Below are 119,832 nucleotides of genomic sequence, written 5' to 3'. Positions count from 1 at the left end.
TTTCAGACAGCTTCCCCTCCTTGGAGGTGCTAGGGGTGCTCTACCCACTAGATGTTTCTGCGCAATGTGTGGCTGCTATTCAAAGCAACAGCCACAATCGCCTTCTCATCTCCCATCTGAAATGCCTGATGTGAAACCATCCCATTGTGAGTTACCCCACTCAGGGGCATAGCAAGGGGGATGCAGTAGGTGCGGCCTGCCCATAGCTGTCAACTTTTCCCTTTACTTGCGAGGAATCCTATTCGGAATAAGGGAATTTCCCCTTTAAAAAAAGTGATACGTTGACAGCTATGGGCCTGCTCCAGGTGTCCCCACTGAGGGGGGTGACAAAATGGCGGGCGGCACAAACCGCTGGGCTTGTGCAGCGGACCCGAGCCAAGCGTCTTGGGTACCCGCAGGCTCCACTCTGTCTGTCCGCTGCCTCCCCACCTGCTGTAGGGCGTCTGAGGCCCTGTGGCGTGCCCCGTCCCTATGGGCACCACACACCCTATCCCTGTGGGTGTCATGCGCCCCACACCGCCCCTCCCTAAGGGCACCGCGTGCCCCATCCCTATGGGTGCTGTGTGCCCCACCCCGCCCCTATGGGCGGTTCACCCTGGCCCTGGGTGCCAGAGAGGATTCCTCCACCACTGACCCCACTCTTGCTAACAGCAGTCTGTGGAGTGAAGGGTTTTAGGGTGTGGTGAATTATAGGGGGCAGCGGAAAGGTGAAATTTCCATTACCACTTGGCAAAGAGAGGAAACGAGAAGCTTGCAAAGTGGTAACAATGCATGAGACTGTAAGTTACCGATTGGTATTCACTCATTTGCAAACTCCTTCTAAGCCTCTTAAACCAACAGCGTTTTGGAACGATGGCAGGGATTAAGCTCCCTTTGGTTTCGAGCTAATATGTTTCAATTGTTATAGCAACCCATTGCTGTTGCTGGAGAATTCAAGTCAAGCCAGCGTCAAATGTATTTGTTTTTAGCCGTAAGCTATTGCAGAGCTCTGGATAAAAGCAGAGGTAAGAATCAAAGTAAAACAAATACAGAATCCGACCAAAATAAAAACGAAAACACCAGCATTGCAAGACCTACTCTTGATACAGAGACCCAAAACGAAATGGCACCAGATTAATCAAACCATATGGATCTTGACAATATCTAAGCACATTTCAGTCACAACCAGGGCAAAAGTTGTGGATTGTGTGCCTCTTTTCAGATTGTATGGGATCTCCTAGCAACGACTGTATGAAGAATTTGACTGGATCTAAAAAAAGGGAAACACATTTTTCAGTCTCAGGTTGATTATGTCAGAAAAGACTAAGATGCAACCTTAGTGTTGGCCAAAATAAACTAATTATACATCTCTTACCTTTTTTAAAAAAAATCCAGTTTTGTAATTGCTGCCCTAAAACTGATAGAACAAAAGCAAATAATTCATGGAAAAGCCTTGAGGATGAATCATCTTTCTAATCTTCCGAAAGCATGTCATTTGTTTAACTGAACTTGATTGGATCTGTTCCATTAAACAAACATTTGAGAGCATGTCTTCAGGAATTTTCAGTTACATAAACCAACAAGTTGAAAAAACTATTAAGTACACACTTTGTTCTGCCTAAAATATGCCGACTTGAGGCCTTAAATAAAACTCAAGACATGCTGTTACGAATACTTAGGATAGTTGTAAAGATCTTATTCTGAAAAGATTCAAAGTTGATAGATCCATGTCGTTTTACCAGCACACCATTCTTGTTGGCGTTTAAAATTTAGGTGACATATTGTTACAATGATTTTTTATATTATTATTAAGCCACACTTCTATTACAGAACAAGGTACTACAGTGTAAAAGGGATGTTCAAAACCAGGCAGAAACGCCAGTAAAATTAATTCAATGAATGCAAGCGCTGCATTTGTGTGCATGTATCATTCATGAAAAGGGACTGAGCTACACACAGGAGAAACATTCATCTTGGCTCGTCTGCTATGTCCACGGGGACATTGCACTGCTATCAGGTTACTGTCGTGATGAATCACTTCCTTTTCTGCAAACACGAGCAAAAATTTTTAATCCAACCCTGATCGTATCCCAAAAGAAATGGAGTCAAGGGAGAAAGTTGCAACCTTGTATTGGAATGCTGAAAGAGAGAGAGGGAGAGAGAGAAATCAGTGTCCCTACAGCTGGAAAGCATATTTACACATATTGAGTGTTGGGGAAACCTTGAGTCATCTTGTCAATGGCAGGCAGCTCACATGCTTCAAGCAAGTAAGTTGGTGATAGATGTCAGCCGAGGGAAGGAAAAATTTTAACAGAGGTGCAGATAGCTCCTTTGGCATTTCCTAATATTTCGGACTGATATAAACTGAACTCTGTGACCCTTGTGTAATGATGATGATGATGATGATGATAATAATAATAATAATAATAATAATAATAATAATAATAATTTATTTATACCCCGCCCATCTGGCTGGGCTTCCCCAGCCACTCTGGGCGGCATCCAACAAATATTAAAATACAGTAATGCATCAATAGGGACGCGGGTGGCGCTGTGGGTAAAAGCCTCAGCGCCTAGGGCTTGCCGATCGAAAGGTCGGCGGTTCGAATCCCCGCGGTGGGGTGCGCTCCCGTTGTTTGGTCCCAGCGGCTGCCAACCTAGCAGTTCGAAAGCACCCCCGGGTGCAAGTAGATAAATAGGGACCGCTTACTAGCGGGAAGGTAAATGGCGTTTCCGTGTGCGGCTCTGGCTCGCCAGAGCAGCGATGTCACGCTGGCCACGTGACCCGGAAGTGTCTCCGGACAGCGCTGGCCCCCGGCCTCTTGAGTGAGATGGGCGCACAACCCTAGAGTCTGTCAAGACTGGCCTGTATGGGCAGGGGTACCTTTACCTTTTAATGCATCAAACATTAAAAGCTTTGCTAAACTGGGCTGCCTTCAAATCTCTTCTAAAAGTCTGGTACAGTGGTACCTCGGGTTAACAACTTAATTCGTTCTGGAGGTCCGTTCTTAACCTGAAACTGTTCTTAACCTGAAGTACCACTTTAGATAATGGGGCCTCCCACTGCCGCCACGCCGCCAGAGCACGATTTCTGCTCTCATCCTGAAGCAAAGTTCTTAACCCGAAGTTTCTGGGTTAACAGAGTCAGTAACCTGAAGCGTCTGTAACCCGAGGTACCACTGTAGTTGTTTTTCTCTTTGACATCTGATGGGAGGGTGTTCCACAGGGCGGGCGCCACTACCGGAAGGCCTGGTTCCCTGTAATTTGGCTTCTCGCAGTGAGGGAATCGCCAGAAGGCCCTCGGCGCTGGACCTCAGTGTCTGGGCAGAACGATGGGGGTCAAGACAGAACGAACAGCAATCATGCTTCTAGTTAGGTATGATCCTCCTGGCTTTTCTTTCATGTTGAGTTGGCGAAGCAATGAAGAGACCCATCTTTGAATTTCCATCTTCAACACTCGCTTGCTCTATAAACAGTTAGGCTTCAGAATGCCTTTTCTCTTCCTCTTTGCCTTAGAAACAGCCTCTCCCATTAGCCTTCACACATACAAGTAACATGCAGAGAGTGGAAGAGGCTTACCTGTGCTGGCCCCGCCCACTCCCAAAGTCATTGTCCTTGCTGGCTTCACCATCAAAAATAAAATAAAATGTACCGAAGATAGAGGTAAAAACGTAACTACAGTTTAGCAAATACATTTTGGGGGTTTACATCAATAATCAAATAAGAGATCTGTAATGGTTCTAGGGGTTGCTCGTGCGTAAGCCTGTGCCAACACCTGGCTGGGTTGCCTGAGTGAACCTTTTCTGTCCGGACAGCCACTCACCCGTGGCTGTCTCAATCGCTGGCAGAATCCGTCAGTGGGCGTTTCTTAAACTTCTTCCAGCAAAGAAGTTCTTTGACGCCCAGTCTCCTCCTACTCTCCATGCGCGGAAGCCTTCTGCGCAAGGAGGGCGTAGGCAGCGGAGGACCCTTCCTCTCCCCGCTGGTCCCTGGCAAGGAGTCATGTGACCGCCTCTCTGATTCCCCCATCTGCCCCCCTTCTCCACTGGAGCTAAGCTGATTCCCTTCCCCAGAAGATGGGCTGCCTCTCCCAATCCCGGGACGCTCTCTGGGATCCCTCTGGAGCTTGCTCTCTCCCTCCGGCACTGATGGCAGTTCCCTGACAAGATCTTATTCTAATTGCCCCTGCTAAAAACTTTGTAGTTTTTGCTGTCACCTGATCATCTTGATCTGCCAAGAGAAAGGACACCGTAACAGTGGTTGAGCAACCCAGCATGGACCACAGTAGAGGGGTAATAGCCTCACTCCTCAAATCTTTGTAAAGTGTGCAAGCCAGAAGGACATTAGCCACAGACTCAGTACTGCCATCTCCACAGGGACATAACCGTTTTTCCAGTGGAATTTTTTGAAATCGACCCTCAAGTACAGCCGAAGGCAGTATATTCAATCTTGCGAAAGTGAAAACGCGTCTGTATTTTGGAATTGTTAAATTTTGCAAATAGGGTGCCAAAGTGTCAAAATGACTAGGTGGAAAATAATCATACCATGGACAAAATTTCCTTATTGTGGCCAGATTATTCTGTCACTCGATATCATAGACATAGGCTCTGTCTGGTTAAATTATTTGCTTTATGGAAGCCCAGTGTTAATAACTGTTGTGGTGATAAACCAGAAAAGTAAAGCTTTCGGCTGACAATTTTAGTCCAAGTGCTCTTATGACAATCTTGCAATACTAAGGGTGGTAGGCCAGTGGGGTTTAAATTTAGGCGAAGCCAATAATTAAATGTCCTACGCCAAGTCTGTAATTCAACAGAGGGGAGATTAGTCTCCAAGTGCAAGGAAGCATTTGGAATGGAACAGAAGCATTTGGATGGAGCATGAAAAAATTGCCTTAGGAACTTAGACTAAACCCATGAGACCAGGATTTAATTTCCTTCCTCAGGGCCTGTAAGACAGAGCTATTCTGCCTGGCTTTCAATTTGGACTTAGCCTGATCTTTTATTCCCCTTCCTTCCCTCCCCTCCCCTTTTTATGAAGATTACCCGCTCTGGGATCCCACAGCTAATTCTCCCCTGGTCTCCTCACTGGCCCAAATAGGACTAATTTAGCCAGCTAGCCCTGGTGATCATCAAATGTTTATTGGATGGATTTCCCCCCTAATTGATTTTTGAATTATGAATTTATTGTTATTCACGTTTTATACTGTATTTTGTTGTTGTTGCATCAATTAAGTTTTTTAAAGTTGTTGTTAGCCGCCCTGGGCCCGGTTTTCTGAACTGGGAAGGGTGGGGTATAATATAAAAAAATATTATTATTTATTATTAAACAGCTTCTGTAGATCCAAGGGGAATGCCTGTCCAGATCTGAGCCCCATATAATAACTGTTCTAAGGGTTTAGCTTTAAACACTTCAAGTGCTGATGGTATAGTCTGCAGATTTGCCTGCACAATTTGTCAACACTCAGAAATCCCCATGTGCCTGTTTTTCTCTTCCCCATCAGACTCTACAAGGGTGATACAGGCTACTGCAGCACATACCGTGGAGAGGTGTGTAGCTCTCTGTTGGCCAAGGACGCCTTCGTTTTCTTCAACGCCTCCTATGGAGACCCAGAGGAGACCCAAGAACTGCTTGTCCGCACAGCGTGGGCTGAGTTGAAAACAGTGAGTCCCTTTTGCCGCCCAGCCGCTGAGTCCCTGCTGTGTCATTACATCTTCCAGGAGTGCAATCCCTCCAGGATCGGAGCTGCTCCAAAACCTGTTTGCAGGTAACACAAGTGAGCAAAACAAACAAACCTGATCCTCATCCTGCCCCCCACAATTTTACCACATCCTGCAGGAAAGGGTAGGGTACACATGGAGAAATACAAAGAACAATGTCGTATTTTGGGAATTACATTCCAAATTATATTTTGAAATTCCAATTATATTTTTCCCCAATACAGGCATACCTTGGAAGTCGAAAGGAATCCGTTCCGGAAGTCCGTTTGACTTCCAAAATGTTTGGGAACCAAAACGCGGCTTCTGATTGGCTGAAGGATACTCCTGTAGCCAATCGGAAGCCGCGGAAGCCCCGTCAGACATTCGGCTTCCAAAAATCATTCGAAAACCGGAAGATTCACTTCTAGGTTTCAATCATTCGGGAGCCAATTTGTTCAGGAGCCAAGGCGTTTGAGAGCCGAGGTACAACTATATAGTTTCGTGATGAAACAGTAACAATATAGAAACATATGTTAACCCCCCCCCCCACCTTCCCACCCACAGAGAAAAAAGCAGTTGCAAAGCTTTTGAGAATACCCAAAGCAGAAGAATTTAGAGTCCTAAATAGCAGAGGACAGAAGCTTCTATTGCCAGTGTTCCAGTCTCAGGAACGCAGGCAAAAGATGGAGACTTTGTTCCTTAACATATTCTTATCGTTTCTCTATAAAAAGCTGTTAGAATTTTTGTCAGGCTAAAATCTGTAGTATGTGTAAGGAGTGCTTTTGGTTTGACCATTGTTACATGGGATTTTATGTGGTCCAAAGAAGGAATTTTACTTTTATTTTTTTTAAAGATTTTTTTTTAAAAAAATTAATGCCCAGATGATCATTGTCATCTGATATTTCTTAAAGAACCTAAACTGTGTACCAGCCCTTGTAGAACACTGAAAAATCAACAAGATGCCTACTTAAAACCTGAAGTGAGACAAGACAGATAGACTAGGAAATGGAGAGAGGAAATCCATGGTTTGAAAACTGGCTTTTTAAAAAACAAGTTGTAGTTAAGGTTACTTTCAATTTAGTGGGCATGGCCAAATTTATGAAAATGTTACAAAAATGCAGTCAAACAAAAATGAAAGCAAAAGCTTCCAAACTCTTCCTTGTGGCTGCACGGAAGGGTAGCTCGATCAATTAGTCATGTTCCTGACACAGCAAGTCATGTAATAATAATAATAATAATAATAATAATAATAATAATAATAATAATTTATTTATACCCCACCCATCTGGCTGGGTTTCCCCAGCTACCCTGGGCAGCTCCCAACAGAATATAAAAAATTTAATGAAACATCAAACATTAAAAACTTCCCGAAACAGGGCTGCTTTCAGATGTCTTCTAAAAGTCAGATAGTGGTTTATTTCCTTGACATCTGATGGGAGGGCGTTCCACAGGGCGGGCGCCACTACTCACAGGGAGGGAACCACACTTCTCACAGGGAGGGAACCACCAGAAGGCCCTCGGAGCTGGACCTCAGTGTCCGGGCAGAACGATGGGGTGGAGACGCTCCTTTAGGTCTATTGGGCCTGGATCTGAAAGCAGCTACTATGCTAATAACAAAAAAGGGAGGCCAAAAGTGAAAAATGAAACCCCATTTAGAAGTTCCAAATGTGAGTTGCTTTGAAATCAGATTATTTATTAATTGGCTATTGGCGTTGACGATGACTGCTGTGTATAAATATTGCTATGATTGTGCCTCAGTAGATGTGGAACAGGAAGTTAAGTTTTAATCATTAGTACTGTGTCCATTATTTGAGACAAATTGCGGACATTGTATGCTAGACATTCCTGAGCGTTTGGCAAGGATTGGCTTGGTGTCTGTTTCATTCCCACCACCCACCACCCCTGACTGGAATGCTGCAAGTATCCTCAGCTAATTAGGGGATCAGGCCCAATGAACCGCATTGGCTTGGGTTACTTTGGTCATTATTCCAGATCAAATGCACATTTCATGACTGCGTTTCTTATGGCATTGATCCAAAGTGCTCAAAAGATCGAATCTGCTCTGTGGCATTTCTAGTTGCTTTCCTCTGGGCCTCCCCATCCACAACTGCTGTCATGTCATATCACAGACCACTTTTGCCAATCCCCAGGGGTTCCCAAAGCTATTTGCTATTCAGGAACCATCCTGAAGTGAGAGCCTTGCTGGACGTGCCGTACTTGGAACCAATCAGAGAGCTCCTTGGATCCCAGCCAGCAAACCCTTTCATCCAATGAATATATGCGTTGACTCATAGGTCATTCTGAAAACATTAAGCCTTCCCAAATCCATCCTAAAGCAGGGCTTTCTCCCCAGAGGCTTGCATGGGGTTGAGCAGCCGCTGCTACCACCACCTGTTACTTCAAGTGAGAAGTGTGGCTTTGTGTTTTGTTTATAAGAGCATTTATCGGGTCATTTTTAGATGTGACCTCCAATAAATAAATAAACAGTCCTGTGCACTTCATTCTTTCCATCTGACTCTGATTTACCCAAATAAAGTGGGCAACCAGCAAGCCCTTGTTTTCATAGGAAAGCAATGAAACCTGCCAGTGGTCCTTGCTATCGATGGAATACAAGCTATATTCTTTTGTCGTTAGTCAATGATTGGTGCATAGCTATTGCCTGGTAGGGAGCCAGTCACTAGCATGTAGTGAAGAACCGGAAGCTGTTCTCTTGTATGAACTTCCTGAGTCATAACAGCCATGGGGCTTGTACCTGGGAGAGTGGGGAAGGAGGGAGTAAGTTGAGTAAATCCAGATATGGACTCTTCCATACTGTTCCATAGCGACTACCCATGGAGGCCTTGTTCCCTTGCTACTTTCAACCATGGTTAACATCTAGCCATGGTTGGCTTCCGGTTCGTGTCTGCCTTAATGGAGGCACCTCCCACGACAGCGGGAGATCATTGGCAAAGAAAAAACAAGGATGATTGAGGGTAATTATCCTTGCAAATTCCCCCCCAGGGACAGGGGGGATGGGGTCCACTTGTGGTTCGTCTCAGTACCTGGCTCTCGCTCTGGCATGGAATGCGAGAGGCAGGGAGGCGCTGAGTGCAAAAGCATTTCATCTGCCCATAACCCCCCAATGCCGCCATTAAGAAGCAGAGGTTCTTCTGTTAATTTCAGATTAATTTAGCCATGGTTTAACATGAAGGATGCTGGTGCATTCAGCTGAAAAATCCCTGCTTCACTCCTTCACTGACCCAAACCTGGTTTGGCGGTTTGTGGCTTGCCAAACAAAATCGTGAGTAATAGCCAAGGTTTGTTGTAGCCTAACGCTCATGGTTTGTTGCTGGAAATAAACCCAAAAGCTGGGTTTGGACCAAGTGACATGCCGATGCTTCTGGTTTGCTGCTCCCAGTTCATCAGGACCAAGAACAAAGAGGGGACTTTTGAGCAGTGCTCACCAGCCCTGCTCATTCTCATTTATAATTTCTCATGTCAACAGTGCCAGAGACTGTTCTGGAAACCAGATGGTCTCAGCCAAAGCCACACTGTCTCTCCCTCTCCCTCTGCTTTAGCCGGACACTTTCTCAGGGACTGTCTAAAAGGCTTTGTTTTTGAGCTTTGTTTTTTGTTTGTTTTTAATGTCAAACCAGAATTTAGGAGAAGCACCAGCATGTTCTGTGCTACTGCCAAACCTTATCCTGAGAATGGAATTTTAATTTCTTTAAAGAAGAAAGTCCTATGTGAATATGCTTGCAAAATCACAGGACAAAACCTGTTAAACTCACGTGGGAAGTCTTTCCTTAAAGAGAAAGAAGCACAGAAAACCAAGTAAATATTCAAACTATATTCTTGTCTGATCTGTGGAGAGGGCCTGGTGGCGTTGAATGCTTCTGGTAACGTTTCAATGACACATAGAGTACCCGAATGCATCGCATGCCAGAAGCAACTTCCATTGAAATCAATGGTAAAAGAGTAGGGCAATGGCAGTGTCTGGCCAGATACTTAGCTAGCATTAAAAAACTCAGAATCAATGTAATCTGTACTGATTTACGCCACACGATGACTTTCTAGTATGCTGCTGGCTGTCCATAGTTAGGGTAATATTGTCGCCGTCACATCATTGACTGTGCATTCTGCTGTTGTTTGTGAAACACTCTAGAGAGCACTGCCTTGCCGTAAAGGATCTCTACTGCTTTAAAGAATGGCTTTCGATGGAAGATAATGCCCGCAAAGGAATCTATAAGCCTGGATTGATGTTGCTTACCCTTCCCAAGTGCAACAGTCTTCCCAGCATACAGCAGGACCCTAATACTTGCACGAGGATCCCACAGTTTGGTAAGCAGTTCAATAAGTAGCCTGTTGTCTCAACAAATTTATATTTTATATTTATATTATATTATATTATATTATATTATATTATATTATATTATATTATATTATATACTATATTATATTATACTTTATATTTTTCCCCTGAAGTTTTTCCCCCTGAAGTTTCCCCCCGAAATCTCACACAAACATTTCAATACATAATAAAAACTTTTTTTTACTTCCCACCCCCTTTCTCATCATGTTTTGATATATGTCTTCTATCTATTAAACCTTAACAAAATTCCTATCATCTTCAATCCCTTTTGTTGCTCATAGTTCAAATCCTACTCGCTTGTTCATCATATAATAATATTTCTTTAAATAATCCAAAAAGGGTTTCCATTCTTCCACAAAACCTTCGCCATTAGGTTCTCTTATTTTAGCGGCTAACTTTGCCAGTTCTGCATAATCCTTTGACTTGCTTGTCCAGTCTTCTTTAGTGGGTATTTCTGTTTCTTTCCATTTTTGTGCGTAGAGATTCCTACCTGCACTTGCTACATACATAAACAACTTAATCATTTTTGGGGGGGGGGGACTTCTGTCCCTATAATCCCTAAAAGAAAAGCTTCAGGGTTGTTGTTTATCTCATCATATATAATCTCCTGCAATGTCCTTGTTTTCTTACAAGTCCACCACATATGAAAATAGGATCCATCTATCTGGATGACAAAGGAGATGGTGTTGGCCTTTTGGAGGAAGAGAGGGGAACTAGCCCCGTTGTATATCGGGGGGAGTTGTGTGGAGAGAGTCTCCTCCTTTAAATTCCTGGGAGTTTACCTTAGTGAAGACCTTACTTGGAGAAACAATATAACTCAGGTGGTTAGGAAGGCCCAACAGAGACTCCATTTCCTCAGGGTCTTGCGAAAAAACAATGTTAAACAACAACTGATGACCTCTTTCTACTGGTCCACAACAGAAAGTGTCCTCTCATATTGTATCACAGTGTGGTATGCTGGCCTGACAGCCACGGACTGAAAGTCTTTACAGAGGGTGGTGAACACAGCGCATGATCTCATGGGCTGTCCCCTGAGCCCGCTAGATGACATCGCAAGGGATTGTTGCCTTAGGAGAGCGAGAAAAATTCTCAGGGACAATTCACACCCCAGCCAGCACCTCTTTAATCTCCTACCCTCAGGCAGGAGATATAGAAGTATAATCAGTCATCACAACAGGCTAAAAAACAGTTTCTTTCCGTGGGCTGTTAGGCTGCTGAACGGAAAATAATATAGTGCAACTGACTTTCAGGGTTGGTGTGTTGTGCGACAAGCACACAGAGTGCAATGAGACTGAGTGTTTGTGGGGGGGAGGGAGACTCAGTTAATTTCATTGTACACAGGTTGTACATTGACAATAAAGGTATTATTATTATTATTATTATTATTATTATTATTCCAGCAGTTATTAGGAACCTCCTTATACCTTTTAGCTAGGGACGCGGGTGGCGCTGTGGGTTAAAGCCTCAGCACCTAGGGCTTGCCGATCGAAAGGTTGGCGGTTCAAATCCCCGCGGCGGGGTGCACTCCCGTTGTTCAGTCCCAGCGCCTGCCAACCTAGCAGTTCGAAAGCACCTCCGGGTGCAAGTAGATAAATAGGGACCGCTTACTAGCGGGAAGGTAAACGGCGTTTCCGTGTGCGGCTCTGGCTCGCCAGAGCAGCGATGTCACGCTGGCCACGTGACCCGGAAGTGTCTCCGGACAGCGCTGGCCCCCGGCCTCTTGAGTGAGATGGGCGCACAACCCTAGAGTCTGTCAAGACTGGCCCGTACGGGCAGGGGTACCTTTACCTTTACCTATACCTTTTAGCTAATTTATTAGGTGTTCATGGGGTGTAAACTTTAAACTGAAGCTGAATGCTGCAACCCCTCTAGGGTTGCTATCTTAGCTATCATCATGGAGAGCTTGCCTGGCCTTTCTTCCCAGTTTGCTTTGGAAAGCAAGACTCTGCTTTTCCTCCAAAGCAGTCAGGAAGCGCAGGAGTGTCAGAATCTCAATGCCTTTAAAAGCATTGCTTGCTAACTCTTCTGGGCCAGGAACCTGTCAAAACTAGCTCTGCTCCGCCGTCCTGTGAAATAAGCTAAATTTCAGCATGTAGCATGTGAATGTGTTTGAGCCACCATTCATCTAGGGGCTCCGTGACCTTTAGCAACAGCTTGACACACGAAAATCAGAAAATATTCATGACATGGAAATGTACATCAGACTTTGCAAATGTCTTCAGCATTAGCTAAAGGCACAGCTGTAGCAAGTGGCTGAAAACTGCTGAAACTGGCAACCCCCTAATCAGAGCATGCGGGGCGGGGGGGGAGTGCTAACACCGCCAGACAGTGACATTTCAAAATCTTTCTGATAGAAATTGATGACATCTTTCTGTCTTTTTCCTTCCTCAGAGCTTAAAAAGGAGGATATAACAAGTGAGTGGCTCTCTTCGGAATCTGCACTTTACCGGAAATATTTTGTGGTTGTTGTTCTATTAATTTATCAGATTTTCTGTGGTAACGGTAAATTGGGATGAAACAGGACAATAACAGGAAAATGGCATTTTGATGACGATGTGGTGCAAAAAACCATGCATGCCTCGACAGTGCCAAGCACTTTATAAGCTGCTGTGTGGAAGCACCCAGTGTTGCATTAATATAATGAGAATTTTTATATAGCCTGGTGTTTTGTTATATACATATTTATTAAATTTGTGTACTGCCCTATACCCACAGATCTCATATGACTGTAGGGCATTAAATTTGATTCCATGCCAGCAATCATATTTCTCTGCTATATATTTTGATGCGGTCAAAGACTTAAAGGGCGATAAGGAGGCTGCTGAAATGGGTATTGGGGCATTTGGGGGCGGGCAGGGGAACAGAACATAAGCAGATCTTTGCTGGATCAGGCCAAAGATCCATGTAGACCATCTTCTCACAGTGGCCAACCTCGTATCTGTGGGAACCCTGTGAGCAGGAGCTGAATACTAAAGCACTCACCTTTACCAGACTCATGCTGACATTTCCCGACTCGGCTACTCCTAAAAAGCTCCTGAAATATAGGGCCCTCTTACAGGACTATAATATTGAGTTGAGGCGAGTTTTTAAAGACACAGAACGAAAACAACTACTGCCAAATTTGTCGTATTGCCGGACTGACCCCGGGCAATCAGTGTCCTCTTTGTTGGAGGGCCCTTGCCATAGGCCCGTGGTTCATTTGGCAGAGCCGTTAAGGATGGATACGCACGATGCACCTATCTGTAACACTCCCTTGGAAAGGAAAACCTTAGAACAAAAAGGCCAGCTACATAAAGAACGCCAGCCCATTCTAGATAAGTCAAAGACAGGACATTCCAGTAGCCCCTTGGTTGATCTTGAAATTCACCATCCATTACCCCGGCTGGAACCCGATCAGCCATCGCCAAGTGACACTCCTCCCAAGGGAAATGTGACACACCTTTACCTGTGATTTCCAGTGACTGGTTCTAAGATGTTCAGCCCAGTTGTTGTCCATCAGGAGGGCATTGAGATAGGGGCATGGCCTTCTGTTCAGCCCAGTGGGATGTGGCACCTTGCTTTACGATTCCGTTTTCCTCTGTTTCTCTTCAGCAACTTGTTACAAAGGCAATGGGTTGACCTATGAGGGTCCTGTCAACGTCACAACCTCTGGGATTCCCTGTCAGAAGTGGAATGAACAGGTAAGAAGGTTTATTTGAAGCTGGAGGGCAGTGATGGTTTAAAGCAGACGAGGCAGGGATTTGTCCAGTTGGAACTCACCAGAACTCATCAGTTCTGGCATCTGTCAAGTGGACGCCATTGCCATTATAAGAGAACAAGGAAGGCATTCATGGTGAGTTCTGGCACCTCTTTTTCTAGAAAAACAGCACTGACTTGAGGTATACCTGGGAGCCAGAGGTACAAATCACTTCCATGGAAGCAGGTCCCATCGTCAACCAGTCCGTCAGACGTTTGATTATTGTTTTTCAAGATGCCAACAGAATTTAACTCACTCTGAAAAAGCATTCGTTTTCATTATTCCTTGTCACCAGGTACCCCATTCACACCGGAAAACCCCTCTGGCTTTCCCAGAGCTGTCCAATGCAGAAAACTATTGCCGCAATCCAGGGGGTGAAAATGCACGGCCCTGGTGTTACACGAGGGACTCATCTGTGAAATGGGAATACTGCAATGTGCCTCATTGTGGAGATGGTGAGAAACCATAATGTACAGTTTATAGCAAAAGGTGCCGCTTGGGTGTTGATCTTATTACGCATTGGTCCAGTCATTTTCATTTCATTTCTTTATTTATTGAAATGCATTTCTGAACTGCTTAATGTTGAGAAATCTTTAAACCATTAGCCCCGGAAGCTGCAGATGCGTTGCTTCAGAATGTTTAGCGCTGCGTGTGTTTTTTTACAATATGTGGTGCGTCCAGTTTTAGCTGGCTTGTTTTGAATCAATAAATTGTGCTGAGAGATGTGGCAGGCATGCCGTAGATCTGAACTGTGTAGCGCTATTGATAGCTTTGAGCCAGTCTGCCAGATATCGGAATGCAGAACCACGAATCTATCTCCCCGTCTATTTCTGATGTTGAGTCTGTCAGCACCGTTACTCATGTCGCCAAAATTGCACCACTGCAATTGCACTGCAAAATTGCACTGCATGCACACACTGGAGGCCTCAGCAGGCTTAGGGGAACTCCAGAGTTGGCAGAAGTACAGAAAATCTATAGGAGGGCAAATACCTAATTGGGGGAGAACCCCCAACACAGTCCAGTGAGCATTCAATGTGCTCAGTGACCATGGAATGTTGACTGACTCAATGACCCTCGTGGTCCCTTCCAACTCTACAATTTTATGATTCTATGACCGCTGCAGCAGGAAAACTGATGGGTTTTAGTTTTGTTTTTTTAAAGAATGGAATGGTGTGTAGTTTCTGGGCCCCTGAACATTAACATTTACGCACTGCAACATTTCAGTTTGCAAGAAAAGATACCATAAAGGTATCTTTTGCTCGAGATTTAGAAAGATTATAGGGTTTAACATATTATAGTCTCTTATCTATGACATTTCTAGCCTTCTTGCTAACTCACGATTCCATCTATATCTATATCTATATCTATATCATCTATATCTATATCTATATATCTACATATCTACATATCTACATCTACATCTACATCTACATCTATATCATCTATATCTATATCTATATCTATCTCACACTGTTAAATGAGAAATAGGCCCCATCATTAGAGAAGATTGGAAAATGTTTATTGAATATATGGGGGTGGGAATTGTGTACACTTGAAAACTTTGGCAGCATTAAGATAAATTCAACAGTGTGAATAAGTTTTGATGGATGCAATAATGAAATACTGAATGGTTTAGTTTTTGTAAAATATGTAGGGATTTAGGGTATGCAAAATGAACCTGGAAAGAGAAGAAAGGAAGTCATTGATATTTTAAGGATGTTTAAATGAATATTTTAAATTTTAAAATTTTAATTAATTAATTTTATAATGAATGATTTTAGAGTGTTGTTTATACTGTACTTTTGTACTGTTTTATTGTTGTTAGCCGCCCTGAGCCCGGCTTCGGCTGGGGAGGGCGGGATATAAATACAATTTTTTATTATTATTATTATTATTATTATTATTATTATTATTATTATTATTAAAACAGCAAATATAATAAAAATTATATACACAAGAAATAGGACCCATCTGCACTATAAACACACCCTCCAACATTTCTCTGATGGAAATAGGGATGCTCTATTCCATAATAAGAATAATGTTATTATTTATATCCCGCCCACCCAGCTGGGTGGCCCCAGCCACTCTGGGCAACTTCCAACATATATAAAAACATTTTGTTGTTGTTGTTGTTTAGTCATTTAGTTGTGTCCGACTCTTCATGACCCCATGGACCAGAGCATACCAGGCACTCCTGTCTTCCACTGCCTCCTGCAGTTTGGTCAAACTCATGCTGGTAGCTTCGAGAACACTATCCAACCATCTTGTCCTCTGTCGTCCCTTTCTCCTTGTGCCCTCAATCTTCCCCAACATCAGGGTCTTTTCCAGGGAGTCTTCTCTTCTCATGAGGTGGACATAATAATACATAAAAAACCTTCCCCATACAGGGCTGACTTCTGATATCTTCTAAAGGTTGTATAGCTACTTATCTTCTTGGCTCAAGGGTTGCTTAACTCTATACTCTCCAACATTTCTCCGATGAAAATAGGGATAGCCTAGGGAAAAGCGGGACATTCCAGGATCAAATCAGAGACCAGGACGGCTTAAGTAAATACGGGACTGTCCCTGGGAAATAGGGACACTTGGAGGGTCTGTATGCAGGGTTCCCTGAGAAGAGGGATTAACCGTTAAACCACCCTTGGAATTGTCACTCATTGATGGGAATAGGGGTCTCCTCATTGATAGAATACATGTATAAAAGCTATGTCTGTGCTAACTTAAAGGTAAAGGTAAAGGGACCCCTGACTATTAGGTCCAGTCATGGACGACTCTGGGGTTGCGGCACTCATCTTGCTTTACTGGCCGAGGGAGCCGGCGTACAGCTTCCGGGTCATATGGCCAGCGTGACTAAGCTGCTTCTGGCGAGCCAGAGCAGCGCACGGAAACGCTGTTTACCTTCCCGCCGGAGTGGTACCTATTTATATACTTGCACTTTGACATGCTTTTGAACTGCTAGGTTGGCAGGAGCAGGGACCGAACAACAGGAGCTCACCCCATCGTGGGGATTCGAACTGCCAACCTTCTGATTGGCAAGTCCTAGGCTCTGTGGTTTAACCCACAGCGCCACCTGTGGCCCACTGTGCTAACATTTATCAAATAAATAAATGGCAAGCAAGCACTCTCAAATTCCCTGTTTCCCTTTCAGCATCTTTGACCCAGGAAACGACGAAGTTGAGTGCGGCTCCTCCACGTTTCCCCTTCACCCCCTCTTCTTCCCCGACATACTCTATGACTGTCATTATCTCCATCATCTCTAGTTTTGCGATGCTGATCATCCTTGTGATCCTGGCTCTTGTTTGTTGCCGGAGGCGCAAGCAGCTGAAAAACAAAACAAGGTAAGATCTGGGGCTTCCCTGGTTGCAGCCTCCTTCAGAGAGAGACGCCTTTAAGTAAAACTCTTGGAGAGAGAGAGAGAGAGATTCACGAATCATGAATTGTGCAGGATGTTTATGTTAGCCAGATTTAATATTTTTCCCTCAATGATAGTGAGAGGAAGATATTTAGCTCTCCCAGAATCAGAGCGTCTCTGCAAATGTAGTAAACAGGAACCTGACACTTTGGAGCATATTTTCTTTTCTTGTGATTTTGGCATTTATGCCAGAAGACAATTATTAGAGGCCTTACAACTCAATAGGCTGACTTCTACGCTACCAACGGTTCAGAACCTGCTTTCGGACAGTAATGATCAAATTACTTTAATAGTGGCTGAATTTTTGAGTGCTGTCCATGTAGAAAGACTGGGCCATTATAAAGAGATTTAGTGGTTGTATTGTATTATTTATGCAAATTGATTTTCTTTGGAGTTAAAGATCTGACTGGGACAAACCTTGTTATGTTGAACTAGTATTTTGCATAATTTGTATACGGTGTCTGTTTGATAATGTGTGGTTTGCTATGCCTAATAAAGGATATTTGATTTGATTTGAGAGCACTTCATTCCATTAATTTCAGCTTTGAAATGGTGCTTACAGTTAAAACTGCAGTGCTGATTTGTTTTAATACAAAGAAGAATGGGAACTTTTTACAAATTACTTACAAAGACAACAAAATGAACTGGACTCCATGGCGGGTTTTGAATAAACATACACAAATTTATTGATTGTTAACATAGTAGACAGATAATATTAAGATTTATACAATTTTACAATATGCAAAAAATAATATGTGTGGAGAAATCAGAGAGAGGAGCTGAGGGAAGACTCGGGGGGGGGTGATGGGGAGGTGGGAAAAAGGGGGGGGAATAATGAATAGGATATATTTTAATATTTTGTTACGTTGAAATTGCTAATAATTTTTTTTTAAAAAAGAGAGGCCTGGGGAGCCACATGTGGCCCTGAACCCCGAGGTTCCCCACTCCTGAATAGTGCAAGCGTTTCTGTGCCAAGTAGAGCACTTGCTGTTTCCATTGTGAATATGAACTCAAGATGTCATTGTTCTCATGAAGGGCGATTGGTTGCAGCAGCCAGCAGGAGATTGGCAGCGGCAATTGGCCGTGTGATTCGTTGCTGCGCCAAGGCCTGCTGATGATTGGCTGAGGCAATTGGAAGTTGATGCCTTGGCAGCGTCAAGGCGTGCTTGCAATTGGCTGTGGTTGCGTGGAGTGGGCAGTTGGGCTTTTTTCGGCAAGCGTTCAGACAATTGATGCCCGGGGAAATGAGTGTGATTTGCATTGGTGGGCAGGTTGTACAGTGATTGGCGGTGGTGAACCCCCAAAAAAGAATCTCTATAACACTTGGCGATCTCCCCCCCCCCAAAAAAAAAGCTCAAGAACTTTGGGCAATTCCCCCCCATCTTTGTTGTGGTCCCAAAAAATAGGGGTCATCTTATACATGGGGGCATGTTATATACGAAAAAATACGGTATTTGGGTTAAAACGCATACAAAAATTCATATTTTAGGATAAATGCATGAGCTGTGCCTATTGTGAAAAAGTGCATTTAGAGGGTAATGCGAACATTATTCACTTCTTTTTTGTTAAAAAATATCAGATTGGAGCAGAAATGGGATGGAAAGGATTTATGAATCAGCACATGCGAAACGATTGTGGACTAGAAATAGTCAAGGCCTATCTATGCCTAGTCAAGGCTGGGTCACAAGAATTGCTCATATTAAAAACAGACTCGTGTCATTGGCTGACGTAATGCACATTTTGACCCTTGACCTTGAAACCCTTCTCTCCCCATTTTGGTTACCACCTGTCTAACAGACATACTGAAGGCATCTTGCCTTCATCCAAGAACTTCTCCGGTAACCATTTTCTATGTTTGTTCATGAACGATTCTCTTAAATGTGGTAAAAATAGGGTTTAAAAATTTGCTCGAGAAGCTAGCTAAGCAGAATAGTCAAGGGGTCGCGCCAGCCCTACCATTAGGCAGAGGGATAAAGATATTTCAGGGATGGGGAGATTCTCAGTAAGATGTAGAAGGGCATTGGATATGGGCAAGGTTAGATTACAATAGAGCAGTGTATTTTAGGAGCAGTTGTTGTAGTTACCTTTTTATAACTCATAATAACTATAGCAGTCTTCCCAACTCGAGGCCACATAGCTGCCCTTTGCTGAAGTAAAGGGAAAGTATTTTGGGCACATTTGACTTATGTATATAGGCCAGTTTAATTGTCACTCAGTGTGAAGAACTAGGAATACAGATGTTCTTTGGGACCAAAGGGAAGGAATGGCACTTCTTCCTACATAAATTGTACCCCTGTCAACTCCTGGAATAAAAATAGCTTCATACAGATATCCCATCCTTTATATATTTTTCATGCACTAATTATTTCCACATACACCTCTCTGCAGACTGACTACTACAGTTGATGGTTTCGAAAAGTTGCCTGCTGGTGCTACAGTGGTGCCTCGCAAGACGAAATTAATTCGTTCCGCGAGTTTTGTCGTCTTGCGATATTTTTCGTCTTGTGAAGCACGGTGTCGGAAAAGTTTTGGAAAAGCTTCAAAAATCACCAAAGTCTTCAAAAACCTCAAAAAAGGCTACCACACTATGCTATGAGTTGCTCCTCGAAGTCAAGTCGCAACTGTATTAACGGTGTTAAGAAAAAGGAAACAAACTTGCAAGACGTTTCCGTCTTGCGAAGCAAGCCCATAGGGAAAATCGTCTTGCGAAACAGCTCAAAAAACAAAAAACCCTTTCGTCTTGCGGGTCTTCCGTCTTGCGAGGCATTCGTCTTGCGAGGTACCACTGTATTTGATCTCTCAACAAGGGTCTCCTATTTTAATTGTTGCTGTTTCAAAGGCATTGCTTTATTGCATATTTTAATTATGGATGCTTACGTTTTGATGTTTTAATAGGATTGTTTCTTGTGTTTCTTTTTACTTGTGGATGCATTCAATTACTGAAGTTTATTTTTAATACTTGTGTAATTGATATATTTTTTTTACTGGTAAACTGCTTAATATCCACAGCAACATCATCATCAACGTTATGCTTGCTCTAATCTTGCAACAAATCTTCCACCCATTGTTTCAGGGAGTCAGCACCCCCAGCCCTGACAACACTTCCTTCTGAGCTCTTATTGGACAGATTGCACCCAAATCCCATGTACCAGCGCATGCCTCTACTCTTGAACCCAAAGTTATTCAGTCTGGAATATCCACGGAACAATATCGAATATGTCAGAGATATTGGAGAAGGCGCTTTCGGCCGGGTCTTCCAAGCAAGGTAAATGACCAGCTGTCATCTCTGGTCGTTTCTGTTTACATGAACCCCAATGTGAGACACATTTTCTGTCTTCGTTTTTCTATGTTTCGAAGAATTAGCTAAGCAAAGAATGGTCATTGCCCCCAAAGGCAGAGGTCAAAAAGGCACTTAACTTGAGCTGAGGCATGTGCAGAAAACGGTGACGTTCGTGGTTGCCAAACCACATGGGCCAGCCTTGCAGCTGTGTTGCTCTCCTGGAAGATTTGTTTTCAGATGGGCAAGAGGCCATTCTCAGGCATTTGACAATGATGTGACATTTACTGTATCCACACTGCAGCTGTCACACTGCCACATGTCCGGAGCGGGCGACGAGAGAACTGGAAGTTTGCTTTGGAGACTGGGACTTCCTATAGCTACTGGGTAGTAAAACACCCTGACGTTTCAGCAACAGCTGGGCAAGTTGGCTTGGGGATGGCTGCTACATCTCCCCAGGCAGGCGTCTCCTTCTATATAATGCCATACATAGGGACAGCACGGAGATGGCATCCCCATAGGCATGGCCATGGGCCAGCTCAGACATAAATAATCTCAGCTGAATAAAGGGGGGTTTATTAAGGCAAGAGGGAGTGCAGGTGCCACTCTGAGGCTGTCAGTTTTCCCATCTCCTTCTGAGCCCCATCTTGAGGCCAGATACACTCAGATCATGCTAGGACGTGGGAAAGGGATTTCTAAGCAGGGCTCCTGAGCCTCATGTGGGAATATTCAGGGTGGCAGGAGAGGATATATTGTTTATTAATATCCTTCCTAACTTGCACTAGCAAGTTTCTTTATGTGGCACATTCCTCTTTCTTACATATACAGCAGACAGCTGGTTGCAGGCTTGTGTAAGCCTCTCACTATTAAACAATTCAGTCTGTCTAAGATTGAATTAGGAGGGACGCGGGTGGTGCTGTGGTCTAAACCACAGAGCCTAGGGCTTGCCAATCAGAAGGTCAGTGGTTCGAATCCCTGCGACGTGATGAGCTCCCATTGCTCGGTCCCTGCTCCTGCCAACCTAGCAGTTCGAAAGCACATCAAAGTAGATAAAGTACCGCTCCGGTGGGAAGGTAAACGGCATTTCCGTGCACAGCTCTGGCCGCATGACCCGGAAGCTGTACGCCGGCTCCCTCGGCCAGTAAAGCAAGATGAGTGCCGCAACCCCAGAGTCGTCTGCGACTAGACCTAATGGTCAGGGGTCCCTTTACCTTTAAGATTGAATTGTGCATTCCTGGTAAGTTCCCTTTAACCCCTCTTAAAAGAATAAAGACACGACAATCTTATTTAAAGTTAATTAAAGAAGTTTACTCACATCAGTTCACAGTTGGATTCCTGAAGGCTATGTACATGTGGATCTACCCCATATGGGGAATAGTCCCGGTGCTTCTGCTAGCTAACAGAGCACTTGTAGCTAAAAAGCTGGTCCAACAAAGAAGGGAGAGAAAAAGAGAGAAGGGAGAGAGTGCTGCGCGACTCGTCCTTTTGTTACCTGGACAGGAAAGGTCACGCCCACCTCTAGTCACATGCAAGGGAAGGATGCTCCAGCCCAGGAGGAACAGGAAGTTTAGACTGGCTGGACCAACATCCCCTTGCATGTCCATTCTAGGAAAACAAGGAATGTTGTATTTGACTGCTCCTAGTGGATTACATCCCACACCTCAGATGGTGGCTAGACAAGCAGCAGAGGAGCAGGCAGTGCCCGTTCTGGCACCAGCTCCACGGTAGGAACCCCTTCAATTGTGGCCCAACTGTCTTGTGATGGGGACCTCAAGGATGCAGGAACCTGCTGCCACTGGTAGGTTAACAAGCGAGCATCCTCATTGCTGCCACAGAACCGGCGCGGCACAAAGGAGGCAGAAGGTTTGGCAGGCCGGGAATTTATCCTGGCCCTGATTGCAGTGCCAAGCGCTGCTATTGGGCAGTTGGTCTCGCACCCAGGGGACGATCTCCAAATCCTGCCACCATTGGCCAACTGGTGGCAGGAGGATGATCTGGCATGCGATATGCCATTTCACAAGGGAGGCCCGGGGCCCTCCCACAAAACTACCTGCCCCAAAAGGGACAAACGGACACATTTGAAACACCATTGGAAAAGTCTGCAAACACCCCGTTCTGCCCCGCCTCTGCCCTGCCCCATTCCGCCCCCTTTTGTGACATTTTCCTGACCTTTTCACTTCCATGTTTGGCACGATGGGCATGTGCGCAGTCACACACGTATTGAATGTGTGTAAATGGGGGGTTGCCTGTACATTATCTGCCGCAGCACCGCAGCAAGCGAAATAATGTAGTTATCGTCAGAAGCTGAACTGCAGTAGAATGGAAACAGCGCTGCAAGCGATGAACCTGGTTCAGAAATGAGATGGGTACCTCCTTCTATTCATACCTGTACCTCTGCGGTTGCCACCTGTGGACATCAAAGGGAGGCAGAGGCAGAGAGAGTTATGTACAATAGCCAGCAGCTGACACACAAAGTCCTCAGAGCTAGATGAACAATTGGTGTTTATGAGGCAGTGAGAGAGAAAAGTCATAGAATCATAGAGTTGGAAGAGACCACAAGGGCCATCGAGTCCAACCCCCTGCCAAGCAGGAAACACCATCAGAGCACTCCTGACATATGGTTGTCAAGCCTCTGCTTAAAGACCTCCAAAGACGGAGACTCCACCACACTCCTTGGCAGCAAATTCCACTGTCGAACAGCTCTTACTATCAGGAAGTTCTTCCTAATGTTTAGGTGGAATCTTCTTTCTTGTAGTTTGGATCCATTGCTCCGTGTCCGCTTCTCTGGAGCAGCAGAAAACAACCTTTCTCCCTCCTCTATGTGACATCCTTTTATATATTTGAACATGGCTATCATATCACCCCTTAACCTCCTCTTCTCCAGGCTAAACATGCCCAGCTCCCTTAGCCGTTCCTCATAAGGCATCGTTTCCAGGCCTTTGACCATTTTGGTTGCCCTCCTCTGGACACGTTCCAGTTTGTCAGTGTCCTTCTTGAACTGTGGTGCCCAGAACTGGACACAGTACTCCAGGTGAGGTCTGACCAGAGCAGAATACAGTGGCACTATTACTTCCCTTGATCTAGATGCTATACTCCTATTGATGCAGCCCAGAATTGCATTGGCTTTTTTAGCTGCCGTGTCACACTGTTGGCTCATGTCAAGTTTGTGGTCAACCAAGACTCCTAGATCCTTTTCACATCTAGGTGTGAAAAGTGAATGGTGTCACCAGCCAGCAAGTTATTCCTTAGGTTATATATGGGAGATGCTGCTCTCTGCTGTCGGGGACAAAGAATGTCACACCACGACGGGACGGGCAAGATCCTAGATATCAGCTGAGCAGCTCATTCCATCCCATTCTGGTTTCACAGTCACACAATCCTGAATCCTTTCTCTCCCATTGTATGCCATTATGGCAAGCATTTGTACACATTTTGTGAGCATGTCTTCCATAAAACCTGCACTTTTATTTATAACACACACTTCTAAATACTTTTCTGTGTAATCACCAGTAACTGATGCATTTTGTACGCATCTTTTGCATGAAAAATATGTATTTTTATATGTAATAATATAATATAATATAATATAATATAATATAATATAATATAATATAATATAATATAATATAATATAATATAATATAATATAATATAATATAATAAGTAATATGTATTTTTCATGTGGGTGCACGTTTTGCTCACTGAAAATGCATAGCAAAAGGGATGCTCAGCTACACATGACTTTTCTCTCTGCCTCGTTCCTTTTTGTTCTCCTCCTCTCTTAGGGCTCCTGGACTGCTTCCTTACGAGCCGTTCACGATGGTGGCTGTGAAGATGCTCAAAGAAGAAGCCTCGGCGGACATGCAGGCAGACTTCCAGAGAGAGGCGGCCCTCATGGCTGAATTTGATAATCCAAACATTGTGAAACTTTTAGGTACCAAACCTGACATCTTCTTCTTCTTCTTAAAACCATCAATATGCATTTATTATTGTTATGGAACCCCTGCTTGTCCCACAGCACTGGCTCAAAGATGCAGGCAGACTAGGCAGCCATCTTGGGTGACATATTGAGGAAGCAGTTGCCATACCAAAAGCAGCAGAACATGGAGTCTGGTCTCTTGTGCTGCTTCTGACTTGGTTCACATGACACAGGGAGCCAAACTGTGGCTTACCAAGACTGCCATTTTGCTCTTCTGTGTTTCTTTCTAAGCTAAGCTAAGGTTTGACTTAGTTTGTCACCCGAACTGGAACTCATGGCTAAGGACTCCCTTCATCAACCACAGGACGTGGATGGTGCTGTGGTCTAGACCACTGAGCCTCTTGGGCTTGCCGATCGGAAGGTTGTCGGTTTGAATCCTGGTGACGGGGTGAGCTCCCATTGCTCTGACCCAGCTCCTGCCAACCTAGCAGTTCAAAAGCACACCAATGCAAGTAGATAACTAGGTACCACTGTGGCAGGAAGGTAAACAGCCTTTCTGTGCACTCTGGTTTCCGTCACGGTGTCCCGTTGCACCAGAAGCAGTTTAGTCCTGCTGGCCACATGACCCGGAAAGCTGTCTGCGGACAAACGCTGGCTCCCTTGGCCTGAAAAGTGAGATGAGTGCTGCACCCCTAGTCGCCTTTGACTGGACTTAACCATCCAGGGGTCCTTTACCTTTTTATCTTTTATCTCATCAACTGCATGCCATAGCCAAGAACAAAACAGCATTGTGCAACCCAGGCCTCTGACGCATCTGGCTCCGTGTGTGAAACTGATAAATTAATTCATAGAATCATTGAGTTGGAAGGGACCCTGAGGAGCACCTAGTCCAACCCCCTGCAATGCAGGAATATGCAGTTGTCCCATAAGGGAATCGAACCTGCAACCTTGGCATTATCAGCACCACGCTCTAACCAACTGAGCTATTGGTTTAAAAGAGGTTAAAACTCATTGAAACTCAATTAAAATTGTGCTATCTGCAGAGCTCCAGAGCCAACTGCCTAACCTGTCGCCATGTTAAGCGGAAGTCCTTGATCTATCTGTCCGTGTGTGAACTGAGGGTTCTCCCAGAATCCTTTGCAAAAGAAGAGCTGCCTCTCCTTCCTTCTTTCTGATAATGCCTAGAGTAACACAATGCATGATTTGATGTTATCATGCTATGCCTCCTTTCTCCCCGTCAACATCATAGGTCATAGGTCAGCTGCAAATCTCTCCAAATGAATATGACTGGTTCTGGTAATCAATCCAAACAAAGTTTATTTTGCTAGATTTCTATATTGTCAAGCCAGAAGTTTTTTTTTTTTTTTTGGGGGGGGGAGGTGTTACAGAGGGGTTTGAAGTTAGTTCCTCAGGCCAAAGTGACTGTGTACATTTCAGCAGGAGAAAGGGGAAACAGGAAGTGGACACTCAGTTGGAGAGATCCCTTTGTTTATTATCACCATGCTGGATAAATTAGGAAAGGCCAAAGGAATCCATCAGTTTCATGTTGCGGGGGTGTGGGACTGTTGAACATCACTTGACCCGAGAACCATTTTACGTGCACACTTCTCTTTTAGCCTAGACCAGCTGTTTTAGAAATGTGAAATGTCTGTGTCCGTCCCGTCCCCCAATGGCGAGAAGGAGCGAAAATTCAGCCTCAGTGACTAAATGGGACAGAAATGTCCACCAGGACATCAGAGGCTTAAATGTACTTGCACTCTTTGTTCACTTTTCATACTCCAATTTTTAGGTTTAATACGAGCTGCGTAAGGCTGTATACTTCAGCAATTCATATTTCAAAAGCTACACAATTGCACAATGTAATCATTTAGCTCATTCCAGTGGTTAATGCTCCAGCAGCTGAAATCTGTAAAAATCCTGAACAGCTATTAGCTGGCATTAAAACAAGAGATTTGGACATGTGGGAGAAAACCATAAATGTAGCCAGAGATCTGTTAGCAGGAGCACCTATTGTACGAAAGAGGCAAGCCGCTTTTAAAACAGGACAGTGTTTAGGCTGTTTGGACATAGAAGCCAAAAGAGCAGTAAATTCCCCTACTTTATGTATTGCTCTCACCAAGGTGCACAGACCCTTTGGGTCCTAAACATTAATCTTCCAGATGAAATGAATCAATTGCTTCCTTTTGGGTGTTTTTTTTTGGGGGGGGTGTGTGTTATGGTGAGACATTGCATTTTACATGTTGTGTTTCTGTGCTTCAAGCGCCGGGCCTTTCTACAATTCTGTTTTGCTTTCTCGCTCGTTTCTTTGCACATGTTAGCAAATTCAGGACCTCTAGGGCTCGACCTCCATGCAATAGGAAGGAGCAGGCATGGTTTTGTTACAGCTTTAGCATTCCTTATCTTCCTTTTATGTATTTGTAATTTTGGGAATTGTCAGTGCCGAAGAGCCTTCATGCACAGCCTTCAGAGGAAAAACAACAACCAGGGAAGAGTGTTGTGAGCAAGGCTGCACATTTGAGAGGGTCCAGGCAGGAAGGGACTGGTGATTCTCTTCCCAGCAATGGTCCTAACACAATTAGTACATACATTGGTGCCATGGTTATTCGCACAACACTAACACATTTATTGAGCCATGCAGTGGCTTTGTAGGACGCAACTTGCCCTTCCAGCAACTCAGTATCATAACATGAGTTATCGTTGATCTTGTTAACAACAGAAGCAATAAAACTCCTAAAACCCAGAGTTTGAGTGTTGGTAGTTGCAATTCCAAGTTGCAATTGCAATTAACCAGTTGAGGAAGCATTTTATGGACTTCCTTTCTTAAATAGCTAACTGCTGGACATCCTCTGTAGGGGGGAAAAGAACCTATAAGATTGTTATTATTTAAATGCCTGCACATCATGGCACATTAAATAGCACATTGCTATTGCCGACAAACTGGTTGGCCTGCAAGCAAGCAAATATTTATTGCATGTCTATCCTTGATTTCAGGGGTGTGTGCTGTTGGAAAGCCCATGTGCCTACTTTTCGAATACATGGCCTTTGGGGACCTCAACGAATACCTGCGCAACCGATCGCCACGCAACCTCTGTAGCCTAAGCGACAATAACCTTGACATGCGGATCAGGCCCTCGAGCCCCAGCGTGCCCGGTCTCTCGTGCACCGACCAGCTCTGCATTGCCAAACAGGTGGCAGCTGGCATGGCCTACCTCTCAGAACGCAAGTTTGTGCACCGCGACTTGGCCACCAGGAACTGTTTGGTGGGAGAAAACATGGTGGTCAAAATTGCAGACTTTGGTCTCTCCAGGAATATGTACTCGGCAGACTATTACAAAGCCAACGAGAACGACGCCATTCCCATTCGATGGATGCCCCCCGAGTCCATCTTCTACAATCGCTATACGACTGAGTCTGACGTCTGGGCCTACGGCGTGGTCCTGTGGGAGATCTTTGCCTTCGGCCTGCAGCCCTATTATGGGATGGCTCACGAGGAAGTCATCTATTATGTGAGAGACGGAAATGTCCTCTCTTGCCCAGATAACTGCCCTCTGGAGCTGTACAACCTCATGCGCCTCTGTTGGAGCAAGCTCCCTTCTGACAGGCCGAGCTTTGCGAGCATCTATCGCATTCTGGAGCGCATGTATGAGAGGGCAGTGGCAGCTGATCATGCATGAGCTGTGCGACCAAGGGCAGCTTTTCATGGCTTCCTCTCTTGAATGACTAAGCTTGGGTGAAAGAAGGAGTCTGGACCTCAATATAACAGCAGGATCAATTGTGCCAACACAGTCTTTGTAGTTGCTGCTTAGGCAACATTCCCGATAGGAAACTGAAGCAAGTGTGGATGTTGACTTGAGTGAAGGCTGCAACTTCAGGAAGCGTCACAAGTGTATTTTGAAAATAACCAGCAAGGACACTGTTCTTGAAATGTCATTTTTGTTTTCTGTTTTCTTTTAAAACTTTTTTTTTTTATCACGACTTTCTGTTATGCCAAAAACCACGACGTTCAAAAATAAAACCCACTACTACTAAAACAAGATCAGAGAATAAGCTAAAAGCAGCAGCAGAATTTCAAATACAATCAATTGAAAGAGGAAATGAAGAGTTTTTTTTGGGGGGGGGCATGTTGGATATTATAGCAGGAGCATTCAGAACAATTCTAAAAACCCAACTCCTTCCAGAGCAGGAAGTTCTTCACAGGTGATTTTGAACATGTGTCTATGTCTCATGTCTTGATTTATCCTGAGTCACAACATTGCTCAATCTGATCAGGCAGGCAAGAGTACAGGATTTCATCTTGTATGTATTTTATTGGAAAATTGCTTCCAAAATGTGTTTATTAGAAGAAATTCGCACTGATGCGAGGGCTGTTGTTGTTTTTAATGGCAAATTTGCTGCAGAAATATGGAGGACTGAATTTAAGAATGGAGAAATCAATTCCTTGTATACACCCTGTTCCACGAGAGACCATTTTAGATGTGTGGGTTAAGAACAGAAAAGCACTGATCGATGTCCTGCAATTCTAACCCCCTTTAAAACCTCGTTCATTTATTTTGTCTGAAAACGGAATACACTGTATGTACTGACTGGCTGCAAATCAAATGAACATGCACGTATATTTCTGTGCATCCATCACAGGAGACACAGAATTTTCGGGAACTTTAGATGTGGGGAGGGGGAGCGATGGCTTGTGTAAACAAACAACTTGGTGGTGAATGAGCAGAGCTATACACCGCATGAAGCCAGCAGGGTTATGTGAATGAAAAGAGCGTCATTCACTCTCCTTGGCGGTGAGATCATTGCCTTCTAAATTTATCAGTTTTCGTTGGGGGAGTTGGATTCAGTTCACAAGACGGGGATGCCAGGGAATAAGGCAGTCGGAGTTGGGTTACAGTGAAGGGGACTTGGAAGTCTTTGGTACCCTGCCGATCATTAACAAGATGATACAGCATGTCTCCCAGAAAGGAACAGCAGGGGAACGGGAAGTTCTTAACATCCAGACATGTGACAGTCTGTTGAGAGATACGCCAAGTGCACTTGACCCCTAGAGAGAAAAGCCTGCAGAACTATGGAGTGCCTTGGGGTCCTCTTAGCTGCCGTTTGCAACCACCACAAAGTCCCAAGGCACATACTGACAAATGGTCAGGGACCACAGCTGCCCTGGTTGCAAGGCCTTGAGCAAACACGCAGTCACCCAGACAAGAATGCCTTTGCACATAGTCAGATAAATGTGTAAACTTCCTGAGCTGAAGTTTAGGGCCCTGCCCAGGACTGGAAATTTCACGCTCCCATCTCTGTTAGTCATTTCTCTCTGTTCCTCCACCAATCTAGTTTACATGATCAGCTGTCAGCCAGCACTCAATCACACCGATCAAAGTCTGAGTTAACTCTTCATTGCGTGGCAAGACCCCTCCCCCTTTGTGAAATGAAGACACAGGACACTTTATTTAAAGTTAATGGGCGTAAAAGTCCACAACTTTATTGATTACAGAAATTGAGAGGTATTGGCCTTAGGCATTGGTTCCTATCGACTACCCGGCTTCAGCCCAATTGCATGAAGACCGGGAAGGGTTAACCACCAGCCAGGGGAGTCCTGCTGAAGTACGCCAACTAGGATCCCCCGGGTGTCACCGCTCGGGGGCGTGCCTTAGGCCCACACCTCCATAGGCTTCGGACAGGGCAGCGCCCCCCAGAGTCCTTTACCGGACTAACCTTTGCTTTGGGGGAAGGTGATGGCACTTCCTCCCCCCTTCATTTGCATAACAATTAACCCCTGCCAATGCCTAACCACCAATACCGGGAAAGTTGTGACGTTTGCTACGAGGTAAGCGAAAAAACCAAATGGCTGGAAATTTGCCAGATGGAAAAATTCCTACCAGGCCCCTTGCGGCGACCAACTGGAGTTCATAGCAAGGTCAGGAAGCTAAACCTAAGGGAAGGCAGGGTGAGAAACCGCAGCAGCTGGAACGGGGAAGAGAGGAAAGTCCCCGGGTGCGCCAGCCTTAAATGTGCTAGGCCATGCCTCCCCGGCCCACCGATTGGCTGGCCGGGGCAGTGACGCGCCCAAGGATTCCCCTACTCTCGCGGGGGCTGAGAGCCAGCCCCCGCGTGCATGGGGAGGGGGTCGGCCCGCAACCCCACCTCCTCTCCAGCTCGGAAGTGGCTTTAGCAAAAGCACAATCTCCGCACACTTAGCTGAGGCTCAGGCCTAACGAGCACAGCAGCTCATCCCCAGTAGGTCTGGCTCCATGAATCAGCTGCCAAGACTGAAAGTTCCTGCCTCCCCACTGCCATCTATGTCCCCTCGTCTCCAGGGCTTTCCCCAAGCAAGTGGAGACTGCATCTGCATGCAGTCTGCCTCTGCTCTGCCCTTTTCAGCTCTCTTCAGGTTCTGGGAGACAAAGCGGGAGGGAAGCTTGTTATAGCAGGAAGGGGAGACCCCTGTGACTCTTCACCAGCCTGACTCATCTCTGCCTCTTGGCTTTCCTCCTCCCACCCTCTTGCTTCAGCTTCTGCCTCTGATTCTGGACTGCTCTCTGCCACCAACTCTTCCAGCTCACGAAGCCCTGTTATCTTTTCATCTTCTGACACCTTCTCTTCCCAGTCTTCTCCCTCTGGCCACTCATCATCGTCCCCCCCCCCACCAGTTCCCAGACTCTGAGCCTTCTTCACTTCGGGGTTCCCCAGCTGGTTCCTCCCACCCACTCTTCCAGTTTTTGACATCTGTTGTGATATGGAATCTCTCAGCCCTTCTGCATGTTGTGGAGCAAAGAGAATTTTTTTTCTTCCTCTCTCATAATTCTAGAACTTGGAGGCATTTACTGAAGCTGAAGGTTGTAAGATTCGGGAGAGATATGGAGGATAAGTCTATCAATGGCTTGATGGCTATATTTCCACCTCCACTTCTCTGAATATCAGTTGCTGAGAAGCCCAAATGACAGTGCTGTGGTGCTCAGGTCCTGATTTCAGGCTTCCGGTTTGCCACTGGGAGAACAGAATGGAGCAATGCGTGAATTAATAACAACAACATGTGAACATTATTGAGATTTCCAGGCACTTCCATCCCTGATCTCATCCTTTCCCACCCTAGTGCCTTCCGGTTGCTGCTTTTAACTTCCACCTTCCCTGACAGTTGCTCATGCTGGCTGGAGCTGATGGGAGTTGTGTTTCCCAGGTTGGGAAAAGCTGGCCTTTCCAATCTCACACCCTGTGTCCAAAAGCAGACCTCTCTAGGTGCTGTCTGGAAGCTCAGAAGCAGGGTCCAAAGGCAACAGTTCACCTACCTTGCCTGTCAAGGCCACTTCTGGGTCCCAGTAGGGATGAGGGCAACACATAAGGTTGAACATCTTCTGCATCTGGAATGGAAAACCTGCCGTCTTCTGGAAGTTGTAGAACTCCCAACTCCCATCAGCCTCAGTGAGCATGCCCAATGGTCAAGGATGGAGAGAATGTTAAGCTAACTTTGGAGGCCACAAGTTCCACAGCCCTGTTTGGCATCCTTCCAAACTGGCTGCTTTAGCCAAACACGGTGCTCTACATATATCTTTTAAAAATCCAGCTGGGTCTATACACCAGCGACAAAGCCTTTATCTCAATGTTATCTCATAAACACAGTGCTATAAACACTCTCTTGGATCCCGGAGGAGGACAAGCTGAAGCATCTCAGTGGCCATCATGTTTTGCCAGCGACCTTCCATGACACAAACCATTGCGCCAAGCAAAACGAGCGCGTTGTTTATTCTGAACCATATGTTGACTCAGCACGAAGCAGCACAAATATTTTTCTTGGCGAGCTCACTGCACTATGAAGCAGATGCTTCAAAACAATGTTCCTTTTTCCACACCAGCCTATGTCGAACAAGCCCAAGGGTTTACTTCTTGGACGGCAGTGTTTAAAAAGCGTTGGATAAAATATTATGGTATACTACATACTAGACGGTTTAGAAAGATAAGCAGGTTTTCGACATGAAAACAAGAATATATGGTTCAAACGATAATGAGCTCAGAACAAGATTCTGATTCAGGGCAGAGGAGTTTGTTTTGTTCTGTAGTGGGGAATCTCAGGCTCAGGAACTGAATGTGGCCCTCCAGGCCTCTCTGCCTGGCCCTTGCGACTCTTCCCAGGCTTCACCCCTCTGTGGCTGTTATCTTCCCCTCCTCAAATGTTTTTGCCTGGAAGTGTGCTAATGACTTTTGCTTGTGTAAGGTTAGGTGTGAGTGTCTGGAGGCAATTGGAGGGTGGATGGTGGCTAACGGATTGAGGTTGAATCCCAACAAGACAGAAGTATTGTTTCTGGGTCACAAGGGATGGGCAGGTGTGGGGGATTCCCTGGTCCCGAATGGAGTAACTGTGCCCCTAAAGGATCAGGTATGCAGCTTGGGAGTCATTTTGAAATCATAGATGTCCATGGAGGTGCAGGTCAATTCTGTGTCCAGGGCAGCTGTCTACCAGCTCCAAGCTGAGACCCTACCTGCCCACAGACTGTCTAGACAGAGTGGTGCATGTTCTGGTTATCTCCCGCTTGGACTACTGCAATGCGCTCTACGTGGGGCTACCTTTGAAGGTGACTCGGAAACTAAAACTAATCCAGAATGTGGCAGCTAGACTGGTGACTGGGAATGGCCGCCGAGACCATATAACACTGGTCCTAAAAGACCTACATTGGCTCCCAGCATGTTTCCAAGCACAATTCAAAGTGTTGGTGCTGATCTTTAAAGCCCTAAAATGGCCTCGGCCCAGTATACCTGAAGGAGCATCTCCACCCCCCATTGTCCAGCCTGAACACTGAGGTCCTCCTCCAAGAGTCTTCTGCTGGTTCCCTTACTATGAGAAGTGAAGTTACAGGGAACCAGGCAGAGGGCCTTATTGATAGTAGCACCCTCCCTGTGGAACGCCTTCCCATCAGATGTCAAGAAGATAAGTAACCATACAACCTTTAGAAGACATCTGAAGGCAACCCTGTATAGGGAAGTTTTCAATGTTTAATGTTTTGTTTTGTTGTGTTTTATATTCTGGAAGCCGCCCAGAGTGGCTGGGGCAACCCAGTCAGATGGGCAGGGTACAAATAATAAAATGATTATCTTTATTAGACAGGGAGATAGTTGTTCCAGACTATTCAATGAACTTCCTGGCTAAGCAAGGATTTGATCCTCAGTTAGCCACATCTGCTGCCAACAATCCAAACACCACAGTAATCAGTATTTCCACTCACAACATTCTCCTGTTGTATATATTTGTATTCAGACTTGGTGATGAAGGCCAAGGTTCTCTCTCCTACACTATAAACATTGCAGCCAATAATATGTGCCACTGGCTTCTTGACCTCCTCTGGGAGCAAGGGTTTTGCTCCATGATTCAGCCACAGATGGCTCTTTGGATGAGAAGGTGGTTAGATTGCCATTCAGAGTATAGCCAATCCTAGCACACTGTCAAATTATGCCCAGGAATGAGAAGGCCCCTTCGCTTTCATTCACTCTCATGTTCCAGAGAGTGTCCCACCCATTAAGGCCCCATTAAGTTACTAACCCATTAAGAACTAACCCATTAAGTTAGTTCAAAAATATACTGGTTCTGTATCTCATTGCTTTGTTTCTAATGATTAGGCATTTATTCCAGAAAAATGCCTAGCTACGATAAGAAAAGATGTTTAAAGTGATTATACCTTTTAAAAAAACAAAAAACCTGAAGCTTTTCTCTTAGGCATTATAGTGATATAAGTTCCAAAACAATTACTAAGCTGTATATGTATGCAACTAGGATTTTGCATGCACAAACATGGAAGGAAGAAGAAGTTCCCACCAAAGAAAAATAGATAAGTATCGCCATGGACTATGTGGAATCAGCAAAGCTAACAGCTAAAATAAGGGTGTATCTACACACAGGGGGAAAACCCCCACTATAAATAAGTCAGAAATTAAATCGTTATAACAAAAGAAAAAAAGTGCTATGGAAAATTGCTAAGAATTTTTTTTTGCTTTACTGAACCATCTGGTGTTGCACTTTTATAACACATTCAAAACACTGTTTTTTGACTAATTTAGCTGAGTCCTAAGAAAACCTAGTTACAATTGTTTTGTGGAAGAATGGAAACCTTTTTTGGACTACTTAAAGAAATATTGTACTACGATGAATCTGCGAGCAGGATTTGAACTATGAGCAAGGAATTGAACTGAAGGAATTGGCTATTTTTCTGAATCATGCAGAGTGACGCAGCGGTTTCACCCTCGAAGCCCTAGTGATGGAGTAGACTCCACACACAAGGTTTTGAAGATGACTCTTCATGGCAACTATTAACAAGCAGTGCTATTTATGCATATCAAATCCAATGCAATGCATTTCTCTCCCTTGAGCCCAAGAGAGGATTTTCTTGCTTCTAAAACTCCTTTGAAGTGGTCCATAAATTGCATCTTGTCTGTCTTCACCAATTCCTTCCAACGTCTCCACACTCGGCAAAACAATGGCAAAACAACCAGTCAACTTCCCAACTCCCACCCAGACTTCCTGGTTTAGTTATGGCTTCCTAAAAGAAGAGGTGAAGGGGCTGCAAGGAGGTGGGAAAAGCTTGAGATTTGTTGTTGTTTAGTCGTTTAGTCGTGTCCGACTCTTCGTGACCCCCATGGACCAGAGCACGCCAGGCACTCCTGTCTTCCACTGCCTCCCGCAGTTTGGCCAAACTCATGCCGGTAGCTTCGAGAACACTGTCCAACCATCTCGTCATCTGTCGTCCCCTTCTCCTTGTGCCCTCCATCTTTCCCAACATCAGGGTCTTTTCCAGGGAGTCTTCTCTTCTCATGAGGTGGCCAAAGTATTGGAGCCTCAGCTTCAGGAGCTGTCCTTCCAGTGAGCACTCAGGGCTGATTTCCTTCAGAATGGATAGGTTTGATCTTCTTGCACTCCATGGGACTCTCAAGAGTCTCCTCCAGCACCATAATTCAAAAGCATCAATTCTTCGGTGATCATTGGCTTAATCAGCTGAGATATTATCATCTGAATGGGACCAATGGCAAGCTGATTTTAAGACACACACACCCCTCTGCTATTTAGTGAGCATCTCAACACAATGAACAAGGCAGATTTCAGAACAGTCCAGCACCATTGCTGCAGAATTTCCCTTCGTTTCCCAAAAAAAGTTGACCTCTTATACTTTGGCTACCCTACTTGCAACATCTGCTTTGTGTCCCATGCTGGAAATAGTTCTGTGACACGAGGTGATTATGTATGTGCATTTTCGAGAAACACTCAGCTTCACCTGAAAGGTTCGCCATTGTATTATTGGCTTCAAGGGGAGCAGAAATAGTGTAACGCTGACAGTTTTTTTGTTTTTAAAATCCCACCTGGGACTCCCAAGTTGTGGTTCTTATAACATTGGCGGTTCTGCAAGATTAAGATTTATGGCTCCAAAGGCAAGGAGCGGCAGAAGCTTTTCCCGTGCACTCATAGACTGTTAACACAGATTTATGAATTGTTTCATGCTATTGCTAAAGTTACATAAATGTGGCCTGTGGCTGACCTTCCTTGGCAGCTTCCCGGGTTTGCGACAGGAGATCTATTCATTACAAAAATGTGTTGGGATCCCAACCATTTGACTGATCCTAGACACCCGTTTTTCAGCAAGCTGGACACAGCAAACACCCTGAAGTTCTCCTCTGTAGAATGTCACTCCCTGAGAGTTGCATACTTCTCCTGGCAGATGCAAGGCATAAGAGGGCCTCAAAACACATGCGCGCACAAACGCTTTCCGTAAGAATTCCCAAGAGAGCAAAACATGATGTTCAATTACCTAGGAAATCCACAGCGCTTATTGGCAAAAGGAGAAAAAACAATTAATTCTGTACCTCTTTCTCTCCCTCTCTCCGATCAGCTCCAGAGGGTAGGGGGCACCCAAAACAGATCTAGTAGGGAACATGGAGGGACAGGGGGAGAATGTTCCATTGCATAAGGAGAAATTATCGCACTAATGGAATGTTCTGTGTTGAATACAACTGCCCCATCCCACAAAAAATGTTATTTGCTTTAATAAACTTTGTTTTAAAAAAGACAGCTTTACATTGATTTTCATCATCTTTGCAACACTCTGAACTTCTCTCTGTTTTTTCCAATGAGATCAGTCACCGTTGTGGTTAACAGAAATATTAATTGACGAGCTGCTTCCTGGCAGGAGATATTCCCCATCAGATACACTGCACCTCAGGGTGGGGCGACCTCATCCTGAGACACAATGATTTTCAAGAAAAAATATATAATAATTTATAGTTTTGGCCTGTGTGGCTTTTTAAAAAATCCTCCATGGCTTAGCTATCTGTTTATTTCATTCTCTCGTGTTTCCCGAACGTTCTAAATGAAGTTCTCCAGTTTTAAAGGGGACCAGAGTTCAAAAGATCTCCTTCCAAAGTCGATATCCAACTATCCTTGTGTGGCCTTTCAGACCACACACAAGCTGTTTTATTGCACGCAAGAGGCAGGCTTCCAGAGGCGGCCGAAGGCCAAACAGGCAATCACAGAATTAACCATAACTGTTAAGCGTAGCTCAGTGCTAGAGGACCAGCTTTACAGGCAGAATGTTGCAGGTTCAATCCCTTGCATCTCCAGGTGTGACGGAGAGGGACCTTTTGTCAGAATCCCTGGAAAAGTGCTGCCGCTCACAGCAGTAAGTTTGTGCATTTAATGTTGGGAACTATTATGAGATATCTGTGTTCAAAAGTCAGAAATTGGGCCTAGCTACCAGAATATTGGGACGCGGGTGGCGCTGTGGGTTAAACCACAGAGCTTAGGACTTGCCGATCAGAAGGTCGGTGGTTCAAATCTCCATGACGGGGTGAGCTCCCGTTGCTCGGTCCCTGCTCCTGCCCACCTAGCAGTTTGAAAGCATGTCAAAGTGCAAGTAGATAAATAGGTACCGCTCCGGCGGGAGGGTAAATGGCGTTTCCGTGCGTGGCTCTGGTTCGCCAGAAGCAGCTTAGTCATGCTGGCCACATGACCCGGAAGCTGTACGCTGGCTCCCTCGGCCTGTAAAGCGAGATGAGCGCCGCAACCCCAGAGTCGTCCGCGACTGGACTTGATGGTCAGGGGTCTCTTTACCTTTACCAGAATATTATAAATAAAAGTTGATATTAGATTATTATTAAACACAGCTTAAATTTAGTGTACAGTACACTTTCATATTGTCAACCTCAGTTCCAAACCATTTCACACATTGCCATATATGAAACTCTGGGGTCTACATGGATGTCCTTATTTTATTGGAGAAATGTTGGAGGGTATGGAGTTATCCGACCCCCGAACCATCTGAAGGCAGGCCTGTGTACAGGCCTTCTTCTTCTTCTTCTTCTTCTTGATTAGGGCATCCCTATTTTTATCAGGAAAATGTTGGAGGATATGCATTTTTGGTTCCTCCATAATGTGGGAACGTCTTTTGTGATTCAACCAACCTACGTTATTCAGTTATTAAAATGATGCTGAAATTGGGTGGAATCCCTCCCGTAATGACTCCTACACCCCCCTGGTTAACAAACAAATTAGATTTACATTATTAGACCAAACAGAGGGGGAACTAGTAAAAACTAGAACCGCTTTATAATTCTGAAATCTTTTTGTAGCTCTAGCATCACATTGGTAATGTGTGAGTCAGTCTTCAGCACACACTTTTTGAACCACTTTTTCCCCCCTCCCTAGAAAGGATGTTTCAGCAGGGAGTGTTGAGCAGAGCAGAGTTAAAGTTTATATGAAATTCAGGGGGCATTTCATCACACAACCAGCTTAAATCCAAGAAGCCTAGGTGAATTTAAACAGCACACATTCTTCTGATACCGTCACGTCAAGTACTGTTACGTGAACTTCAAAGGAATTTTTAATAAAACCGTAACATCTTTGATCTATATTTATAAAACTGAGCTCAAGTATAAAATGGATCATGTAAAATAGGAAAGCACATATACGTAGGGATTAACACTGGAATGTGCGGATGAGCTGCCTGAAAACTGAGCCAAGAAAGAGCAAACACACACTTTAAAACCAAGGTAACACATTATAGTCCTTCCAACAAGTTCCCCAATCTTCTTTAAGGCTTGATTTAAACATCTATCCAGCTGGGCAGGTGACTGTGGGCACTTTGAAGCTGTTGGTATTTTTGTGGGTGAGATTCAACAGCATACCTGCAAAATTAATTTTGTGCAGTTAAAGTGGATTTGGTGCTATTGAACAACAAATCTGCTTTTTCCAATGGATTTTTTTTCCAGGCATGGGGAACTACATTGGAAAGTGTGGAATAACTACTGTTTGATAGTATGCTGTATAGCCTTCCTGCAAACAAACAAGGATGAACACTCAATAAACAGGTCATCTGGAAGTGACCTGCTTAAAGCATAGCCCTAAGAAGAAGGCCATTTATTTGTCTTCTCATGCTATTTGGACCATGCATCTTCACAAGTTTTTTGCTCCACTCAAAAGATGCAGATTGTGTATGTTCAATACAGTGGTACCTCTGGTTATGAACTTAATTCGTTCCGGAGGTCCGTTCTTAAGCCAAAACCGCTCGTAACATGAGGCGCGCTTTTGCTAATGGTGCCTCCTGCTGCTGCTGTGCTGTGACTTCCGCTTGCATCCCGGGGCAAAGTTCACAACTGGGAGCATCTACTTCCGGGTTAGCAGAGCTTGTAACCCGAAGCGTTCGCAAGGGGGGTGGTATGTAACATGAAGTTCCACTGTATGCTGTCCCTCTTGTCCATGCAAGGGGGATGCCTCTTCAAGTAATTTTGGGCGCACCTTTCAGAGTGCTTGGAAGGAAGTTGTGGGTTTTGGGGACACACAGAGAGAGGAACAGCCACTACCATTGCTCAAACAGAAGCTGCTGCTGCTTTTGCACACTAGAACTGTCAATGACTTCTGTAAATAATGCCGCTGCAAAGAAGGTGACAATAGAAGCATCTGCTGGAGCAAACAGCCTTCCATAAATGGAAGGACCCATTGGAATGAATGCACTTTTGTCACATTTATACAAGATGCATCCCTTATGTGTCAGAGGTTGTGCGTTCATTGGGAGTTGGGGCTAGCACAGTTCTAAGAAACAGATATATTACACTAAACGCAATCATGCTACAAGTCTTAAAGGGACACAAAGATGGGGTGGATCTGGAAGAATTCTTGTGTGTGATGTGCACAGTCAACTGGTTTTTAATCTTGACATTTGAGAAACCATTTGCTAACCACTACACTTGGCCTTTCTATTTTGATCTAGCCTGCCAGATTGTTATTTCTTCAGAGGTCGCTCTGTGCGAAAGATCTGAGAGCAGCCTTGGAATCTGCATTTCTGCTACCGAGAGAGAAGAGGCATGCCATCATATGAAGAGTTGGCCCTTAGGTGGGCCTCCCTTCTCCCTTGAGGATCACCTCCTCTTTCTTCAGCGACATACTGAAGTGTTGGGCTGCCTTTGGGAATAGAATTACTAAGAACATTCCCAGTTCATTCATGCTTGCCAACAAAACACAAGCGGGGAGGGAGTTCCTTATGAACGCTGATAAACAAGCAATGGAGTTAACATTCTCTACAGCTGCCCACAATGTGCTTTGATGTTCTGTGTTTGTGAGACAGTAAGGATGGCTCTTGTAGGAGCAGGTGACCGCATGAGTCAATGTGCCTGCGGACAGCTGTCCAAACTCTACCAATAACTCTACAACTCATAGGGCAGCACAAGGAGGAGGGAGGTGCAGTGACATGCAAGATGGGTTGAAGGTCTGCTTGCTTTTCGCTAGAGAAGATTTAATGCTACAGCAACAATCGCAGAAGAGGTAGATGAATAGTGAGGTGAAGCTAGGGATGAGTGCATCTGTCAGTTTCGGTTCCTATCGGTTTCTCATCTTTCAATCTTAAGCTCAGTTCTTAACATTTCCATATCAGTTCTTGGGTGTGAGGTTTTGTGTTCCCTTTGTGTATACATTACAGTATGTACAGTCGTACCTTGGAAGTCAAATGGAATCCATTCTGGAAGTCCCAACTTCCAAAACGTTCAAAAACCAAAGCGCGGTTTCTGATTGGCTGCAGGAACCAATCAGAAACCGCGGAAGCCCCATTGAAGATTTGGCTTCCAAAAATAGTTCGCAAACCAGAACAGTCACTTACGGGTTTTCAATGTTTGGGAGCCAAAATGTTCAAGAACTAAGCTGTCCAAACACCAAGGGACTGTAGAGTCTTGCCTACACATCTTATTGCCACAACTGTTCTGGATATAACTACTTTTCTACTTATTTATAAACTGCTTAATTGCCAAAGTGGCTTCTAAGCCATTTATACGATTTCTATAGTTGTAGTATAGAGGAACATTTTAGTTCTGCTTGGTTGAGGGATGCCAAACAAATCCAGTGAATGATGACAGGCACATGTACATCAAACATTACATATTCATCGAGAGAACTTTATTAGTGGCTTAGCATGGAGGGCATTAAAAAAAAATTTCTAACAGTCTGACTTCTTCATTAGGCAAATTACATAAGTAAAGAACAATGGGTTCATTGCTTTTAATTTCATTTCATATTTGCCATCTCACAAACTTTTGGTTAACTGGCAGGTGATTTCTGGGTAATTTTTGGTAGGATGAGCCACACTTCTCTGTTACTTTCACTTAGGATATCACTAAATATTCTATGTTTGTACATACTCTTTACCTTTTTGACATTGCTATACGTTGTTCTTAGAAATCTACATACTCTACCTCACAAACATGGTACTATCTTGAATGTGTTGCTCCAGAACATTAGAATGAGGGATCTATTTTAAGCAAAGGTCTCAAGCAAATGTTCTGTCCGATGTACGCAGATTCTCAGCACAGAAGGCCTGCAAATTTGTTACTGATGTAGCGAGCTACACCAATATCACAACGGTCCCAAATTCTTTTTTCCTTTTTTTTAACCCTTAGCCTTTGCTATAGAGAGCTCTTTATATTTAATCTCCATCAAGAGATTACAGTAACAAAAGCAAAGGCTTAACTCTAAATCCATTTTTCTAAATAACAAATCTTGTTTGTAGGAACGGAATACTAACACATTTTCATTGTGATACTGATTTATGTTGCCTCTAAAACAAAAATCAAAACTAAACAAATTGGACTTTGAGTCAAGGAAATAGTTGGATGACAAGGAAAATTAGGGCCGAGGTGCAAAAGCACTCAGAATTTGCCACCTCTTTCTTAGGTAGCAAATGTGGGGTGACTTTTTTGTGTGTGGGGGCGGGGAGGGGTGACTGAATTGGTTCATCTGATTTCCGGCGAGAGTTGCCTACCATAGTAAAATTGCCTTTTCCTTCATCTTAAAATACACTGTCTGTGAGGGTGATGGTAAGTTCCATCTCTCTACCCACTGCCATTTGAAACTCAATGAACAGAATATGAGATCCAGTCCTGGCATGAGTGGAGAGAGGCCTGCTGTTGCCATTCTCACAGCCAGTGGCTTTATAAATAAAGAAAAGACGGCGATATCCCCACTAGATTAAGCATTCCCCACCGAAACTAGATAAATCTGTCATCCCCCTCAATCCTGTCACAGGCTTTTTTAGGGCGAGTAGGAGGAAAACTGGCCAAATACATCCCAGCCCTAAGCAATATGAAAAATCAAAAAGAAATATCTCCCACTCTGTGCAAAACAGCGAAGAAAATTCCTTCTTTAAAAAAAAGTTTTACTTTTCCCCAAAAGTAAAATCCCTTTAATTAGAAGACTTGACACTACAAATACACTTAAAAAACATACACATGGTCATGCTTCACCTTAGCCAATTTGAAGGTGGCTCTTTCAGAATTTTATAATCCACCATAAGATCTGGCCACGATAAACTTCTTAAAACTTCCAGTATATGTCACGCAGATTGCTTAATTCTTTACTAAAGAATGGTAAATGTCTTGGGGGCAATATAGCCAGTCACCAAACAACTCTTAATTCCCACCGATTTCAGTGTGAGAATTAAGCACATCCATATCTGTAACAAGCCTGCTTCCAAACTCTAGTAAATCAAGGGAAAGACATTCATTTCCCAGCCGCTATATTGACAACTGTAGTAGTAAAACAGGTGTTTTTCATTGTTATTGGCAGTGTAAATAAAAATGACGGCTACAACAGGTTTCTGTCCTTGCCCTGAAAATGTCCATCACAAAGCATGCTGATGGGGATAATTATTAATGAAATGCATTTTAAAAACAACAACAACGAGGAAGCCTAAATTTCTAAATGAGAAGGCACCGAAGCAGTTATTAAGCTTAATTAATTGGAGATGCTTTCAGTTAGGGCCATCACAAAAATATCATCTGATGAAGGCTAGTTATGAGTAGCTTTAAAAATGGCTTTCCCAAACGTTTGTCAGCTTCCCAGTGTAAGTAGCTTGTTTTCTACTTTCACCATGCAGAAGATAAAAACAAAACAACAGTGAGGCTTCTAAAGACTGGGCAGTTTTTGTGGACTGGGCACTGGTGAATAAAGTACTATCGTCCATTAGTGATTAAAGTAGAGCTTAGTAAAATTGTTATTTTCCTCTGCTTCCAAGACCTCCAACAATGTTGTCAATTGTTTTATAACTAGTAATCCACCCTGCACTAAATTCTCATGTGTGGGTGTCTTGTTTTTGTTTCCTTAAAAAAAGAAAAACAAAAAAAACCCCTTTCAGTTCAATTTCAAACCACAGAGTGATCATTACTACACACTCCTGCCAAGATGGTGTGGTTGAGCGATGAGGCTGATCGGTCAGAGCCTTCTGTTGGGCCGTTGGCATTTTCGTTCCGCTGACAGCAAAGGATCTGTTTGAAGGTCGCGCTCATTTCCTTGTCCCGGTAAGAGTAGATGATGGGGTTCATGGCAGAGTTGAATTCAGCAAGTAACAAGAAGAATTTTTCATATGCCAGGACATTGCACTGCGGGCAGCAAACATCGAGGAGCAGCAAGACTAATCCTGGAGTCCAGCAGATTATAAAAGCACCTGGAATGAAGAGGGAGAAATAATATATATGAATATCTCATGAGTACACCTCAAGCATAGACAAGATTATTATATCTGATTAACTGCCTTTATAAAGACACTGTGCTGAAAGTGTGTTGCTCTACAAATGGCCAACTTACAGGATCTGTACCAGCCACAAGGGGAGTCAAGCAAGGATGCATTTTAGCTCCGGGACTCTTTAACCTATACATAAGCGACATGGTCCAGTGTCTAACATCTCCAGAGTTCCATGCCCCTAAACTGACCTCAAAACCAATCTCTGTACTATTATATGCTGATGATGCAGTTCTCTTATCCCAAACAAAAATAGGCCTAAAAAGATTGATAAGAGAATTCTCAGTGTATTGCCAGAGAGAACACCTGGTCGTAAACTATCAGAAAACCAAAGTTACGGTTCTCTCAAGAAAATATAGGCCCCACAGTTGGCGTATGGACAATAAGCCAATCAAACAGGTCAAAGCTTTCAAATATTTGGGCCTTATCTTCCAGTCCACTGGGTCATGGGGAGCACACCTTTTCTGCATATACTGTGATGCTTTACTGTTGCTATGGCCATTGGCTAATGCGAATAAAGTTTTATCTGTCTATCTATCTATCTATCTATCTATCTATCTATCTATCCATCCACATATTCTGAACACATTCACCACATTTTAAATATTATGCCTTTCCTCCAAGGCGCTCAATGCCACACATGGTATTCAACAGGTCTACTCTGAGTCAAGACCAGTTAATCCTCAGCTTTGTGTGGTAGGCTAGGCTGAGATATTGATTAGCACAGAGTGCTTCAGGACTAAGCAGGGATTTGAATCTAAGTCTGTGGTAAGAATCCAGTATCTTGGTGCTGCCCAGGTATTTTTAGAAGCAAATAATAATAATAATAATAAATACTACGATTTTTAAATGGACAGTGTAATTTATAAGTTTGGACCTGTCATGCCAAAAATTGGCTGAAGCTACACCAAAGTCATCTTTGGGTCTGCCATTTTGATTCAAAATGGTGGCCAGCATCCCAAAGTTGTCGAAGACCTCCCCCCACCCCCATTGGGAACTCTCATGCCTCAAGAAGCAGCTAAACCTACAGAGAACAAACAGACAAACCATATTCCAAAATACGTGTTGTAAACCTCCTTGTGACCATTTTTGGTGAAAGGTAGCATAGAAATCTTTTGAGTACACAAACAAGCCTCAAAGTAGGAATGAACCCATTTCATATGCCTTTCAGGGAAAGTTTGCAAGACACATTCAGTGGAACATGGGATGTGATGGAATAGGGGAGAAGCAGGGATAGTCATATCGGTCTATTTCTGATCCGCGTCAGTTTTGTACTGGTTGGTTCACTTCCGTCCTGTTTCCTCATAAACAGTGGTACCTCGGGTTAAGTACTTAATTCGTTCCGGAGGTCCGTACTTAACCTGAAACTGTTCTTAACCTGAAGCACCACTTTAGTTATGGGGCCTCCTGCTGCTGCCGCGCCGCCGGAGCACAATTTCTGTTCTCAACCTGAAGCAAAGTTCTTAACCTGAAGCACTATTTCTGGGTTAGCGGAGTATGTAACTGAAGCCTATGTAACCTGAAGTGTATGTAACCTGAGGTACCACTTATGTGAATTAAAAAGTAAAGCATGAAAAGTCACATTTAAATTTGCATTTTATCGCAAAATACATTTTACACATGTATTTTATCTCAACACACGCATTTCTAAAGGTATTTTATCCCAAAATACGCCATTTAAAATACAAAAGCCAATAACTGCACCACAAAATTTGGATAAGTGTGGAATCTAAAAGGTAGGAATGTTCCAACCTGTATATTCATTCAGATTGCCCAAATATGCTGTGGTATGGTCCCCTAAATCTCAGGGTGTTTGCAGCCCCTTTTATGCCAGATGGCAGTGTCTTCAACTCCTCTTGGCCCGAAGAGCCTCAGCTCATCATAGGGTAGGACAGAAGACAGCCTCTCTCTTTCTGCTCCCTCCTACAAACCAATAGCCACACTCAAAATCTTCCTTACAGGTGTGTTTATGCCTGCTCCAGTACACCTAAGCTTGCTTTCTCCAGCCTCATCACATATGCAGACCAAACAAAATTCTCCTCTAGCCATAATAATGCCATTTTTCCTGAGTGCTGTGAGAAAAGTAACCCTGGTATTCTGGCATTAATCAGATTTTGCTTTTTACATGCTTTTGCAGAGGTGGCCATATGAAATGAATGATTCCATCAAGGCCTGACCTTCCAAGATTCTGAACAGATGGCCATTTACTATAAGTGAGCAAAAATCTAATCTATTATTTGACTCAGGAACATACCCCTCATAACAACTATGTGGATTTCTGCAGCACAGCTTCTCAACATCTATTAAAATACCTGCAATATAGATAAGCAAGATTACCTATTGTCCCCACATTTTGGGGGGTGGGAGGCGATTTAGCTATTCCTTGAAGGAAATTGCTGTATTGAACTGTTTAAGCAAGCCAGAGGTAACATAACAAGAAGGTTGTTGGTGGTGTATGCATAGGAATAGTTCAGTTGGTAGAGCACAAGACTCTTAATCTTAGGGCCATGGGTTTGAGTGCCACATTGGGAAAAAGATTCCTGCATTCCAGGGGCTTAGATGGCCCTCATGGTATATATTCCAACTCTAAAATTCAAATATGATTTCGAATATTTCAACACATGCCTGAAAAGCAAGAGCTGCAACCATCTTGAAATGAAATCCATACGTAAATAAGGCATTTGAAAGAATACAGCATGCTACTGACTCCTGGGCCAAAAATATGAAAAGGATCAAAATGGTTGTCTTGGTCCTCAGTGGATCACCTCTCAGCATGGAGATGCTGGAGAACAAGGCTCTACACTGCAGGTTAATTCCCACGGAAGCCTTAAAACAGTGGTATTCAAGCAGTTCAATTGCCAGGGGCCCATTGCCATGACAGATCCCATTGCTGACAGTGCACTGGCATACATAAGCTGTCCTCTTCCCCAAAGGTAGGTTAGGCTGAGAGTGAGTGACTGGCCCAAGCCCACCTAGTGAGCTTCATGGCTGAATGGGGATTGGAACCATGGTCTTCCAGGTCTTATGGTGTCATGGTTCAGTTCACGGGTGATCAAAGTCATGGCAGGGGACGTCAGGACCGGGGGCAAGATGGCAGGGTTCCAGAAACCAGGAGTCAGGAAGCCAGGAGTCAAGAAGCCAAGGGTCAGGAAGCAAGGAGTCAAGAAGTCAAGGGTCCGAGGATCAAGGAGCAAGGAGTCACAAAGTCAGGGGTCCGAGGATCAAGGAGCAAGGAGTCACAAAGTCAGGGGTCCGAGGATCAAGAAGCAAGGAGTCACAAAGTCAGGGGTCTGAGGATCAAGGATCAAGGAGTCACAAAGTCAGGGGTCCGAGGATCAAGGAGCAAGGAGTCACAAAGTCAGGGGTCTGAGGATCAAGGAGCAAGGAGTCACAAAGTCAGGGGTCTGAGGATCAAGGATCAAGGAGTCACAAAGTCAGGGGTCCGAGGATCAAGGATCAAGGAGTCACAAAGTCAGGGGTCCGAGGATCAAGGAGCAAGGAGTCACAAAGTCAGGGGTCCGAGGATCCAGGAGCAAGGAGTCACAAAGTCAGGGGTCCGAGGATCAAGGAGCAAGGAGTCACAAAGTCAGGGGTCCGAGGATCAAGGAGCAAGGAGTCACAAAGTCAGGGGTCCGAGGATCAAGGAGCAAGGAGTCACAAAGTCAGGGGTCCGAGGATCAAGGAGCAAGGAGTCACAAAGTCAGGGGTCCGAGGATCAAGGAGCAAGGAGTCACAAAGTCAGGGGTCCGAGGATCCAGGAGCAAGGAGTCACAAAGTCAGGGGTCCAAGGATCAAGAAGCAAGGCAGGGAACATGTTGCTGTGGCAAAGAGCCGAAGGAAAATGCTGACCTTATACCCCTTCCCGTCTCTTGCCACCAGGTGTTGTGAATTACCAATCAGCCTCACCTGTGTGGCCGCACGTTGCCTCTTCAGAACAAACTTAGGAAAGCCCCAGTTCTGCAAAATCCTATTGGTCACAGGGCCTGGCTCCTGCATGCACACCTGACATATGGTGACATTCCAACCACAACATCACATTGATCTGACGCTACTTAGAGTGTTGCTGCTGCCACAGCCAAGTAAAACCTCCAGGACCTACTGATAGATGAGGAGGCTTTCTCAAGAGCACAATGCCTAGGGACCACTCAAACCTGGAACTGGTCCCGGTTCCCAGAATAAGAACAGCTCCATGAAGAGCAGCTCTGTAAACCAAACAGACTGAAAGACAGGTTTTCCATTGTTATGTTTCTTCCCCTGCAATGTGCAAATATATGGTATGGCATGACTCACTATGCATGACACGACAGCTAGATTCAACATGCCTGGCCACTGCTGTGGACAAACTAAGACCCAATTTAAATGTTGCACCAGGGATGCGAGAAAAACCCATGTGAGGTTCTATGCAAGTTGGTATCTCACGTAAATCAGGTTATATCACTCATGCTTGCAGCTTTACTATATTATGGATCGAGGATCTCTATAGGTGTTCAATACATGGTGACTGTGGTCTGGGTCAGTTGAAACATGAAGCAGCATGTGGAATGCCGTTAAGTGTCTTGTTTTCTTTTGGTTTTGTTTTACATTTCCAGTGTCATCTTTTAATCTCGGTCCCTGCTTCTGCCAACCTAGCAGTTTGAAAGCACGTCAAAGTGCGGGAAGGTAAACGGCATTTCCGTGCGCAGCTGTGGTTTGCTGGCCACATGACCTGGAAGCTGTACGCCGGCTTCCTCGGCCAATAAAGCGAGATGAGACCCGCAACCCCAGAGTCGTCTGTGACTGGACCTAACGGTCAGGGGTCCCTTTACCTTTACCTTTAAGCTTGTGCTCTAGATAGAACATAGTGGAGGTTCTTTTGCTTACAATATGCAAAGGGTTCTCCAAGGATATGAAATCTGAAATCCAAAAGCTCAAAACTATCCCGTTTCAACTCTTGTACTAATTGCAATGGGACAATATTCTTATTTCAAATGACAGGGTAAGAGTCTGTTTGAAAAGTTATCCAACAAACAGCTGGTATCTCTCTAGCATGACACATTTTATTTTTCTTATGGGGTAGGATTATCTGGTGACACAGGAATGTGCCTGCCCTTTCCAAATCACACACCACGGGGAGTCTACTATTCTAGGCTACTCCCAGTTCCAAAACATTTCATCCCTTATTCCTGATCATGAAAGTAGATCAGCATTTTTCATGAACCAAAAAAGGATTATTATTTTTTTGTTTCGCTTGGAGAAGGAATCAATGAGGCAAAACTAGAAGGAATGAACAGATGGTGCCAAGGTAATGAAAACCTTAAAGGTGAGCATGGCAGAAGGGAAGTTATTTCAAGGCTTTGATAAAAAAAAAAAAAAGAGAGAGAGAGAGAGAGAGAGAGAGAGAGAGAGAGAGGAAGCATTGGAAAGGGCTCAGTTACTCCTACATAATTTATACCTCCTGGCTCCTAGGCCTGTCTTATCCTTGTAATCCAAAGGAATCTTGTTTTTATCATCATTGCTTCCAGATTCCTAAACAAGGGATAATAAAGCATGGGAAGAATGTTTGCAAATCCAAAGTTGTGGACCAATTAGCTTCATCCGTGGAGAGAAGCAATGAAGTCTAATGGGCACGGCTGAGTTGGGGCTGACAGGATCCCTATGTTGGCTTGAGAAGATGGATGGGATAACAATTGGATTGATACGTGTACAATAAAATAGGTTACCTAATTCATTCACCACCTGCTCAAGACTGCCTGTCAAGTAGCTCTGGCCTACTGTGGGCTCGCCAGTTCTTTGAACATATGTTGCAGCAATTAAAAAGTACCTCTTTATACTCTGACTGCAGTTGGGTTGGGCCTAACCCACAGGTCAAGGCAAAGTCGTGTGAAATTGACCCTAATGACCAGTCACCCAGAGCGAGGGGGGAATATGCCTGAAGCTTTTCCACAAATCCAACTTGGGAGTTTCTTCTCCATGTTTCAAACTAACATTTATTTCTGTCACATGTTTTGGGACAGGAGTGATGCTCAAAAATACCTATCAGCATGCTTAGCTTAAAAAAAGAAATACAGAAAAGCCAGGAACATTCTATTAATAGGAAGGTTTTTGCACAAAATAAGGTTCTGGGAATATCCCTCTGCTGTGCCACTTATTTCTGCACAAACCATATCACATTATATTCTAAGGTTCACAGTATAGCTTAGGCAACACCACTCACATCTGAGCTGTGCTAAGTAACAGGATTCACACATATAGTGGTACCTTGGTCCTCGAACTTAAATCTGTTCCGGGAGTCCATTCAACTCCCGAAACCGTTCCAAAACCAAGACACGGCTTCCGATTGGCTGCAGGAGCTTCCTGCACTCAATCAGAAGCAGCGTCGGACATTCGGGTTCTGAAAAATGTTCGCAAACTAGAACACTCACTTCTGGGTTTGTGGCATTTGGGAGCCTATTTGTTCAGGAGTCAAGTCTTTCGAGTACCAAGGTACCACTGTACATGTAATGATTTTTATTTTTTAAAATAACCCATTAACACCATCTTCTTTTATGGAGAAAAAAGTCATAGTTCTTAGGGTGCCACGTAGAATGGAATTTATATTTCAGTATCAATTGGGGAAAACTGAAAGCACTTCAAATGCTAGGGCTGGATTTCTTAATGACGCAGGCAAAGTAAGTTTTCATTCTTCAGTTAACAAACTGAACTGCTTAGATAAACAGAGGAACTTTAAAGAGGACAGAAGTATTTGAGTTAGGACAGTCAGGATTTTCAATGGTATCTAAAACTAGAAAGATAATGTGAAACTAATGTTATGAATGAGGCCCAGCTGTTGTCAAGACAATTTGAAGCATTTACCCACTACAAAAGTTATAATGCAGTCCCCATGGAATCCCATCCCTGCCAAAACTCTGACACTAACAGGAAGTGTTTGTGTCTTTATCATCTTTTATCAGTTAAACAACTTCTCTGCTATGCTGCTTCAGTGCAAATGCTATTTAAAAAGTCCGAGATATGGCATTAAAGCATATGAGGCATTTGGCCAGTGTTGGTGCCTCTAGATTATGACACAAGTTTTAATTTGATGCTCTATGAGCAGCCAACTGGGGTTAGAAGGGGACTATTCTGCTGTTTTCCATTTCTGCTGGCAACGTGACTATACTCCTGAAATACACCAGAATAGGAGATATAGTTAATGTAGAGCAATCTCAAGTTAAAGAACATCAGGAATAGTGGTGAGCTGGAAAGAGAAGGTTGAGTTTCACAAAAAATTCTCCCTTCCTCAGCTATTTTTGTGTGAAAGTGTTAATGGGGTTTACTAAAGCAACTGGTTGCACTGCATTGGCAGTTTTCTTGGTTTCATCAGTGATGGGCCAATACATTTGGGCAAATAACTAAGGGATCTCAACTTTGCCCTGTTGAGAAGGCAACCAGGCCGACACATTGCCATGTCCCTGCACCATTCTGATGATGATCATTACATTTATATCCCACGTTTCTCCAAGCAACTCAATGTGGTGTACATAGGCTCACAATAACCATTTAAGTACGTCAGGAGAGAAATTCAATTTAGTTTGCATTTAAAGGTGAATCCAGCTACCTTGCACTTTCTGAAGCAATACATGAACTGAAACACAGGTCTTAGTATAACCACTACACACCACATGCGGTGGCGCTCTGGTCTAAACCACTGAGTGGCTTGCCGATCAGAAGGTCGGCAGGTCGAATCCCGGTGACGGGGTGAGCTCCCGCTGCTCTGTCCCAGCTCCTGCCAACCTAGCAGTTTGAAAGCATGCCGGTGCAGGTAGATAAATAGGTACCACTGTGGCGGGAAGGTAACCGACATTTCCATGTGCTCTGTTTTCCGTCACAGTGTTCCGTTGTCCGTTGTGCCAGAAGCAGTTTAGTCCTGCTGGCCACATGACCCGGAAAACTGTCTGTGGACAAATGCCGTCTCCCTCGCCCTGAAACAAGATGAGCGCCGCAACCCTAGTTGCGTAATGAGGGAAACGGCACCAGGTGGCAGCACAGAGGGAAATCACAATAACGGGAAACATAGAAAAAGAATATTGGGCTGTTTTTGGGGGTGGAATAAGACTGAAATCCTACGTGCACTTACTATTTAAAGAAGTGTGACTTAATTCCAGGTGGGTATGTATAGAGTTGTACTACATGTCTTATTAAAATCAGTAAGGCTCATCTCTGAATAGGTTCCTTTAAGGTTGTCTCAGTTCTGGCCTTGTGGGAGAGAAAATGGCGGAGGTCAGAATAAGCTGGAAGTTCCAAGGTTTAAGTTTGCCACACAACACAATAGACCCTAGCTGTTACTCTTAGCCATGTGTTTTTGTGTAACTCAATGTACTTCTTGCTCTGTAAGCTCCTCCAGTATAATGGAAGTTTGGTTGCTTCCAGATGGGTGCTTATTGTTTGATCTGTGCTCCTCGTGCATGGAAATTCCCCACAGCTTCCATATGTTGGCATCAAACTGGTAGTCTGCATTTTCCCCTCACTTAATCCTGATGGACCCTTTCCACAGAAAATACAACCAGTTATTTTAAAAGGGAACCTGTTGCCAAAAACCCATTTACAACATCTGGACGGTCCTTCTACAGCAGGCACCCCCAAACTCGGCCGTCCAGATGTTTTGGGACTACAACTCCCATCATCCCTAGCTAACAGGACCAGTGGTCAAGGATGATGGGAATTGTAGTCCCAATACATCTGGAGGGCTGAGTTTGGGGATGCCTGCTCTACAGTATTAAGCTGCAAGCATCCTTGGTGCTGGCAGCCCATACGTCTGGATACTCTTGCTAATTCATTAAAAATGTTGAGGCATAAGGGATCTTGCGTGAGTGCAAGCATTTGCACTGAATGATCTTCCCGCTTTCTGAGATACTACTACCTGAAAAATGTGGTTGTTGAAAAACGAGCATGAGGAAATTAGTGCAGCACTTTCTGTCTTTGGCACGAACCAAAGTACTGCCACTCATTAGGCATCGGCCAAAATAAAGGCAGGCTAATTAAAGGATGCAGATTACAGGCCTGGGAGCAGAAGGAATTCAAGGCGCCATTCATTGCTTCTGAGCTACAGTGTTGAACTGGGTCCATTAATTTACTGATAGCTGAATCAAACAATGCTCAGCGGTCCCACATTTCTAAGCACTGTTTTGGAAAGCACCGCATCCCTGTAAAAACACATCATCTAAAAGGGTTGCCATCTAAAGCTGCTCCTTAACGCACTGATGGAGCTGACATTTTCCCACAGCAAACCACAATGGTCTAAAAGGGGCGTGCTATTTTCAGAAAAATGGCAAGCAACCCTCTTTTTAAAACCATTCCCCAGATGAAAACGTGTAACTTAGGCAAGCTGAACAGCTTAACCACCTTTCAGGATTTAATCAATCCAAATACATTCAAAACACTACAAAACACTTGCCATTTTTGCTTTAAGGACAATAAATACACCAGCTCTGTGAATGCAAAGATATTTTGAAATCGGGGCCACTGCTGGAAGAATCCCCGTGGCAATGAAGCAGCAAAACAACCATGTTATTGCAAGATCTATGGCTCGCCACAAGAGGTCACCTGAAGCACAAAGTGAAAGTCAGAAATAATTGGCTCAAAGGCACTATTCACGTTTGACTTCTCAAGTGTGTGATAAATATATCTAAGAGCTTTGCCATTTCTCTAGTTTATCCATCACAGGGCAGGGGGCTACTTTAAAAAATGTTAAGTATTATATTTGCTACTATTTTTTTAAAATCGATCTTGAAGTTCAGCAATATATACCGGAATATATTATTCTTACTATTACAGATTCCTTATTGGTGCTGCCTGGGAACTTGACCCGAGGGCAAAATTCAAAAGCAAGTCCTTTTGAGTAATCTCCATGCTACTGATGGGTATGCCCTTGTTTTCATTTGCACCAGTGAACTTCTGGGTAGATTTGAATCCAAGCGACAAACCCCAAACTATAAGGCAGTCTACGCACTGGAGCAAATTAAAACCACCTTTCTTGCTTTTATGCTTTTAAAAATATAGGCCTGCCAACATTTCCCTGTGTTGTTGAAGTATCGTATTTTACTAATGCTTTCATGTCATATTGACATTCAATCCAAAGCACATATTGGCCTATATTTAGACCCAGCTCTTTCTTAGCTTTTATGAAAGGACTCAGTACTGTACCACAAAGGTTGGACTCCAGCTCTCATCAGGCCCTCAGCCAGCATGACCAATGGCCAAGGATGCTGGGAGCTGTAGCCCATAAGCACTTGGAAACATTCCCCACTCCTGCCATATAAGAACAGTGTTAGCAGTCGGCCAAGGATGCGACTCAAGAGCTAAGGTACAAAGGGGCAGTCCTGTGCATGTTTAATTGCAAGTAAGGGACGCAGGTGGCGCTGTGGGTTAAACCACAGAGCCTAGGACTTGCCTATCAGAAGGTCAGCGGTTCGAATCCCCGTGACGGGGTGAGCTCCCGTTGCTCGGTCCCTGCTCCTGCCAACCTAGTTCTAATTAATATTTTCTGCAAGGAGGAGGAATATATCAGAAAAGAATAATATCTCCTTTAAGAATGTATGGGTTCAGTGGTGACCCTGCAGTAGTTTTCCTTATTCGAAAGCCTTTATTCAGTCTCTGTTCTAGAAACAGTCCATTCTGGAAGTATCTCTCAGTTTACAACTCATTTTTTGATATTTTGATATATATTTTTAAAGAGGGGTTTAAGTGGGTCAAGTACAGCCTGTAAGCCCCAATGCACTCCTTAGCATTCCAGAGTTACTATGGAAGTTTTCCACTAAAGAGAGGGGATTTTAAATGTAAGAGCAGCCATGCCATGTGGAAAAGCAATGGAGGCTCCTAATGCTTGGTTGAGCTGAAATAACAAGCACTGCTGATGAAAAACCCAGCTAAAAAGAAATTAAATAGTTCTCTATTCAGCAGCCTTCCACTCAAGAATGCCTTTTCTCCAGCTTCAGGCTTTGCCTAACTCAGTAAAATCTTCTGGAGCTGTGCTATATCTCAGGGATGGTGGTTAAGTAAATAATAATAGTACTACTATTAATAATAATAATAGGCAGATGAGTGCAAAAAGAATTCACCCTAAAGGGGGGGGTAGTGCACAAAGGCCAAAAAATACAGCCACCAAGGAATCTTGCTGCAGCTTACACATCTGTTTCTATCATTAGAATTGTAGCTGCCACTCATAGAACAATAATTTTTATGTCCTTATGGGTTTGCCTGCAATTTAGATGGCAAATATAATAAGAAACATTGAAACAATAACATGAGGTCATGAATTAACCCTTCAAGGGCTGACTCAAGATTTGCTAAGACTTTAGAATGTTGCTTTAGCACACTCTCAGTTGCTTGGCACAGATGATACCCGTGAAAATAGTATGCAGATGTATGTTAAGGATGTGTACCTAAGCTTACAATTTAGCCACACCCTCTTTATTTTTGATATGGCTCTTCTGCCTAGAATTTCCACAATGGAACTGAAGAGTTCTCCCACTCTGGTCCAGACTTCTATCATTGCTGCACTTCTGTACTGCACCTATGGCATTTTCTGAAAGCTCTTAATTTTATTTGGGGAGAAATACACTTCTTTCCCTGATGCATCCTCACCTGTTGTAAACCTTGTGTCAACTGCTCCATGGGAAAGTACCATAGGCTCTCTATTGCTGGAGGAACCTCATTTCAGAAGAGCATGAGATGTCAACTGCCCATGGTTCCTTGGACAATTTTGAATGACAGATCATGTGAGAATGAGCTGGTGTGGACATCCAAAGATTATTAGATCTTCTTGGCCCTTTAGTTTTGTTTCGTTTCACAGCTTGTCACCACATCTTTCTCTTTTTTTATGAGTAGCAATGCTACAGAGCCTTCGTCACCTCTGAAAGACAGCTGCTTTCCTATGGTTCCATTAACACACAGTATTATCTTTATTTTTTAAAGCCAACAAAGCATCACACTGCCAGATAACACAGAATGCTCATGTCATGACCTAACCTTCCCTCACTCCAGTCAAATATTCACTTTAGCAATATACCACCTTTTAAAAATTTAAACTAAATAAAGAGTTGAAGGCGGAGGGGAAAACATAAGCAGGAACTCAATCAGTTCTGACATATTCACAATTCGTAAGTGGGGTGCCACAGGGATCTATCCTGGGCCCGTTGTTGCCCAACGTCTTTGAAAATGACTTGGATCAAGGAATTGAGGGGGCGCTCATCCAATTTACAGATGACACCAAACTGAGAGGGTTGGCTAATGCCGCAGATGACAGAATCGGAATTCATGATGGCCTTAACTGATTGGGGAACTGGACCAAAACGAACAAAATGGATTTCAATATGGACAAATGTAAGGTTCTACACTTAGGCAGGAATAACCAGCTGCAGAAACAGAAGATGGGAGGACACCTGGCTTGCCAGGGGTACATGTGAGAAGGATCTAGGGGTCTTAATAGACCACAAGCTTAACGTGAGTCAGTGGAGTGTTGTAGCAGCAAAAAAGGCTAATGCTATTCCAGGAGGACCTTTGTGAAAGTAAGAGCTGTTTGACACTGGAACAGATTCCCTCAGAAAGTGGTGGACTCTTTCACTGGAGGTTTCAGGCAGATGTTGGATCTGTCATGGATGCTTTAGTTGAGATTCCTTCCAACTTCACAATTCTACAATTCTATGGCCGTTGCCATTAGTAATCAGGAAGGGTTGACAAAACAGGAACAGACATCAAAACTTAAAGCTGCTGTAGTGCTTTCCACTCAGTTACAGCAGCACCTCTTGAAATTCTTCCCTTTTATATATATATATATAGAGAGAGAGAGAGAGAGGGGACGCGGGTGGCGCTGTGGGTAAAAGCCTCAGTGCCTAGGGCTTGCCGATCGAAAGGTCGGCGGTTCGAATCCCCGCGGCGGGGTGCGCTCCCGTTCCTCGGTCCCAGCGCCTGCCAACTTAGCAGTTCGAAAGCACACCCGGGTGCAAGTAGATAAATAGGGACCGCTTTCTAGCGGGAAGGTAAACGGTGTTTCCGTGTGCGGCTCTGGCTCGCCAGAGCAGCGATGTCACGCTGGCCACGTGACCCGGAAGTGTCTCCGGACAGCGCTGGCCCCCGGCCTCTTGAGTGAGATGGGCGCACAACCCTAGAGTCTGTCAAGACTGGCCCGTACGGGCAGGGGTACCTTTACCTTTACCAGAGAGAGAGAGAGAGAGAGAGAGGGAGGGAGGGAGGGAGGGAGCGCAATTCACTGAATAGGTTTCCATGACCTCATATAGATACTTTACTGAAAATAACTACCTTCCACTTATGTCACTAATCCTCACTGAAGCTATGAAAATGTAGCATTTCCTTGAGCTGTACAGCAAACAGAGAGTAAGGCCTGCATGGTGAAATGTCAGCTTCAATCTGCTATGACAGCAAAGGGTTCTTGCTGGCGGGGGGAGGTGGGAAGTGGGAAATGGTCAAAACTCCAGCATGCCTTGTTAAACTCTTTCCTATTGGAATCGCAGTTAGCTGATGTGTCACACTGCTGGAATTACTGGGTCATCAAAAACAAAGCTTTCTTTTTGTGGAGGAATGCAATAATGAAGGTGTACTGGCACCATATTCAACACCTTAACTTGTAGCTTGTCAGGAATAAAAGTGCTTGTACTATACTTTTGGGCCAAAAAAGTAATTTTCTATAGCTTTGCATTGAATTAATTATTATTGTAAATCTCCTGTAAAGGTAAAGGTACCCCTGACTATTAGGTCTAGTCGCAGATGACTCTGGGGTTGCGGTGCTCATCTCGCTCTATAGGCCGAGGAAGCTGGCGTTTGTCCCCAGACAGCTTCCGGGTCATGCGGCCAGCATGAATAAGCCACTTATGGTGAACCAGAGCAGTGCACGGAAATGACGTTTACCTTCCCACTGGAGCGGTACCTATTTATCTACTTGCACTTTGATGTTCTTTCGTACTGCTAGGTGAGGAGGAGGGACCGAGCAATGGGAGCTCATCCCGTCGTGGGGATTCGAATCGCTGACCTTCTGATCGGCAAGTCCTAGGCTCTGTGGTTTAACCCACAGTGCCACCCGCGTCCCTTTACCTTCTTTTAATCATTTTTTCCTTTACAAATATCAACATTAGCACTCATAACATTTTAAAATGGGCAATTCTTTATAATATTTCTCCTAGTAAGAACAGATACGGATTAAGTGGATCTTGTACTTCATTGTTCCAACAAATGATAACCAAACTCATTTTTTTTCTACAAATATTGTCATTCATTTTGCCTTCTTTTTCTCTAATTGTGCCTGTCAGCTTGACCATATATAGACAATTTCCCATACCTTAGAAATCCAAGTGTCTATAGATGGTGGTTTAGGTTTTCCCCCATGTTTTGACAAATTAGCATTCTAGCTGACATTAATAAATAAGACCACCTTTTCAAAATCTTCCTCAGATGTAGTAGCTCTAAGATAACCAAACAAAATCCCAACTTGATCCCATAACCAAGGATATTTCTTATTTCTTGTAAAACAGCTTGCCAAAAGGTCTTAATTATAGGACATTCCCATAACACATGATCTGTACTGGATGCTTTACATCTCCAACAATGATCAGTCCAAGTTGGATAAATTCTATTCAGTCTGGCTGGTATTAAATCCCACTGAGTGATGGTTTTACTAAGAAAAATCCTGAAGATTCTTACAGAAGGTAAATCATGGAATATTTTTCCATATCCATTTTTCTACTGGTATTATTCTTAGAATGTCTGCCTTCCATTTTGCCTGGTAACGGTTACTAAGCATTTCTGGTTCCGCAATGATTTTACAAATTTGTGCTAAAGTTCCTGGCAAGTGATTTACATTTGTAATTAACAGTTCAAAAATCGTCTAATTTATTACTAACTTGTATCTTGTTTTTAAGTTATTTAACATATGCTTTACTTGTAAATACTAGAGAAAACCATCATTTTGACTAATCAATCTTTCATTAAGGTTCTTTGTTTAACAAGCCTATTTTGCTTTCAGTTTCACAAGTGATTTCAAACTAAACTATTAGGTGAATTATTGTTAACAATAATGATGATCAGGCAGCAATGAAAACAGGTAATATAAAATATAGGAGGAGACTAGGATACATGCTTTTTAACAGAACATGTGGGTATAAAACGAAGCTATTGTGCAAAGGAAAAAACTATCCTCCTTTCTCTCTCACTCACACACTTCAAAGTACTTGGAATACCCACTCTAACAGGCATTCTTTCACTGCAGCTGTGCAAACAATGATCTGCTCCATTGGCCATTCAAAAACCCTTACAAAACCCAGTTATCTTCCAAAATCTCTAGGAACACCAACGCTGCTGTGTCAGAGGTCCTCTTGGGAGCCAAATTCAATAAGGTGAATCTTTTATTAAAGGCAGTGGTCCCTGTCTAAGCCAATGTGCATATATATATGTCTGTACAAAATTTATTTATGTGGCGCATTATTGCAATTGACTCAGTATTCATCTCATAATTTAAGTCGCTGTGTACAATTATTTATGGTGCGAAGCGTGTAGACAGAGACTCCCTCTGCCTTTCTTGCAGTACTGAACCTCAGATCGTCCACTGGAGCTGAAGAGTGATGAGATTCAAGACAGACAAAAGGCAGCATGCAGCGAAACTACAGAATTCAGTACCACAGGATGTGGTGGTGACTTGCTCATGCAAAGTAAAGCAGGAGAAGGCTATCAATGGTTAGTAGGATCAGAGGCAGCTTGCTTCAGTTACAAGCTGTTGGGAGACAACAATATGAGTGATGGCTATTGCCGATATGCCTTGCTTTGACCTTGTGTGGGGGAGGGGAGGTGTGGCCATCACCTGCCCCTCCATGCTTAAGGGTATTCCATTAAAGGAATCCGGGGGTGTTGATCTAGTCTGAAGCCCTGCTGGGGGGCTAAGGCCTTGACACGACCCCGACGGGAACACCAGGGGGAGCTTGAGTTGGTGCGCATCGACAGGGCTTACCCTTACTGGGACTACCTGCACAATGGGCAGGAGTCAGATATAGTCAGGTTCAATCAATGCCTAAGCCAATACCACTCACATTCTGTAATTTCAATACAGTGGTACCTCGGGTTAGGTACTTAATTCATTCCGGAGGTCCGTTCTTAAGCTGAAACTGTTCTTAACCTGAAGCACTTTAGCTAATGGGGCCTCCTGCTGCCGCCGCGCCACTGGAGCCCAATTTCTGTTCTTATCCTGAAGCAAAGTTCTTAACCTGAAGCACTATTTCTGGGTTAGTGGAGTCTGTAACCTGAAGCGTATGTAACCCGAGGTACCACTGTAAAGTTGTGGCCAAAATTTGCCCAAAAACATAAACCTAATATGCGTGTCCTTGTGTGAGTTATTTCCAACGAGGGGGTGGCTGCGGGTTCTCGACACGCAACAATATGAGTGATGGCTATTGCCGATATGCCTTGCTTTTGGGCTCTCCATGGGTAGCTGGTTAGCTACTGTGGGAAAGAGAATGCTGGACTAGTGATAAGACAGCTTTCATTTTATGTTCATTGCTCCCACTGCATAACGGGACATTTATTAAATGGCCTAGTTTTCACATAACATTAAGCCATCGTTGTTTAACAAACCACAGGCTAGCCTCCAGATGATCAAATAAACCATAGCCTGTCTCTTCAAAGCTTGATCTGCCTTCTAGCTGCTCTCACAACTTATAGTTTCGCGAACCTCTGGGGTGTGGTGGTCAAACAAACTATGGTTAAAGAAATGTGGATGGGTTTGATCAAGCATAATGCCAAGCCATACTTAAAACAAACCACAGTTTGTAAGGCAACAAGAAGCTATGGCTTCAGATCATGGTTTATTGGCAGTAAGACAAACCAAAGGTACGTAGCTGTGTTGGTCTGTCGTAATAAATAACAATGATGAAAGATTTTTAAAAAATTATTGAAAGATGTTCCAGTAGCACCTTAAAGACCAACTAAGTATAAACTATATCGGTATGAGATTTCTTGGGTATACACACTTCTTCAGATATTCTGAAGCAGAGATCACTATAACCTTATAACTGTTGATGACTGTTAATGATGGCAGCTGGTTCTACAGGGAAGGGCAAGGGATTTTTAAAGGGATAGATGATCAAAATTAGCTTTAGCATGTATAATGGGACATGAATACAATCTCTCTATTCAGACCAAGTTTCTCCATAGTTTTTAGTTTGGTAATGAGTTGTAATTCAGCAACTTCTCTTTCAAGTGTATTTCTAAAATTCTTTTGCAATAAGACAGCTACTTTAAGATCTTGTATAGAATGTCCTGGGAGACTGAAGTGTTCTCCTATTGGTTTTTCTGTTTTATGGTTCCTGATGTCAGATTTGTGTCCATTTATTCTTTGGCGTAAGGTCTGTCTTGTTTGTCCAATATAGAGAGCTGAAGGGCACTGTTGGCATTTTGATAGCATATATAATGTTGGAAGATGAACAATTAAATAGGCCTGAGTTGGTATGTTTGATGTTACTGGGGCCAATAATGATGTTGTCCGGGTGTATGTGGCAGCAAAGTTGGCATCTAGATTTATTACAAAGTTAAGTATGTGGGAAGTGAGAGCTGGACCATAAAGAAGGCTGATCACCGAAGAATTGATACTTTTGAATTATGGTGCTGGAGGAGACGAGAGTCCCATGGACTGCAAGAAGATCAAACCTACCCATTCTTAAGGAAATCAGCCCTGAGTGCTCCCTGGAAGGACAGATCCTGAAGCTGAGGCTCCAATACTTTGGCCACCTCATGAGAAGAGAAGACTCCTTGGAAAAGACCCTGATGCTGGGAAAGATTGAGGGCACAAGGAGAAGGGGACGACAGAGGACGAGATGGTTGGACAGTGTTCTTGAAGCTACCAGCATGAGTTTGACCAAACTGCGGGAGGCAGTGGAAGACAGGAGTGCCTGGTGTGCTCTGGTCCATGGGGTCACGAACAGTTGGACACAACTAAACGACTAAACAACAACAAGTATGTGGGCATGGTTGGCACATAATGCTAAGCCAGTTTAATAAACCATGGTTTAGTGCTATGTGCAAACCAGATGAAAATATTTGTTATAGGGGTGCCTCAGAAAATGCCCTCCCAATGACAACGGTTCCATCACTGTTCCAAAGTTTTTGTAATGTGTGATGTGGCCAGTCCACTGCAAATTCCCTCCATGCCCCGTTAGTGGCATGAGACAGAGCTGTGTTTAAGTGGCTCCTGGGCTGCCTAGCCAATGTACTGAGTGCATTTTTATTTGTCTTGGAAATTCCATAAAACTAAAAATAAATAAATTATTTTAACACCTGAATCCTGGACAAATTTATTCAGAGGGACTTGGATCCAGGAAAGGATGCCTAGTATTTCAATCTGCTCAAAGTACAAGTAGACAACGTTCCCGTAAGCTCTCTTTTCTAAAGCACATTTCAAATTTAAAACTTTTCTGCTAGGCTTTGAATCAGTGCCTGACCAAGGTCCATTTTCATGCCTATGTATGCTATATAAATCAATTTCTATGTAAGCCCCAGAGCAAAGAGGCATGCTATGGAGAAGGAGTTTTATGTTCTCCATTACTTTAGCTATTTCAAAAGCAGCCTTGTTAAAAAGAGAAAAGAGCTCAAACTATGAAATCATTTCCTTCTGTTTAAAATATTTTACTCCGAGGGGGGAAAACACAAAAAGAGCATGAATGGGGGGGGGGATCTCTTCTGTTTTGACTTTGCCCCAAGATTAAACATTTCAGCAATTCTGTCGGATGATGCAGTGTGCCAGCTCCCGACTGCTCCAGCCAGAGGTTCAAGTCATCTTAGTCATAAGTCAAAACAATGAACCCTCTTGTGAAACTCGATTGGATCCCACATCACTCATGCCACCAGGAGCAGATTTCCCCCCATCTGGAGAAGGGAAACCATCCTATTGGAGCAAAGCAAGGCTGTAAAAGAGATGGCAGACACAATGTTATGCATTTACTGGGCAGATAAACAAGATTCTCTTGTTTGGCCCTTCTATGAGTACAGAAGGGATGGATGAAAACACTTTTCTGTTCATTGGAAAGATCCGTGCCCCCACCCCTCAACTATACTAAAAAGGGAATTACTTCAGAGAGAAAGAAAGAGAAGTTGCCTGTATACAATGTGGGTTTAAATGGATTCACAGGCTCTTCAAAAATGAAAGCACTTAACCTCTGATCTTAAACTCATTGCACAAAAGCACATCTCCATGACATGAGTGCAGCTTCCTTTTTGAAGAGCCACCATATTCTATACATGCAAGTGAAGATCATACAGTGGTTAAGAACTTAATTCGTTCCGGAGGTCCGTTCTTAAGCTGAAACTGTTCTTAACCTGAAGCACCACTCAGTGGCGTAGCGTGGGTTGTCAGCACCCGGGGCAAGGCAAGTAATTTGCGCCCCCTAACCCGTGGATTTTAGCACTCGAGTGCGAGCGCCCCCCCCAATGTTGCGCCCAGTGCGGCCGGCCCCCCATGCACCCCCCACGCTACGCCACTGGCACCACTTTAGCTAATGGGGCCTCCTGCTGCTGCCGTGCCGCCGGAGCACAATTTCTGTTCTCATCCTGAAGCAAAGTTCTTAACCTGCAGCACTATTTCTGGGTTAGCGGAGTCTGTAACCTGAAGCGTATGTAACCTGAAGCGTATGTAACCCGAGGTACCACTGTATTTCGATTGTCGTTAGGATGCCTCCTCTTTCAATGTCCTAAAGCTGTTGCGATTGCTGAATGACTTGCCGCATCTCCCGATTACGTTCCTAGCTGTGTGAAGGGAGAACTCGCACACTTAGTCATTCTGTCACATGCAAGCCACGACTCTAAGGAATTCTTTGCCACAGACATTAAAATGCCATTTATCCAGTAATCGGATTTGGTGTGTACCTAATTCTCCCAATATAAAAAGAGTTAAGGCAGCTCAAACTTTGTTTAAAAGCTAGCTGCGGGGACTTTTCCTTTAAAAGAACACAAATATTTTCTTTCCCCCTTTCCTCCTTCGCAGCAAGAGCCTTCATTTTGTCTCAGATAACAGATGCAACAACCAGGTGCTAGGGCAATGGAGAAGCCAGAGTACTTCTCTCTCTCTCCACACAGTATTGTATACAAGGTTTACTGATGCATAAAGCCAAAAGTTTATTTGGAAAAATCCATGCAACATGCAGATAAACATTCAGTAATCTTTTCCACACGCATGTCTGAGAGCATATATTAGACCTATTTAGCTTTTCCAAGACTAGGAAATACAGTCTTGGCAGAGTCAGATTGCTAACATTGCCATTCATGCTGTACAGAAAGAAATGCCTGAGGTAGAATGCAGAATTTTCCACTCATTTGCTCTTTCAATGATGGCAGCTCTTTAAAAATGAGGGATAATTGGCAGCTTGACCTTCTACTCGGGAACTCCATTAAAACATTTCAGTTTGGAAGAACCCAAGTGCTTGATAAGTTATGGAAGTCTAAATCTGAAAGTCCAAACAGAAAGTATTATGCTCCCACTTCTCTTTTGTTGTTTAGTCGTTTAGTCGTGTCCGACTCTTCGTGACCCCATGGACCAGAGCACGCCAGGCACTCCTGTCTTCCACTGCCTCCCGCAGTTTGGTCAAACTCATGTTGGTAGCTTCGAGAACACTGTCCAACCATCTCATCCTCTGTCGTCCCCTTCTCCTTGTGTCCTCCATCTTTCCCAACATCAGGGTCTTTTCCAGGGAGTCTTCTCTTCTCATGAGGTGGCCAAAGTATTGGAGCCTCAGCTTCAGGATCTGTCCTTCCAATGAGCACTCAGGGCTGATTTCCTTAAGAATGGATACGTTTGATCTTCTTGCAGTCCGTGGGACTCTCAAGAGTCTCCTCCAGCACCATAATTCAAAAGCATCAATTCTTCTGTGATCAGCCTTCTTTATGGTCCAGCTTTCACTTCCATACATCACTACTGGGAAAACCATGGCTTTAACTATACGTAAACGACTTCTATACGTATACCACTTCTCTGAAGCCTACTAAACTGGTGATGAACACCATACAGCCATGCTTCTGACACTAAAAAATAATGTATACTTGTGGTACTATTCAAATTTGTTAGTTGTCTGAACAAAAACTATAGCTTTTGGTTGACAGGCAGATATTGGGTAGCCAGTACAATGTGGTGCTTAGAGTCCAGTTCTAGACTAGGACTGAGGAAGCCTAGTTAAAATTCCAGCCATAAAACTCACAGGGCTAGTCATAGTCTCTCAGTCTAACCCATAGGTAGGCAAACTAAGGCCCGGGGGCCGGATCTGGCCCAATCGCCTTCTAAATTTGGCCCACGGATGGCCCAGGAATCAGCATGTTTTTACATGAGTAGAATGTGTCCTTTTATTTAAAATGCATCTCTGGGTTATTTGTGGGGCATAGGAATTAGTTCATTCCCCCCACAAAAAAATATAGTCCAGCCCCCTATAAGGTCTGAGGGGCAGTGGACCGGCCCCCTGCTGAAGAAGTTTGCTGACCCCTGGTCTAATCTATCTCACAGGACTGTGAGGATAAAATGGGAAAACCACATACAGCACCTTGAGTTCATTGGAAAAAGGTAAAGAATATAAACCTAATAATAAACAGTGCTATACAGTGGTACCTCGGGTTAAGTACTTAATTCGTTCCGGAGGTCCATACTTAACCTGAAGCACCACTTTAACTAATGGGGCCTCCTGCTGCCGCCGTGCCGCCGGAGCACGATTTCTGTTCTTATCCTGAAGCAAAGTTCTGAAGCACTATTTCTGGGTTAGCGGAGTGTGTAACCTGAAGCGTATGTAACCTGAAGCATATGTAACCCGACGTACCACTGTATTCAGATATGATGTGACAGATCGCAGTAGCTATTTATTCTCAATGTGTTCAGAACTCTGTAGAAGTGTTTACAAGTTTTTAATTATAAAATTGCTTAAGCTTTCGTAGAATTCTAAAAAGATGGTCTCAGGAAACCATCAAACACATTTCTTTCTTCTCCTTATTAAAGAAAACTACTGTATTGGCCTGAATATAAGCCACACTTTCCCCCCAAATTCCAACAGTGAAAAGTTAAAAAGCGGCTTATATTCATGACCTTACACCACCTGCAAAGCGGCATGGCTCCCCCTCCCCAGAGAGCAGCCTGGGACAACGGGGCAATGGCGCACAGTCCACCCACCGCTCCCAAGCTTTCCCTAAGCCATTGAAAAGAAGGAGGAAGGAAGCAGCCCAGGTATTGTCTTTTTTCTCTCTCCCCCCCCCCCCCCTTCAATTTAAAAGGCGCGGCTTATTTGCGGGTACGGCTTATATTTGGGCCAATACGGTAATGTTTTTATTTTATATATTTAAAAGTAATTATCACCTCTGAAAAACCAGGCAACCTCTTCTTGTAAGCCATCAAAACAACATTTGCACTTGGCATCCCCTGGTGTTTGTGTAAAAGGTAAAGGGACCCCTGACCGTTAGGTCCAGTCGTGACCGACTCTGGGGTTGCGGTGTTCATCTCGCTTTATTGGCCAAGGGAGCCGGCGTACAGCTTCCAGGTCATGTGGCCTTAGCATGACTCAGCCGCTTCTGGCGAACCAAGCAGCGCACGGAAACGCCGTTTACCTTCCTGCCAGAGTGGTACCTATTTATCTACTTGCACTTTGACGTGCTTTTGAACTGCTAGGTTGGCAGGAGCTGGGACCAAGCAATGGGAGCTCACCCTGTAGTGGGGATTCGAACTGCCGGCCTTCTGATCGGCAAGTCCTAGGCTCTGTGGTTTAACCCACAGTGCCACACACTGTTTAAACATGTCACCCGTATTTGTGTAGTGCAGTCTTAAACATGCTTATTTAGGTCCCATCTGCGCTATGTAATGACTGCTTAAATTGGTATAATACTGCTTTAAGCGCATAGTGCAGATGGGGCCTTAGATAACGACCGGGTGGTGGCACTCACCTGACCACAGGTTGTCCGTGTCACTTCTGCTTTCTGGGAGGTAGAGGGGCAAGGTGGTGGTGAGGTGCAAACGCACTAGCAAGAGTGCCAGACTGGCTCTGTTGCTGTATTTGCAGTGTTGGCGTTGCCCCTGCACCTCCACCTTCAGGTAAGTGGCAGTGATGCAACTGATGTGGGATCAGGTGAGTGTTGTGGCTGCACCATGCCATCCGCTACTGCTTAGAAGTAAGCAGTACTTCTAAGTGTAGCACAATCCTGAACTTGTTTACTCAGAAGTTAATCCAACTCAAATCAACAGGCCTTACACCTTAATAAGTGGAATTATTTTTTCCCCATTTGTGTTGATATTTATGTCCTGCCTTTCTATGCCAAAGGCAAAGTCAACTTAGTATCTCTCCTTGAAATTAGTTTTCATTCAAACACCAATTCCTGAAAATCCTCTTCTTTAGTTTTAACTTCCAAGATTTTTAGCATAACACGTTCAAACAGCTGCCTAAGTTTCCTGTATTCCTTACAATATTGCTTGCAGATATGTTAAGGGGAAAAGAGGGATAATCTTCTTTTCTATAGCTAGCAAAGTTATTGTTAACAATTTCATAAACAGAAGTACATCTCAGTCTCACATACAATAATTAGTAAAGGATAATGGACCATGATTAAATTCACATCCCTGTGCATGTAAACACTGGAGAGAGACTGTAAAATGAGGGCTGATGCTGCTCAGAGCTATGTGTGTGTTTAAATATTTTGAAAGCCACAGCACGTGCTGGCTCCAGTCCTAACAATTACTATCAAAACAATGTAAGAATCATCACTGTTACTTAGTGAGGCTTAGTCGGGTATGACTAACATTAACATGCAAAGCCTTTGTTATATTTTCAGCAGGGGAAAATGAGCATTTCACTCCTATTAACTGCCTGAATGTACATCCAGCTTTCAGAATGTAGTTATCTTCATACTGAACCAACAGAACAAAAGGATGCTGAATAATAGCCAGCAAACCATCTGGCGTCAAGACATGCTAAACTGCACATGCTAGGCATTAACTATCAAACAAAAAGACCCAAATATAATATCTTCAGATAGTTATTTTGTTGTATACCATACCAGTGCCGAGGGCCTTCTGGCGGTTCCCTCGCTGCAAGAAGCCAAATTACAGGGAACCAGACAGAGGGCCTTCTCGGTAGTGGCACCCGCCCTGTGGAACGCCCTCCTCCCACCAGATGTCAAAGAGAAAAACAACTGCCAGACTTTTAGAAGACAACTGAAGGCAGTCCTGTTTAGGGAAGCTTTTAATGTTTAACAGATTATTGTTTTTTAATATTTTGTTGGAAGCTGCCCAGATGGGTGGGGTAAAAATAAATTATTATTATTATTATTATTATTATTATTATTATTATTATTAAACATGGAAGGGCCTTTCTTATGCCTTAAAAGTTAAGTTTCCCTTCCAATGAGCAAGGAGGAAGCCAATGCAGTGAGCCTCCTTTCCACAGTACAGTGGTACCTCAGGTTAAGAACTTAATTCGTTCTGGAGGTCCGTTCTTATCCTGAAACTGTTCTTAACCTGAAGCACCACTTTAGCTAATGGGGCCTCCTGCTGCCGCCATGCCGCCGCCCTACGATTTCTGTTCTCATCCTGAGGCAAAGTTCTTAACCCGAGGCACTATTTCTGGGTTAGCAGAGTCTGTAACCTGAAGCGTCTGTAACCCGAGGTACCACTGTACTTTAGTAGCATCAATAGCTGGAGCTCATGTGGAAGGCCTTCCACGATTGCAGCGGCACTTCCACCTGCATGATAAATGCTGGATACAGCTGGGGTGCAGGACGGAGGGAAGTTAACTCTGTAACTTGTACAATTTAGAATGCTGGTGTTAAGTGTTGGTGAAAGTGATCTTACAAAAATAGGAATGCAAACTGAGAAAGTCATTCATCCCAGCAGTCTATGACTTGGAAGACTTAGGAGTAAACAGTCACAGAACAAGGCACAACTGAAATGTGTATTTTACATCATGAAATACTTTTAACACGCAGCATTTTCTTGAAATGCAATACAACAAGAGTATTGGCGGGGAAGGAGTCCTCCATCTTCCCAGCAAGGATTGAATGGTGTCCCATTTGGGATGGCTGTGAGAAAAGAAAATCTGCCAAACATACTCACCAAGCACAATGACCACAGTCTTCAGAAGACTCATCATGGTATCCCGATTCCTACGTGGTCCAGAACTGTGCCTAGACATTCTCATAGTCCTCTGGCGCACGTACCCAAAGATATGAGCATACAAGACCACCATCACTACAAAGGTGACCAGGTTGAAAATAGCCCAGAAGACCAAGTAAGAGTCACTATAGAGTGGTGCCATGTTGGAACAGTGGGCGAGGTCACAGATGCAATTCCAGCCCACACTTGGTATGGCGCCCATGACAATAGCCATAGTCCAGATGACAACAATTACCACCACCACACGCCGATTACTCATCCGGGTATGTAGCTGCATGCGGAACACTGTGATGTGCCTCTCAATGGCAATAGCCAACAAGTTGGCAACAGAGGCTGTCAGGCTAGTGTCAATGAGACCCTGGCGAAGGAGCCAGGTGCTTACAGTCAGTCTTCTAGTGTTGGGTCCTGTGTTAAACATTAGGTAAAAATACGCCAGCCCTGCAAAGAAGTCCGCAGCAGCTAAGTTAGCCATTAGGTAATAAATAGGAAAGTGGAAACGCCTGTTGACGTAGATGGCCACCATAACTAAGAGGTTGGCTAGCATGATGAAGACACATACTGTAATCCCAAGGCCCATCACAAGCTTGCTCACAGTGTTCCATTCAGTGGCTAGGTACTTCCCACTTCTGTTGTAAAAGAAGGCAATGGTTTCGTTGTAGTAGCACTGGGGTTCGCTCATCACTGTAGACTGAAAAGAAGAAGACAGAGCAGAATTAGAAGTTAGGCTATGGAAGTACTGCAGTGCTAGAAAACTAAAGACCACAAGAACAGGCAATCAAAATCAAAGAACAAAACAACAAAACAAAACAAAAGCTTTAAAACTATGGTTATAAAAAAAGAACGTATGGAAAATAACATGTTGGTGGAGCTGAATCTGTCTAATTTAACAGGTGGTATAGTATATGTCAGATCTGTAGTCACTGGTATCCATTTCAAATTTACCAATTTTGTTCTAGATACTATTAATACAACAACAACTATCTTTATTACGGTCCAGAGACTCAACAAAACATTACAAATCAATACAGAGTTCATACAGCCTACCTCCAGGTTAATCAAGCACTTTGTTTGGAATATAGGGCTCATTTGTTCTTGCAAATACTATTAATATATTTCCACAAGAAGTATATGCATTGAATAGGGATGCTGGTGAACCTATCTGGGCTCAGGTCTGGAAACAATACTTTGCCTCCAAAAAAAGAAAAGGGGGGGGGGGGAACTCAACACATTCCCAAGCCCCAAGTTATAATCTGAGCCAGAGAAGAATTCCCAGTTTCACTCCTACCCTCCACATCAGTCCATGCAATTCCCAACTCACCTTCCTCCATCCACTTTAAAGATAACTTACCAGGCTGCTGAAGGCAAGAGAAGTGGTGGGGCAAGGGGGGAGAAATGTGGGGAGGTTTGCGTCACATAACTATGTGCCAGGACCAAAGACCTGGTGGACCAGATGGACCTTGGGAGAAGCTGCAGGAGATGGAGCTCATATGCCCAAGAGACTTTAATCTTGTCCTGGAGGGATAGATTCCTCTAATTCTCTCTCCCTATGTGCTTCTGCTTCCACTGCCACTAAACTTGGCCAGTTATCCTTAAAGAGAAGGGCAGTCTAGGGCATGACAAGACACTGGGTTGGCTTGGGACTTGTTTTTGGAAATACTATAGCTCAACTCATTTCTGAGCTAACCTGACATGAGGGAGAGGGAGCTTGCCCATCTTTAATAGTAATGTGTAGTATTGAACAAAAGTTACCTCTATGGGTAAAAAAATATGTAACAGATAAAAGCCTTTTGAGCTTAATTAATTTCCCACCTTGCTGTCTAGTCAGTGGTCAAATAGATTGCGTAAGTATTACAAGTCACTGGAAGAGAAAATTCAGCTACCGTATTTTTCACTCTATAAGACGCACCAGACCATAAGACGCACCTAGTTTTTGGAGGAGGAAAACAAGAAAGAAAAAAATATTCTGAATCCCAGAAGCCAGAACAGCAAGAGGGATGTGGTTTCTGGGATAGCCTCTTGCTGTTCTGATTTATGGGATAGCTGCGCGCAGCCTCTCCCGGGCAGGGGGGTGAAGGCTCCCTCAAGAGCCGCGCTCCCTTCTCCCATGAGCTCCACACAGCTCTTTAAAGGGAGCGCTGAGCAGAGCCTCCTGCCTGCATTCGCTCCATAAGACGCACACACATTTCCCCTTACTTTTTAGGAGGGGAAAAGTGCATCTTATAGCGCGAAAAATACAGCAATTAGGTTTCATACCAGTACTGCATTAACTATCACTGTGCTACAAATGTTAAAACTTTTGTTAATAAACAGTTTTATTGTATTTTTCTATAGGTACAAAACAAGGAAAGGAACAACAAAATCAAAGGAGGGGAAACATAAAAAAAGATAAAGAACCAAACATCCCCTTAGGCATGTATGGTACAAAAGGATAGCAATGAATGAATAAAGTAGTTCAGTTACATAGCACCCTCAGAATTAATGTGAGGAAAACAAAAAGTGTCCTGACAATTTAAATATATATATCATTCCAGTTTATGTGGGGTAGCTTCTCCCGTACAAAGCTAAGGAACATCTTTTGATGAAATTGTTGCATGCTATCAGTTAGCGAACTCCAAGTTTCCTCGCAGAATTATAGTTCTAAGGCTTCTTTAAGAAAAGGGAACAACTGCTAAACTAGTTTTGTCTGTAATGTTATTGTGCCTTCTAGTGTGGCCATATGTATGCATGCTGTAAGTAATTAGAGAATGCAATGTGTAATAGATGTCTTCTAGCAGGATTACACCTAAGAACGTCAGTGGATTTCAGTTTCTAGCTAAAAGACTATGTGGAACTAGCAAGTCTGAAAACTATTCAGTGGAAATCTTACAGGAGCTGAAAAGTCAACAGGAATATGCAATCTATCACTGCCTCTGTAATAGTTATTTCAAAGGCTTCAGCTAAGAATATCCAAGCACACAATACAGTGGTGCCTCGCAAGACGAAATTAATCCGTTCCGCGAGTCTCTTCGTCTTGCGTTTTTTTCATCTTGCGAAGCACAGCTATTAGCGGCTTAGCGGCTTTAAGAAAAAGGAAACAAACTCACAAGAACTCGCAAGACGTTTCGTCTTGCGAAGCAAGCCCATAGGGAAATTCGTCTTGCGGAATGACTCAAAAAACGGAAAACCCTTTCGTCTAGCGAGTTTTTCGTCTTGCGAGGCATTCGTCTTGCGGGGCACCAGTGTACTGCCTACTTTTTTCAAAGTTAATTACATTCGTAGCTTGGATGTCGAACGGAATCCATTCTGGAAGTTCGTTTGACTTCCAAAACATTCAGAAACCAAAGCCGCAGAAGCTTCTGAAAATCGTTCAGAAACTAGAACACTCACTTCTGGGCTTTGATCGTTCGGGAGCCGATTTGTTCAAGATCCAAGGTATGATTGTATAAGCAACAATTTTTATTCCAAGACAATGCTGTGAACAGATCCTGATTACAGAATGCAATTCACTGGATTTGCTACTCTCTGCTGTGTTACCTATTTATGGGTGGTATTTAAAGGGGGGAACCCTATTACTTAGGTGCAGAAAATGTAAATTATCAAGCCTGCTTGCGCTACCCAGCTGCATGGCAGTAAACCTTACACTGTATAGACCGTGGGTTTGGGCAACATGAAAATTTCATTTTGTGGAATCCATGCTGTTCCCTTCTGCTCACACTGTCCCTTAATGTTTGCTTGTCTTTTGCGCCAACTATCTATCTCCATTATCCTCTGGTTCTCTTCATTCATTCCATTCACATAATAAATTTGTGTATATTTATATTTAGACATTTTTAAAGTACCAGAACATACCACTTTCAGTCATTTCGACTATTTATATCCCCCGCTTTTGGTTTTGCAAGGACAAAGAAGATTTGCACTATAATGGGCTGGGAGTCAAACACTTCTGTCCTTGGCAAATATGTACTGAGTTGTATGTCCCCTATATTGCCTCGCTTACTTCAAGTGCTAGAAAGTCACAATAACCTAACAAATAAATATATAGGATTTAAGAGCTGTAGTATGAGAAAATTGGATTGTGGTTTCCTGTTCTTCTGATAAGCTTCAAAAACTTGCTACTGTTCCTAAATTTTGGTTCAGAGCAAATGGTATGCTAGGTTGGATTTCAGTAGAAATATATTTTTAAACCTTGAAAATTGTGAGATAGGAACTTTTTCTTCTTTGTGAAAGGAATTTAAAAATAAACTCTAAATACAGTCTATTCAATAAAATATAAAATACACAAACTGTAATTTATTTTAAGAAAACAACAGTATGCCAAATAAGATTCCATTATCCTTCAGTCATTGATCCAGCCAGCTACTATTCCAAAGCAGTCAACAACTGCAAGCAAACAGTTCTTCCAACTAAAGTATTATGTAAAATATGGCCACAGATTTGAACTCCACATAGAAGGCACTTTAAGATACCATCTTCTTGATTCTATGTTTACTTGTTTTATAAAAAGCAAACCAACTATTAGCCTTTGAAGGAAGTTCTGGTTTCAACATCTTGGTGTTTGAATCTTGTCTTGTACCTCCTTGCTAGTATTTTAGAAAGCAGAATATTATTGTTCCTATCTTCAAGGATGAAAGGAAAAGCAGAATATTATTGTTCCTATCTTCAAGGATGAAAGGAAAAGCAGAATATTATTGTTCCTATCTTCAAGGATGAAAGGAAAAGCAGAATCTTATTGTTCCTATCTTCAAGGACGAAAGGAAAAGTTCAAGAAAATCCCATTATCTATTTTCTCCTATTTGCATTTTAGTTTGAAACCTGAGTATATAATATGCAGCAACTGTTGAAGAATGTCATATGAGCTGGACAGTTGTGTGTGACAGAGGAGCTTGTGCAAAGTGTGCATTACCAAAAAGGGATTTTTAGCAACTGGGAGTCTGTGGAAACAACTGTGTGTCAAGGAGGTCAGAGACCTCTTTGGAAGCTATGATTACAAACCATAAGAGACCCTGTTGGAAGCTATGATTACAAACCTCCACAGACTGCCAGGAAAAAACCAAATAGGGTGTTGACCTTCCTTACTATTTATTCATTGTAAAATTACTACAAAGGAACAACAAAATGAAAATAGCTTGAGAGAGAGAGAAATAGAATATACACAAGGAAGTCACATTGTCCTTAACCCTCAAATGACTTTTTTCTGAGAAAGCGTGAGGGAATAGCCTAAACTCAAAATGCCACATTCCCTAAGGGCTACTTCCAGTATTTTATCACTGTCATTTATACAAATAACATAGCACACTCTTTCATCAGGGTTGACATTGTGTTAAGCTGAATCCAGGGGCAGCATACAAAAATAGTGGTGGCCAAGACAGTTATGACCCACACGACACACACTCCCAAAGAATTTATGTAATCAGCAGAAACCCTACTGTGCTCCTCTGGGTTACTCCACCTCTTGCCCTCCCTCCTACCACACCTTTTCCGCTGTGGTGTCAGAAAGCCAAGCATGGGTCTCATTCCCTTAGAGACGGGACAGCCCTGTCACGCTGCTTCAAGCCAGAAAAACAACAACGCACTGCCTATTCTGGCCTTATATAATCAATCAGGCTGTGATTTTTAAATGTGGTTAGCATTCTCAAACTCACAGTCTCCAACTATGTAATAAAACATGCTAACTATTATTCTGTGAATTGTTCAGCAAATAGCAAGAGAGAAGTCCATGCCCCACACAACTGGCTTGTAGGGGGGTGGGGAACCGAAAGAACCTCCAGAACAGCAAGTGGGGGAGCTATAACAACAACAACAACAACAACAACAACAACAACAACAACAACAACAACAACAACAACTTATTATTTGTACCCCACCCATCTGGCTGAGTTTCCCCAGCCACTCTGGGCGGCTTCCAACAAAGATTAAAAATACATTAAAATGCCACACATTAAAAATTTCCCTGAACAGGGCTGCTTTCAGATGTCTTCTAAATGTCAGGTAGTTGTTTATCTCTTTGACATCTGATGGGAGGGCGTTCCACAGGGCAGGCACCACCACCGAGAAGGCCCTCTGCCTGGTTCCCTGTAGCTTTGCTTCTTGCAGCGAGGGAACTGCCAGAAGGCCCTCGGCGCTGGACCTCAGCATCCGGGCAGAACAATGGGGGTGGAGATGCTCCTTCAGGTATACTGGACCAAGGCCATTTACGGCTTTAAAGGTCAACACCAACACTTTGAATTGTGCTCGGAAACGTACTGGGAGTCAATGTAGGCAAGATTGATCTGAAATGCTTGTGCAGTGGAGATGTTCAAAACAGTGCAAAGTTGAGTAGGTTTTGGACATCACATTTAACCAGTTTATTTTAAACATTTGCTCTTCTTCAACTTCAGAGAAACAAACCACAAATAATGAGGAGGCCATCTTGTAGTTTGTTTCCTCTGGTACACCAGGAGTAGGGGTGGAAAAACTTATTTTAAATTATGGTTTAAAGTGATGTGCAAGTGGGTTTTTCAATGCTGCCTGGTTTTTGTAGACCTACACTCCTCAGTATGAAATACCATAACACTCAGATGGTAATGAACAATCAACTTGTGAAACTCATAGAATGGCAGAAAAAGTAAGCAAAGCCATTATCCAGACCCCATTAAGTTATATTTCCTTTGGACAGGAGACAGAAGGTTTTAGGGGGCATGATCACACCACTAAACTTTTTACTTTTAAAAAAATCCTGGCAATATACTAGACTTTTGCAAACATAGATGACATTCAACTAAGGTTTACTTGCTTTGATGAACCTTCCCAGGGGAAAAAAATATGTAAACAGCATATACAACTAAGTAAACAGAAATCTGAGGCCTTGGGAAAAATGGGTTTTCTATCAGTGACCCACTGAGGTCAGGTCAGGCAAGTAGACCACAATTTCATTATAGCTTTAGTGTTCAATATATGTATTACGTGCTAACTATTCCACATCATGGAGGGGAAAATACTTGGCATTCTATAAAGCATTGCTTTTGGAGGCTGCCCTGGTTGTTTCAATTTGTTTGCTTTTCACATATTTTCCATCTTATCTTAAGCCACTACAATTCAACTTCATGTAACTTTGGAAGGTTAATCATTTGGGGGGTGGGGGTGGGGTTTGACGGGAATGAATATAAAGTGCAATTACTCTGCTGACAAGCATATTCTGTAACAGGCATGCCAAAAGCGAAAAAATGCTGTCAGAGGATTACTTCTCAGGATATACTACTCCTTAGCAATAACATGCACTGTCTACACATTACAGGATTTCACGAACATCTTTATCAGTTTACAGTTTATCAACTGTACATTTTACAGTGACAGTTTATCAACATCTTGGATATATGTTTTATTTCAAAATCATTTGAGAAAGGCTTCCCTCATTTTGTCCTTTAAGAATGGATATAGACATTTCACAAAGCTATATCTGTGTGGGCCTCTAGCCAATTTACCACCTGTACTGCAAAACCAGATATGGTTCTACCTATACTACATTTGCAAAATGTTAGCTGAATTAAGTTAAGACCCTCCCCCAGCCCCCAAAAAACACTTCAGAAACCCTACCAGCGGTGGTAGCTAGAAAAAGCTTAAAATATGTCACAGCTTGGGGTCCTTTTCAGCTGACCAGCTGTCAACTCTTGCCATTTAGTATGGTACATGATTGTTTTACACGAGAGCTTAGAAATGTAAGCTTGACAATTGCACAGACTTAAAAATTTAGCAGCAGAGCTTAGTAAAAATCTTGTAACTGTTTCTGCTTACCTCAATTAGCTGTGGTTGTGTGATCACAGAAAAGGGAACTTCGGCTGAAGGGTCTGCCATGGTTAGTGGTCTGTTAAACCCCTTCCTTTCACGTATCAGATGTTTAAGTAAAGTCTTGAGGTTCTGAGTCAGTTCTCAATCATGCTGACATTTGGGCCTAGAAGACAGAAAGGCGTTTTAGAACCTTAGAAAAGTCAAAAGAAATTACTAGATGGATTAATGCGACAAACCTGTGTGAATAATCATTTACCCCCCAAAAAACAACCTAAAACTAAGTGAAATACCATTTTTTAAACATAAAACAAGAAAGTTGAGCATAAAAAGACCAAGTGCTACTTCCAACAGCCATTTTCATCCAACATACATAGCAATACATTATTTCACACAAAGAGAAATCCTACATAGATTTCAGAAATCCTTAAAAGATGCATATTAAAGTTAGATTTCAGAAAACCTTTAATGTGCTAAAACTCCAGTTAAACAAAGCTGTAACTGCAAAGGATCTTAAGTGTTCTGAGATCCCAAGTATAGTATGCCCCAACTTACGCTGGGTTTACATTCTGGGGAGTGCGCCTAAAGCCTAATCCACATACTGTATAGTCAAAACACAGGACTGCCAAAGTCCTTTTCCGCCTGGGACGCACGCCCCCTTTCTCTTTCTCTTTCTCTCTTTTTTTTGCTAAGTGCATAGAGCTAAATATGCGTAATTTGCAGGCTTTCTGTATACAAATTTGCAATTGCAAAGCATATTGCAGAATTGGGTGGTGGGTGTACCAGCACCAGTGTAGGATACAAACTATCCCTTCGATTTTGTGCTGCAGCCACTGCACCTCGGCTCATATTTGGCACAGCTATATTTATGAAAATCTTTAGATATTTCTATGCAAGTAAAGTTTGTGTTTTCGTTTTAGCCAACTGAAAAATCCTGGGTATTGAAATGGGTTTTGCTGCTTTGAGTTACAAAAGTGCTGAACTCTGTATGCTCTCCTGGCATCCTTCTGGACCATCTAGAGGAGCTGGGAGCAATGTTATGCAGTGGTTCCGCTCCTTCCTCCTGGGCCATGTCCAGAAAGTGGTGTTGGGGGATGAGTGTTCAGACCCCTGGGTTCTCACTTGTGGGGTGCCTCAGAGTTCCGTCCTCTCCCCCATGCTTTTTAACATCTACATGAAGTTGCTGGGAGAGCCCACCAGTATGGAGCTGATACCCAACTCTACCTCTCCTTCAAATCAGAACCAGTGAAGGCAGTGAATGTCCTGTGTGAGTGTCTGGATGCGGTTGGCAGATGGATGGTGGCTAACAGATTGAGGTTGCGTCCTGACAAGACAGAAGTAATGTTCTTGGAGGACAGAGGGTGGGCAGGCATGGGGGACTCCCTGGTCCTGGCTGGGGTAACTGTGCCCCTGAAAGACCAGGTGCACAGCCTGGGAGTCAGTTTGGGCTCACAGCTGTCCATGGAGGCACAGGTCGATTCTGTGTCCAGGTCAGCTGTTTACCAGCTCCATCTGGTACACAGGCTGAGACCCTACCTGCCCGCAGACTGTCTCACCAGAGTGGTGCATGCCCTGGTTATCTCCCGCTTGGACTGCTGCAATGCGCTCTACATGGGGCTACCTTTGAAGGTGACTCGGAACCCTAACCCTAATCCAGAATGCAGCAGCTAGACTGGTGACTGCCGCTGGGATCATATAACATTGGTCCTAAAGGATCTTCACTGGCTCCCAATATGTTTCCAAGCACAATTCAAAGTGTTGGTGCTGATCTTTAATGGCCTTGAAGGAGAGTCTCCACCCCCATTGTTCCTCCTCCAAGGGCCTTCTGCTGGTTCCCTCACTATGAGAAGCAAAGTTACAGGGAACCAGGCAGAGGGCCTTCTCGGTAGTGGCACCCTGCCTGTGGAACACCCTCCCATCAGATGTCAAGGAGATGAGTAACTATATAACTTTTAGAAGACATCTGAAGGCAGTTCTGCATAGGGAAGTCTTTTACATTGGTACCTCGGGTTACAGACACTTCAGGTTACAGACGCTTCAGGCTGCAGACTCTGCTAACCCAGAAATAGTGCCTCGGGTTAAGAACTTTACCTCAGGATGAGAAGAGAAATAGTGGTGGCATGGCGGCGGCGGCAGGCCCTATTAGCTAAAGTGGGACCTCAGGTTCAGAACAGTTTCAGATTAAAAATGGACCTTCGGAACGAATTAAGTTCTTAACCCGAGGTACCACTGTAATGTGTAATGTTTTATTAGGGTTTTATTACATGTTGGAAGCCACCCAGAGTGGCTGGGGAAACCCAGCCAGATGGGCAGGATATCACCACCATCATCATTATTATTAAGAATCCTGTTAGGTTCTGCTTGTCCAACGTTTTTCATTTTCATGCTGTAAACACTGTGGCTACATAAAAAGATAATTGACTGAATCATGGTTTGGTTTGAAACATTAGGAAGGAAATTCAGACCCTTAAAGTTGTACCCTCATTCCCTCCCTTCCCCTGAACCTAAAGGGAGGAGATGAACATGAAGAGAGGATGAGATTGAAAACGGTGCTTGAAAAGTTTGTTTATAAAATCCAGTAAAAACAAAAAACAAAACACACACACACACACACACACACACACAATCTAATGTGAACAATTGTTTTATTTATTATTCCCAATCATTATGATTTATAAGCTTAAACAGCAGCAACACTTTTCAGATAGTAAAAAATGGTAAATACCTCAGGTTACATATGGTTCAGGTTACAGACTCCGCTAACCCAGAAGTAGTACCTCAGGTTAAGAACTTTGCTTCAGGATAAGAACAGAAATCATGCAGCGGCAGCGGGAGGCCCCATTAGCTAAAGTGGTGCTTCAGGTTAAGAACAGTTTCAGGTTAAGAACGGACCTCCGGAATGAATTAAGTACTTAACCCGAGGTACCACTGTACAGTGGGTGCAATGAAACCAACTTGCTCTCTCTCTCTCTCTCTCTCTCTCTCTCTCTCTCACACACACACACACACACACATCTCAGTGCTCCAAGCCACAATCTGAATGATCATCTGACTTCAGTTTGTATCTAAAGATTCCAGAAAGAATCTTCCAAAGTAAAGGATTTTAGACAATCAAGTATTTTTCCGTTGAGATTGTCTGAGTTGCAAAGTTCAATAGCTCACTGACATTAGAGAACTTACCCAAGTCTATTGAAACCAAGCTACATATATAACTTCAGTGAAGATTGCAAACAGGTTTCATGTAACGGCTGCAAAATGTGCAGATACAAATGCATGGAACTTAATTCCATGACAGCTGACAAATTCTTCAGCAAAAGTGAGCTCCTGCAACAACCTTTTGCAGGGTATTCCCAAGCCCCAACAGAACGCTCCTGTTCAGGCCACCAGACAGCCTTGAACAGAATCTTTGTACTACTGTACTATTTAGGGCTTGCAGAGAGCACTTTTTTCTTTCCACTATTTCTGTGCTGTTCAATAAAATGTTAAATGTGTTGGTATCAGAGCTTGCTTTCACCCTTCACTCAGCGCAAGCACTTTATTTCTCTGTAGGAAGTGGGGGAGCATAGGGTGATTTAAAAAAAAACCTCACGCCCTCAATTTCCTCCGTTGTCCTTTTCTTAAAATGACACTTAACACATTCTGTGTCTCAGCTGCCCTCAAACACAGACTTGATTGCTAGACTTGCGCAATCTGCTGACTTCTTGAAATATACTCAGAGTCGAGAAATTTCTCTTTAGATAAACATACCCAGATTCAGTTTCTTCCTAGCACTATGTTACTGATGCTCAGGCTATGCTAGTTTATTACCCAGGACATTCTTTCCTTTGATTTTGTTGTTGTTTAAAAAAATGTTGAGAACTTCCCATACTGATTATATACGGGCATTAGCCCATTAGATAGATAAGTGATATTTGCCATGGTGCTCATAGTACAGATTGATTAGCACCAAGAAGGGTCCTTTCTTTAAATATCTTTCTAGCATTACCAGCTGGGACGTGGGTGGCACTGTGGGTTAAACCACAGAGCCTAGGACTTGCTGATCAGAAGGTCGGTGGTTCGAATCCCCACAACAGGGTGAGCTCCCATTGCTCGGTCCCTGCTCCTGCCAACCTAGCAGTTTGAAAGCACATCCAAGTGCAAGGAGATAAATAGGTACCACTCTGGTGGGAAGGTAAACGGCGTTTCCGTGCGCTGCTCTGGTTTGCCAGAAGCAGCTTAGTCATGCTGGCCACATGACCCGGAAGCTGTACGCCGGCTCCCTCGGCCAGTGAAGCGAGATGAGCGCCGCAACCCCAGAGTCAGCCATGACTGGACCTAATGGTCAGGGGTCCCTTTAGCATTACTAATGATGCCCAGGGAGAGCCCTGCTTTTCTGAGTCAGATTTAAACACAAAGCAACAATCTTAAGCATCACTTGCCATGGTGGAATCTACTTCTGCCTCCTTTTTACACACGGTTGTTATAAAACATTTTCATCGGTGTCCTGCACACTTCCCAATATTCCATGGGCAAGGAAACTTTTTCAGCCTGAAGGCCATATTCCCTCATGGAAAATCCTTTTGGGGGGCCAGGGCCAGAAGCAAAATTGGGTGAAGCAGTGGATCCAACTCTTGCCTTGTAGTTGGCTATAAGTGAGAGCTGGAGCATAAAGAAGGCTGATTGCCGAAGAATTGATGCTTTTGGATTATGGTGCTGGAGGAGACTCTTGAGAGTCCCATGGACTACAAGAAGATCAAACCTATCCATTTTTAAGGAAATCAGCCCTGAGTGCTCACTGGAAGGACAGGTCCTGAAGCTGAGGCTCCAATACTTTGACCACCTCATGAGAAGAGAAGACTCCCTGGAAAAGACCCTGATGTTGGGCACAAGGAGAAGGGGATGACAGAGGATGAGATGGTGGGACAGTGTTCTCAAAGCTACGAACATGAGTTTGACCAAACTGTGGGAGGCAGTGGAAGACAGGAGTGCCTGGCGTGCTCTGGTCCATGGGGTCACGAAGAGTCAGGCACAACTAAATGACTAAACAACAATATTCTAGCCACACACACACAAGGTAGAGGTTTCAATTCTCCATCTAGCAAAGTGAGAAGCATTATCAGAGTTCAAGGCCACATTTCCGCCAAAAATGCTTGAGAATGATGAAGAGCAGGGCCAGTAAGGGCTATGGGTCAAACAGGAGACTGTAGGGCTACATTCACCCCCCAGGCCTGAGGTTCCCAATCCATCATTCTTCTTCAAAGGTGCATTATTTATTGATATTTTTCAAGCATCATCATTTTATTTTTCTTATTAGGTGTGGAAGGATAAATAAATGCATGTTCCACTCATGCTTCCAGGTTTGTTTGGAGAGGCAAAGTACCCAAAGGGCAAAATAGCATGTTCTAGGAGTGATGACCTTCCATTCCTGAACTCAGTTTAGCTATTGCGCATCCATTCTTCTCCCTTGCCTCTACACACCACAGCCTCTCCCTTGACCTAGCAAATCTGCAAGATTGTATCAGGCCTTGGCCCTGGTTGAGGCCAGTTTAACCTCCTTGAAGCCCGGGACCTCCAAGATGTTATTATTTGCGGATGGTAAGGTCCTCCGCGGGGCATACCAGGAGAGGCGGTCCCGTAAGTATGAGGGTCCTAGGCTGTATAGGGCTTTAAGGGTTAAAACCAGCACTTAAACCTGACTCCACTGGGAGCCAGTGCAGCTGGTATAGCACTGGATGAATGTGGTCCCACGGTAAGGACCCCGTAAGGAGCCTCGCAGCGGCATTCTGCACCCGCTGGAGTTTCTGGGTGCAGACGAAAGGCTTTTATGCAAAGTGGTAATTTAATATGTAATACATAGAGAGATTCCCTAAGTAGCTGAATCTCTGGGCTGCTAATGACTTTCAGAAAAACTATTAAATGAATAGCAAATATTACTAGATTGATTCCTGGGAGTACACAGAGCTTTTGACCATCACTTCTTGAAGCATGCTCTTACCTATTTCCTTTTATTTTAAAAGCCCAAGATGCCAATCCAACACCACTGCAATTGGAGCTGGGACACTTACAGGAAAAATAAGCTTTCAGTTAATTGTTCAGTAACTTTTGCAGAAAAGTTGCAGCACTTCAGTAATAAGTATGTGGCTTCTCTGGAGCAAGAAGCCTTCGGAAATTCATGTTATTTCAGATCCTTAGAACTGTTTGGGGGATAAAATGAGATCAGAGGCCTGCTGCAAATCGTGATTTAAAAACAACCAATGGCTGATTAATGCATGTCCAGAAGATGTGCAATTGCACACACATGTACGGTGCAGAACCTGGAAGTGACCCAAAAATGTCACTCAACGTGTCATAAAAAGGGTATACAGTGGTGCCCCGCAAGACGAATGCCTCGCAAGACGAAAAACTTGCTAGACGAAAGGGTTTTCCGTTTTTTGAGTCGTTCTGCAAGACGAATTTCCCTATGGGTTTGCTTTGCAAGACGAAACGTCTTGCGAGTTCTTGCAAGTTTGTTTCCTTTTTCTTAAAGCCGCTAAGCCGCTAATATCCGCTAAGCCACTAAGCCGTTAATAGCCGCTAAGCTGCTAAGCCGCTAATAGCCGCTAAGCCGCTAATAGCCATGCTTCGCAAGACGAAAAAACCGCAAGACGAAGAGACTCGCGGAACGGATTAATTTCGTCTTGCGAGGCACCACTGTAATGGGGGCATGGCAGAACAGGGTATAACAGGGTGGGACACAAGTCTATGCACTCCACTTATGTGCACAAGGGCCAGGAACAGAACCCCCATATGAAATGGTCACCACCTGTATTTATTTTTAAAAGTATACTGCATTTTGCCAGCTCCACAGAGGAGTTGCTCAAAGTGGCGTACAATAAAGAGAAGCATAAAAGCAACAATCATCCACCCGTGAAAACACAAAGGATAAAGAGCAGCACAAACAAAAACGCTAAGAGGAGCACCAGCAATCAAAATATTAAGCAGCAACAGAATCAAAAGCCTGTTTAAAAAAGAGTATTGCAGAATATAAATAAAAACATCTTTGGTTTAAACCTTTAAAAAGTAACTTGTGAAGAGGCTTCAAGTAACCTTTTTAACGTCAGTAAACGTTTTGCATTTCTCTGCAAAAATGATACTACCATTCAACATTTCTTCCTCCACCCCACAGGAATACATTTTGTATTCACAGAGCGGCCTGTGCGCCATACATGACATCAGTCAAATTATGAATTGATGCTTTGTGCACAGATACGGAAAACAGCACTGTTGTGAGCTATTAGTACTACCAAAATGCTTTTCAAGCTCTGCTCACTAGAATTTATTTAAGCAAAAAGTTGCACCAGAAATGAGTAGGATATTTTAAGAGCTCAACAAATGGGGCTGTGCAGGTAGGCAGTGAGTGGGGCCTCTGAAGCAGATCACATGGTATAGGCAAGTTGGTTTGAATTAAGGCAGGCCTTCAACTAACCCAATCTTAAACCACTTAGGTCTTTAAAGGTACTGTGGTACCTCGGGTTAAGTACTTAATTCATTCCGGAGGTCCGTTCTTAACCTGAAACTGTTCTTAACCTGAAGCACCACTTTAGCTAATGGGGCCTGCTGCTGCTGCCCTGCCGCCAGAGCACGAATTCTGTTCTCATCCTGAAGGAAAGTTCTTAACCCGAGGTACTATTTCTGGGTTAGCAGAGTCTGTAACCTGAAGCGTATGTAACCCGAGGTACCACTGTAATAACCAGCACGTTACACTGGACACAGAAACGTATTGATAACCAGTAAACCAGTAAATAAAGGCACAGTGTGTCCCAACTGTCTACTACCAACCAGTAATCAGGCACATTTTTCTGAAGAAACATAAGAAGAATATCAGGCCAAGGGTTGATCTATTCCAGCACCCTGTTCCCAGTGGCCAACCAAATGCTTACGTGAAGCCCACAGGCAGGACCCAGAACCTTGTACACAGAGTCTCTAACAGCTAGCTCATTCGTACATGATTTCGTCTAATCTACCTTTAAAGCCTCCCAAGTTGGTGGCCATTACTACACGCTATCATGATTGTAGAAACTGCAGTAGCAAGCAATCCTTGGGTAGAAAACTCTTCACTCATAAGATATAGACGTATCTTTGTCAAAAACCTCTTCTCAAAGTTAATGGCACTGGGACTGGGGTAATGAAGCTTTCAAGTGCTTATCAGCATTCTAGAATAATTAAACCAAAATCCATAATCCAAACATCTTCAACTGCAATTGTTTGTTATAATGCTACTTATTAAGGGGCATTCAAGATCTTTAAAATTGAAAGCACTTCTGAAAGATTTGCTGTAGGGGACTATTTAATGGGCTGTAGCGCTCCCCAAAGTTGCCAGAGTTCCCTATCCAAAAGAATAAAGAATAGATACAGTATAAGTAAAATGTTCCACTGTTCTGATCTTGACACCTATTTGGGTTACATCCACATACTGTATGTTTACAGATACTGGCAGCAGAATGAACTATTTTAAATTCTGTGCAATACATCAACCGCCTCTGATTCTGGCAGGATAAACAGTGATAAACTTTATTAGAAATATGTGGAAAACAATCCCTTCTCCTTTGTGCACTGAATTGATTTCTGTCTCAAATAATAATATAAAAATTAACTTAAGCAGCATATTTCCCAAAGCTTTGTGTGCTCACTAAAAAATAAATAAATGAATGATAGGTAAGCTAGTGTACTTTACAGATGAATGGATACGGCTGTAATTCAAAGGTACTTTCCTCAATTAGGTTGCAGACCAAGATATTCTGAACTCAACATTAGCTACTGAATAATCTGTAACCGTTTAGCAGACAGTAACTTCACTGTTACTGTTAACTTCACTGTTACTGTTACTTCACTGTTATAGGGGACGCGGGTGGCGCTGTGGGTAAAAGCCTCAGCGCCTAGGGCTTGCTGATTGAAAGGTCGGCAGTTCGAATCCCCGTGGCGGGGTGCGCTCCCGCTGCTCGGTCCCAGCGCCTGCCAACCTAGCAGTTCGAAAGCACCCCCAGGTGCAAGTAGATAAATAGGGACCGCTTAGTGGCGGGAAGGTAAACGGCGTTTCCATGTGCTGCGCTGGCTCGCCAGATGCAGCTTTGTCACGCTGGCCACGTGACCAGGAAGTGTCTCCGGACAGCGCTGGCCCCTGGCCTCTTAAGTGAGATGGGCGCACAACCCCAGAGTCTGTCAAGACTGGCCCATACGGGCAGGGGTACCTTTACCTTTACCTTTAACTTCACTGTGGCCATTAAAATGGAAAAAAGGGGTGATGGGCATAATTCAAATGCAGGCTGGGCAGCAATTGGATGTGATGGAACAGCTGAGCCAGCAAAGAATTCAAAGCCTGGGCAGAAGATGGCGGCAAAGACTAGCCTGGACCGCTATGCCAGCCTGGAGGTGGTGTAGAGACGGGGCCTGGATTAAGTCAAGTGATGACAGTAGGGCCAGCTCAGGATACAGGAAATCCCAGGCAAGCTCAGCCCCTCCCCTGGAACACTCCAAGTTGGGTCTTTCAGTTGGTTAGGAAGCTCCATTTGGTGAGTGGAGCAGGGCTTCTGCACCAGCAGAGTGATACTAGTGTCACTCTACTGGCAGGGCTGGGCAAATGGGTCTGAGGGCCCTGAAGGAAATACAGGCCTGATTTAAAGCTCCGAAGTGGGATCCAAAGTAATGCTCTTGTTTTTCTTTCAATTCCCATTCTTCAGAAGCCTTTGTAGGTGACAATAGGAGGGGAGAAGAAAAGATACATCCCTCCCCACTTCTCTCCTCCTCCAAAAAGGATTTCTGGGAAACAAAATAAGCTGATTACCACCACCCTTAAATGTTTGGTGTGGTTTTTTCCCCCCAAAACCAAAAAAGAAAAGAAAAAATTACAAACATCAAATTCAGCATCCATATTCGTTTCCTAGCATAAACCTGCTACATAATTAACTAAATCAAATATACCGTATTATTCGCCCTATAGGATGCACCGTCCCATAAGGCGCACCTAGTTTTTTTGGGGGGAAATAAAGGGAAAAAAATATTTTTTCCCCAGGCGCGGGGCTGGGGCTGGGGAAGCCTGAGCTTCCCCCGACCCCAGCCCCCAAACAGGCAGCTCTCTGCAAGCCGTGGGAGCCTAGCGCTGGCTCCCGCTGCTTGCAGAGAGATCCGCGAAGCCTGGACACGCTGAGCTCAGCGCGTGCAGGCTTCAGCATGCAGGCAACTCTCCGCAACCATCTCGTTGTCTGTCGTCCCCTTCTCCTTGTGCCCTCCATCTTTCCCAACATCAGGGTCTTTTCCAGGGAGTCTTCTCTTCTCATGAGGTGGCCAAAGTATTGGAGCCTCAGCTTCAGGATCTGTCCTTCCAGTGAGCACTCAGGGCTGATTTCCTTCAGAATGGATAGGCTTGATCTTCTTGCAGTCCATGGGACTTTATCCTCATGTGTTGTGTCAAATAGACACCCCTAGAGAGAACACCATGGAACACCAATGGGCTTGAACCCGTGACCCTGAGGTCAGTAAAACCCATGTTTTACTGACTGAGCTATCCCAGCATTAATAGATTAATAGACACTGAATAGATTGCAATGCAGTATCTTAAATAAGGCATCTAAAATACTAATGACCAATTAAAGTTAGATTTTACTTGTTAGGAATTCAGCTGCTACCTCTCAGTGGAACTGAGCCTAACTCTATTTCCCACTTTAGGTTCTTCTGAACCTACCATCTAAATTCTTTAATCTTTTGTAACCTAGTAATTAGATGTATTTCCATCAGGCAAAGTAGGCGGTAGTCTGGTTAACTAGAGTCTAGTGCAAAGGTTAAGGCAGTAAAACATTACCTCAGGCTAAGGAGCCAAATTGGCATTTACATCCTGCATTAGTGTTTTATGGCCACATCAAAGAGACATTCTTCCATGCGAAGGAGCTTTCTTCACAACTATGTACACAGTGTAAAACAACCTTCCCAATCATTCAATCAATCACTGAGAATCACTGAGAATACACCTGCCTTGCGGCACTTGCAAGATGCACACGAACATGGCAACTGTTCTGGAAACTGGGACAATCAGGGAATTTCAAAAACAAAGCAACTGTGAAAGAGCTTTTTGTCTGTCATGCTGTCTTGTTATCTTCTCACTCACACCTTACAACTCTCATACTAGGCTTACAGAACCAGGCAGGATGATGGGGGTTGCAGTACAAACATATATTTGAGCGACACTATGATTACCTAACCATGATTGCAAATGTTAAAGGTAAAGGTAAAGGGGCCCCTGACCATTAGGTCCAGTCGTGACCGACTCTGGGATTGCGGCGCTCATCTCGCTTTATTGGCCAAGGGAGCCAGTGTACAGCTTCCGGGTCATGTGGCCAACATGACTAAGCCGCTTCTGGCGAACAAGAGCAGCGCACGGAAACGCCGTTTACCTTCCCTCCGGAGCAGTACCTATTTATCTACTTGTACTTTGACGTGCTTTCAAACTGCTAGGTGGGCAGGAGCAGGGACCGAGCAATGGGAGCTCACCCCGTCGCAGGGATTCGAACCACTGACATCTGATCGGCAAGTCCTAGGCTTTGTGGTTTAACCCACAGCGCCACCCGCGTCCCCTAACGTTGCAAATGTTAGCATGCAGCTAATCGTGGTTAATGTTAAGATCAGTACATACACAATGGAGGGAACACAAGCATAATGGTCTGGTTGCAAGACCCCCTAAGCTGATATAGTACTTGGGAGTGTTGGACTGGGACCTGGAAAACGAGGGTTCAAATCCCCCCTTGCCCATCATGCTCACTGAGTGACCTTGGTCCAGTCACAGCCTCTCAGCCTAACCTACCTCACAGTGTTGTTGTGAGGATTAAATGAAGAAGGGGAGAACCATGTATGCCAACTTGGGGGGGAAGGTGGGATGTAAACAAAATAATAATTCAGCCTTAATAATAATAATAATAATAATAATTCAACCTTGGGTTCCCAGATAACAATTCCACCCCATCTGGGGACCACATGAATGTGCATGTCAGCAAAAAGGCCCTAGGTGGATCAAAGGAATTGCAAGCTCCTCTCCCGAAGTCTGCCCACCTCCTTAGCTATCTCACCAAGTCAATGTTTATGCGAACCAGCTCAATGGTAACAATGGAGGGGGGGGGGGGATTCCTACACTACCAGGGAGGGGAACATCAACATGCAGGAAACTCCTGATGTCCAGTCAATAGGAAATGTTGTGATGGCCCACATATGAAGGGTACTATTAATTATATCATGCAGAGCAGTAAGACAACTTTTGTAAAAACTCATAATAAAACCACACTGATATGTGTATGAGGAGAGAAAATGCACAAGGCTTACTTAGGGCTGCAATACATCCAAAATAACCATGATTTGTCCGTCGGAAATGGCATCCAGGTATGAAATGGGCTGAAACATCTGGGAAAACCCAGGCATATGGCAGCTCATAATGTTGAAAAAAAACTCAACAACTTTGCCAAAAGAAATATGGCAACCCTAACTTACTTAAATAGTAATAATTAAAAATGTGAGCTTATAGGAAAAGTGCAGGTCATTTTTCCTAAAGTTTCAAATAACTTCTCCTACCAGCAAGTCTGAGAACCTTCAAGTATTGTTGGCCAGTATTATTATCTACAGGGGACGCGGGTGGCACTGTGGGTAAAAGCCTCAGCACCTAGGACTTGCCGATCGAAAGGTCGGCGGTTCGAATCCCCGCGGCGGGGTGCGCTCCCGTCGTTCGGTCCCAGTGCCTGCCAACCTAGCAGTTAGAAAGCACCTCCGGGTGCAAGTAGATAAATAGGGACCGCTTACCAGCGGGAAGGTAAACGGCGTTCCATGTGCTGCGCTGGCTCGCCAGATGCAGCTTGTCACGCTGGCCACGTGACCCGGAAGTGTCTGCGGACAGCGCTGGCCCCCGGCCTCTAGAGTGAGATGGGCGCACAACCCCAGAGTCTGTCAAGACTGGCCCGTATGGGCAGGGGTACCTTTACCTTTACCTTTATTATTATCTACATACTGAGGAAGAGCTGAGTTGTCTAAAACCACCTAGTGAATTTGTGGCTGAGTTAAGATTTTTCATTTTTGCTAGAACAAAGTATTTGGTCCAACAATTTTCAAGGGGGTGCATCAAAAACCATCACAGAAGACTGGGTTAGTTTTGGGTGAGGGGGAGGCTAAGTGAGTAGCAAATTTCTATTTACTTTGTCTTACCTTATTAGGTATGTCAGAGGTTCCAATTATTTTTCCTCTTTCTTTATTAAAAAAAAACAAACCCAAAAACATTGCTGCTTGAAGGTTTTTTTTGTTTTTTGATGCTACAGTATATGATAAGACAACATTTTGGAAAATTCACCTCCCCCCAAAATAGCTGATTATCCTATGTGGAGGACAAATGGCCTGCAAAAGCGTGGGAGGTTAAGATATTTGGCCCAGCTCTAATTTGAACCAGGAACTTCTTGGTTCATTCTCTAGGGCAGTGTTTCCCAACCTTGGGCCTCCAGCTGTTTTTGAACTACAATTCCCATCATCCCTGACCACTGGTCTTGCTAGCTAGGGATGATGGGAGTTGTAGTCCAAAAACAGCTGGAGGCCCAAGGTTGGGAAACACTGCTCTAGGGGAGCACTTAGCGAGTAATTCATTGAATTCAGCAGGACTTGTTTCCAATTAAGCATACATAGGACTGGGCTCTTGAATCACTATGCTAACCCCATTTTCATTTTCATGCTCTAGTTCAAAAACAGGGTAACTCTATGATTAAGCAGTACATAATCTATGGAAATTTAGCACATTTTTTTAGCCAACCAATGATCTGTCCACAAAAGCTATCTTTATTTAAGCAACTTATGCTGTTTAAGTTGAAGATAAGGAAGAAAGGGAAAACAGAACAGATGTTTTCCATACTTTACTGTATCTTCATTTATTTAGAAAAAAAAGAGGGGCGAGGCTAATATGACCTATTTCCAATGCTTACATTTGTTATTCTGAACATAGTGCTGAAACTGTGCAAATTAACTGGCAATCCTTCCACGTCTTTTAAAACAGCTATACCATAAAGATAAACCAAGAAAAACAAAATCTAAATCCTAAGAAATGTAAACAGCAAGAACAGCCGTTCTTTTTTAAGAGGTACTGTTTTCTTCACAGCCATAGTCAATACTGGGCTTGATCCAAGCATATCTGAGATGCAGCAGTTTAAAGGAATCACAGAACTTGCAACTTTCAAAACCTATTGCAAAACAAGATTCTTAGCATAGCAGCTCCACATCATGGAGCTTAAAGCATGGCACAGAGCAAAAAAGCAGGAGCTCCATATTACATAAAATCACAGGTGTTTATAGGCAAGGAATTTCCATCTGTCTCAAGCAAGCAAGTCAAGCCCCGCATGGCAGTATACAACCTTTTACATTCTTTAGCCAGTACAACCTGACAGAAAATTATTTCCTAGCAACCAAATAGGTCTATAAATTACGGGATAAAAAATACCAAGGCACCAAGAAAAAAACCTTGGTGTAGCTCATGATTAGTGGGGAGAAAGCTTGACTACAATTCCTGATTCAGATGAAATGCTAAGCCAAATCCTACCTTATGTTGGTGTGGTAGCAAAAATGACCGGAAGGAGAAGAGCAGCAGTGAGCTCTCTTCTCTGGGAGCCAATAAGACTTCCATGCCCCTGCTAAGCCACAGTTTAGCTTAGCACAGGTGTAGGCAACCTGAGGCCCGGGGGCCAGATGCGGCCCAATCGCCTACTCAATCCAGCCCATGGACGGTCCGGGAATCAGCGTGTTTTTACATGAGTAGAATGTGTCCTTTTATTTAAAATGCATCTCTGGGTTATTTGTGGGGCATAGGAATTCATTCACCCCCCCAATATATTCTGCCCCGCCCCCAAGGTCTGAGGGACGGTGGACCAGCCCGCGGCTGGAAAAGGTTGCTTAGCATGATGTTTGAACCAGGCCACTGTGCAATACTGATGCAACCATATGAAAATGCATACTGAAAAGAAACAATTCTGCATTGTGTGGAAATATCACACATTAAAATCCCACAACTAAATAAGGACTAGTTCATCCTTAAGTTCCTCTGGCTTGCATTATTCATCTAAAAGTTAGAGAAAGTAGAGGTACATTCCAAACTAAAAATGGTATAGTTGTATACATCACTATAATATCTCTAGTCATTTCTGTGTCATGTTAACTCCCTTGTGCTCCCTGAAATTCTAAATTTCAGAAAGCAGGGCAAAAGAGTTATTAGACTACAGTAGGGTATGTTTGAAGTTCGAGGTAATGAGTTATACATTTATAAGCTTGAAAATTAATAGATTGCTACTGAGAAACTCTGTGAAATACGAGATTGCAGTCAAAGGCAAGAAATTCTGTAATCCAATGCACATTTGCCTTGGAATAAGCCCCACTGAATAAAGTGGGGGAGGGGAGCGCGTTTGAACTGTAAGCATACACAGGCCTTAAATGTAAGCACAGTGGGGTTTTTTTCCAAATGGCCATGCAGAATCTCCAGACCTACAGTGCTTTTTTTTTTTAATTAAAAAGGTTAAGATAAGCTTACACCTCTGTATTTGTATAAATAACAGCCATGACATGAATTCCATGAGCCAAAGTTCCAAATGCTAAAAGCAGATATATATATATATATTTCCTGCATGATAGCCATGCAAGACTTTTGGCCCACAACAATCCCAGCAGACTCCAGAGCCAACAATTTTCATTGCCAAACTGAAATCAAATTCCCCAACCTGGAAAAATGAGTCACTGTAGAGCAGAACACACAATGCAACAAAAATATGTTGGCACCAACGAATGATTTCCCACTCCCTGCTCTTAAAGATATATATATATATATATAGAGAGAGAGAGAGAGAGAGAGAGAGAGAGAGATACCTATATCATCTCTATCTATAGCTATATCAACTATATCTATCTATATCTCCAAGTCAGAAGCAGCTAGAACTTGACCAAATGAAAAACTTGGTCAAATGCACAAATGACCAAAATAGGGGTGGTGCATTTTACCCCATATTTGAGTTTCGATTTATTGACATTAAAGAAATGGCCTAGAACCACTGGCTAGACCTTTTTGAAAAAGCTTATAATTGATGTATTCATTCATTTACTATGTTCCATTTCTTTTCCACCATTTGCCAAACACACAGCAAGGGTAACAAAAAATTAGGAAGAAGAGCATCATTGTACCAACTTGCTCAGATTCCACAACCAGATTGTTGACTGAGGTCAACTTATTGGGAACGTGAAACTCCCTTCCTTGTTATGATAAAACATATTCACCGGCTGACTGTTTCTATCTGAGCACAATTCAAAGTGCTAGCCATGACCTTTAGATCCTTAAATGGCTTGGGATCAATATGAACCTTCATGGGTTTAAAGACTCTAAAGACAGGGATGTGAGGATGTGGAGGTTTGCAGGCTCAGGGACCCCCTTCCAAGAGAGGCTGTTTTGGCCCCTTCTCTGATGGCATTCTAGTAGCAAGTGAAGACCCCCTTGTTCAGGCAGGTCTTTGGCAAACCTCTTCCTATGTTATTAACTGTGGGGCATTCCCAGCAACTGTGGGGCATGCCCCTCTCGACATTCCCATGCTTGTTTGTAATTGGCCCATTGGTGATACACTTCGTTGATTCTGAAGCTCATAATATAATGAAGAAAATAAGTTGGTCTCTGAGGAATGTAGATATAGATATGCAGGGCTTCATAGCTCAAAACCAGTAGTGTCCAAAACACAATGGGGAACTAACACAGTTCTTTTCTGTGACCAAAAGAGCTGGCATGTTCTATACAAATTGATGCTCCTGAACAGTCATCAATGACAGTCCACATTAAGCACGCAAGTGACAACAGCCTACCTTGAGGTTACAGAGGCATGAATTGTCGTTGTCATATCCTGGTCAAATAGACAAGCATGTGAAATGTGTCAAACAAAATTATTTCAGTCTAGTGTGGTTCAACTTCAGTTAGCTCACCTACTTCCAAAATGTCACCATGGCAAGAAACACAGACTCTGCAGGACCCAGGTCAGATTAAGAGGAAGCACAGCTGGGTGACACCAGCATATGAATTCTAAACCTCCATGCAATCCACACAGTCAAAAGAAGTGTGAACAAGATGGAGCCCTCTAGGAGTTCAATGGGAATAAATGGGGTAGAGATGCACAGCTGGCCATTTTAGCCCTCTGTCTCTTCTTAACTGAAATATGAAGCCTGCAGGAAGATCTAATGATGGGTGCCAAGCAATGGCAATTATAAATTGGCATAAAACAAGAAACACAATTTTTCTAACTTTTCCCCTCTGTGCAGGGTTAGCAAACACGATGCCCTCCAGCTGTTGAACCACAACTCCCATCATCTCTGACCACTGGCTATGCCGGCAGGGTCTGATGGAAGTTGTAGTTGGGCAAAACATCTGGAGGGAACCACGTGGTCTGCTCCTGTCCTAGTGAGTGAAGCCAGCGATCATAAATCGTCAAGAGCTGTGGCTGTTCCCATTATTGTTCAGGGAAATCCCTAAAAACAGAAATGTCATGATTTAATGGGCAGAAATGTAAAGCAGAAGAGATCCTATCAACATGTTGTGGGATGGATTAATATAGAAAAACACTGTAAGAGAACACGTAGAGCAACATGCACGAGTGTGGTACTCTCCAGATGTTTTTACTACAACTCGTATAATAATAATAATAATAATAATAATAATAATAATAATAATAATAATATATTATTTATACCCCGCCCATCTGGCTGAGTTTCCGCAGCCACTCTGGGCGGCTCCCAATCAGTGTTAAAAACAGTACAGTGTTACATATTAAAAACTTCCCTAAACAGGGCTGCCTTAAGATGTCTTCTGAATATCAGGTAATTATTTATCTCTTTGACATCTGATGGGAGGGCGTTCCACAGGGCGGGCGCCACTACCGAGAAGGCCCTCTGTCTAGTTCCCTGTAACCACACTTCTCGCAATGAGGGAACCGCCAGAAGGCCCTCGGCGCTGGATCTCAGTGTCCAGGCTGAACGATGGGGGTGGAGACGCTCCTTCAGGTATACAGGACCAAGGCCCTTTAGGGCTTTAAAGGTCAGCACCAACACTTTGAATCGTGCTCGGAAATGTACTGGGAGCCAATGCAGATCTCTCAGAACCGGTGTTAAGTGGTCCCGGCGGCCACTCCCAGTCACCAGTCTAGCTGCCGCATTCTGGATTAATTGCAGTTTCACCTTCAAAGGTAGCCCCACATAGAGCGCGTTGCAGTATTCCAAGCGGGAGATAACCAGAGCATGCACCACTCTGGCAAGACAGTCCGCGGGCAGATAGGGTCTCAGCCTGCATACCAGGTGGAGCTGGTAGACAGCTGCCCTGGACACAGAGTTAACCTGTGCCTCCATGGACAGCTGTGAGTCCAAAATGACTCCCAGGCTGCGCACCTGGTCCTTCAGGGGCACAGTTACCCCATTCAAGACCAGGGAATCCCCCACACCAACCCGCTCCTTGTCCCCCAAAAACAGTACTTCTGTCTTGTCAGGATTCAACCTCAATCTGTTAGCCGCCATCCATCCATCAGCTTGAGTCAGGACAACAAATGGTCAAGGATGATGGGAGTTGTAGGCCAACACAAATGACAGGCACCCTAGGATGATTTAGAGACTTCACTTGAAGTTAGATTCCCAATTTGACTCACAGGAGAGGGGGGATAGAAATATGCATAAAGATGGTCAACTTTGATTTTAACCTTTCTTTCTTTCTTTCTTTCTTTCTTTCTTTCTCTATTCTTTTTATTTCCAGTTTCTTCTTCTGATCTAGACTATGCCTGGTTATCCCTGTTCAGCCTCTTCAAGCTTAAGGAAATGAAATTGGACAAAAGACTTCTGTGTATACATTCTTATCCTGAGCTCCTCTGAGTTGACCACTGCATTTTTACAAAATGATGCTGATACTTTCTTCTTCTTCTGTAGTTAGCAAGCACATGTATAAAATGGGAGAAAGCACAAAAGGACTTAAATCATCCCAGAATTTGTGACGCTATGAATATTAATTTTAAAAGTATGCAGCATTTAGTCCAAGCAAGCCTCATTGCTTTGATGATTATTTCAGCTAAAATGCTTTGTCCAAGGCAAGACATCTTATGAAAATGCAGTGCTTGAAACATGCTCTATCTGCACACTTTCCTTTATGCTTAGCAGACCAAATGGTGCATAGTTAAGACGAATGTAGAGTATCTTCATTCGTCTTGTAATAAACTAAGGCCGCAATACTACACATATGCCTGGGAATAAGTTCCATTAAACACAATAGGACTTACTTCTGAGTAGACACACATATGATTGTGCTGTAGGAGTAAAACTCTAAGTATGTTTACTTAAGAGTAAATTTCACTGGCTCAGTATGATTTATTTCTGAGTAAGCAAGCCTGCGATTGGGCTGCACAGCTAATTAGGACCAGAAAGAGGTTTATATTCCATGTTAATGGAGAATTATCATCATACAGTGACTAAAACATATCAGAATTGTCTGCTGGGGGGGAGAATCAACCATTTCACAACTTTTCAACCACCCTGACTGCAAGAATAACTTAAGGTGGTTAAAACGTGTTGTGGGATTTCTAATCCACACCCAACAATATTGTCATAAATTGCCGAAGCAAGGAAGCTGACAACGGGTTAATTCTTGAGAACTGAATCCTTATGCATTTCCAACACCTCAGCTTAGGCTGAAAGCAACACTCCCAGGGTGTCGCCACTCTTTAAACTTCAAAAATACCATATGGCTCCAAGAAGCGGAGGTTGAGGGGAGAGGAGGAGGGAAATACCTACGTTTGGAAACCTATTGCCGAGTAACAAATTCCAAAGAAATCAAGATGGGATCTTAAACCTTAAATTCCAAAGCTGGGCGCCTTATTTAGTTATTTTTACCCCCAAGGGGAAGAACTCAAAACTCCCGTTTGGAAAAAGGGGTGCAGAACTTGCAGAGAGTTGTGATTCTTGCTAGACAGAGGAAGAATCTTGTTTACTATGCAGCAAATTTCATCTTAAACAAGGATACTCGAGATTGCGTTGGGGAGGGGGGGGGACAACAGCTTGACTTGGAACAAAACGTGCCAACTTGAATAAAATATAGAGGGGGGCTGTAAGCCCCGCCCCACATAATCCATCACAAGGCGCACAAACACCATTTGAATGGCAAAGCAAATTCACGGGGAGGGGCACCCCCCTCAAATATTTTATAGGGGGGTTAGGGGTGCCACCTTGGAATAAAATATTGGGCGACAATAAGCCCCGCCCCCACATCCCAAGATCGGCAATGCCCGTTCACTAGGGGATGGGGAATATTTTATAGGGGTTTTAGGGGTGCCAACTTGGAATAAAATATTGGGAGGGGGGCAACTCAGTCTTGCCCTGGATAATCGATCACATGACGCCATTGGAATGGGAATACTGTACAGCCCACCCACTTTTTATTGGTGGAACCCCTCGAAATTTTGGGGGTGCGCGCGCGTAAGATGACCCCCCCCCACCCTCGGAGTTGTCTCCTGACCTCTATGGCCACTAAACTTCCCCACGAAGTCGCCCTTAAAGCCCCGAGGAGGAGGAGAAGAAAACGAGCGGATCCCTCCAATCGCACCCATTTAAAACCCAGCGACGTGGAAGGAAAATCCTTTTTTTCCCTTACCCCCCTGGCGAAATGGAAGCGAGAGAAGAATAGAAGAAGCTATTCGAAAGCAGGGAGAGAAAGCAGACATTCTTCCACCGAGGAGGGAAACTTTTTTGGCGGGGTGGAGAGGAAAGGGATTTCTAAGACCGACGCTTGGAAAAAAATAAAATAATGATTGCCGAGTATTGGAGAAGCCGATTTCCACCCCCAAAAAAGTGTGTTTGCCCCCCACCCACGGAAAAAAACCCACCCCCTTACCTACCTCCCCCACCCCCCACCCCCCACCCCACTCCGCGTTTACCTGGGCCAGGCGATGCGCCCCGCCGCCTTCCTCGCCCCGCAGCCCCACGGACGGGCTGAGCCGGAGGCGCGTCTTCCCGCCGCCTCTCGCTGCTAATGCTGCCGCTGCCTCGTCCCAAGTCGGCCGCCGACTCCAGCCGCTCACTTCGCGGCGGCGGGGCAGCGGGGAGGAGGAGGAGGCGGCGGCGGCGGCGGCGGCGTCAGCAACACCATCCTCTCCCCATCTCCATCTCTCGCTCAGAGGGGACTCGGAGGCGAGGCTGCGCTCCCGAGCAGAGCGGTGGCTGTGGGGCGCTCAGCCTCGAACTCTCCCCCTGCGCCTTCTTCTTCTTCTTCTTCTTCTTCTTCTTCTTCTTCTTCTTCTTCTTCTTCTTCTTCTTCTTCTTCTTCTTCTTCTTCTTCTTCTTCTTCTTCTGCCCGCCTCTCTCTCTCTCTCTCTCTCTCTCTCTCTCTCTCTGAGGGGGAGAGTTTTGAGGGTTAAGTATAAGCTGGATTCACTTATAGGCTAAACAAGGCTATAGCTTAGGGCCCCACTCTCTTGGTCCCCCCCCCAAAAAAAAATTAAAGGAGAAAAGAAAACTGGATGTACATTTCCAAAATACAAAATATAAGGGCAAAAAACCTACATACAGCAACAGTGTTTTGTGTTGTGTAGGCTCCTATGATGTAAGCAGGCATGTCCAACAGGTAGATCGTGATCAGGTAGATCACTGGTAGATCACTGGCTCCCCCCAAAGAAGCTGAACAACTGTGGCTCCCTAAAAAAAAGGTCAACATTTTACCTCCTCCCTGAAAAAACTCAACAACTTTGACCCGAACCGCCCCCCCCCCATGGGCCTTTCTCCTTCCTAAATCATCTGTACACGATGGCGGAAATCACGTCTGTGCAGACGCCAGTGCGGGAAATCGCGGGCGGGTGTGCTCACACACACATGCAATCCAGCCCACAGAGGGATCTCCGCTGGAGTGATCCGGCCCAGGAGAGGTAAACCTTGCTGACCCCTGGCGTAGACAGGATTTGGGGGTATAGTATAGCCAGAGACAGTTTGACACGTTTTAAAAATCCACCCAGACAGAAATTTTACCTCTGAAAAAGAGGACGTGTCCTGGAAAAAGAGGACACATGGCAACCCTGTAACACCATCTCCAGCTCGAAAGATTCTATCAACGGTGTCTCCGAAAATTTTTCCATATCACTTGGGAAGACAGGCAAACTAATGTCAGTGCGATGGAAGTAGCAAAGATCACCAGTGTCGAAGCAATGATTCTTCATCGTCAACTTTGTTGGACTGGTCATGTTTGGATGCCTGATTATCGTCTTCCAAAGCAACTACTTTATTCTCAACTTAAGAATGGAAAGCGAAATACCAGTGGGTAACAAAAGAGATTTAAAGACTCTCTCAAGGCAAATCTTTTAAAAAACTGCAGTATAAGCACGGACAACTAAGAAACACTGGCTTGCGAGTGCTCCAATTGGAAAACAGCTTTCCCCAAAGGTGTCGTGGACTTTGAAGAAGCAATGCAAGGGAGAAACATGCTAAGAGGAAGGCACGCTTGGCAAACCCTCACTGTGATCAACTCCTGACCGGAAACCAATGTCCCCACTGTGGAAGGACGTGTGGATCCAGAATTGGCCTCCACAGTCACTTACGAACTCACCGTTAAGATCATGTTCATGGAAGACAATCTTACTCGATTACGAGTGATTGCCAAAGAAGAGAAGAAGATGATGATGGTGGTGAAGAAGAAGAAGAAGAAGAAGAAGAAGAAGAAGAAGAAGAAGAAGAAGAAGTGTGTGCTCCCTTTACACAAGGAGTGTTACCCACCAAAGGTGCCAACTTGAATAAAATCTTGGAGCAAGGGCAGGTAAGCCCCACCCCATAAAATGGATCACATGACATGGCACATGCACACACCACTGGAATGGTAATGCCCATCAACTTTGGGTGGGACAGACCCCTCAAATATTTTACGGGCGGTGGCCAAAGAGACCTCAGCCCGTATGAGTTCAGCCACCTCAGCTTGACCTTACACTAGATGCAACCCATTAGCGGTGTCAACTTGAATAAAATATTGGGGGAGGCAAGTAAGCCCTGTCCTGCATAATCGATCACATGATGCGGCGCAAACACACCATTTGAATGGCAATGGCCATCAACTTTTGGGGGAGGGGAAGCCCCTTCAAATATTGTATGCGGGTGTGTGAAGGGACCTTGGTCCCCAGGAGTTGGCTCCTATGTTCCCCAGCCACCTTTGTTGACCGTAAACTGGTTACAACCCATTATTATGATTATAATCCTACTACCGCTCCCCTGACACCCCTTACACACCCAAAACATGTACAGTGGTACTTAAGTTTACGAACTTAATCCGTTCTGGAAGTCCGTTCTTGGACCGAAACCGTTCTTAAACCGAGGTGTGCTTTCCCTAACTAGGCCTCCCGCCGCCGGTGCCCTTCCACCGTTCAGCTTCCATTCGTAGACCGAAGTAAAGTTCACTAACTGGAACACTACTTCCGGTTTTGTGGAGTTCGTATACCGAATAGTTTGTAAACAGGGCTGTTCTTAAATCGAGGTACCACTGTAAACATTGTTGTTGTTGTTGTTGTTGTTGTTGTTGTTGTTGTTATTTATTGCTTGCTTTTCACCATTAGGTCCCAAGACAGGTCACTATGGCGAAAAATGCAATATTAAAAACAGTTCAAAACAAATTGCAGTCGCTACTATAGTAGGTCCTAAAAAAATACACCTTTCAAGTGTCAAAGGCCAGGGTGTGTTTTGTTCCATTCACTCTCCAGGAGTTTGGGCTTGAATGGATACATCTAAAGTAGCTCTTTGTATGCCTAGATAGATAGATAGATAGATAGATAGATACAGATATATAATTTGACAAACAAGAAGGAATTCATCAGTGTCTAACTGATACTAAGTTGCAAGCAGAACATTAAGAATAAAATGCAATTCAGGTCTGTTAGATTGTTTATTAAATTTTCTAGTTACTTTATCTTGCCCAAGGCAAGCCAAAGCAACTTACCACCAAACAAGCATTCACACAAAACAAAGTTGCACAACAGAAACACTGAAATATGACCCAAAGGAGGCAGGAGAGTCAATGCATGTGTTACTGATGTGGCATGGGCTTCTCTTCCCCATGGATCAGGTCCAATGCTGCTGTGCTACCATTTCCTTGGAGGAACCACATGGTCATGAGAAATGATGTTTCTTCCAAAGCCAGCTTCACCCAATACTGTATAGCCATGGGAAGGAAGCAAAGATATACTTGGCCCTTCCTACGGGTGTTTCTAGATGGATGTTCATTGTGGAATTGGTGTATGCAAATCGTTTCTGCCATCCACATGATGATGTCATCAAAATGCCAGCTCTTAGCTATACTTTGTTTAATCCAGATGTACCCATTCCACAGAAAATCTGATTTAAAAATAACCTGTTGTACATCTGCAATCACTGCTAGCTCATAACTCTCTCATAGCTCTTGGAGCCAGTGTGGTGTAGTGGTTAAGAGCGGTAGTCTTGTAATCTGGGGAACCGGGTTCAATTCCCCGCTCCTCCAAATGCAGCTGCTGGGTGACCTTGGGCCAGTCACACTTCTTTGAAGTCTCTCAGCCCCATTCACCTCACAGAGTGTTTGTTGTGGGGGAGGAAGGGAAAGGAGAATGTTAGCCGCTTTGAGACTCCTTAAAGGGAGTGAAAGGCGGGATATCAAATCCAAACTCCTCTTCTTCTTCATAAGAACTTTTTTTAATGGGCAGTTTGTCACACGTGACTTATCTAAGCGCATTTTTAAAAGGGTGGCCATTACTGTGCCTATTTCAGCATATTGCTGCCTGCAAAAGGCACATTTGAATTTTAGCAAGCCAGTTAAGAGCAGCTGGTCCGTCAAGTTCTCTGCACAGTACTGTATAACCAATGAGGGATTAATCCTCAGAGACTATCATTACAGTACATATATTAGGGGTTTGGTGTGTTTTTTTTTAAAAAAACCACTCTTGTGCAAGCCTTAGGCAAATTAAATATTGCTCAAGACCTCAGTATTATTCCCCCCCCCCCCAAGAAACAGAAATGTGTTGTGCCATTCTCCAAAAGCATAGTGGACGCTTGGGTTGTGAATGTGATCCATGTGGGAAGCACGTTCACAACCCGCAGCGTTCGCAACCCACAGCACTGTGCGTGCGCACGCACGGGTTGTGATTCGGTGCTTCTGAGCATGCGCAAAGTACAATTTAGTGCTTCTGTGCGTGCACAACCGCCGAAACCTGGAAGTAATCCGTTTCGGACTTCTGGGTTTTGGCAGTCCATAACCCGAAAAAACACAACCTGAAGCGTCTGTAACCTGCAGTATGACTGTAGAAACTTCCATCCCCCTCCATTGTGAAACATGGTTACTAATGCTTGTTTTTGTGTACTCTTGTGCACAAAACCTGGCTGGTTTTTTTTAAGGTGCATATACACAGGTGCGGAATTACCTGCAGGTATGCTCTGGTTGTGAAGAGGATTGGGGTGGGGTAAGAGTTGATTGAGACAAGGGACAAAAAACAACAACACTACCTGCATGTTTTTTGTCATACTTTGTCCACTAGTGTGGATTGCAAGCTGTGGAATAGCAATTGATCCTGTGGCTGAAAATATGTCAATGTGTGGATGCTCGCGTATCAATTGCACATGCAAAAAAATAAAAATAAAAATAAAAAATGGACCTGAATGATCTGTTTGCAATATATGATCTCTGCCTGGAAGAAGCCCAGGTGATTCCTCCATCTAGAGTTCTGCTGATCAGGAACTTAATTTTACAGAAGGGAATAGCAGCTTCCTTCCATGATCTGCTGTTCCCTCAGCCGACAGTAGGTCTATTTGATACCTTTCTTGAATCTAGGAAGGAGAGCTGGCATTTTTAGGGTGCAAGACGTGGCCATGGGCCTTGATCCCTGATTTAAATGTTACTGGAGTGACATGCAACTAGATTAAAAAAGGTACCCCTGCCCGTACGGGCCAGTCTTGACAGACTCTAGGGTTGTGCGCCCATCTCACTTTATAGGCTGGGGGCCAGCGCTGTCTGGAGACACTTCCGGGTCACGTGGCCAGCGTGACATCGCTGCTCTCGTGAGCCAGAGCCGCACACGGAAACGCCGTTTACCTTCCCGCTAGTAAGCGGTCCCTATTTATCTACTTGCACCCCGGAGTGCTTTCGAACTGCTAGGTTGGCAGGCGCTGGGACCGAACAACGGGAGCGCACCCCGCCGCGGGGATTCAAACCGCCGACCTTTCGATCGGCAAGCCCTAGGCGCTGAGGCTTTTACCCACAGCGCCACCCACGTCCAAGGGAGTAATTCTTCAGACACTGCTTTAATGGATGGAAGAAGCCTTAGCTCTCATTGGTCTCCATTTTTCCTGTCTGTCAGCTGCGTGCTTAAAATACTATAAATGTCCCTGCCCTATAAACTTCCCTCTGCTTTCTAATAATTCATTGTGTGTTATTGTTGTTCTAAAATAACCACAGCTTTTCATTCTTTATTTGGTGGAGTTCATATTCACTTGGTTCAGTTATTCACTACATTCCCTTTCATTGTCAGTATGTTCCTGTTTCTTTTTCCAGGCAGCATAATATGCATTGTTTGCTTTCAAAATGAAAAATGAGAATCGCCATATCAAGAATACTGTGCATGTTGTTTATGTACAGTTTGCACAATAAATCTCAGATTAATTCATGGAACCGGTGGAACAAGGGATGTTTTTTGTATTATTTAATTTTACTAATTGAAGATACATATGTGTGAATATAGAAAAAGGACCATGTATTTTACATGCACAAAAGTTTTATTATAGACCTGTTTGAATATACTGTATTATCTCCCTGCTATTATGTTTTGAAAAATCAGCAATGCTGTGGACCTCAACCTCTTCATCTCTTATTAGGTAGGCTGAATGTGAATGTTAGCTGTCCTGTATAATAAACACACAAAGTCAAGGTTAATTATCAGCTGTGAATAGCCCCAGATTACTTTAAAAAGAAAAGCTAAGTTTGTTTATCAGTATTGGGTCTGTCCCCAAGGAAACTTAAATTGCTTAATACTATTAGATTGCTGGAAGTAAAAACATGTCTTTCCTTTCCTTTTTTTCAATGGAAGCTAAATAATGAACTAGTATTCGCTAAGGAGTTCACAGAGAATTTTTACTTCATATTAAGGTATCTGCACTTTCTAATTTATAGATAAGGGTAATAGTTTAATGAAATGCCTCTCTGCCCCCTCCCCAGAAAAACCTTCTGAAGCATCTGTCCTCAAGCTTTACAATCTTTGCCAACCTGGTGCCCTCCATTTGTTTTGTCCCATGGCACAAACATCTGCAAGCTGCAAGCTGTGTGCATGAAAACTAACCCTCTGGCTCCGTTCCCATCAATCAGCTGTTCAGCAGAGACCAAGTGACCTGCTTAAAAGCGCAATACAGTCGTACCTTGGAAGTCAAATGGAATTCGTTCCAGAAGTCCTTTCGACTTCCAAAACATTCGGAAACGAAAGCATGGCTTCGGATTGGCTAGAGGAAGCTCCTGCAGCCAATCGGAAGCCGCAGAAGCCCTGTTGGACATTTGGCTTCCAAAAATAGTTCACAAACCGAAACACTCACTTCCGGGTTTGCAGCATTTGGGAGCGAAAACGTACGAGAATTAAGCTATTCTAAAACCAAGGTACGACTGTATTAGAAGCTCAGCTACCGTGCCAGGTTAAACCCTGTGGAAGCCCCTAGGGAGTCAGGATCTTGGTGTCTCCCTCACAAATTATATCCTAATGCGTTTTTTGTTTTACTAACCAACAAGATCAAGATCAAATCAATATTATTTTGATCCATTGTCTCGGGGCCCCTAAAAGGCCTGGGGCCCATAGGCCGGTGTTGTCTACTTTGCCAATTTGGTAATCCAGCACCGCTTAGCTAGAACAAACACCACAAATCAAATTGGTACCACCAGGGCAAAGAGAATGCCAGTATTGTTAACAAGCAGAGTCAAAGAAGCTATCAGAGATAATAAGGCTTCCGTGTCAGAGGAGCAGAAACTTATGCACGGCGCAGAAAAAGTGGACAGGGAAAAGTTTTACTTCCTTTCTTAATAACTCTAGAATTTGTGAGCAACCAATTTCTGCAGACTGTTGGAATATTCAGGACAGAAAATCTTCTGTCACACTGTGCATACTTACACAATTCAATTTCCTCCCACAAGAGGTTGTGATGGCTACCAACTGAAATGGGTTTAAAAGAGGATTACACACATTCATAAAGCAGAGACATCACCTTGCCAACAAAGGTCCGTATAATAAAGCTATGGTTTTCCCAGTAGTGATGTATGGAAGTGAGAGCTGGACCATAAAGAAGGCTGATCGCCAAAGAATTGATGCTTTTGAATTATGGTGCTGGTGGAGACTCTTGAGAGTCCCATGGACTGCAAGAAGATCAAACCTCTCCATTCTGAAGGAAATCAGCCCTGAGTGCTCACTGGAAGGACAGATCCTGAAGCTGAGGCTCCAATATTTTGGCCACCTCATGAGAAGAGAAGACTCCCTGGAAAAGACCCTGATGTTGGGAAAGATGGAGGGCACAAGGAGAAGGGGACGACAGAAGATGAGATGGTTGGACAGTGTTCTCGAAGCTACTAACACAAGTCTGACCAAACTGCGGGAGGCAGTGGAAGACAGGAGTGCCTGGCGTGCTCTGGTCCATGGAGTCACGAAGAGTCGGACACGACTAAACGACTAAACAACAGACACATTCATGGGTCATAAAGACTATCAAAAGCTGCTTGCCATGAAGGCTTCCACCGTCCAAGACATTAGGTTCTTCCACACTGTTGCTATTTTGGGTTTGATTCAATCAAACCAGCAAATTCAGGTTGCACAATTATAGCTGGTAGGGAGGTGATGTGCAACAAACCTGTTCTTATGAGCTGCATGGCTATACTTTGCAATCTTTTTTTGCAAGGTATGTAATTACAGTTTATTCCTCTTCAAGGAGATCTTCCGTAGGCAGAAGCTCAAACTGCACGAAGATCAAGTGCTTGCGGCTTTCATATTTGTTGCAAAACTTACTGAAGAGAACAGGCAAAAAATACTGTGTTCCCCTTCTCCATCAAAGCAGAGATAATGCTCCAACATGTGCTCTTGCAAATATACAAAACATTGTTACTACATATTGCAATTGCACGCATGCATATTTTGAAAGGCAATTGCCCTTTTATGATTGAGGCTTCGAATAGCTGTATGATACGGCTTGCGGTCCAACTGTTAACATTATTTGCATTATTTTTTTCTAGAATTACTGAGCTTTTTTTGTCTTTACGCAGTAAGGACAGATCGATTTTTGAAGGATCTGTGCAAATGCAGTGTTTCCACCCACCCAGCAATGGAGTGGTAGTAGGGAGAAATGTTGCCTTTTGCTCTTACAGATTAAACAGGGGTCCTTATCGCTTGATCTCAGCACTTTGGTACTTGACCCTCAGATTGGAGATAACAGATCCCTCAGACTGCCTTTCAAAAAAAAAAAAAAAAAATCTCAAAAGAGTAGGCCGAGGATCTTCTATCTCAGATTTCAGTGCTAAGTGCCACAGCGCTTAGTTCTCTACCTTTTTCTTTTTTTAAAAGGTGGCCTTTCACTCACCTGCAATAGACTGAAGGAAAAGCTGCTTTTTATATCCCGTCTCAGTGCTGTGGTGCTTAGCACTGAGGGGAGAAGTAAAATCCCCTTCTGACAGCCCTTTAGAGAGGATGGCTGAATGCACACCACATATTGTGAAAGCACATTTAAAGTATATGACTTCCCCTCAATGATCCTGGAAACTGTTGTTTGTTAAGAGTGCTGGGAACTGTAGCTCTGTGAGCCATAAATTACAGTTCCCACAATTCGTTGCAGGAAACTGAGCCAGTGTGGTGTAGTGGTTAAGAGCAGTGGACTCGTAATCTGGTGAACCGGGTTCGCTTCCCTGCTCCTCCACAAGCAGCTGCTGGGTGACCTTGGGCTAGTCACACTTCTCTGAAGTCTCTCAGCCTCACTCACCTCACAGAGGTTTGCTGTGGGGGAGGAAGGGAAAGGAGAATGTTAGTCGCTTTGAGACTCCTTAGGGTAGTGATAAAGCGGGATATCAAATCCAAACTCCTCCTCCTCCTCCTCCTCTTCTTCTTCTTCTTCAATGTGCTTTCAGTGTACAGTATGTACACAGCCAATGTCTAAATAATAGAGGGATATTTTATACCCCATTCAGAGGGCTTTGGTCTGGTCTCAGAACTGTGGTGGTTACAGCTTAGACTGGAAGGAAATGTTCTTCTTGTCCTTTAGGATCCCGAAAGAGTGGTCAGAGAGGTATTTTATCTTCTGATCAGTGGACCCATCTACAGCCTCATCACTGTGTTGATTTGCACTGAGCAGGGCCGGCCCACCCAGGAGGCAAGGTGAGACGACCGCCTCGGGCAGCAGAATCCACAGGGGCAGCAGATCCCAATGTAGATCTTTATGTTCCTGATGCAGAGCTTCACTTACCTCTTCTTCTCTGGTGGGAAGGAGGAGGCCGCTTTGTGGTTCGCCTCAAGTGCCAAAATGTCTTGGGCTGACCCTGGCCCTGAGATATAAGATCCCTCTGGTGTCCATTTATTGTGAATTGCATTTTGTATTTTATTGTTTATGTTAACCAACCCAGAGAACCTGATTGGAGGGACAGTAAACAAATATAACAATAGAACACACAAATAACAATGTCCCAACATCATTGGTTTAGATTCTCTGATGTCAATGAAAGGTTGGACAGCTAGGCAGCTGAAAGTTAGAATGTGGGAAACCATGGTATTTGAATTCTAGGATCCATGAGGAATTTGTGTTTTATTGAACCAAATAATTGCTGCCTCCATGCTATGGGCCATCACGCAACACCTTCTCAGCACAGATTTGTTGAGTGGTTTTCCAGTCTTCAGATGAAAGTAAAGAGACAACAGTTTCTGCTTATGTATGAGATTTCAATCAGCTTCTTGCCTATGGGAGAAAGGGAAAACCATATGTTTTTAAAATACTTAATAAATTTAACTTCCATTACATCAGGTATACACAGCTTTAAGAATGAAGCATATTTATGTAATTGTACACAGATGCGCATGATGTGATTAATTATGAAAGCTACCTCTGGCATCTTGAAGTCTTAAAAGCTGGAGGAAGGAACAGATTCCAAATGAATATTTTTGCACTGACTTAGATTAAAAGTTCATTTTATACAAATATGTGAATTTAAAAGAAAGCACGGCATTTCCCATGAATCCGGAAACTTGTGAAAGTCATACCTTTCCTAGATTTGTTCCTAAATTCTGTTCCACATTATTTTTTTCTTCTTAAATTTTTTTTACTTTGTTTGAGTGTCTGATTTATGCTCACAAAAGGCAGGAAGATAAAAACTAAAATGAAAAGTCTGCTTTCTGCCCACTCAATGTCTGTATAATATTACAAGGTTCTTTTAATGTTGATTTTTCGTTTTGAGGCTAATACCGGTACCTTGAGGCACAAGAAATTTAATTAAGGAAAAGGTTTCAGCTTTTAACTAGATGCAATCTGTTTTATGTACGGTCAGAAAGCCTGAATCCAGATTCCCCCAAACGTGTCTGACCATAGTTGTCTTCCAACCAATCCATTAGAAATTTATTAGAAAAAGCTATTGTTTACCAGAAACATATAAGCGGTTCTGAAAAAGATATTACAGTCAGAGTATATTTTAATGATTTCTGATTGCCATTAGTGCCGCACGTTACAGAAGATGGTGATATTCAGCAAGTATGATTCACATAGTATTTCTGTAAATGTTTTTTTCTGAGACTTAAATTGGATCTATTATATTTACTGTCAGAAATTACTTAAAAAAAGCACTTAGTGAAGGCTTGGCTTCCTTCCCTTTTAGATTGATCTAACCAAATAATTAGCAGGGCGACAAAACAAACTTAGTAGCTATCTTAGAATGACAGAGAGACCGAGACAGAGAAGGAAGTGGATGAGGAGAGATCTCAGGGGCAGACTTTGTGGGCGTTTGACCAAACTGTGGGAGGCAGTGGAAGACAGAAGTGCCTGGCGTGCTCTGGTCCATGGGGTCACAAAGAGTCGGACACGACTAAATGACTAAACAACAACAACAACATTGTGCTGTGGATTTATTACTTTGATTTTGTACCTGCGGGTTTCATGAAGGCCTTGGCCAAAGGGAAAACAATCTCCTTGATCCTTTCCTCAGCGCTAAAGGAAGTACCAACCCATATTTGTAAATCCTTGGCGGAAACACTGTGAATTCTAAAAAGTCTAACATATATGGTTTTTTTCTTTTCTTTTAAAGCCAGCACATGCTGGTTGCTTTGTTTTAACTCCACTGTAGTTAACAAACTCACAGGAAACTCGCACAGACAAGTAATTTGAAACTGATCTGTAACAGGAAGTCTAGACTAGTATTTCACATGTGCAGTAGGGTTTATTTCTATCCATTTTCGTGATGGCTGTTTTCAACAGAAGCAAGATTTGCTCTGTTGGAGAACGGGATCTTTCCAGGTCTAGGTGGACTTGCATGAATAATTTGCCATCTCATCCCCCCCCCTCCTTTTCTCCTGCTGAAATTGCAGGATACATAATGTATTCCACCGACTACGGTAACAATGGAAACGTATGAACACTGATGGACTGGGAACCCTCAAACTTTATAGAGATTAAAAATAGCGAAAGGGGTTAGCATGTGTGAGGCTGTAATATTAACCAGCTACAAAGTGTTTTGATATATGTAGTTAATGAAAGCCCTTGCTTGGAGGTATGAGTGGGTCATTTATGTCTGCACAATAACAACCGCAGCCAGGACCATATGAATGCCAGATGGCTGGAACTGTTCCATTCACCAACTGATATATCTTCATTGTTTTGAATTTGATTTTGTAGCTTTTTTTGCCTTCAGTTATTCAGTCCCAGCCTTTAAAAGTCTTGCTAATTTCTCCCATAAATTGCAGGCCATTCTGCATCCTGTGTTCCTGTGTCCCATTGGTGTTACTGATGCGTAGGGAATGTTGCAATCGACTAGCACTGTTGGAAGGGCAATTGATGCCTACATGTAATTCAACGATCCTGGAATTCTTTGAGTCTTGTTCGTGATTTTTGCCACTGACCTTGGACTGGTACCTTTACATATGATACCTTTATTTCCTTAGTTGCACTGATTTGTGTGTCTTGTGGGATAGACTTTATCATAATCGTGAACAGTGTGGAGGGTGAGAGGGAATCCTCACTCTCATAATAATACAGTGGTACCTTGGTTCTCAAGGGATGTGGGTGGCGCTGTGGTCTAAACCACAGAGCCTAGGGCTTGCCGATCAGAAGGTCGGCAGTTCGAATCCCCGTGATGGAGTGAGCTCCTGTTGTTTGGTCCCAGCTCCTGCCCACCTAGCAGTTTGAAAGCACGTCAGGTGCAAGTAGATAAATAGGTACCACTCCGACAGGAAGGTAAACAGCGTTTCCGTGCGCTGCTCTGGTTTGCCGGAAGTGGCTTAGTCATGCTGGCCACATGACCCGGAAGCTGTCTGTGGACAAACGCCGGCTCTCTCAGCCTATAGAGCGAGATGAGTGCACAACCTCAGTCATCGACTGGACTAAACGGACAGCTTTTTACCTTAGTTCTCAAACGCCTTGGTACTCAAACAACTTGGAACCCAAACACTGCCAACCCAGAAGTAAGTGTTCCGGTTTGTGAACTTTTTTTTGGAAGCTGAACGTGCTCCATTTTGAGTGCCGTTTTGAGTGTTACAATTCCGATTTGAGTGTTACGCTGAGGTCTGTCTCTTTTTGCTATTTATTTTGTGTTTTTGTTTTTGTGGTTCTTTGTTTTTGTTTTTGTGACTGTGTGGAGCCCAGTCAACTGATTGATTGATTGATTGATTGTGTGTGTGAATGCAGTACATTGTTTATTGCTTTCATTTTATGGATCAATGGTCTCGTTAGACAGTAAAATTCATGTTAAATAGCTGTTTTAGGGGTTGTTTTTAAAAGTCTGGAATGGATTAATCCATTTTGCGTTACTTTCTATGGGAAAACGTGCCTTAGTTTTGGAATGCTTTGGTTTTGGAATGGATTAAGTTTGAGAACCAAGGTACCACTGCACTACAAACTGGGATTGCCCAATAAAGCTGACTGGAACTCACCACCACAAATTGGGATTTAAACCACTGACACAGATGGCTTCCAAAAGAATGAGAGAAAGAGAGGACAGTTCTACAAGACTGCAACCTGGCCCATACCTACCTGGGAGTAAGAGCCACTGAACTCAGTGGTTATTTCTTCTGAGTGCACTGTCAGGGGACAGGCGAATCTGATCATTTGTCTCATTTTTACACTCTTAAACTTAGCTCTCCATACGTCGATGTCAGTTCTTGTTTTAAAAATTGCAAAGCAATTTCCCCTAACGATGGTATGTTATTTTTCCACCAATATATGCATTTCTGTGCCACATTTGACCCTGATATACACATTTCTGGCTAGAGGAGGGCAGTGCAAAATTCAGGAAAGTACAAATACCAAAGGATGCCTGTATTATGGTTCACACATAGCTTTGGAAAGTGGGGGTTGGGTAGGTTTGTATTTGCATCTGAACTGTATCAAGTATCTGCCCCATCCCCGCTGTCCATATCTATTAGGACTAAGAGCTAGATGGAAGTTCTGAGTACAGAAGCTGTCTTTTCTGAATAACAGATGCCGGGTTCAAGATCACCTTCATAGGTTGCCCCTGTGGAGATGGTAGCACAGAAACAGCGGCACACGTCCTTCTGTCTTGTACTCTCTACAAAGACCTGAGGAACGAGATCATCACCCCACTCGTACGAACCATCCCAGGGCGCCTAACCACTACCACAATGTCCTTTCTTCTATCAGATCAAAATGAGCAGATAACAGCAAAGGTTGCCAGGTTCATAGCAGGGGCAATCAGAATAAGGGCCACTAACTCACGGCTGATTCAGGACTTTAAATTGCGCTCTTATCTCAAATTTCCTTTTCTGCGTATACTGTAATGTTTTACTGTTGCTATGGCCATTGGCTAATGCGAATAAAGTTTTATCTTATCTTATCTTATCATAGGTTGCCTGGAAAAAAGGACATGATGGAAATAACAAAGAAAAAGATACAGTGGTGCCTCGCAAGACGAAATTAATCCGTTCCGCGAGTATCTTCGTCTTGCGGTTTTTTCGTCTTGCGAAGCATGGCTATTAGCGGCTTAGCGGCTATTAGCGGCTTAGCGGCTATTAACGGCTTAGCAGCTTTAAGAAAAAGGAAACAAACTCGCAAGAACTCACAAGACGTTTCGTCTTGCGAAGCAAGCCCATAGGGAAATTCGTCTTGCGGAACGACTCAAAAAACGGAAAACCCTTTCGTCTAGCGAGTTTTTCGTCTTGCGAGGCATTCGTCTTGCGGGGCACCACTGTAGAATAATAGAATCTTAGAGTTGGAAGGGACCCAAGGGTCATCTAGTCCAACCCCCTGCAATGCAGGAATGCTCAGCTAAAGCATCCATGACAGATGGCCATCCAACCTCTGCTTAAAAACCTCCAAGGAAGGAGAGTTCACCACCTCTTGTGGGAGTCTGTTCCACTGCTGAACAGCTCTTACTGTCAGAAAGTTTTTCCAAATGTTTAGTTGGAATCTCCTTTCTTGTAACTTGAAGCCATGGGTTCGAATCCTAACCTCCGGAGCAGAAGAAAACAACCTTGCTCCATCTTCCATGTGACAGCCCTTGAGATATTTGAAGGTGGCTATCATATCTCCTCTCAGTCTCCTCTTCTTCTAGATGCTGGAATAGCAGAGAAAAAGATGCGTATTTTATGTTTCTACCATTTCTCAATTTCACATTTACAATTTAACCTGAAAAGATGCTTGGTTATGTTGGCTTGAGGTTTTTCACCTCCCTCATCTAGACATAGAATTTCTTTCGGCGTGCTTTATGACAGAAAAGTCCTAATTTTATTTGAGGACCATGTGAAAAGTAACACTTTGACACTTTGCACGTCGTTGGTTACAGACATGGAAAATTAACACCACTAGATTCTAAAATATCATTCCACACTTGCCATGAATTTGTAATTAGTGGAAAATTAAAAGGATGCATATGGTTCCTTTAAAAAGAAGGAATTGGATACTGAAGAGACGTTACATTTGGCAGAATTTGGATACATGCTTCTATGGTGCAGGGAGGGGAAGAAAAAAGAAAGAAACTAATGAATGACAAAGAGATGAAAACTGAATTCACTCATTTGGGTCCCCCTCAAAGCCTTGGCCCTCTGGGCATTCTAAAACATGCTAAGTGTTGGGAACGTGACAATAATACTTCAACAGTTTTGGTACATGTGGTTTGGAAAGATATCAATGCCAGGATCATTTGCTGTGTCTTTTAAATCCAGAGCCGTCCTCCAGTCGCTTCATACATTCTTTGATTTGGAAGCTTCCTAAAATTGCTATGCCTTGAACTGCCAGGCCTCCACTAACAGAAAAGTGTTTTATTTTCCAATTTCCAAAGTCTCATCTTGTGCTTGTAACTGAAACTTAGATGGGAAATCTTCCAGATAAGCCCATTAAAGAACCAATATGGTTGACCATGTGAGGATTCCATGTACGGATGTTCCTTAAGGTAAAGGTAAAGGGACCCCTGACCATTAGGTCCAGTCATGACTGACTCTGGGGTTGCGCTCGCTTTATTGGCCGAGGGAGCCGGTGTTTGTCTGCAGACAGCATGACTAAGCCGCTTCTGGTGAACCAGAGCAGCGCACGGAAATGCCGTTTACCTTCCTGCCGGAGCAGTACCTATTTATCTACTTGCACTTTGATGCGCTTTCGAACTGCTAGGTTGGCAGGAGCAGGGACCGAACAACGGGAGCTCACCCCATTGCGGGGATTCGAACCGCCGACCTTCTGATTGGCAAGTCCTAGGCTCTGTGGTTAAACCCACAGCACAGGTAACAAATTAAGAGCAAGTGGGGTGTTAGGAAAACAGGAGTCATCTTGAATTCGTCCATCCTAGATCTGTCCTCCCTTATATTAATTAAAATGTATATAGTAACCTAACTAGAAAAGAGTTTATGTTCTAAGGTTTCCTTCTCAAACAAAGCCATCAGCCTTATTTATCTTGCAAGCGGCCTTCATGTGTTCTTGTGCTGCTATCTAATTCACGGTTCAGGCCTAGGAAAGTGTGAGTTATTGTCTTGATGCTTGGCGACCTATTAGAAGAAGCCTTATGTCATCTACTTCCCCATTAAATCCTTCCTTCTCGCTTCAAAGTCTCAGGATGCCCCATTGAACGCCAACACTGAAACAACTTTGGGATGCTTGCTTCCTGTAGGAGCAAAGCTCATGTAGCACTAAGGTAGCAAAACACCACAAGAGCTGTGCTTAGAATTAGAGGGCGTTCTGTCGTCTGCCTTTTTGAGAAATGTATGGTCTAAAGGTGGTCCAAATATCTCCCTTCTCATACTTTCATGGGATAATTCATTGCCCGTAGAAGTGTAATATCTATGGCGGGTGAATTCTAAGACTATTCAGGGTAGGTGGACAACTCTGTCAATTTGGGTTTCCCTCAGTTTCTCATGTTTCCAATCTTAAATTCAGTTGTCCATAGCTCCACATCGTTTTCATTTCTTTAAAAGTCCTCACAAGAATTCATCAGCATTTGTGTGCAATTTTCTCCTAACAATATGCATTCGTATGCAATTTTGCTTAATATACAACTTTTTTTTCAAAGCACTTTCCTCTAAAATAGAGCATTTTGGTGTGTTGTTTTCATGAATATATGCACTTTAATGAATGCATTTACCCCAGAATATGCATTACAGTCATACCTCTGGTTGAAGTAGCTTCGGGATAAGTATTTTTTCCGGGTTCACGCTGCGGCAGCCTGGAAGTAACGGAGTGCGTTACTTCCGGGTTTTGCCGCTCGCGCATGCACAGATGGTCAAAATGACATCACGCGCATGTGCAGAAGTTGTGAATTGCGACCCGTGCATGGGCAGACGTGGGTTGCAATCGCTTCTGGGTACGGACGGGGCTCCAGAACGGATCCCGTTCGCATCCAGAGGTACCACTGTATTTAGCTGGAGAACTTGCATAGAGGGTCCCTCCAAGACAATATGGTACCTGAGGCGAACCATAAAATGGCACCCCACTCTCCACAAGGGAAGAAGGGGTTAGTAGAGATCTGCATCAGGAACAAGGAGGGGAATCAGGAGGAGAATAAAGCTCTAAATTGGGATTTGCTGCCCCTATGTATCCTGCCACTTGAGGCAAACACCTCACCTTGCCTCCTGGGTGGGCCGGCCCTGCTTGCAAAATTCAGAGAGGTGAATTTCAAAGGATGGCTGAATTTCAGTTCTCATATTTTTTCAGAAAGAGCAAATTAGATAGGTTCACATTTAAATGTGAACCAAATCAAATTTCTCCCCCATACATAGTGGGTGGTCTTAATCTTTAAACCCCATGTGGCTGAGGATTCTTCTTTACAATGGTACCTTGGGTTACATCCGCTTCAGATTACATACGCTTTAGGTTACAGACTCCGCTAACCCAGAAATAGTGCTTCAGGTTAAGAACTTTGCTTCAGGATGAGAACAGAAATCGTGCTCCGGTGGTGCGGCGGCAGTGGGAGGCCCCATTAGCTAAAGTGGTGCTTCAGGTTAAGAACAGTTTCAGGTTAAGAACGGACCTTTGGAATGAATTAAGAATTTAACCCGAGGTACCACTATATTTTAATTTTACTGAAATTACCGAGGAGGAGGAAAAATCCTTGCTGCCACTGCGAAGGAAGAAGATGTTGCTGTTTCTAAGCATCTCCTCCTGAAAACATGAACGGCACAGCAGTCTTGGAGCAGGCCTATTTACCAGGACATTTTCTCTATTGCTTATGGAATCTTTGGTTTTATTTCACGTTAACAACACCGAGTCCCACATTCTACAGGGGAACGAACACTTCATAGCTGAGCTAAGGGCGGAATACAAACGAGAAAAGCATTTTCCAAACAATGCAGCCTCTCAACTTTGCCCACATTATTGTGTTGTTTGAAGGAAATAAGTAGCATGCCATCTGGGTGAGCGGCCCCATCGCCAAGGGAATATGTAAATCCCCATTCCGACAAACACTTCCTGTCCTTCAGGAAGGATGAGTGCTTTCTACAGGAACTCTGGGGAAGAGTGTCACAGCTAGAGATAACATGAAGGAAATGTAAACTCTGGTCCCCTTCTGCCAACCACCCATCCTAATTATCCACCACAGCTTCAGTTATTTAACTGAAGGTCATGACCCTGCTCAGATGGTATTTCGCCCTTAGGAATGGTTGGCGGTCAGCTTTAGATCCATCTGTACCTTCTCCCTACTCTCCTGACTGTGTTTTGCATGTAAGACCGCAAATAAATGAATGATACGGAGCTCTTGCCTCAGATAAACTGGAACTGCCATCAGTGCTTTTGCTGGGAGTGCATGCAAGGTACCCTTTTGGTGGCAAGGCATTAATTAGCTGAATGAGCCCAAGTAATCAATATTGACACTAGAAACGTTTAGCCTTTATCTTGAAGTGTTGTTTTCCCCAGAAACCCCCACCCTCACCCCCCCCAAAAAAGCATGGACTGTAAAAACAATATCCGTGGTCACCATTCTGGGCAGTGGTGCCTTCCCTGTGGAACACCCTCCCACCAGATGTCAAGGAGAGAAATTAACTATGCAACTTTTAAAAGATGTCTGAAGGGAGTCATGTATCAGGAAGTTTTTAATGTATTTTTTTATTTTATTTTATGTGTGTTGGAAGCTGCCCAGAGTAGCTGGGACAACCCAGCCAGATGGGCATGGTGCAAATAATAAAATTATTATTATTATTATTATTATTATTATTATTATTATTATTATTATTATTATTATTGCAGTGGCACCTCGGGTTAAGAACTTAATTCATTCTGGAGGTCCGTTCTTAACCAGAAACTGTTCTTAACCTGAGGTACCACTTTAGCTAATGGGGCCTCCTGCTGCCGCCGCGCCGCCGGAGCACGATTTCTGTGATCATCCTGAAGCAAAGTTCTTAACCCAAGGTACTATTTCTGGGTTAGTGAAGTCTGTAACATGAAGCGTCTGTAACTTGAAGTGTCTGTAACCTGAGGTACCACTGTATTCAGGTTGGCCCGCTTTTTAGACCCTTGTACAAAAGTTATTTTTCGTTAGCCCTTTTCTCTTTTTGAAACTGTCAAATGAGGCTGGATAGCTCAGTTGGTTACAGCGTGGTGCTAATAATGCCCAGGATTCGGGGGGTGGGGGGTGGAATAGAGGATCTTCAGGGTCCCTTCCCACTCTACAATTCTAGGTTGCTCAGAAACTATGTGATAAAAAATATGACTTTCTGCACATGTGCAGGCTGACCCAACATGTGCAGACGCTCTTTCAGGTTAACCCCATCCACTTGATAAACCTCCTGTTTATGACTGTCACCCCACCAAGCAGCTTCTGTTTCTCAAGCATCTTCTCAAATTGGATCATATCCAGCCACTTAATTCTTTAATATAAATATTTTACGTGTGCCACTGGGCAATATTTGTAATTAGGTCTCCAGGGCAGAGACCCAAATAAATTTACCCAGACTAAAGTCGCCTTGAAATTAATGGCAGGTAAATTAGTTCCACTAACCCTATCGATTTCAATAGTAATTGATGATTGCTTCTTCGATTAGCTACGGCTAGTTACATGAAGACATATCAGTCTTATCTTGCCACCCAATCAGAAAAGTTAATTTATCCATATGGTTTTTATACTATTCCATATAATAAGTAGTTTGCATAAAAGCCATGAAAATGCAAGGGCATTCAGTAAACTTTCCTAACAACTTGGTAGAAACAGAGCAAAGCTATACAGTCGAACGGAATCCATTCCGGAAGTCCGCTCAACTTCCAAAACATTCACAAACCAAAGTGAGGCTTCTGATTGGCTGCAGGAAGATCCTGCAGTGAATTGGAAACTGCAGAAGCTGCGTCGGATGTTCGGCTTCCAAAAATAGTTCACAAACTGGAACCCTCACTTCCCTGTTTGTGACGTCCAGGAGCCAAAACGTTCGAGAACTAAGCTGTTCGAAAACCAAGGTATGACTGTATAACATAGATAAAACTTAGTTGTGTAAGAAACAAAAAAATTGAAATTTTAAGAGTCTGAACCAAGGAAAGCGTGAGTAAATATTTAAAAGCAATGACTGTCTCTTAGTGGTGGAGCATATGCCAAATGCTCCATAGATCTCGGAGCAGTTGTAAACATAAAATTACAACATAAAAAAACCCACAAAATAAAAATAAGAGCAAAACCAAACCAATAACCCCCTGCTCCAACAACACATTTAAAAGAGCAGCGGATGTCAACCAGCCAAAGGCCTGGTTAAAGAAAACTGTTTATGCCTGGTGCCTAAAAATATATAATGAAGGCACCAGGTGACCCTCCCTGGGGCAAGCATTCCACAAGTGGGGAGCCACTGCAAAAAGGCCCTTTTTCTGGACCCTCTGGACCACTCACAGAGGAGGCACATGAAGAAGGGCCTCAGGTGATGATTGCAAGGTCTGGGTAGGTTCATATGGAGAGGGGCAGTCCTTGATATTCTGTGAAGGACACTTGCTACCAACAGCAAAAGTGTGTGCAGGAGCCAGGCCCTGTGACCAATAGGACTTTGCAGGACTGGGGCCTTCCTAAGTTTGTTCTGAAGAGGCAAGGTGCAGCCTCACAGGTGAGGCCAATTGGTAACTCACTGCACCTGGTGGCAAGGGCCAGGAAGGGTTATAAGGTCAGCATTTCCTTTCAGCTCTTTGCCACAGCAACACGTTTCCTGCCTTATAATAATAATTTATTATTTATACCCCGCCCATCTGGCTGGGCTTCCCCAGCCACTCTGGGCGGCTTCCAAAAGAATATTAAAATACTATAATACATCAAACATTAAAAGCTTCCCGAAACAGGGCTGCCTTCAGATGTCTTCTAAAAGCCTGGTAGTTGTTGTTCTCTTTGACATCTGGTGGGAGGGTGTTCCACAGGGAAGGCGCCACTACCGAGAAGGCCCTATGCCTGGTTCCCTGTAACTTGGCTTCTCGCAGTAAGGGAACCGCCAGAAGGCCCTCGGTGCTGGACCTCAGTGTCCAGGTAGAACGATGGGGGTGGAGACGCTCCTTCAGATATACTGGACCAAGGCCGTTTAGGGCTTTAAAGGTCAGCACCAACACTTTGAATTGTGCTCGGAAACGTACTGGGAGCCAATGTAGGTCTTTCAAGACCGGTGTTATGTGGTCTCTGCGGCCACTCCCAGTCACCAGTCTAGCTGCCGCCTTGCTGCGTTTGGTTTCTTGCTTCTTGATCTTTGGACCCCTGCCTTCGTGATTCCTGCTTCTTGATCCTCGGACCCCTGACTTTGTGACTCCTTGCTTCCTGACCCTCGGACCCTTGGCTTCCTGACTCCTGGCTTCTGGACCCCCCGTTCCTGCTCCCACCTTGCCATCTTGCCCCCGGTCCTGACGTCCCCTGCCGGGACTTCGATTGCCCGTGAACCGGACCATGACACCTGGTAAACTCCTAGAGCTGGTCGTACGCACCACAAATGCCCCCAATTTTTCCAGCGGCGGAATCAGCCCCTGGATACACAATACTCAGTGAAATGGTTTGGAGCACGAATGTATATAATTTAATTTGAATCTGTTCTCTAACAAGGAGTCTGCTGAGCTTAAAAAAACAAAACAACAAACCTTCATCTTTCAGCTTGGAAACGTTCAACTGAAACACCCTCCCCCCCTCCCCCAGCCTGCTCTACAAAGGCAGAGTGGAGCCTCACAAACGGCACACTGCAAAAACTGTAAAAGGCCCGGAAGCCATAAAATAAGCACAGCTGTATTCCATAAAGTCTCCCTTCGGTGCTGAGGCCACTGTAAAACTGGCTGGATGCTGAACACTTTAGCAGTTATTTTGATAATTTGCAGGGGTAATCATTTCTAAAGAAGAGCAAAGACCAAACCAAACCCAGACCTCTCTTTTGCTAAATTCCGCTAATATAACTTTAAGGACATTTTGCCAGCCATATTTGAGGACTCCCCATAGCCAGTGAGGTGACGTCTACTGTGCACCATGGGAAATGGAACCAGGTTGCTTCTATATTAATTTTCTAATGCACAACCTCCTGAGGCCCATAGCAGTTTAAAATATGTATATATGATCAGTGCTTTTTTCTTGGGGTGGACGCAGGGGTACGCATACCCCTAAACATTTTGTGAATCTTTGCACTTTTGTCCATTTACTGTATTTATTTCCCACGATTTGAACTATAAAATGGTGGTTTTCTTGAGTCAAAATGAGAGTACACCTACACATATATTTTTTTAGAAAAAAAGCACTGCCCCTAAACATTTTGTGAATCTAAGTTCTGCCTCATTGAAGGGCAGTATTTCAATATGAGGAGGAGAATGAGAGTACCCCTAAACATTTTTTAAAGAAAAAAAGCACTGTATATGATACATGTGTTTGCATATTTGCAATTTAGTTGTGCTTAAAGATGGAACTAGGTTTGGTTGGCAGAAGCTGGGACCGAACAATG

General features: G+C 43.7%; 2 protein-coding genes across 2 annotated transcripts; one reads left to right on the top strand and one right to left on the bottom strand.

The window, feature by feature from the left end:
- Nucleotides 1-5,440: 5,440 nt before the first annotated feature.
- LOC144325993 (muscle, skeletal receptor tyrosine protein kinase-like) lies at nucleotides 5,441-28,726 on the top strand. Its single transcript, XM_077921527.1, has 9 exons — nucleotides 5,441-5,743; nucleotides 9,820-9,995; nucleotides 12,418-12,441; nucleotides 13,618-13,706; nucleotides 14,058-14,217; nucleotides 16,911-17,100; nucleotides 20,248-20,439; nucleotides 24,237-24,385; nucleotides 27,362-28,726. The coding sequence occupies exons 2-9, from the start codon at nucleotides 9,872-9,874 to the stop codon at nucleotides 28,042-28,044; spliced, it is 1,611 nt and encodes a 536-aa protein (XP_077777653.1). The 5' UTR covers nucleotides 5,441-5,743; nucleotides 9,820-9,871; the 3' UTR covers nucleotides 28,045-28,726.
- A 12,027-nt stretch (nucleotides 28,727-40,753) lies between these two features.
- On the bottom strand, nucleotides 40,754-97,565 carry LPAR1 (lysophosphatidic acid receptor 1). Its single transcript, XM_028711933.2, has 4 exons — nucleotides 97,213-97,565; nucleotides 76,274-76,430; nucleotides 68,465-69,212; nucleotides 40,754-43,317 (listed from the first exon to the last, which is right to left on the bottom strand). Exons 2-4 carry the CDS (start codon nucleotides 76,331-76,333, stop codon nucleotides 43,016-43,018), a joined length of 1,110 nt encoding a protein of 369 aa, XP_028567766.1. The 5' UTR covers nucleotides 76,334-76,430; nucleotides 97,213-97,565; the 3' UTR covers nucleotides 40,754-43,015.
- Between the last annotated feature and the right edge of the window lie 22,267 nt (nucleotides 97,566-119,832).

The sequence above is a fragment of the Podarcis muralis genome, chromosome 17, assembly GCF_964188315.1.
Source record: "Podarcis muralis chromosome 17, rPodMur119.hap1.1, whole genome shotgun sequence".
Taxonomy (NCBI): domain Eukaryota; kingdom Metazoa; phylum Chordata; class Lepidosauria; order Squamata; family Lacertidae; genus Podarcis; species Podarcis muralis.
This window is presented reverse-complemented; position numbering and strand designations above follow the sequence as displayed.

Bases quoted from the DNA above. Each gene is read 5' to 3' on its own strand.
- LOC144325993 (XM_077921527.1), top strand. From the start codon at position 9,872: ATGGAAGATAATGCCCGCAAAGGAATCTATAAGCCTGGATTGATGTTG. The intron at 13,707-14,057 runs GTAAGAAGGTTT...CCTTGTCACCAG, and splicing joins GTCAGAAGTGGAATGAACAG to GTACCCCATTCACACCGGAA. The intron at 20,440-24,236 runs GTAAATGACCAG...CTCCTCTCTTAG, and splicing joins GGCCGGGTCTTCCAAGCAAG to GGCTCCTGGACTGCTTCCTT.
- LPAR1 (XM_028711933.2), bottom strand. From the start codon at position 76,333: ATGGCAGACCCTTCAGCCGAAGTTCCCTTTTCTGTGATCACACAACCA. The intron at 69,213-76,273 runs GTAAGCAGAAAC...TCTTCTTTTCAG, and splicing joins CACAACCACAGCTAATTGAG to TCTACAGTGATGAGCGAACC. The intron at 43,318-68,464 runs GTGAGTATGTTT...TCTTCATTCCAG, and splicing joins GACTGTGGTCATTGTGCTTG to GTGCTTTTATAATCTGCTGG.